This window comes from Cottoperca gobio, chromosome 12 (genome assembly GCF_900634415.1).
Source record: "Cottoperca gobio chromosome 12, fCotGob3.1, whole genome shotgun sequence".
NCBI lineage: Eukaryota > Metazoa > Chordata > Actinopteri > Perciformes > Bovichtidae > Cottoperca > Cottoperca gobio.
Genome location: NC_041366.1, coordinates 16523241 through 16655565, shown reverse-complemented (window position 1 = coordinate 16655565; position 132325 = coordinate 16523241). Strand labels below are relative to the sequence as shown.

Here is a 132325-nt window from a genome sequence, read left to right as displayed (position 1 = left end):
CTCTTACATCCTTTCGCCCTCCAACCGACCAGATTACTGTATACTTTAGTGATGACGAACTGATACTGAACGAGCAGGATTTGAGTCCATCTAGGCACAAAATGCGACACAAAATGCATTAATGTGTTCTTTCGAACCCACAGCAGCCATGCCCAGACGATGCATAAATAAGCAGGTACAAAAAGCACATTTTTTTAATACAACATCACTTCGCTAACACAATGACATCCGATCTGTATGGAAATAAGACAAGCAGTTCAGTTCATAGTTCTGCAGTACAAAATGTTTGAATACCTACAAACTGAAATATTTGACTTTATAGTTATTTTTTAAAGGTCACATTCTCCTCGGTATATGGTGTTAAAATTTGATGTTCTCACATGTGAGATTTGTCGGACCAGATTCAGTTCATTCATGCTCAAAAACAATGCGTCATTCCCTCAGATCAAATACAATCCAACATGAATATTGTACTATAGGGGCGGCTCTTTTCCTTTGTAAACGGGCGATTTACCACAATGTCATGATCTGTGGTGCACTTATTGTATTTATATGTAATATGTCATTTCCTTTCATTATCTTAGAAAGCAATAGATGGATACAGGTACTGGTAACATGTAAACATCAGATGTAGTGTCAGGCAGAAATAGCATTTTCAGTAACTGAGGTTGTGAGGATGCTTGTGGTGGAACGTAGATAAGCATGTTGTACTAAGGGACAATAATGAGGTACTTGTACATTTCCATTTTATGATACATAAAACTTTGGCACCACTACATTTGGGGATATATATATATATATATATATATATATTGTTATACAACTGATTAAGATTTCTATGATCATCTTAAACGATACATTGTTGTAAATTATTGTCTTATCAGCAGCAAGCAGTGTTTGGTTGCGTTGCTATGTTTTACCTCCATCACTGTGTAGGACAAGTCTGTTGCTTGCACAGTTGTTAATATCATGATAAAAAATTGAGTTATTAGGTAAATTATTCCATAATATGACCCAAGTAATGAATTGTTTGCTTACTGCTATTGATATAGCTGAAATGATTAGTGGATTGAAATATTAATGGTCAACAATGAACTCATAACAAAGTGAATATCAAAGGTGAATTTTTACATTAGCCTATAAACGTTATAAAGATTGGATACTGTTGTATCACACTGCATTAGTTTACCTAAGAAACTTACAACTGTAATAGTCGGTCAACTTAATAGTAGCATTAGCTGGCTTACCTGCAAACCCTGCCGTACACTAGCTTCTCCTCTGCTGTTTAGCATATAGCATTTTATTAGCAAGCTCACCTGTCAACAGTTCAATCATGAGACTCCTGGAAGAAGATCAGTGCATGTGTTCTCCACAGACGCTCCTCATATCCAGGTGTTTGTATTTAACGTTAGCTGCATGTGTTGTCCCTGCAGCACTTAGCTAACTGTTTCATCCAGGTGAATGGTGTCTTGAAGTTTAAGTTGGAAGACGTCCTGCTGCTGCTGCTGTCTGCATTTGTTTTGAGATGCCCGGGATCACTGCTTCACGAAGGTAAAGCTGGAACATCATTAGTTCATGTGTTGGCTGTGTTCAGTCGTGTTTGAAGACTATTTCATGAGGCTTCAAACCTCCTGCTGACTATTTCCTTGCTCTGCTGATGAGCTTCTGGTTGCTAGTTCCAGCTTCTATAGAGTATTTACACCATCGTGTAATTACTTGTTGTGGCAGACGTCGTTTCTTCTTCGTGCATAAATGATGATTTTATGTTGTTGGTTGGTAATATTAAAAAGTCCTATCCGTTAAGTATTGTAGGAGATATGCATTGAATGGGTTTTGTGGCACATTTCACTCCAGGTTGTTCCTGATGAACTGCAGAGTTTAATATTGCATAATGACTTCAGGGAAATGAGGTTTGTCTTGCACAAGAAAAAAGAAAATGTAATGGGTATACAGCACTTTAGCAAAGCATTATCATCCCAACTCGAAGCATTAGGTTTATAAGACACCTTCTTTACCGCCTCTAAATTGCTGAGCTCGTCTTATTGCCAGCGTTCATCTTATTAGTGTATTGACAGTCCATTTGTATTTTACCGATGGAGATTCTCTACTCCAAAGCATTTTGTGATGGCAATATTTGTAGGTTCTGTCTTTGACTGCTCCTCTAGACAAGGCAGGTTCAGGTTTATAATCTGAATTCACTAAATGATATCCTGCATTGGTTGGATGTACTTTGTCATTGACTGCGTATTTCCCTCGTGGTCTGAGATCTTACACAGTAGCAGCGTGGTGTTATATTGCTGGGAATAATATGCTCTGATATGAACTCAACTGACATAACCAATCCATCCAATGTGAGCTGGCTGATTTAAATACATTTGACTTTTTTAGATTTATATAAGAGGCTAAATTCCAGACAGCTGTACAGTGTAATCTGCCACCACAACAAGAGCAACATAATTGTCTGCTGGGAGTTGAGATGAGATGGATTCAGGAGTTGACCTTGATGATCACTAGCTAAGAACAACATTAAGTAGCTCCTGTGTTTACCAAGACTTGCAAAACATGTAATCGCTGATTTTCATTTTGATATTCAGTTTACTATGATGTAAGACACGGAAATAAACTGCTAATTATCTTATTTAAGATCTTGAAAATTGACTTAAACGATTCATTGACTATCAACTAATTGATCCACTAATGGTTTCAGCTCTAATGGGGTCCTACTTGAACTCCCTGCAGTTTTGATGATTTCACATGAAAGATTTCTTCATTTCTTTTTCACTTTTCATCAAATCTGATCAAACTACATCCTGACTGTCCTGATGAAGCATATACGATGAATGTTTGGACTGTTGAACTCTTAATAAAAGATATAACATCCACTTATTTAGTCATGAATATTCAGTGTTACATTTTCAGGAGATTTAAACTGGATTCTGACCTTTCAGAGTACGACTGATTCAGACAAATGTCAACAAAATCTGCTGCGTACGACGTTTTGACCTTAAGTGGATCAGTAGGAGGATGTCAGGTTTCCCTTTGCCGCTTCAATTGTTCGTATTGTAGGCTGGCATTTCTGGGAAAGTATTAATCCCGGCTCGGTCAAACAGATTAACGTTGGAGAGCTGAAGAGTGGGTCTGGTTAAAGGATATAATGTGTTGTCCTTTATGTAGTTATAAAATAATCTGCTGATCGAGACCCCTTAAGAGGACCCCTGCTGCATGTGTGTGTCCGTCAAAGGGACGAGATTCAGATGAGAGCCCGAAGATATGGAGCTCGTCTTCGGATGAAATGTATAGTGACAAAGGAATTTTTGTCAAAGAAAAACCTGCAGAAGAAGACGTCTTAATCACATGTGTGCCTGCAAATGAAGATGAATAATCATTGAGGCCACAGAATGAACTTTTTCAATACATTTTAATAACATCCTCCATTTACTGCCTGATCTAATATCCTTCTCCCTGCAGTCAATCAGCCGTTTATACAGCTATTATCTCTAGATTGTTAAACTCAATTGGATTGAGACTAACCTGTGGGGCTCTGTGCCTTTTTGTAATTTTAGTGCCTTAATGTGTGCGTACGGATTCTTTACATTGTGAGATGTTGGGGGGGGATTTTAATCTTGATGTTTATGATGCTGCAGGAATGCAAAGGACTAGATAAACAAAATCAGTGCTCGTTATTCTATTCTACATTGAGATTTACATACCGTTTTGTCTATAATTTACAAACAACTCTATGGATTTGCATATTTTTTGGACTCCATGAAGGTTTATGAAGTTGATGTTTGTTGCAGACTGTAATTAATGAACTCAAACACCCGCTTCTTGACTCCGCAGACTATTATTTCCTCGGTTTGACGCTGTATTGACGGCAGATTTGCGCCAAGAGAGGAGAATAAAAATGCAGGAATGGGGAAAAATCCTCGAGGTGTAATTTATGGGAAAAGATGTGATAAGAAACACCATGTGCTGACAGTTCATCAATACTGTAGGTGTGTGAGTGAGTGGTGCAGGGCTAGTAGATAAACAGCCACAGTGGCTAATACATAATATTCACATTTAATTCTACCTCATGTGTCACTCATGCAGCTTATCTGTTTGTCCCCCTCTTTCCCGCTCACATTTTCCTTTCAAAACGCTTTTGCTAATACAGGAGATACAAAGGCCTTTGCTCAGGGAGAAACAGAAAGTGTGTGTGTGTGTGTGTGTGTGTGTGTGTGTGTGTGTGTGTGTGTGTGTGTGTGTGTGTGTGTGTGTGTGTGTGTGTGACACAGAGAAACAAGATAACAAGAAGCCTCTAACCTCTACCGCGAGGTCAGCAGAAAAGTCCAGTTGTCATATCTGAGGTTAAATGCTATGTGAAGGCAAGGTGCTGGGGAAAGGTTAAAGTGACTCAGAGCACATCTGTGTACCACACGCAAGTAGCAAAACAGAAAAAAGAAAGAAACAAACAAGGATATCCTGCAAGACGGAGGAAATGTCTCTTGTCTTTAGCGTGATCCCTGTGGGAGCAGAGACCAGGGCTGTGTTCGAAACCGCACACTAACGTACTGCATGTACGGCGTTCTATCTACTAAATGAACGTTGGTACGGAAAAACCACATACGATGCACTACTGTCCAAACTCAATGTTTACATCATATTTAGTATGAATGGTTGGAACAGATCCGGAGACCTCACAGAGCTTATCTTTATTGACTTAATGTTGCTACAGACTTCACTATTGAGCTCAGATCACAGAGGCGGCGCTCCTGCTGCGCCTGCTTTGAAAGAGACGTGTAATGAGACTCCAGACTCCAAATCAAGTCCAGTATGCGTTCAGAGAGGATTGTGGGATTCTGTATGTAAGTATGTAACGAGGTCAATACCTATGCATAATATTTATTGATGTCAGTTTATCGACATATTGCTATTTATAGAGCTATAAAGCGTGTTTCTGAGAAGGCAGGTTCAGTATTTGAAAGGGGAAAATAATTTGTATTCCTGCCTTGGTCAAATATTTAAAGGGTCATAAACCTGACATGAAAGAGACCGGCTGGTGTGTGTGTGTGTGTGTGCATTGTGTGTGTATGTGTGTGTGTGTGTGTGTGTGTGTGTGTGTGTGTGTGTGTGTGTGTGTGTGTGTGTGTGTGTGTGTGATCTAGACAAATAGGGTGGGCAGATGCAGACAGTAAAGAAAGGCTGCTCCTGCATTCTAATCAGTCCCTTGTTTTTGCTCCCAGGAAGCTCTCGCCCAACAAGCCAGAACATATGCATCTCATCAGTGCGTGCACAGATACCGAGTAAACACACACACACACACACACACACACACACACACACACACACACACACACACACACACACACACACACACACACACACAGACAAAGCAAAATGAGTCTGACTCGGATGCGAAAGAAGGCGGGTGACCGTGGGACAAACTAGAAAAGGAGGTGACCCCTCTAAACGCAGTCCACAATCAATCTGTGGACTGCTGTCGAAATAGAAAGCTGCATAAATGTGACTCATTTCGGATCAGACCTTGTGGATTACCACGGTTGTCTCTCCTGGTGGGCGTGACCTTTACGTGGGCACCTGAGAACCGTCGCTCACTTTTCTTGATGTTACAAAATGTCTCGAGGTGATTGTTTAAAAGGAAATGCGACATAGAGGGAAGGAAGTTAAGCTGACATTGATTTGAATGGCCTGATGAAATTCGATCACGGGGACAAACAGGACAAAACGGAAGGGGTTGCCTTTTTTTTTTTTTCAAGTGTGGCTGTGCGTGCAGTAATTAACTGCATACGGTTTCAGACAAGGATAAAAGAAGAGCATTTGCACAGTTTGTACCATTTTAATTTAACCTCTGGGCCAGTGTGTAAATGCCAAACAATATTTAAATTTCTAGTGGAAGATACCAAAGATGCTAAACATGAGGCTGAACTTTGAGGCATGTGAGAATATTTTCTTTTTATGGAGCCTTAAAAAAATTCTCTCAGTGTAAACAGGATTGCAACAGCTGTTACTGCTGTATGTGGGTTATACTCACTGTGTGTTATTTCTAGGCTTTTTTTGCAGCATGATTTCTTTTATAGAAATACATATCTAAGAGCGCAGCACAGAGATGCCACCAAACCCATTAAAGTGGCTCATTAAGCCCTTGATAAATAGTTAACTCTTGCCATATAAATCAAAGGTTATGACCATTTTGTTCTACAGATTCATTAAAAATATATCTGAATGGTAAAGTAATTAAATATCAAATCCATTATTTCTTAACTCCAAAATGGAAATGCTTCAGCACACACGTGTATAGCCTCTATTGTAGCTGCCCTTGGTATAATTTAACTTGCATGATTGTTGACCCTAGTGGTGCAGGTTAAATAAAATGCTTTGATATACAATCCTGAATAATTGAATCCACAGTATATTATTATTATTAGGATGACATCATTCTAAAAGGACAAGCAAATGTAGCTGTAGGTCACAAGTCATCTCAGGGTCACCCCAAGGTTAAAGCGTATGTTCAAGCGCATGATTGCTACATAGATGGTATCATCATGCAGGCAACGATAGTAATAGACTACACATATAATACCTTCACATTTGTCAACCTCGAGGTTGGATCAGTGAGGATAAAGCCTAATCCTGTGATCTTATTTTAGTCTCATTTCAAAGGCGATAACCCCGACTAATCCTTACTGTATACATCCGGGTCTGCAAGAGAGGGCAACTAGGCAACAAGGTATGAAGGGGAGGAACAGATAAAGGGAATGCTTGGATCAGAGACCTTTTGTTTTACCGATGTTGACAGGTGCAAACTGGGAGTTAGACGTGCTAATGTATTCATAACAACCTGGTTTGACAGCTGTCTGGAAAGAAGCCATGGCCTGAGTGTTAGCCTGATGGTGCAATAAACAACAAGACTGGACCGTAGCTGAAATATAAGACTCTTGCTGTTTGGAGTTTGTATCTTCATGATTCTTTGCACTTATTGGTGGTCGCTTTGGACATGCAATGTAATGTGACGTTGAAGTTGTAGCTTCTGTCGCGCTTCTTTCTCTGACCTAGCATAAATATTAAAGCTGCTACGAGTTGATTTTAGCGGTCCCTCGGGACAAAAGAGTCAAGTGTTTCCGGGCACCAGATTCCCTCTGGAAAACGTTTCGTTTCACTGCAGCAGGGTCTGACAGTCTGCTCCGCTCACTCCTGGGTCTTCCATGTATCCCTTGCTATCAGCGGAGCCCAGCATCGCGGCCTGGGCCCCCCAGCAGCGTGGCGTCGGTGTTGGCTCCCAGCGGGGACGACGGAGCAGCGATGCGAAGCTCTGCTCCTGGCTGGAGTCGGGGCTGAAGGAGTTATGTTGAGCCTGCATGATTTCTGTCTGATTTCGCCTGGAATAAGACTAACCTTAAGAATATATAGACACACTGACAGTCTAGTTTACCTATGTAGGTCATATAGAAACATCAGTCTTACATTGTGTTTCACTGTTTCCCAGTTAAAAGTTCCTCGTAGTAACTAAATAGAATGAAACAGCAGTGAGGAAGCGCTGCTCAGTGCTGCTCAGTGTTATGGATGTCACTCACCCTGGTTGGCTCGTCTCTCTTCCCCTCAGGTGGACTTGGGCAGCTTGCACTGTTCTCGGTCCTGGATGTTTAATTCAGAGCGCCCTGCCAACCCCTCTACCTCTTTAAATTTAGAATAAGATGGTCTGATGGGATGTGGTTGAAAGCTTTGGAAAGAGGTGTGTGTACCTTTCCAAAATCTGTGTTCCCATTCATATTCTATATTGCTATTTTAAAAGAATTTATAGGGGGTAATAATGTTGGCTGTAGTTCCATTACCAGTGTTTAAGCATGCTAATCAGGCCATTAATTCATCCCATTAAGCCTGGCTTTCTCTATAATTAAACAGAAGTTGAACAGTTTTATCAGCTGAGCGGAAGATGAATGGATGTGCTTTGTTCCTGCAGCACACTGTAGCTCGCAGAATGGTAACACAGATTTAGAAAAGGTCCACACATCCTTTTCAAAAGCTTTCAACCACATCCCATTCCACCCTCTTTTAATAAACTTAAGTACTGTACAATGTACACGTCTGCATCAAGTGTGATACTTAAGCTTTAAACTTCAGTCAGTGATGGAAACTAAGGAAACTCAAATTGCTGAATAAGGTTGAAAGCTAGTGAGTCCACTTACTTTATATACTTTGCTTATCTCAGCTATATATATATATATATATATATATATTATATATATATATATATATATATATATATATATATATATATATATATATATATATATACACACATATATATATATACACACACATATATATATATATATACAGTACTAAGACTATAGACAGACCACATATCCAATAATTTTGATATGAATATAATTTTTGTATTCCTCAAGGGATACATCGTCAATATATTCTTTATATTATTTAATATTGCATTACTGTGACGGTGGTCCGGTGACGATGGCTTTTTGTAAACTTTGCTTGTCATCTTAAGTCACAAACTGAAAAATTAATTTCTCCCTGAATACGATTAATCACATTTAATGAGGCATGAATGCCTAATGGAGGGCAGCGTGTCTCTGATAACTGAGCTCCAGATCAACTGAAGCGTGCGTCACCCCGGTGTAACCCCCCCCCCCCCACCCACCCCACCGTGAGCCCGGCTTTCAAAAGGTAACCGCAAACCACCCGTGCAATTTGGGCAGCGCTCAATTTTAAAATTGGGCAGGGAGGAAACGCACAACCTCGCAGTTTAAAAGTTCTCCAAGTTCATTCGTGAGATTTCATTAAAAGTGTGGAAAACGGCTGGAAAATATTTAAATATAACATTTTAGAGAAATTGTTTCTTGTCTTGTTTTGTCCAACCAATCAAAATAGTTGCAGATCATTTTTTGATTAATTGATAATATTAATAAAGTCGCTGCAGCTCTATGCAGATCTAAATCCTGTATCTTTCACATGAGAACGGTTCTGTTAGTTATAAAAAGCAACACATTGGCATTGAGTAACTTGTCCCATCCATGAGGACATGTTCATGCAGAGAAATCCATCTTTTGTATGATGACTTTATGACTGATAACTGGATTTGAAGGTAATGAATGGAAATCCCTGGTGGCCACATGGACCGATTTTTCACCTCGCCTGTAACTGCTGACAGACACTATTCCTAAATACTCGATGACCCTCTCCATCACTGCTTCGTCTCTGAAATCATTTCTCCACTTTCTCCCTCAATCAAATTGTAAATGAGTAAAAAGCGTCCGTCTCCATCACCCCCGCACACTGTCCCACAATAGAATGACACATACTCATTTTTTTTTTTTTTTTAAATGACAATATGTCTTTTATTTTCTATATTTTAAAGGTTTATTATTTACAAACAAAAATAAACAAAAAAAAATCAAAAAGATTTTTTGACAAACACTGTTTGTCTGCATATTGTTGTAAGAAAGTTTACATTTATCTTTCTTTCTTCTGTATCAAGTAACCGACTGATAGTTCTTTTTCTCTAAGCCTTGGATTACATAAATGAGCTGAACAATGACCATGTGAGTGGCGTTTAAGAGGACCGAGCAGCTCGCCGTAGCTTCTGCCCCTCTCTCCACTGCGCATATCATCAGTAAACATATGAAACCTGTGGTCATCAAACCCAAATAAACATTTGGTTTGTCCTCTCTGGGCATCATTATTCTCACTTCTTTTTGCATCTCTTCTTCTTTCTTTTTTTTTACTCAAACCAATAAAACAACAAACAAAAAGAAATATACAAATATATGTGCTGGTTTGTTGAGAGTCTCTATACTGCTAATACGTAAGCTCATTAGTTTGTGTTGTACATCACCATTAATGCCCATTCCAGTATGTTAATTGTGATTGGTATAGTGAAAAAAGCACATAGTTGGGAAGCTCTCCCTCCAAAGGCAAGTATCAAAAACAGCACAAAGCAACAGTGCTGCCATCCATCTTGACTGTGTACTAGTTCCAATACACTATGGCATATTCACGATTAAGCGCTCTTCGTTTTATAGAACATCTCCCCCTCATTTAGAACCTCATACAGGATCAGGGCAGCACAAATTCTCGGGGATATTGCTCCCTCGCTAGCTCATTCAACATCTAACCTAGCTGAAAGAATCTGTACCTTTTTTCTTTTCTTTTTATTACTAATAAATCAGAAAGTGCAATTTAAAACAAAAAACAATGACTTAGAATGTTTCGCTTTGGCCAGTTTCCTTCCACACATCAATATTCAACCCAAACATCAGTGGCTAGCTACAAAGAAAAGTATAAAGGTGCTCCGAATTTGTACAATGTCTCATTGAGCGTGATATTACTGCTAAAGATTGATCTTTTTTTCTTTTTAACTGTACATGACCTCATTAAATATTCTATATAGCTTGACCGAGAATGTTAGAAAAAACCTGCCTCTAGAAGTTCACATTGCAAGTAAAGATACCAATCGGCCATCGTTGCTTACTCCTTTCCTGTCTAAAACACTGAGACATAGAACACATAGAGTATAGTAAGAATGAATGCGCAGTTGTGCAGAAGTGCCTGCCACACCCCCCACCCCCCCTCCACCCCTCGTACGCACCGAGCTCACACTCATAACAAAAGGATGGAACATGGCTATAGTTTAGGCACAAATACTTAAGAATGTCCATGTGAAAAGTCAATGCTTCTGTTCACACACAGAGAACGTCTAGGCAGACAGACAATGAACAAAACATAATCTAACATTACATTTAACGTCAACATTTTTGAGATAGTATCTTTTTTTTTTTTAAGTATTTGTGACAGTGCATGCTTTCATGACATTGGTGGGTAGACTGTATTGGTACACTATCGACACAATCTGTAGCGAAGACTTGTAATCTTTTTAAAACGGTATCTCAGAGGGCTTAGCCACTTTGAACTGATGGGATGTTTGGCGCCGTGAAAACTACGACTCTAAATTCTGCACGACAGCAGCATACTGTTGTCACGCGTGACCCGCTGTACGAAGGCCTCGTGCACGACAATGTACTGTACGTGCAGGGAAATGGCCTGTAAGCCGTCATGGCTGGCTTATTTTAGTTGAGTCGTCAAATACTTTTTTTTTATTATTCTAGGATTAAAATACTCCAAATAGCTTTTTATCCTTTTTGATAAGAGTCACAATATTCTGGCTTGACCTTGCTTTCCTGCCTCAACATCAGCCCAGGTCAGTTTAGAGTACTAAGCCCACATAATGGATTTACATGAGACAGAAACCTTAATGCAAACCAGCGTTTCTTTTTCTGACTTGCAGCACTAATACACCTCTTGGTGAAAATGTCCGCCCTCCACACTCGAGTGACTGGATACCTGACGTCTAAAACCTTAAACGTATGAGTTGGAAAAAGTCGTGCCGGTCTCTTCAACTACGATAATTGTGATGTGACAGCGTACAGTACGGTTTTACTCAAGAAGCAGAAAAAAAAAAAAAAAGACGTGATGAATAAATAATTCAAATAAAATAAAATGTAGGCCCCATTTCCATCCTCGAACAATACATTTTGACCGTAATACAAACCAAAGAATCATTCTTAAAATGATCCTCCGCAGTTTTTAGGGAGTGAGGCAATTAGAAAAGACACATTTACTTTCAATAGGATGACTTTGAAAACGAGTTGTGTATTGTAGGTAAATATCGTATATGTTCACTTGATGTGAAATCAAAAACTATACTAGGGCTAGGAATAGTATACATAGAGAGAGAGGGAATCCTAAATGTCCTCCAATCAGGCATTTCTCAGCATCAAGTAGTGCTAGCTATTGCATTAAGGTTCGTTTATCTCTTATGAAACATAATGTATTTTGTCACTAAACCTTTTTCGCGTATAGATGATATCCAGGTTCCTGATAGAAGTAAGACATTGTTATGATAGAGAATGCACCACACAGTATCTGTAAATACTAGATCTACAAAACTATTTACAGCACACATATAGGTAATCTTTATGTCACAGTCTATTGCATAATGGTGATAATCTTTAGTTTATAAATATTATAAATATACACAGAATTTTTAAGCAACATTACGTAACATCTCAGCCATCTGAAATTAGAAATTAGAAAACAATAGCATCCATCCATATCTTTCTCCATTCTCCTTGAAAATAAACAAAGAAAGCAGCATTTCTATTATCTATTCCCTTTGGACCCATAACACTGTCATGGTTTGTACGTGAGCCGCTGTGGGGATATAGTGGCTCAGCATACGGTATTTTTGTTGCAGAGAGCAACATAACACTTAGTTACAGTGTCTGTGTTGGTTTCTGAAATGAGGGTTCAGGAAACTGGTACGAGATTCATTTCATGAGTGTGTGCTTTTTGAGATTATTTGTCAGAGTTGCTTGCATGTATTATTCCACAGTGGTGCCTAAAGCTGCTTAATAGGAGAAGATAATGTTTCTCTTCCTCAATGGTGAAAAAAAGAAAAAGAAAAAAAAAAGAAGAAAAAAAAGAAGAAGAAAAAAGAAAAAAAAGAAATCGTCATTGTCAGAATCCACAATGCAGAAAGCAAAAATAAAATAAATAAATAAACTTCATACATTGTATATAATTCTTTATATTTCTCAGAAAGGAAGACTCATGTTTATACTACAGCTTTTAAATTGCCATTGCCAAATATTCTAGTTGGATTTTACACACGCGGTCACATGCACGCACACACACACACTCACGCACCCATACATACAGCAGTATATATATACATATGTATATATATATATGGCGTAAAAGAAAAGAGATGTATCTGTATAATATACATTCTTAAGTTTAGGGAGACAATGTGTCTAAAATATAATACAAGGGCTTGTATGTACAGGATTTCTATGAGGTTATTTTAGAAGACAATTGGAGAGAAACAAAAATGCTGAAGTCCCTCATCTTTATCTCTATTGTTGTATCTCCATTTTTAAAAATGAATTGAAACATATTGAAGTTTAAAAAATGAAAAGAGAAAAATGGGATCATAAATTTGATGCAAAACGCATTTTGTCTTGCTCAGTCTCCGTACTGCTCAGGACAGAATCTCTCCTAGATCCGGGGGATTCCCTGTGCTGGGTCGAGGATGATGATGATGCTGCTGCCGCCGCCGCCGCCGCAGCTGCCGCCGCCGCGGCCGAACGCACCGGGGGCAAGGCTCCTGACGACATCTGCCGGAATAAATTGACACGCTGGGGCACTGTGGTGCGGATGCCACTCTGCAGATTCATTCCCTGGATCGCTGCCGCCGTTGGTGGCGCGATGGAGGCCAGAGAGTCTCCTGAGGCTGGGTGCACTCTGGGCACTAGAGACGTGTCATGTGGCAGTGATGGTTGGGAGGCCGATAAATGTCTGACATCTCGACTCAAGCTGCCTGACTGCAGAGCCTGTGTGCTCTTGTGCATGTCTACCCGCTGAGGCGAAGGGACCTGCTGCTGCTGAGGTGACGGCTGCTGCGTTGCAGAGGCTGCGGCTGCAGTTGACGCAGCAGGCTGCTGGACAAGCTGCTGCTGTGTGGATAGAGATGGTTGAGGCATGGGCTGCTGGAGAAGTGACAGCTGGGAGCCTGTGCGCGAACCGTACTGGAAGCTCCGGCTAGCCAGAGGGGTCTGCACGGGCGGACTGCACATAGCAGCCGTGAAGGAGCAGGGCGACATGATCGCTCCTTGCTGCTGGAGTGGGGTCTGTGGGTTGATTGAGGAGGAATTCAGGCTGCCATGGGAAATACTGGAAGCAGGGTAAACCCCCAGCGCGGCAGCAGCGGCAGCGGCTGGCAGCATGCGGGCAGCAGAGGCATTGGCAATAGCTGAAGCACTGAAGGTCAGGGGAACAGAGGACTGCTGAAACTGATTGGTGCCGAAGGCAGTGACGAAGGGAGGCTGGGCTGGTGAGTTAAGGATGGAGTTTCCTGACATTGGTGTTGAGTTCATCCCGCTGACTGACTGCTTGCGGTCCACCATCATCACCATCTCCCTGTCTTGACGGATTATCTGCTTCAATATCTCGTTCTCCTGCGTGTTGAAAACGCCGGCGTTCAGATCCTTCTGGAACTTCTGCAGCAGCAAGGAATTCTTCTTCCCTGTTGGGGTGCAGTCAGGAGAGGTGAGCACATACAGCAATGGCAAACTTTGGTTGCCCTTAACCACAGGAAAAGGGCAAGATACAGGACAGTAATAATAAAAGATGCAGCTTGTACGTTTTTGTCGCCACAGCTTCAATAGAGAAGCTTAATTCTTTTCCATTACTGTAATAATTCACACTGATTTCAAGTCTTTCATTTACAAGCTGCATCTTTTCACGTTCACTAATGTTTGTCATATTGAATATAAAGTGTGAAGGACATTGAATGGTAATGACGATGGAAGGACACACAAGGGGACAAAGATCACTAAAGTATGACATGATAGCGTAGACGGTGAAGGTGTGGATGTGGACGATGAGACACAGAAGAATACTGATGAGTTGAACCCACACATCACGTTACTGGACAGTTTTTGTCGAAGTTAAGAGAAAAAAAAGTCTAAACTCTTAAAATATTGAAAGCTACATTCTAGTTAAATCACAATAACAACTCTACTCAAACACATCACAAGGACAATTACAAGAACCTTTAAAAAAAAAAAGAAAAAAAGTATAAACAGTGACAATAAAAACAAGCAAACAAAGCCACACATATTTATTCCTAACACACTAGCACAGTGGGTACAGACTGAATATTAATATACATTAAATACCTTTATGGAAAACTAATCTTTACTCATCTTACCACAGTATGCTGTTACCTTTATCATTAAAATGTGCACGGAATTGTAATAAATACAAAGTCGGAAACACACTGTTTTGTTATACTTTAGGGTGAGTTTGTCTGCTAAATTAAATGATATTATTTTTTTCCTCTTAATACAGTAAACAAATTGGATTTAAAAGTGGCTTATCTCTGCACTATAAAGGTCATTTCAGCCCACAGGCCTGTAAATCTTCGTCGCGAGTCAAGACCGGGATAACACAAGTTTGACAGATGGCTTCTTTAAACCAATCGACCACTTTTCTTTTGGTTTTGGGAACAAAACTGTGGTAAAATGTTAAGTGGTACTAAAAGCATGAAAGATGTCTTGAAAACGGGTCTTTTGTAGAAAAACAAAAATTGCCACGTTTGACAATAATAACAAAGAATGTTATATATTTAACATATTTACTTTTGAATGACTGTGTCCAAATTTATTTAGAGGATGTGTTTCCTGTAATCACTGTTGACCTTGTGTATCGACAGGCCGTGAAGCATTACTTGTCGGTAAAGAAGACGGAGTTGACTTTGAGTGGGCTGAAGGCTTTAGCCGCAGTCAATCATTAAGCCCTGTCCTTGAGGGCAGAAGATTTCTGCACCGAGTTTACAGTCGAGCAGCATTTTCTGGATGCTTTTCTCCTCTCGAGGCTGCCAACAAGCCATGCATTCAGCTATAAAAGGATTGATGTTAGGATTCGCAGACATTTTGACTGCGACAGACACTACAGGGTTGGGTTGAGAGCTAAAGCTCGCACCACGTACTGACTATGAGACTTACAATGCCGATTTCAAGGCATTAAAGATGACGGAGCTAAACTCTGTCGATTGGAAGGACAACACATTCGTATCATTCCTCCAAATAGAACCTGTGAGGATCCGAATGTTTGCTGGTCGCTAGACACCGAGGTAATCTTAGGATTTCAGGGCAACAGGCATCAGAGCTGCCCTTTTGGCCTGCTCTTATTCCTCTCCTCCTCTAATCTCTCTTTGACATTTTATCCTCTTTTTCTTCTCTTTCAGGCGACGCTGTGCAAAAGATAAATAGACACTTGTAAAAGTACAGACTTTTAAAGCTATATATACACTTACATTAAAGTTATTTTAAGATCTTCTGCTAGAAAGCAGCTGTTTTCAGTTTCAGTTTGGCTATAGCAACAGAGAGAAAGATAATCTGAATGTCTGTGAAAGTCTAATATGCAAGGGTAGATTAGGTATACGTCCTGTAGGAATTTAAAGCCAAGTTAAACTTTTATGCATTTAATTCTCAGAAGCTGAAGAACTATAAACCAAACGCCAGGCTGGAAACCTTTTAGTGGAACTTAAACTACATCACAGTAAATCTCAGAGTATGAAATATACGCACACACACTTACAGTAACACGCGAGTTTGATTTGTGCACATCGGCCTGCTCTGACCATTAAATAGTTTTCTCTACAGACAGAACTCATAATAAACTTTAGACTCTGACTTGCACATGTTCTGCTCTAAATATCCTGGACTGCTTTTTTTTTTAATGAATGCCGGTAGTCATTTCTGAACATGTTTGCAAAATGCAGTTTACCTGATCTATAAACTGACGTTGAAACATTATCAGAAAATGCAACTATTATCCCTTAAAAACAAAATGAAAACAAAAATATAAACAAAATGTAAACACCACTAATGATTAATTAAATGTTTCTTCTTTTTTTTTTTACATACAAAACATGTTAAATTGAGAAAAAATGGATCAGCTATGGGTCAAATCACCTTTTTAAAATAATACAATTGCAGTATTGTGTCAGTAATCTGACTTTCCTCGCACAATAGTAACAGTGAGGTTAGTTCAATATACAAATTTAACCAATTAATTTCAAAGATTAAGACATAATTAACCCATATCTGACACATAAAACATAATTGTTGTAAAGCCAACTAACACACCAAACACACAAATAAAAATAACAAGCAAAACACAAACATCATAATGTTCACAAACATCATATAAATAATGAAGGCTGTATTTGTTAAATAAAAAAACACAAATTTAGAGATGCATTCAAGGCCTTACAGAGACACATTTTTCATTCTGACTCGCAATGAAATTTGATAAATAATTTCACCAATAATTTGTTTCTTTTCTTTTGTGAGTCACTGCAGGAAATGTTTTCTTCTTGTTGGAGTTATTGTAAAAAACTTCTTAGAACTTCTTAGTTAGAGGATAACTGGTGTAAATGTGTGTGAAAAATGATTCTTAATGGATTAAATAAACGTTTGCCCTCCACATGTAGTCAACATGACACAACTGGAGCTGCGTCTAAATACAGTTTGAGACTTTCCCTTTGATTAGCGTCAGAAAAGTCAAATTTTATCCCCAAATTATTTAAACAAAAGACAAAATTCATATTTCAAGCCAGACAATCAGAAACAAAATAGTTTTGTCTATTGGTGAAAACATGAATAAAGAAATGAAATGGGATATCTGCATGTAAAAAAAAATAAACTGTGTGTGGCATTGCATTAGTAAAGCTTTTACTAATCTGCAGACATGACTTTGTGGATACACTTTGAACAAAGAGTTCAAAGATTAAATAAAACATGTGTTCATAATCCAGCGAATTATTCTGTGAAAATCTCTCAAAAATAAACATGGCATGTGACACTGAATGAGATTTCTTTTGTTTCTTTGATTGTCTTAGTTGTTGACATTTTGAATGTGTACATCAAAACATCTGCAGGACTTGGTGTGGGTGACTTGAGTTATGTGTCACTGATGCAGGAATTATACAGTTAATGTAACTTCCAGCAAGAGGTCAAACTCTTGGAGGATGAATTTGAGACCGAATCCATTTAGCAAGCCTCTACAGGTCAATTTGTCCCTGTTCGCATATTGGAATTGGAATAAAGTGTTTACCTGATGCCTACTCGTCGGCCAGGACACTCTTGAAAACGAGATGTGCTCGTCTCAAGACGGACTCCTGGTCAAATAATTTTTAGATAGATAGAAGATAATGTCAAATGTGCAACACGTTATTGGTTTCAAGCATGGATACTTTTCTTCTTTCCTTTTTTAGAGCAAGACAAGCATGTAACCAAATGCAGTTCATATATATATATATATAGAAACGATACAACCAGCACGGATCATGACAAAGTATCTTCCCTCGTATGAGACAAAACCCCCTTCATGGTTAGTCTGAAAGGATGGATCGAATAACTCAGCTGGTAGCTCTCGTGAAAAAGGGCAAATGTAGATTTGGACTGTTGAGGCCAAACGGCGTACGTTATGTCGTGAAGACACTTCACTTCAGGGCAGATGAAGACTTTAGTTTTATTTTAATGCTAGTCCAAAAAATAAATGCAACCTTGTCTCCTCTGAATAACGTTCATATGCATTATTCGAGGACAGCCCCCAGAGGTTTGTGCCTCGTATCAAACTAGAGATCAGCGTTGTCGTTCGTAAAGAATTTAAACATGGCCACATTCTTTCCCTAAAGAAGTTTTATTTTCCGTAACCATACAGCAATGCATCCGTTTGTAGTAGTTTAATATGAACCAGGTGTTTTCAAAGTTTGAGACTGTGGGCCTCCCCTCCCCCTCTGAACTGTCTCCAACCAAATCACACACATTTAGGATTTTCTATATGATGTTCTTTTGATACTTCACGTAATGTTTTGTGTACCCCCACTAGGGAGGCCCGCCTCACACTTTTAAAAAACTCTGATTTAACATTTTGCAAACAAGGTTAGTATGAATTTTGGTGTGAAAGTTGCACAGATATGTTTTGATATAACCCCGTCATCCAGGCACCCCACCCCCCCCCCCCCCCCCCCCCATATAGTGAACGTAATCCTGAGGAGAAAAGGTTGCCTCAACAGTGATTTTGGATTCTGAGCGGTCTTGTTCCAAATCTATTGTTCGTTGCTTGTTGCTGAGTTGCCTGACACTACAGTATTTCAATGTTGAGTCAACACTCGGGTTGCAAAGCAATTCAATATTGACGTGCCTGTGTCAGGCAAAATAATACACAAATACAAAGCCATGGCAAAGAAAAACAACAATAACAGATATAAAAAAGTAGATACATATTGCAAGCTTAACCACTGATATGAGACAACATTGGTACACTGTCATTATGCAAATTCAACTTACGTTTTGTATTCGAGTGATATTGCTTAAAAGTGTTCTGTTTGTTCCATCATTTATGATGATGAGCTGCTCAGGTTGTCCGTGTTCGCAGCCATAAAAACTAATCATATGAACCACGAATCATTTCAAAAGCGGTTTATTAAAAAAATCCATTTCTTCCTAGCATAAGAAATAATAAGAAGTTGTAAAATGTCTATTTCTGTGTCACAAAGGAGGAAGGAGTGCTCTATAAAACATGAATGTATCCATAACCAGTAATTAACCTAGTCACTAGCCTTAATAACTAATTTAATCGTAGAGCATCCTTCTGCAATTTAACAAATACGTTTTGCGTTTGCTAGTCGTCACAGGTGTAAATACACTAACTTGTACGATGTTGTCAGAATATTCACAGCACACCAACATTAGGAGCCTTCGCTGCAGCGCAGGCACGAGCATAACGAGCCTCGTTGAGAGCGTACGAAGAAAACAATAATATAATGTAAGAATTAAACGTGTGCTATTCATACATTACTGAGCGTTTTAAATCTGTACTTACAAATTGTGATTTAATTTTCTTATAAAAACGGGTTAAGATATGTACAGTGCTAAGATATCAACACATGATGAAATAATCCTCATTGTACACTTAAAGTACATTCGCTAGATCCTTCTTATTGCTTGAATGTAACACTGAAAGGTCCATGAAATGTGCTGAATTATTATTATCAAGTTATTCATGTATAAAAAGGAGAAAGTTATCATTTCAAAAAGATACATATTATATTTCTAATGCAGCAAAACATAAGCAAAAACAGAGACACACGTTCTACTTCCGTCAGTTAAAATATTATCCCTTTGGATAACGCTTACATATTATTGTCTACATTTAATATTTATCAAGTTCCAATCAAAGTATTAGAGCAGACTGAACACATTTGAATGAGTGGGGGAATGTGCGACAGAATTATTGCCCTGTTTGTATTACATACATGTGCCCTTTTTTAAACTGTAACAAATATATGTGTCTGAGCCATTAGCACTTATTCAACTATAGTCTGTCATGGCCAGGTTCTTCTAAGAATCAGAGAGTGGAAATAAGGAATGATTGTTAACGAGGAGCTGAATGAAACTCTGCGGAGAGTGAGAGCCAGAAACAGCTGATGTCACCTGGACGTGCCCTTTGTTTCTTTTTACAGGGTCTGGTTGATTTGGAGAACTCTGATATGGGGTGGGGTGCTGCTCATACCCAGGAGTGCAGATGAGTGGAAAGAGGGCCAGACACACATGCATGTGAGGTTAGCTTCCATCCACTCGCTGACATCCAGCCCCGGGGGGGTCAACACCAAACCAACGAGGGGGGGTGAACTGACTCCCTCCCGGACAGCGACATGCACTGCCTTCCAGTTAATCCAACCACAAAACACTGCTTTGGTTCTTTGGAAGGATTAATGCTGGTTACAAAATGTTCTTTAATGTTATTTAAGACAAAGAAAGAGACGGAAGTAAAAAAACAGAAAGAAAAACCAAGATAGCATACAGGTCATGCAGCACAAGATGGCAGACACAATGCTTTTATGAAGGAAGAAGGCAAACGAATACTGATAAAGACAAGACAACAAGGCACGATGACAGGCAGGAGATTCCCAATCAGACAGGACAGGAGTTAGATGTAGGCAGGTCTTACCAATGCGGTCCAATCGGTCGATGGCGACAGTTTCGAAAGCGCGTCGCATCATGGGGTACTCTTCTAGCACCTCGTTGAAATGATCAACAGAGAGGGAGAAGAGTCGACAGTAGGTGTCTGCACGCACGCTCGCAGTTCGTCTGCCCTTGGTGAGCAGACAGATCTCTGTATGGCAGGAACACGGGGAGACAAAGGAGGACAGAGAGTGAGAGTATAAAACATTTGACACATAAAGAAGCAGGAACTGAAGTGCAGAGGGACATTAAGGAAATCATCCAAGTCGTTGCCGTACAGATTACCTTACAGATGAACCTCGAGTACAAAAGGTGCAGGAGCCGAAGCTAATGAGAATGTAAATAAAACGAGAAGCCCATCGGCGGTGCTGTCACTTGCATTATGCTGAGATGATTCATCATTCTAAAGAGGACTAATGGTCCCATGATATGATACAGTAGTCAGCTTTACAAAATAGTAACGTGGCATTCCTGTTCTCCTGTTCGGCCCCTGTGGTCTCTCGCATCAGATAATAACACAGTGTGCTATTTGTTTCCCATGTGTGTATATGTAGCTACATTTACCTCTTAAATTAAATGTAATAAACACTTAATTACTGAGATTATAAGTGACAGATTCTCCTAAAAGACAATATATGCCTGTAATATACACGTATGAATGGGGAAATAATCGATAATATGATTAAAAGCCTTATAATAAATCTTCATCAGTGGTGGAAGAAGTACTCAGATACCCTACAGCAATGTAGTAATGGCATTACAAGTTAAACTCCATTTAAAATCCCACAGAAAAATGTACTTAAAATCTCAAAAGTAAAAGTACTTATATTCACAGAACAATGCCCCCCTGTGATTATTATATCAGTATATATGATGCATCAATGTGTAAGTAACATTTTACTTATTGCAGCAGGTCGAGGTGGAACAAGTTTTAACTACTGTATGTAAAGTGACTCAGTGTAGCCCCGTGGTTGGGAACCCTCCAAAGGGTCGTTAGATGATTAATGGGGCAGGAGAAAGGGGGAAAACAAATTTGTATTCATAAGAAATATATAATCTTTCAGTTTTTGTGAAATTTATTCAAGTACTAAAATGATTTGAAGAGCAATTAGATGATTGCATGAACTCCTGTTGAGAGAAAAAGGTCACGCTGTTGATTCCGCCTAAAGTAATGGGATCTAAAATGTTAATGACCAAAATGACTCAAATCCAGTTTCGATGATTTTATGCAACATATGTTTAGGAAATCTAAGTATTGCTGCCTCCGTAGACGTGTACATATCTGAATTTCATAGCTTGAGTTGTTTCGCCTGCAGTAAATACATGAATATGTGTGCTGCTGTAGATGATATGTGATGCTAACACCTGACATTCACAGCGCCTGATCTCCGCAGTGTTTTCATGAATCAGAGACACCAGGCAGAAAGTTCAATATCTCTCTATCCGCCCCCCGTTCCTTCATCCTACACTATTTCTTGTCTTTATCCGGTTGCAAAACAATACCCGTCTTCTGAATATCAACTTCCCTTGGCTTCTGTTCAACCACCAACACGGCTCAACCTCCACCCACATTTGCACTTCTGTCCAATCTCCAGCACAACCTCCATCTTCATTAAATCGTTAAATGTTAAGTTGTCTTGATGACTTGGCCACACCGCGAGCTGTCATGAAAATAGAGCGCGGAGTGTGAGAGCAACACCCTCAAGCTGTGGGTGTGAATAGGTGTTAGTATTGCAATGATGGAAAAGCTCCATTTAAGTGGTACCTCTGTTAACAAAGGAAGATACACAGAGAAGAAGAGACAGAGAGGAAGGCAAACCTGTGTCTTGTTATGTGTAGTTCCACAAAGGGTGGAGAAGCGGAGGCAGGCACAAAGACAGATAGGCTACATGTTAGCATGTTGCTACGTGGTTACATCCAGAGGTAACTCTGTTACTCATCTAATTAGTGAGCTTTACATGTGTTGGTAGGCAGATTCTTTAACCTTTGGGCAGAGCCCGACAAGCTGTTTCCCCCTGCTTCCAGTCTTCATGCTAAGCTAAGCTAAGCTAACCATCTAGCTAGCTCTAGCTTCATATTTGATTCATAGACATGAGAGCGGTGTCTTCTCATCAGACTCTCAACAAGATATGTTACTTCTTTAACTAGTATCATTTAGAGAACTTTTACCCAGACATAAACAAGGTTTTATTTTACTACCAGCAGGAGACACTAATAAAGCAACAGCCTTGAATGCAACCCAGACATTACACTACCAGGATTTGAAGCACAGCACACTCCTAGCATCCACTTCTCTCCTTGTCCTGTGTTGGAAGAGGACTCAGGAGGAACTGTACTTATCAATTGTGTCAGAATAAACTGAACTCCAGTTGTGAGTGATTGTTTGAGAACATGAAAGCTGACAATGAGCTGACAGAACGCAGGAACAGTCTGTATTTTTAGACTGCGCGTATTACGTTCACTGTTTTAACACTATACATTAATCGTTCCGGCTTTCTCTCAAAATGCAAATATGCATGTGTGGGTATTTGTGGGTTGTAGCTATTATGTATGATTTAGGTGGAACTTAATTTAAGAAGTCAAGAAGTTAATCCTTCTCAATTACTTTTGATGACTACTTTTACTTTCACTGGCGCTAATCCATGTTAAAAGCAGTGCTGGACAGTACTACTGTACTTAAGTACAATTTTGAGGTACTTTACTTGATTATATATATATTTATATTCCCTGCTACTTTAAACTTCTACTCCTCTACACTTCAGAGGGAGATATTGTACTTTTTACTGCATTACAATTATCTGAAAGCTTTATTTACTTTGAAGATTGAGATTAATAATACAAAATATAATCAACAAATAATTGATCATGTATTATTATAGGTTTAGAGTACACATACACAGTAAACATTTAAAAAATAAACTCATCATTTACCAGCTGCATCATTAAAGTGATGAACACATTAATCCAATAATATAATATGTAATAATATAATAATGTTGTTCTGAAATGAGTACTTTTACTTTTTGTACTTTAAGTATATTTTCATGCTGATACTTTTACTGTAGTAACATTTTGAATGCAGTAATTTTACTTGTAACATAGTATTTATACACAGTGGTATTACTACTTTCATAAGTGAAAGATTTGAGTACTTTGCCCACCAATGGTTAAAATCTCTAATAAATTAACAGCATTTAAACCCAACTTTTGGAATAGACAGATATTGCACTGTCACCTGAAAGACCTTTGTGTGTGTGTGTGTGTGTGTGTGTGTGTGTGTGTGTGTGTGTGTGTGTGTGTGTGTGTGTGTGTGTGTGTGTGTTCACGTCACATGATGCAGTTTGACATGTGTCCGTTGCCATAGCCACAAAGTGTCACAGTTGACCCCAGGAGAATGTGCCATCACGTTGTGTGTCACATACTCCCATGGCAACCAGCTCCCCTTCTCCTTACATGGTTGTGACCGAGGAGAGAGGGAGTCCCAGATGACTAAGGTGTTCAAGCCCAATAGGGATATCCATGCACTGTCCTAGCATAATACTCCATTAGTGCCTTAGCCTCAGACTGACTTCACTACCGAGCTGTGTCGTGCCAATATGTAATCCCATTCACGGTGGCCCAGGAGTGAATACTATGATACCTTTATAGCATGGAGGCATGGCATCGACCGAGCTTGGAGGTGCTTTGTGACCTACTGTCCTCCTAGATGTTCAGCTCATCACTATGCTAATAGTTCCCTGTGCCTCGGCTCGGTTTTGTTGTTCGCTCTGCCTCCCTCTGTGTCCGTCTCAGTCCCCCCTGAACGATTTCTCATTCTTGCCACGGCTTGGCCTGGTTGTAAGGGGAGTGTGAATCATCGGGAAAAAGGGGGAAGAGTGAGGTGCCTGGTACAGCCAGCTGCTCCCAACTCAGGGCTCATCTACTAATGCCATGCAAACGGGTAAGAATACCAGCTGGGCAAAATGCAACAGCAGGTGGCCCGGCACGGACAGAACACAGCAATATGAACAGTGCAACCTTTATTATTTGGACAGATACAACACTTTTAATTAAAATATGAAATGGGAACATCTACTGTATGTTCTCAGTGTTCTCTGTATGTTTCCCCTGAGTTATTAAACTGCTTTTAGATGCTTACGCTTCACTGTAAACTCTCCGTTAGCTTCCTGCACTTACAGTATGAACTCCTCTGTATTCTTCTAAACCAATCTGGACTGAGCTGGTATTTGTGAATCTCTGCACAGAATAAGCACAGCAGACAGCAAAAATAACAACATAAGAGTTAATATGTTTGTGGTTTAGAATAACCTTCAAAATGTTTTAGACAAAGCTTGAAAAAGATAATCCAAAAATCCCTGAAAAGCTCTGACTGTCTAGCTTCTAAAATGTGAGGATTTGTAGCTCTTCTTTGGGTTGTCTGGTAAACTAAAATACATTCAGGAGGGGTTGGGCTGTTGCTCAGACAAATATATTTAGCTTAGACGTTCTTTACTAGGTGGTTTCTCAATTAACAGAGTGTAATTCAATGCATTTTAGTTGCAGTTATATTCCAGTCCTTACACCTGCACTGCCGCAGAAACAAGATTGACACATCATCATTTCTTAAGTTGATATGGGGAACTTGTTAGCCAACAGCTGCTCATTTACACATGCAGAACATACGGAGCAACATTATCATTCAGTTGAAGCCACCTGATGAATGTAAGTCCAACATGTATTCTCTTTCAGCTCTGTTTTTGGTCTCCTCCCACTCCTGAAGGAAATATCTGGCTCTTTAGCTGCTGAATGCTCCACTTCGTTCAGCAGCTAGTCTCTAACTGTGTCTGACTGTGGTTCGGTGCTGAGCAGGTAATGCACGGTTGTTGTTTTCGGTGAAAGAAAGAGCAGTGACAGTGAACCGAAACAACAAAGTTGCTGCCAGACAGCTAAACAATCAGCTGAAACGCACTATGAAGTTGAGGAAGGCTTCAGATTTTCAGATTCAGGTGATAACTACGAGCGACCACTTTTCAAAATTGTCACATGATACACATTTAATATTAAAATATTGAGTATAGCAGTTTAAAGTTAATTACATGTTTGACTCACCACTGGGCAACACAATGCTAAAAGATTTGATCTTTTTGTAAGTGCTCGATTGAAACAATAGGCTATGAAACTGCTGTAGTTTCTTTTCTTTTTGTTTGATAAATGCACACACTCATTGCCATAAAGATTCATTTGTCAGAGCCTTATTGGCCGAAGGTTTCTTTCCTAACATTTCAGCTTAATTTCTTAAACAAGATCTACTTGTTCTGTGCCACAATGATTCTTTAGCAGAATATCTCTCCAGCTGCAGCCCCAGAGGATTAATAGTTTGAACAGTACTGCTCCTGCCACATATCTTCCCATATGACATGTCCACTCCATGCAGAATTTAAAAAGAACCCTCTCCTGCGGCAATCCCATCTTTAAAACAAGTAGCTTTGCACACTTAGTGGCATGACAGCAATCCTGTGGTTTGAACAAGCAGGAAAAAAGACGACTGGTTTTTTGTTTGATTCACTGCCTTCCTTAGCTCGCCTGTGAGATATGAACTGCACGCAGCGAGACACACCAAAGTGAAGGTATTCTTAGACTCCTCAGCCTCCTTTCATAGTGGGAATGACCTCACGAGATGAAATATGCAAGAACCTCTAAAATAGGAAATTTTGCTTTGCTTTCACATTGACAAAATTCGCAGGCAGACATTGTCGTGTCTGAGTAAACAACGTGCAACGAGATTGCATTTGAAATTAAAACATTAATGATATCTTTAATGTTCTCTGAGAGGGAATGGGACTCATGCCGAGAGAACGAGAGAATAGAATGAGGGAATAGCTGCTGAGTTTACACAGAGGAAACAACTAGCTGCTCTTGTTAGTGCCAAGTATGTGCAGCGGGAACGTATGGAGGAAGAGAAGAGTTCATGCATGTGTGTTTGTGTGTGCATGTGTGTGTGTGTTTAAGGATGGGAGAGGATCCTCTGTGTGTCCTAAGGGATGCCTGATCCACGTCTTGGCCTACTCCAACAACCAGATGAGTGGTTACGTAACTGCAGAAGCTGACTAACGTCCAGCACTGGTTAATGAGAATCTACATCTACAATAACTTAACTTCAGACAGCATCAAACGCAAGTCCTCAGGCACACACTCGTGCCTTGATATATAACCGTATACTGTAGGAATGCATGCGTGACTGTGCGTATGGTGTTCTTGCACGGCAGGACCCACATATATAATTCATGTGTTAAAGTTTTAGTTCTAACCTCCAAAGTAGGATCCATCAGTCAGCTTCATCTCCTTGCTGAACTTGGTAATGACACTTGCGACACCGTGTTGAATGAAGTACATCTTCTTTCCGACCGTGCCTTCTCGAATGATGTAGTCGTTGGGTTGAAAGACTTCAAACTTCAACTTGCTCAACATTCCCGTCACGAAGTTGGGGTCCGCGTTGGCAAACAAAGGCATGGTGGCCACGAGCTTACGGCAATTGAAGTTGACAATTTCCTGGTGGAGAGAAAAGAAGAAATAATAATATTGGTCAAACAATTCAATCATTTCCACCTGCAAGTTGAAAAATGAACATCGGTTAGGTGGTCTGAAACAAAACTCCTCCACAAATCCTTCATCTCAGCCGGCGTAAATGAATTGGATGCGTATTGCTGCTTTATCCCTAATACTTCTAAAGCACTTCCAATCGCTCCTGAGAAGAAACTTTTTGGCACACGAGTCAGATCCTGATGAGTTTGCCCTCCGGTGCCGGCTGCAGGCCATCTCTCTGGTCTCATCCTGTCCCCTCAGACCCAGCAGGAGATTAGGAGCTTGTTGTCTGTTTACACACACATCTCTGTTGCTGTGCAGATGGAAAGTCGGGGCACTTGGCATATGCGGTGGTGTGTTGGTTGACCCCCCCCATGAGGGATAACTCTCCTCCAGTGACAACAGGACATTAACAGAGAGATAACCAATCTCTGGGATGCTCGCAAAGACATGTTAGCTCAGCCTCAGATGCCGGTGTCAGCTAATGCCACGGGGCTCTGACCTCAATCATGCACCAGAACTAATGAATTAGATAGTAAGCAATTGTCATGCCTAGCCAGGAGTCCTCTTGGGGAAACAATCTTTGGCTATGCCTATTTAAAGATTTGTCATATGGTGGAAAATAAGAGGCAACGAGACAGAGGAAAGAAAAGGCAGACAGGGGGAGGAGGGGGGGTGAGACAGCAAACAGTTTGCATGTCATGTTATATTGTATCCCGTTAATGAACAACAGAAAATATTTTTCACATGATTATATATATAAATGAATGTTTTTACGTGTTTTGTTTATTGGTTTTGTTATTGGTTTACTTCCAGAAATGTCTAACTTTCTGTGGTAATACAGTTGCGAGCAGGAGCTGCTTGGAAGATTCTCCCTGCGGGTGCATTACTAGACATCTGAAATCTGAGACATAGCTGCTAAATAGCAAAGCATTTAATGCAATGCAATTTCCCCTTTTCCTTTTCTTCGAGTTCATGTCTGCTGGTGCGTCTTTGTTGACCAGTTTTTCCCGATACCAGAGCCTATCAATTAAAGGCTTTTTGGCAGCAAACAATCACTTATTGGATGCGGGAGCGACCTTGAAAGCAACACCAAGGAGAGTTTTATAAGTGGATTCTGCCCACAGCTGCAGCACAGCAACCAACTGTTCAGTGTGATGGATAACCTGGGTCAAACAAGTGGGAATTGATTTCCATTACTAAACGAATACAAACCAGTAAAGTGTTCTTGGAAAGAATTTATGGACACAGTAATGGGCTAAAATATATATTAAAACCCCCACTGATGTTAAGTCTCACGTCTCAACAGATTAATTTTTAAAATAATTTCTACCCTTGTCCATAGCTGCACACCAGGTTGATTAACCGAGGTCTTTGCCGTAAGCATCATTACCTATGACCTACACACCAAACCCAAAGCTGTTTTATCCACTGAAGCTGAGTTGTCATGGGAATCTCAGGTAGTCATAATTGCATGAGCAGCCTCAATCTGGCACACCTGGGTGACTGATGCAGGACTAGTGATAAATGACATGCCAGAATCAGTTAAAGTATACTCGGGCTGATTTCATGGCCCTCTTTCGGCCCAAAGCGAGTCTGAGTGCTGCTAAGTGAAGCTGATTCTGATCCCAAATTGACCTTTAAGTCAGCACCACCAAAATTGTGCTGGACACTCAGCGGCAATCAGCCCGACTCAGCTGGCGCGGTCTCAGTCGGTCTACCAGGAATAGGTCAGGCATGGAGCTGCATTAATTGATTTCTGGCTGCTAAATGGTTAGGGACTGGGATACAGACGAGGGATGCAGAGATTTGAAAAACAAAACTGCTCCTTTCCTTTAAAAAACAATATACGGTCACTTTACTACAGAGGCCAAAGAGGCCGAGCCCAACAGAGAAGGAGCTTCGCTGACAAATTAAGATTCATCTAACCGAGTGAGCTATAATTTATTACTGTTTGTAAAGTGTACGGCGGCTTTTAGACTGATATAATTTAAATGGGGGTTGGCAAAAACAAGCTCATTTACAAAGGTGGCATTGGAGCTCGCATGAAGGTTGGTATTACTCATCTTGCTTTTTTAAAAGGATGAGAAGAGCAGAAGGGGTGAAGGGTGGGGTGTAAGGAGAATAGAAAATGATCAAGGTAAAGCCCTGGCAGTGATACAGTATGGATGCAGCATAATCGTTCCTTTTCTTTGTTTTACACTCTGTTCCTTTCTGACATGTTCTAAGCCGTACTTCATGTAAGCCGCCTCTGTTTACCTCCGCCAAGGAGGTCATGTTTTCAGTTCTGTTTGTTTGTTTTTCTGTTTGTCAGCAGGATCACAGAAAAAAAAAACTACTGGCCCAATTTTCAAAAAACTTGCTGGAGCTGTGTAGCATAGGCCAAGGAAGAACCCATTACTTTTTGGAGCGGATCCAAATCACGAGGCGGATATACACACACATATCTTCACTTATGGAAACGACCTTGCCGTAGGTCTGCACTCTCCTTGTGCCCTTAAAGTTTATGTTTTTGTTTTTTATGTTACTTAAAACATTAGATGAGAGAGCATGCTCGTACCATAGTAATTATAGACATATTACTCAATCAACCCTCAAGGGATTCATTCTCTAATGGATGATGAGACAAAAAACAGGCCACACACCTGTCGTGAGGGGGGGGGGGGGGACGGGGGGGGACATACATTGAACTCCATAAGGTTAGTAGTACAGAAAGATTGTCATATTTCATGAGCCAACAAAGAGAAACAAGAACACTGAATCCAGCGAACACGGAGGAAAAGTAGCAAAATCAGAAGCACAACAAAACACAAACGAATCCTTACTTTCACCTGCATTACTGTGCAACAATATTGCAATTTGATTATCTTGCGGCATGCCTTATTGGAAAAATAATTGACAGTGATACAGAGAAAATTGAGCCACACAGACAAACACTTACAGTGTCATGAAATAATCCATAACTGACACGGTGACATGGAGATGTAAGATAGTTAATGTGCCCTCTGGTGCGACTCAGTTTGTCTTTTGCACGTCTGTTCTTATGCAAATGTGGATTGCTGTGCACGGTGGACTAAGCCTGCGAATATTCTGCGTAGCAAGTCATACCTTTTAAATCCCTGCACCTCCCGTGAGTGTCTGGGATCGTGCAGCAACTCCCCACATTACTACATGGTGACTTAATGGGGCTACATTAGAGATTTTCACAATTCCTACGCTTGCTTTGCTTTTTAGTCCCTCCCGCCTCCTGCTTAATTACCCATGTAATCTGCTGATACGAAGAGGTCAGCCTGGAACTTAAAACTGGTCCACTGACTCTGTCATAAACTTCTATATTCCTCCTCATTACCTCTTTTTGTGACTTGTCAATCCTCAAGCTGTGTGTGGCTGTGTGTTTGTGCTGTTCAGGCTGTTTCTCACAAGTGAAAGAGAGGCTCAGGTAATGTTCTGTGCAGAATGTTTCCACATATTGACAGATGCTCAGTCTGGGTTCACCCAGGATGCTGAGGAGAATCCGTTTTGCTGTTTTTCTCCTTCGACCTTGTAAAACGAGATGACAGGTGCTGGTATTTCAGTTTCAGGTCCTGCGCACTTAAAGGCTCCAAAATGAAGATTCACACTTTATCTTCAGGGAATAAACTCATTCATGTTCCCAAACTAAAAACCACTGTGTGACAGCTTACCTGTCAAGATTTCTTTTTTTTGTTATTTGAAGTGTGTGTATTTTCTACCTGTTCCAGAAATAAAACCTTCAAATGGACACTCTAAGTGAACCAATGCTTCACTTCAGTTTAGGGTCTTAGAGAGAAGTTGTCTCACCTCTTTGAGGGGGTCGTTGAGTTCACTCAGGATGTTGTCCTCATCAAAGATTTTGCCTTGGTAGCGATGTTCATAGTAGTCGTGGATCTTCTGCCGCATGTCCGCTGGTAGCTTGTGGAAGGACATGTATTGCTCCACTTGTTTGTACTGGGAAGGAAAAGAAAGCAGATGGATATCAGCTGCTGCATGAATATTTAAAGCTAATATTCTAGTGCTAATAAGTAATAAAAAACAAACAAGCACACCTTGAATAAAACAACAAAGTGTGGTTGTCACCGAGTGTGTATTTGTGTCTCTGTATTGAGGACAAGCGGTGCTCTCACAGTGCCATGTCCTGGTTCTGTGTGTGAGGAGGCAGGTGACGGAGGAAGGTAGGAACAAGTACAGGCCCGCGGCTGTGTCAGACCAAAGTAGCAGTTCCGATTATCTCACTTCCATGCAGGAAGCCCGGTCCAAATAGGCACCGTGATCTAATGTGAACCAGCAAGGCATACCTGATATCCTGGAGAGATTTAAGAGCCGCATAGACAACAAACCAGAGGCCACAGCATGCATGGCTGATAATTATTTGCATGATTTCTCTTGAATATTTTTGTTGTGATGCGCTTAATTCTGAGCATATGAGTAGAACCAAGTACAGCGCTGGTGTTTAGCATCATGACAAGGTGACGCCAAAGGGATTCTCTCTCTTTCTCGGTAATGCTCTTGTTTTTATTTCCTGTTAGAATTAAGATGTGTGTGAAATACTTGCCTTTTCTTACAAGCCGTTAATGTATCATCATTACAGTTTATTAATTAGAAATGTTTGACTTTACTTCACATTCAAGGCACATACATCAGCAAAATAAATAAAGAAGTTGAGTTTAAATCATTATAATATAATATTAAAATATTTAGCAGTAATTACTGGCTTCTAAAAAACAATAAAAATAAAAGTGGCATACAGTTTTAGTTATATTACTGAATTATTATTAGTTCCTTTGTAGCTTCCTGTTTTAATTCATACTGCAGGGACACATAATATATCATATAAAAATGAATTAAAGCGGTATTAGACTGTAGCAAGCACAATTTATGAGCAGTTGTTATGATTTTCTAGTGAACACAGAAATGCAACTAAAATTGAATTTAGGGTATTTTATACTGTCATTTAAATCACTGGTTAAATAATTTACTGGTTGATTAGTTACTAGTTGTGCTTTACATACAATTTTCACCACAATTATTGTTACTCACAGTACAGTGTGAAGGCCAGAGTAAGAGGGGGACAGAGGGACGGAGATAATAAATGGAAGAAAGGAAGAATTATTTAGTGTCCTCACTATCAGAATGACAGATGGCCTGTGACTCTACTTTCTTTTCTTTTTTTGTTACTGCACACGCATGGCTGGACGCATGGCTTTTTGACATTTGTGCAATACTGCCAAGTACCAAAGATGTGAGAAGCGTCCTGTTTCTGGTAATTAGTCTCGGAGTTTAAAATTCTGTCCACGTTAACCGGAAGGCAAGTATTGACCCAAATGAGAGAGGAAAAGAGAAAATACTTCAGCTCATCTATTTTGATCAGTCTGTTTCTTCACGCAGCTTTTCCACAGACAGGGCCAGGGCCGTGAAAACAATCTTCCCAGCCGGGTCCAAGGCCCCTGAGACCTGAAAATAAACACCATCTATCACACGATCTCTGGTAATCACAGAAGAGCAGTGGGTCAGAGCCAACAGTAGCTGTGAGGTTTGGTAGTCCGGTCCAGTGTCTACGGCCAGTGTGATGCAGAAATGGATTTGTCAGTGAGAGAGAAGACAACTCCTGCCTCCTTCATTCATTCCGAAAAGTGATACTGTGATCGAGCTTACATTAGAAGCCGGATAGTGTCGCTGGGCGTCGAGGCACGACATGACGTCCCGATGCTTCAGGTTTCAACACGTGGCCTCCAGCTTTTTGGTCATGTCAAGTTTTTTTAGAACGACGTCTTGATTCCCAAATTAGTATTTTATTGGTTAATTATCCAGTAATACTTTCTCACGGAGCAATTTAGATAAACGCTGACTACATTCCTCCTCATCCATGCGTCTCACTCTCTAGAGATAGGCAGTTCTCTCATTGGGGCGAAACCATTTAGTACAAAATTAACCCACTTCTGTTCTTGCCAGTGGCACTGTCTGGTATTCCTGTTGAAATCACACAGCCACAGGGGCACTTTGTTATCTGCAAAAGAAATACTTCCCGTGGAAATATTATGTATTCATGCGTTGTAGAATGTTGTAAATCCCAATTAAATATAACGAAAAAAAGATATCTGCTGTTGGTGCAAGTGTTCTCAGAGGAGAAGGACAGCCGAGTGAGAGACGATTGAAATGTTTCCACTGTTTGCGTGTGCTTAAATGGCTCTGCAGGAATGGATTTGACACTTATGTTATGTCATCTAGAGGAGGAAACAACTACATTCTTTTGAAAGTTCAAAATGATGAGAAGATTGATGCCACTCTCAGGTCTTTGTGAAAAATATCAATCTGTTCCTCTTTCCGCAAGACAGTGAATAAGCACATTTCCACCAAAAATGTTGAATTTATCCTTTTGAGCAATCCATACACCTATAGTACAGTAGTTACTACTTACTCGGGTGCACATTCAACATGTTCAATGACAGGCACGTGTTTTAAACCTACTAAACCAGTCCAGTGTTTCAGGTCAGACAGGCGGTTAAGTTAGGTTTACATTGCCCTCTCAATATGAAATAAAGCACAGATTATATAAGTCTTAACGCAGAGCTCTTCAGCTGCTGCGTGACACACAGCTGTCTGCTGGCTTACAGTGATTCAGCACTAAGGCATCACAGCAGTCTTGATAACATGCATGCTTCAACACCGTCATTTCCTTCCACCGCCTCCTCTGTATCCTTCTCTCTGTTTCCTTTATAAATGATGTGCCTTCCTTTCTATCATCATGCACTTCTTTTGTTTCTCATATTTGTGATTTCAGTAAAACACATCGACAACAATGATTACTTGCCGCTTACTTTCTCTTCCCTCGTCATCATCGGTCGTTAGCTAGTCCCACCTCACACTCAACATCGCTCTCTCCATGCTTCCAAGCCCCCCGGCTGTGGCAGCGATAGATGTAATGACTGCAGGCTGACCCCCCCTAGACCTCTCCCTGCTGCTCCTCAGCCTGCTCCACTGATATGCACAGCCATGCAGCAAATCAGGCTGAGACGACTATGGCTACACACTGGGGCTCTGTTAGCATAAACATGGCATTCGCAGCTTCAATGTTGTCACTTTGATGCCCGGAGGGATGTCAAAAGGCCAAAGTGGGATGTAGATTAAGCAGATTTGCTGTGGAGCAGATGTACATTATATACTGAGCATGACACATGTCACTAATTCAAACAGTGAGTTCGAGACGCCGACTTGTTTGCTGCGGGCGAAGTGTGATCTCACATCTGTTTATCTTGCTACGATCAATGATATAATCACGTTTTCAATTATGATGAATTCAAGCTTATGAAGACATCAGCTGGGAATTAAACACCCATTCCACTGATAGTGGTGTTATTCAGTAAAAAAGGGTTTTAATTATTCTTTTTACATTTTCTGATCTGCTATCAGTTCTGTTGTCAATCCAAACCTGAATTAATGAACAGACCGGCGGGTTATTGGTGTCAGGATGGAAGTTTATTTCTCTCTATCTATTAGAGGATGATGAAACTGAATAGTTAGCATTCATGATGCCATTTAGTTTAACTGGATATGTATGGATATGTTGGATAGGTTTCTCCTTATTCACTATTTCTACCTTTTTTAGTTGTGGTGGCTTTGTATTATAATGATACTGCAGCAATTAGTATTGTATTTTGCATAAAGGCATGAAAGCTTGTGTTCCTAATGATGAATTTTAAGTGCCATGTATAACAACGCTGCAACGCTGCACCAAAAAAAGCCCAGACCGAACACAGAGTCGTTTCTCTACATTTTCATTGACCATGAAAGCAGCTGGCAAGGTCAGGCCAGCGTTGTAGAATGTGTTGGTAATGGCTAAATGCTTTTATGTGCAAGGTGTAAATGAATGAAATGGTATTTTAACATGTCCTGTTTCAGTCACAGCCAAGGTGACTCCACTGATGCTCTGATGAGAATCATGCCAACAGCCTCCTGCAGGATAATTGATGAGTACTTTCCTGCCTCAATGTGTGTCTGCGGATATGCCTACATAAATACAGGGCTGCAACTAATTTGCTGTAGAGACAATCAGTCGATTCACCGATGAGGTGATTAACAGAAACAGAAAATCGTTAGTTATATCCCTAATTTGCACATCATTTTTTTGATTAATCATTTATATGAATTTATATTTTATTTATATTTTATTTATATTTTATTTATATTTTATTTATTTAGATTTTATTTAGATTTTATTTAGATTTTATTTAGATTTAATTGATTAAAATCAGAAAATTGTAAAAACAAATCACAAAGATTTTTGCTTTACGATCACACAAGATTAAAAATAACAGCAAATCCCAAAAAGCGAAGGGAATGACATTGTTACTTGAATAAGACTTGAACAATTAATCGCTTATTAAAACATTATTATTTCAGCTCCAAAACCCAACGTGTAAATGTAAATGTTATATGAGTGCAGCTACAACACCAGACTCTGACTGCTCATTGCTCTTTCACTCAAATGACATGAAATATCTACACACATGTTATATGAGTCTGTCTGAGCTTACATAATGTGTGTTAACACATAAATCAAAGGTCAGTGGTGATTAAAGGGATGAGCTATAAGTGGATAAAGACATACATTAGAGGACTGTAATCTCCTGCACTGCATTGGTGAAGGTACATTGAATTCTGCAGCGTAAGCGCAGGAAAAGTTTTGGGGAGTTAAAGTGAGGTTCTTGCGTGCAAGTGAGCACAGAGCGCATCAGTCATGGCCGTGTGTTCTGGGAATTGCCCAGGCCCCTCAGCGGGATCACAGATGGTGGCTCGGCTGAAATGCTGGATAATCACCCTCCACGCAAAAAACTGATGTAATAGGGACTGAACTGAAACGGAAGAATAAAATGTGATCGCTGGCAGCAGACAGACAATCAGGTACTGGTCATGTCACAGACCTCCTCACCCGCTTGGCCTCATGTGATCTGCTTGGTGGAAGAAAATCCTCTTGCCTAGATATTGTGATCTGTGAGAGCTCAACCCCATTGGTCCACGGAGCCACTGATTTATTTAAGTCTAGCTCCAATGAGCAGGACTTATGCAGTCGAAAAGAGCAAAACCCTCAGATTAATATTTTAAGACCCTCCCACTGGTTATTAGCATTACTTACCTTGAAACAACTATTTGTATCTTATCCCATGCACGTTAACCCGATCTTCTTCATAATCTCAGGTATTTAATATTATAATGTGACTATTTGGTGCTTACCTTCTCTTGGTATTGCCTGCGTGACGAGTCCAGTGATTGAATAAGAGCTGTAGCGTGGCCCACAAACATGGCGTAGCATGTGGCCCCTACAATCATACTCAGCATGGTGATCCACAGGTCAGACATGCTGACGGGTGCCCGGGCGCCATACCCGATGCACAGCATGTGGCTCATGGCTTTGAAGAGGGCATACGAGTACTGCTTACCCCAGGAAACGTTCTGCAAGGGCGAAGAAAGAGACAGAGGGGGGGGGGGGGGAGAAAGAGAGAGGAAGGTAGAGACAGAGAGGGGGTTGGGGGGGAGTTACTGCAAGGCAAGGCAGAGAGGGAAGGCTCTCCAGCAGGCAGAATAGAAAGATGGATGTTATGATTCCTTTGATGGATCACTGAACCTCTACCATGCCATACACACTCTTCATGCCTCACTGAGTGGCTGAACTTTCTACCTGTCTACCTCTTTCTGTCTTTCAACACTTTCAACACCCTCGTGCCTGAACCTACCTAGCTTTAATCATTTCCCCATCATGCTTGCAACTTCTCAAAATTATTTACAGAAGTCTGAGGAATTATTTCCCCTAAAGCTCAGGCAACCTTTGCAGCGAGGTCTCTCTCAGGTTTGTAAGAGCGGTTCAGGGGAACAGAAATAAAGAGCCGCAGGCTCCACACACACTCATGCAGCCGACAGTCGTGTAACATATGAGAGGATCTTCCTAAATGAAAATGTAGTGAGTCAGTCATGAACCACTCTCTTGAACTCACGCTGACGCTCTTTTGCTACAAAGGAACTGGGAAGTGATTTGCTCTCAGGGTGATTCCTCTTCACGTTCACGGCATGTGTTGGCCTCGCAAAGTGACATCGTCTCGTGTGCCTAGAAGTCTTTCTCTCGAGTCGGGTGATTGAGGCCTCTATTACCCAATTATGTGTCCAGCTGCGTTTGTGAGAAGACCGTTCATCGCGGACTCGTCATTACTAAGATGTTTGAAAAGAACCTGATCGATCACTGTCGACTGGGAAACATGGAGCGACGCAGCCAGACAGAAGTGTAATTCTGCCGCTCAAGATCAGCTTTTATGACTCCACTTGTCTTTCGTTAGAGTTTGACAATATGCAAGACTGAGGTATTTATAATGAAGCATAGAGACGTTGTACCTGCTAGTTTGTTTTGAGCCTTAGGGTAACTCTTTTAGATTTTTAAAGGGCTTTTTTTGTTACTTCACTTCTGCATGAACCCTGGTTGTTCACCCAATTTAAATCAGGTAGCATCACTATAGAAGGATTTGTATAGGTGCGTTCCAGATTTCACAGATTTTGTTCAGCCTCAGGAGAAGTCACATGTTGGAGTGGAGTAGGACTTAGACTCCTCATTCCTACAGCACATGTCAAACGTGTGTCTTTTCGCTCTTTTGCAACATCTCTAGTGAGCAACACGAACAGGCCCGTCCAGGCTGCATTCGTGAAACCCAGTAAGTTCCTATCTCGGAGACAAATGTGACACCTCTCTCTGTTACAGGCTTTGTAACCACAGCCAAGTTGCTGACTCCTGTAATAGCCTCACCTCCTGTGAACAAGAAACGCTGAGGAAGCGCTCCGTAAAGAAAACCTATCTCGCCCAAAACAGTGAAAGAAATATGAAACCTCTAGAAAATATAGTTAATCTTCATCTTTTTTTTCCCCACCGGCTGACACAGTTCCACAGGCCACACTGTAACATATCACATCTCATCATGTTCGCACGCTGCTGCCTCCTTTTGTCACGGCATTCTCCTCTCCGCTCGACTCCACGCTGTTCATCAACTGGGATTTAGAAAGCGAGCACATTTACAGCTAATCATCTGCCCAAGATGACTCACCAATTCTCATCTCCGTGCTGATTAGTTTATTCTTCCAGAGACTGATTTGAACATTTGTGATGATTACACTTGCCAGCTTTAATAACAAATAGAGTCCAGTTTGTCTTGGCAGCTTCCATTTCTTTTTATTCAAAGGGTTCAGCCAGAAAGATAATGTCTATATATTACCTTTTCTTTCTCACAAAATACTCTGCAAAAGAAATATTTGTAGCAGAAATATGTATTGTTTTATACATGCACTGAATAACCTATTCACACACACACACACACACACACACACACACACACACACACACACACACACACACACACACACACACACACACACACACACACACACACACACACACACACACAGCAAAGCAACCCAACCATGTAACAGGCTCAAATGCCATTTGTGAGGTTATGAGCCTGAGGTGTCCTTTCCTATGTGTACATTTAGCATGTGGTTGAGATGGTGGGCAATGCGGCAGAATGTTTGTGTTGACGTATTCGTGGGAAATGTGGTTTTGCCCGGATGAGAACGGATGAGCCGGGGTGACTCACCGCACCTTTTTGCTGTTTGTTCCTCTATGTGTTTGGTGAATGTCTGCCCTGCATGAGCGTGTCATATAATCCTATTGTAGTACAGTTTGTATAGGGGCTGGGGAATTGACGTCACATCTGGTAGCTCTGTATGTTGTCATTTCTAATGTTTGCTTATATATAAATCATGACGCAGGAGCTCTTTTGGGACATATGTCATTTTTACATTTAATAAAAAGCTTAAAGGAGCAGGTGAGCGGGCGGCTGTGGCTCGGGAGGTAGAGTGGTCATCCACCGGTTGGAAGGTTGGTGGTTCAATCCCCGGCCCCTGCAGTCAGCATGTCAAAGTGTCCTTGGGCAAGATACTGAACCCCAAATGGCTCCTGATGGCCGTGAGTGTGTGTGTGTGTGAGTGTGTGAATGGTTATCACTACTGACGAGCTGACCTTGTATGGTCCTCTGACTCTGTGTGAATGTGTGAATGGGTGAATGACATGTGTTGTAAAGCGCTTTGACTGATCGTAAAGATTGGAAAAGCGCTATATAAAAAGCAGAAAATGTTTTCTAAGTTAGTTTGAAGGATGGATATATGTTGAAATACTTTTTTATTTTGTTTTATATATACACCAAATTTAATGCAGAATTTACAAGAAATCACTTACAATTAAGAATTAGTGGACAATATAACAAACAATGTGTTGGTGTATTTAGTTGTGGCTGTTTATGACTTGTGGTATCCATATGAAATGTTGTAACTGCATTAGAAGCAATTATATAAGTTACAATTCAAACTATATTTCAACATAAAAACTAAGTCAGAGAGTATTGATCAGCGACACATTGCTAAAAGCTGCATGTTCGGGGTAATGCGACAGGTCACATGGTGTGTTGTGTAGAGGGTTCTTAGAAGACTAAAACATGGGAATGCAAACACATGGCAGCGGGAAATTAATGCATCCCTTTGCCAATTGACCTCTGTCGCAGAAGAAATCCCGTCTGAGAGTCAACGTCTCGGGAACGCGGTTGTAACATTTCCGAAACCTTCGCAGTGGGGAGAGAGACCCTTGTTGACGTAGATCGTAGCGGCAACAACGTCTGCGTTATTACTGCTTTGATTCCTTTCAGTTTGTATTTTTTCCTGCAATTAGAGTGAGTGACTCACGGCAGGTTTGTGCATTACGACTGTAGCAGCCAAGTACACACAGTAATGTATTTCTTTGTGTCTGTTTACAGTAATAATCAAATCTGTCCTTTCCAAGCGCCACTAGAAATCTCCCAGATATACGGAATTATTTCACTGGTACTTCTTGCACTAGCATCCTGTTCTTTGAGAAGGGTGAGTCATTGCAGTATTACCAAAACAACACCAGGAAATGCAGCTTCTACTTTTATCCTAGTGTCTACAATCCCCTTGATCTTAATAAATGTGTCTAACATAGCAAGATGTATTCAGTTTCTCCAGAGTTCTAAATATAATGAAGCAAAACAAGTGACATCAGATACTAACTGCATATTCATCTATCAGAACTGCCTTTTGTTTAGAAGTACGCCACGTAAAGTGAATTCACAGACTTTATCAAGTATAATATCAAGTATTATAACATTTCTATAATTAGACTGCGCCAAATGTTTGACTGTGCTTGTCGGGTTCTACAACTTGGATTCATTCGTCACAACACGGTGCCTCCAACAGTCCCGTCAAACAAGATGTGACCGGTTGTGTGAGCGGGAAGGCAATCGATGCTTCACCATCGTCCCAGTGTTGCGTGACCCACAGGCGTTGATTGAGTAACTATGAGACTAACAGGATGTAACGCACGGCTGCAAAGGACAGGATTTGACCCCTCGACAGCTCCAGTGCTCGCAGGGAAAATCACAAAAGTTATCTATACTACCTCAGATACACACTGGTTCATTACATGTTCTAGCTACACTGTAGTGTAACGTGTTAGTAAAAGGTAAATACATTTCAATACGTTTTATTTTGAAATCCACACTTTTTAGAATGTGTGTGCATGTGCAGATTTTCACATTTCATCAGATGTTCATGTTTAATTCCAGGTAAATTTTAATCCATGTTTAAAAAATATGAGCAATCAGCACAAACATCCGCATTAACTGGTTTTAATTACTCAATCATATAACTCTAAAACCCGGCAAGCTGTCCCATGCACGGGTGCAGAGAAGAAAAAAAAATGTGACGCACAATATTCATTTTTCAATTACGTAATCACACGACAAGCTGTTCTCGCTGGGAGTGCACAGAAGGCGCAACAGTCTTTGAACACATAAGTGAGGAAGAGCAGGGGTCTGCTGGCCTGCACCAGCACCAAACTGTAAGTTGGCAAGAAATCCCTCAAAGTGGTGAAGCTCGGTGTGAAGGTCGTGTTCTCTTTGACTCGTACATTTTCATGCTTATCGACTTCTCTGCAGTCCTGATGACGGATCCTTCTTGGACTGAGCCTGCCCAACTTTTCTGCACTTTTAAAAAAATGTATTTTCTCACTTGATTTCCTCAAGAGTTGGATTGTTAGTGGTGTTGAAACTAATGATTATTTTCATTCACTAATTATTCTGCTAATTATTTTCTCAATTAATCGCTTTATATATAAAATGTCAGAAAATAGTTTTTAAAAAATGGCCATTATAATTTCCTTAAGAATTGCTTGTTTTGTCCAAAAACCAAAAGATGTTAGTTTATCATCACATAAGACAGAAAAGCAACATATCTGAGTGGCTCGAACTAGCGAGTATTTGGCATTTTTGCTTAAAATTGTTCAATTACATTAAATGTCTGTCGATAGATCGACTCTTTTCATCTCACGTTGTTGTGGGTTGGGCAGTAGGTCATGCAGGGCTGTTACGCCTCTCCAACATGTTATTCTGTGCTTCGTGATGCGTTCACTTCCCTTATCGTTTACGTTAACGCTCAATATATAACTGCATCTTGTAACCTTGCTGTGAACCCTGTCTTTCTACTTCCTCTGAAGGGTGAATGAATACATTTCTATATCAACAACAACAACAACAACATCAGTGACATGCTGATGAGAGAGGTGACTTCTTCTTTTTCTGTTGTTGTCCAATCATGTGCAACCGAGTATGTAGCGGCCACTTTCACTGATTAGTACACCCTCAATCACAAAGGTTAAACTAAACAAGAAAGCAGCCTGTTTTACGTCTGGTATCGAGAGACCGCCGGATGATAATAGCAGCCACGTATAACAATAGTGATTTTGTCAAAGACTCTCCGAGATGGGCAAATAACACAGCCAACAAAGTCAATTATAAATATAACTATATGTTCTCTGCACCAACACATTAACCAGGAGAGCCACAGATGTTCACATCAGGCCAGGCGCAGTTTTGCATTTTACTCAAATGAAACCAATGTGTCCTCATGTTAAGCGTGGGAAGAGAGAGAGGAGAGATATATAAAATAAAATAAAAAGGAAAAGTTTGATTAATTCATAAACTCTGGACCGAGCCGGAGAGTTGGAAGTGACTCATTCAGACGTTTGGGAAGAAAGAGATGGGAAAGCAGTGGGTGGTCCGGGGATAAAGGAGACTGAAGTGTGGCTCTGCATGGTTAGGCCAAGCCTTTCTGTTTCGTTTGTGTCAGTCCACCTACAGTCTATCTGTCTGCCTCTAAAACTCTCTGAGACACGAATCCTCAGCAGGCTCCTGCTCAGCTGTCTGTCTCTTTAATACGAGACCTGGAACAGGAACAGTGAGCACACAAACACTCCCAACACACACACACACACACACACACACACACACACACATGTTCCTCCATGCTCCTAAAACACATATCTTTACACTGCACACGCAGACAAAAGTAACATCCCATCATCACCTGAGGCAACGCAGCGACAGCGGCGGTATCTCGACTGGTGATTAAGTAAATGCAGCCTCTAAAGAGTAAGAAGCTACTCTCAGGCCATTAGTCAGGAAGATAACGGCCCTACACCCTGTACTGCACCACTCAGCGGTATCTGCAGTCCTCGATGGCCCCACTCTTCTTCTCACAGCTGGAGACACAAAGTACCGAACCAACGACAGAAACAAAACGTGACGCAATCTGAATGTTAAGCAGGGATTGTTGAGCAGATGAAAGACATGACCTTTGAAGGCAACATCCACCTGACTGGCCGGAGAATCGCATATTGAAACAGATAAAATCATATATATATATATATATATATATATATATATATATATATATATATATATATATATATATATATATATATATTATCAAGATTTTGAGCTTATGAACACTAATGCATTGCGATGGTGTGGGAGGAGGATTCCCACATCTGGGCCGGGCTTTTCACTTTGGATTTGCCAGACCGCAGTCAGCACACAGGCTTCTACTTCTATTCCACAAATCGCTCATTCTACCACATCACAGTCAGCGACTGTGTGAGCTGCTGACAGCCTACAGAAACAATCACATATGCAAAGACTTTGCCTGAAGTACGTCTCATTTAGGACTTCAGCTCACGATTGTTTCCGTCAATTCTTTTATGGATTCATTTTTGTTCTACACACAAAAACTGAGGAAAACAATCTGGATAAATTCAAATATATCAAAATTAAACTGCTCTCTGTTTTATTTTTTGTGATTTGTTGCATCTGTGTTGCTTCATTTGTGTTGTTAGTGGGTTTAAAAAGCACCTGTGTGTTATGTTTAATGCTTATTTTAGCTTGTTTTAGTTTAATTTAGTTTCAAAGTATACCATGTATTACATAAACAATGTTAAGTCAGTGACAAACTAAAGCAAACTCATACTGACTGAGAAGACACTGCTTCCCTTTATACATTCATTATTTTCTACAATTCTCATTAAATTTTATTAACGTCATTACAAAGAAGGAGAATCCCTGACGAAGGTCGAGCGACACAAATGTAGCCTTTTTGATGAAATACTTGCTACCTTATTGTTGGATGTGTTCTTGAATAAAAGTCTTTATTCTACACGTATATAATGTATTGTTTTGCATTTTATATTGCCTGGATGAAGTGTGGATTGTATTGCACATTAAGTTTTAGATTAATGACTGAATAAAGTTGGAAATACATATGTTGGGTTGTATTTATTTGTAATATTGTAGATTAGTCTATACATTATACACAGTTGTAATTTTGTATTTAAATGTATGGATCACATTTGTTATTGAGATCAATGTCTCTCCATATTCTCGTGATGTAGCATTGTGTTGTGAAGGCACTGAAGTATTGATACATCATTTATACAACGTCCATAATTGCCTGTAGTCCGAGGTAACTATTCAAAGTGTTTGTTTTGTCCAACACTCGAACACAATCTATTTACAGAGAAAGAACACGGAAAGCTTTCCGTCTGAGAAGCAGGAATGTTTGGCTTTTCAAAATTGTTGCATCGACTAATTAATTAATCGACAAATCCTTTTCGGCAGCCTCAATGTTGTCACGATCTGTATTTTCATATCTGAACAACACAAGGATCAAAAACGGACTAGATTCATGAAATATATGGTAATCCTAATCCAAGAAGTTGTGAAACTGCTGAGATTTGAAAGCATTATTGTGCCTTCAGACTCCTGAACAGACGAACTCTGTGAGGTTCTATATATAGGTGTGCAAGTCTGCAGCTGCAGTCACAAAGTGTCACCAGAAACTTTATATCTGCGAGACATCTTAGTAATGTATGACACACTGCATAGAAATTATTCTGGTATCATGTTGCCCGTCGTCACAGCTGTTTGAACTCACCTATAAGTGTCCAGCAAGTAGCTATCCTACAGTATATTAGCTCTTTGTTTCAGAGGCCCTAATCCCCAGCCAGGGCTATAGATTTCCACAGTGCAAATGATCCTGCCACACAGGGGAGCAGCATATAAGCCTTCTACACGATTCCCATTTCGTATCGATTTGCATACAAGAAGGGGAATGCATACTGAGCAGGGAGAGCGACACGCAGCACAAGTGCAAGGAATCGTTTCAAATTAAGATCAGTGATTTCAAGTAAAACTGAAAGAAGGAGATCACGGGTACAAGCGGCCGAAATGTGTTTTCTCAGACGGGTGGCGTCTCCCTTAGAGATAGGGTGAGAAGCGCAGCCATCAGGAGAGACTCGGAGTAGAGCCGCCGCTCCTTTACGTTGAAAGGAGCCAGTTGAGGTGGTTCGGGCATCTAGTAAGGATGCCACCTGGGCGCCTCCCTAGGGAGGTGTTCCAGGCACGTCCAGCTGGGAGGAGACCCCGGGGAAGATCCAGGACTTGGTGGAGAGATTATATCTCCCCACTGGCCTGGGAACGCCTCGAGATCCCCCAGTTGGAGCTGGTGGATGTGGCCCGGAAAAGGGAAGTAAATAAAGGAGCTGTTTGCCCACTTTTGTGTAAATAAGCATTAGCGAGGATGAATTGTGGGAATGTTATGTGGGAAACTATATCACTGCAAATATACTTTGGAGCAAACAGAGATGGATAATGTCTGTTTGGGATGACTAACACATGCTGGTTGGTATTGGGCTCACTTCGGCAACTCATTGCCTTAAAGTACAAACAAGAGTCGGATACAGGGCCGTGATGATGAGGAGAGCTGACATTTGCACCTCCAGTCAGATGCCTCTGAGCAGTCAGTGTGCATGTGGAGTACAGAAATGTTAGTCAGAGAGAGGGAGATGAGAGGGCAGTAGATTCCCCCAGGGGAGCATTTACAATCAGCATTACCCAGGAGGCCCTTACACACACGCTTCGACACTATCACATTTCTCTGAGACGAGCCACCGCATTCTGTTTGACCCCGACTCAGAGAGAGAGAGAGAGGGAGGTGGGAAAGACACAGCGACAGAAAAGGCACATGCAGAGGGGGAGACGGTCCCCAAAGACAATCAAACTAAATGTTCTGTTTGGTCCACAGAGGATATGAAGAGGCCAGAAATGAGTAAAAGTTTAGAAAAAGTGTGATATGTATAAATACTATGAAAGAAGAAGGCCAAGGAAAGAACGTTGCTCCAAATAGAGGTTTGACACTAACTAGTGAAACTAAAATGCAGCACATGACTGTATTCTGTATTCATGCACTTTTTTTAATGGCCTCTTTAAGCTTTGTTTCTTTGTCAGATGGCAGAATGTACCTATAACAATGTCCCTAATGAAATGTACCTGCAATGCTTATGTATAGACTCCTGCTCCCTAAATGAGACACTACTGCATATAACAACACCAAGACAGAACAATCCTGTATTATATAAAAGAAATATATCTAGTAGAGTCTCTACGCCTTTCAATAAAGACAACAATGGCAACAACAAAAAACATATACACATATGCACATATACAGTATGAGCTATGCAGGTTCATCTTAGAAGGAAATAACTGTCTACTCTTACGTTTTTCTCATCATACTGTACTGTAATACTAGGACTAACTAGTTCTACACTGCAATGCTAGAACAATACTGTTTCTTAATGTCTTCTACTGTACATGGGTCATCACTTTTAGCCTCAATATCAATATATGTAGCCATGAAACCCAAAAAAAAAAAACCTTTATTTACAGCAAATGCTCAAAATAACAAACAAAAGAGAAGAGTGTTTAATACTTACAACCATACCGTTTAGGGACACCCAGCAGTCAGGGGGGAAGTCTTGGAGGAGAGGTACCAGATACTGGAGGCAGCCATCCCAGTGACACAGAAGCAGCATCATCCCTATCAAATTAAATATTCTTACCACTGCACTAGCCAGGTCATAGGTCATATGGAAAATCTGCCAAAGAGAACAAGAGACAGAGAGAGAGCTCAGTTAGACCTCTTTAGTACATCCTTTGTGTGGAACTGTACATTTCATGTAGTTATGTTTAAGTACATCATGGTATAATACTCGAGCAGGCAACCACAGACGGACAGATTTAGATCCACTAGTGTCTGTGAAACATCACATGTATTGGTATTTCAGATATTGAAAAAGATTATTCTTTAAAAAAAAGATTAAAAAGATACTTAAAACGTCCCCAAAAGTACAAAGTCACCTTTGAAGTGGAGGGCATGGTTTGGTCACAAGAGAATTCGGTAGCCACCAGTGTGTGTGTGTGTGTGTGTGTGTGTGTGTGTGTGTGTGTGTGTGCGTGTGTGTGTGTGTGTGTGTGTGTGTGTGTGTGTGTGTGCGCATGTGTGTGTGTGTGTGTGTGTGTGTGTGTGTGTGTGTGTGTGTGTGTGTGTGTGTGTTTTGTACATATTACAGATGTTGAGCTGCATAATTCAACATGGCTACTTTCCAAAACAAACTGACCAGTGGAGGAAACACACACAAAGCAGAGAGCAAGTAACGCAGAGCGAGTGAGGTGAATGAAATGCTGAATGATAAAGGGAAGCGCACACATCTGGAATAATCGGCCGGTACGGTACGTGTGTTTAAGTGGCACGAGCAGGTGCGGTTACTTCATCAGAGCAGGTGATTCAGAATAGAAAGTCATCAGCAGGGTGAGTAAGCATATGTGCAAAGTGAACCGGTTTCATTCACACCGAGTCTGAGCGAAGAGAATGGACTCACGCCCGGTTGACTGTGGCACTAATTTAGAGTTTCTCATTAGCATGAAAAACCCATTACTTCTTTCCAGGTTAGTTATTCCATAATCGCTCGCACATGGAAGCTCAATTTCTCCTTCTAAAGTTAAATATGGAAGAAGAAGAAAAAAAGATTGCCGATTGCTGGGTTTTGCATAATAAACCTGCACCTTTAGCCAATTAGTTGAATGGAAGATATCAAGTAATTACTATCTATTTTTAAGTTGATGGCTTTCCATTCTTTTTAAACTGCCCATTCTACTTCTCATAAGTGTAATGGCAATTTAATTAAGCCTCAGGGTCTGGACCCCAGTCAGGACGGTAAAATAAATCACACCAATTAGAACAATAGAAATAGAAAACCTTTTATTTCAAGTGTGTTTTTCTACACTAGTGATAATAGTTTGAACGTAGTTTCAAGGTTGTAAATAAAAGGAAAATGTAGACTTAAATAAAAAGACAGGTAAAGAAGGTGACATGTGTACAGTGTACAGTATGTACAGTTCTGATCTATTGAACTATTTTAGAAATGAGCAGTACTTTGTTATATTAACCATTTTTATTTTCTAATTTAGCACATTTAATCTATATTTAACTCCAGGTCCAATCTTTATTCCTTTTGTTTTTCTCCTCAGTTCTATTTTTGCTTTTTTGTTTCCTGCCGTATATATACTTCAGAATTTGGAAAGAGAAACTGACCACTTTTGACCAAATTGCAAGAGCTACTTACGTCCTCTTCTCATAGAGTGCAATCACTCCAGAAGAAGAAAGAGAGCGTGCGTATGAACTTCATGCTGTGCTGACATGGATTCGGGCATAATTCTGAAGCAGTTTAAGCATGTTTATGCAAAATCTGCCATTAAAACCAGCCTAAACCCCAGGTGTTTAAAAAAAAAAGCTCTTTGAATCCACATCTCTCCACCCCGGTCTATTGTGACTGTCCGGTAACAATTCTGCACAAAGGACAGTGTCCACATAGAGAACAGATGAGAGAACAAGAGGCTGAGCTGATGCTCAGATCCCTCTATGGTTTAACTCATCCACAGGGAGATACAGTGCACTGCCCTCACAGGCTAAAATTAGCCCCTAGCTTACAGGATGGCTGTCTCAATGCACTCAGTGTCTCCTCTGCTGCCTACATCTTTATTCATAACTCAGTAGAGCTCTCTCTATCCCTCTGTTGGGTGTGTGTGTGTTCACATTCATTATAGTTTGGTGACATTATAGGAAAGTCCAACAGGCAGAGGACAAGACAAAGACAGAGGGGAGAGAAAAATCAAAGGCGACTAATAAAGGTGTACATTCTTGGGGGATTGCGACAAGACTGGCAAACAGGAAGTAGCACTTTGGTCCCTCTTTGAATTACAAATGATTCCCAGAAGGCAGAAATAGAAAAGGGTCGACTGCTTGTCTGCACTTTCCTCTTTCAACTAATGCATAATCGAAAAGCACAACAAAATAGACTGAAGAAAGCAGGGTGCAGACTCTAGGGGAAAGCAAGTGATAAGGTCACGTGTGTGTGTGTGTGTGTGTGTGTGTGTGTGTGTGTGTGTGTGTGTGTGTGTGTGTGTGTGTGTGTGTGTGTGTGTGTGTGTGTGAAGGTCGCAGAAAGGTTTTTACGAATTCCCAGGGACCATTTCACTTTGCTGTGAAGCCTTGGCGACCTCTGGGTCAAGCTGAGTCAAGCTGAGTCACCGAGGGCAGAGAGGAAAGATATAGAAACTCATTAACGCAACGTGGGATTTGTTTGGGTTTGTGTTTCAGGGGCACAGGTTTGAAAAGTCTGCTTGTGGCAGCAGGATGCCACGAGGTATTAGTCTATTAATAGAGGCTGCAGGTGTAGATCACTGGTCAGGTCGCAGGATTATACACAGGATAACCTTCATCGTGATATGTGAGGATGCATTTTAACTATTTGAAACTGTGAAGTGTTGCAGTTGTTACTACTACTACTACAACTACTCTCTACGTACGAGGACACACACTTTGTCTCCATGTAGCACTTTACTTGTAATAAATATAATGAATATGAGCAACTTTTATGTGCATCCAACATCTTTCGTATGCTAATAAATCAGTGAAGGAAGAAACAAGAGGAAGTTAAACTGCTAAGGTTTCAGAGGATCTGTGTTCCTGTAGTGGAGAGCGGGTCATATGCGACTGAGGATGCTTAACAGTCCTCAGTTTTCACAACTTTCAAACATGCACATATTGCATCGTCACTCAGCAACTTTCTGTGCCGGAGTGTTGATGAGCAGCACTGAGGCCACAGGGAGGGAGACGGGACATGATGTTAATGGAGAGGGTTTAAATACACGCCTGCCACTGTTTTTATTTTCTTGATTAATTCATTCCACGGTGACATTTCCAAGTGGCTTGTTTTGTCTGACCAAAGATCAAAAGATTAAAAATGGCAGGCAGTTAATCCTCACAATTTGGAAAGTGGAAGAAGCTAATGTTTGATATAATATGTTTTACTTTTAAACATGACTAAAGCCATTATTAAAATAGTTACTGATTAGTTTTACTTAATGGACTAATTGTTTCAGCTTGTTTTTAGAGGAGAGCTCGTCAGCTGCCATGTACGTAGCTGAGCAAGGGCTTCTTCCAAAAGGTATTTGGGGCTTCTGAATGGTTGCATTACCTGCCTGTCAAACTCCACAGTTCTGTGGTCTGATGTGATGTTGGGCTGTTTTCCTTCATCAATCTATTGATTAGATTGTGTGACCGTCACACTCTGCTTCTGATGATCCGCGTAGTTTCAAAGTCTCACCTGACTTGTATAATCCAACACATGCAGTGTTTCTGCATGATTGTGCCCCTAGGTCATAGGTTGAGGTTAGGGTTGAGGTTGAGGTTGTCCTGTACAATATTAAACCACCTGCTCTCATTACAAATACACAGGAGAGGAAAGCAGTGACGGTAAATTACTATTTCACAACAATTGACCAAGCCAGAATGTTTCTCCAAAGGTTTCTCAGCCACCGTACGTTGTCGTTACGTACGACTGCAGGAGATAGGTAGCACCGACTGGGAGCCAGAAGCACCACCAATACTCTTGGTTGGCATGAGGAAGATATGGGCTTAGAATTAAGTGAATGAAGCTTAAATTTGACAGCGGCATAGGTCAGCATAATCCTCTAATATTGGAGAGACAAACGGCCAAGACTTGCTGTGATAGCGGCACAAGGTCACACGCTGGTCGTGTCCAGCCAGCGCGGCGCTCATTCACATTTGGCACGTCCTCATCCATTCATCAGTCCAGTACCGTAGACTAGACTAGACGAGGATTTGGACCTGGAAAGTGTCATGTGTTCACACACACACACACACACACACAAATATACTTCTATGAACAGGGTTCGTAATACCGTTGGCAGCCGAACTTACTCCATGTGCTACAGTGCGAGTATGAAGAAGACAGAGGGGGATCCAACAAGTGTTTCGCTTTTAAAACTTTTAAAGTGTTTACAGCACAATCTGTCAGGTTGGTGTCCGTACTGTAGGCTGACTGACCTTTTGAATCTGCTGTGCAGAGAAAAGAACATGCAGAAGAATTACTCATCATCAAGCTGTGGGACACGCAATTACAAAGTGTTCTTTATGCATCTTCAAATTGGACACGAGTGACCTCTGTTTGAGGTTAGTGAGGATTAGCGAGGGACTAATTTGAGGGGATTAAATCCACCACTGGCTATTACATTGAAGGATGAAAAAACTGCTTCCAGGAAAATCTGGAATTCTCCCGCTTAACTGTGACTTGTAAATCTCCTTTTTGGATCTCTCTTGGTGTTACTTAATCACAAAATTACAGTTGAACTTGGATTTGAAAAATAATATTATCATGTAATGGGAATTCACTGGGATTTAGCAAGTCTCGTGTTTTCCTCCTTATTCTTCTATAAACCAGAGAAGTTTAGTTTTTTTTAAAGTTTATTTAAAAAGAAAAAGACTCCTGAAGACAGTGCATGCCTTAGCATATAAAGCTGGATATGGAATATTATATATAAAAGACTTCCAGTGCTTTTCTCTCCGCCCAAAGAAACGCATCTTACTGTAAGTAATTCCACTTCACATGCCTGTAATGCCAGTATGCGCAATCATGTTGATATATGTATAGTTCAGAAGTAAATACGCATAAATAGAGTTGGCATTATTTCATTGCTTCAGGCAGAGTACTGTACACTCTGAGAAGCTAATCAGTCTGCAACTCTGTCTACAATGCAGACTAGAAAAAGACTATATATATATATATATATATATATATTTAAAATATGTTCAACTTCTCTCCACGCCGCGTTCAAGAAACGCTGTAAAAAAACGGTTGTTTCGCTAGATAAAAAGCTGCGGATCTGCAGCAGCACTGAGCAGTACTTTAAGGTAATGATGCCCAACGGTAATTCATAGCCAGAGACTTAATTAAAAGGCAGCTGGTGATCAATGTGATCTTTACACAGACAGAAAACAAGTAGTGATCTATTATTGTAACACGGGGAACTTTTAGAAGAGCTGGTCATTATTTATCCTGCCCGGCAGGCACAGTAAAGCATGAATGAGTGCGAGTGAGTACTTGTAAGAAGTCAGTGAAAGGGTTATTACTAATAAAATATACTATTAAAAGTTAAAGTCATAATGCAGAACGGCTCCAGTACTACATACTGCATGTTATTGGATTATAATTGATGTATTAGCCGGTCGATCTGGGGATAATTTAAACTACTTCATAAACTGCTGTTAAATCTATAACAATACTTTTTGAGCTGATCATTCTGTATGAAAAGAATCTGAATCTTCAACGCTTAAAAATAAAAGTGGAGTAAAAGGACAATATTTCCCTTTTAATATTTCCCTAGTAAATACCTCAAAATGAGTGCAGTACTTGAGTAAATGTACTTAGTTACTTGCCGCCATTGCTGCTCTCTAAACTATCAGCGAGAGATAGAGAGGATTAAAAACAAAGTTATTCTCAGTTATGTTGATTAACATGCCGCTCGTTCATCTTGTTGTACATCAAGACAGTAAAACGTTTGCATCGCTCCACTCCACTGCCAATAATGAGCCACAAAAAGGTAGCGCCGTAGTGATATAACCTCACATTACAGATGAAACTAATTGCAAATCACACGTTGAAGTGTTTGCCACAGTTGGTTTTCTTTCCAAGCTCGCAAAACAAATTATGGACTGGGGACTTATTTGAAGTTTTAGTATGCTGCTATTGTTTTCTTTATTGTGTGTGCAGTCATTTGGATGTAAATGATGCCGCACATTTAATCTACAAATGTTTGAATGTAGCCTTGTGAATGTAGGTGTGCTGTTTTAGAGGGTGTGGTAATATTGTTTCTTTATTGGATTAGCCCACTCCAACCATCAATCAATGCGTTCATTTAACCGCTAATCCCTTGGAAATGTGTCAATCACGAGTTAAAATAAAGGCTCTTTCCTATGGGAGTTCATCAACTCTGTTTTCCTTCACTTCTGTTTCCGTCAGCACTATTCTCCACTTCTTCCTCTAAGCACATCGCACTGTACTGCGAGCGTAGCTGCCATGCCCACTGTCTCACCCGCTCTGCGTCTATTTTGGTCGCGTGAGCGTGATAACCTCAACACTACTGTTCTGCCTTAATCTGTGCTCAACCATTCAGAGCGGCAGAGGCAGAGGCAGCATGCTCTGGGGCGAAAGCTCACACAGCCACGGGGGTCACATGTAGGATACTGTGTTGTTATTATAAACATTAATTGAAATGTCATAGAAGAACCTCTTCTATCAGTATCTATGTATCATGATCCGCAGTGTGCTGAGCCTTCCTTTTGTAATAATGTTCCCATGTGGGGATTATTGTATGCAATTAATGTATGCAGTTAATTTATGCACATTCTTTTAGACATTTCTTTTAAGGCTTAAGGCTCGACGCAGGGGAAAAAGGTGGAAGGGGAAGAAGTGAATGTATTTATGGATGAGGAGGAGGTTGAATGTTCTATTGATTTGTACCTGTAACCTGAGCAGCGGTAACAAAATAACAGCGGCTCAGCTCTACGAAAACAGGTACACACACGACTGACATCTCCAAACACGAGCGAGTGAACTGAGTGAACACTGATTACCCATCAGTCCAATCAGAACATTTCTGAGAAAACAAATGTATATGTTCGGACATATTGTTCAAAAAGTCGCCAGTAGGCTCGAGAACAACTGTTTTTCAAAACATGACCCATTTCCCCTCCTATTGTCTGCGTATGGAAGTCTGTCTCAGCAGGACAGTTTGACTGAGGACACTGATTTAATTCCTGGAATGATGTTGTCAGTTAGTGTATGATGGAGGAAAGAAGGAAAGAGACAAAGAGCTGAGAGATAACCGGGAGGTGACGGAGAGGCATGCTACATCCATCCAAGGCGCTGCTGCCTGCTATCAGTAAACAGAAGCAGACTCATTCTCTAAAACATCTAGAAAGATACACGAGAAGAATGCGTTGGACTTCAGTTAGCACTATTTGTCTGCAGACGGCGTACGTATATTTTCATTGATGATAGTTGATGGACGCCTCTTGGCCTGTAGGGAGTATTCAGCACGTCTTGCAGTAGATATTTGATTTGTATTGGAAGATATTGCCAATTACCAATGATATGTTGGCCACTTGGGAGCAGCGGAAACAAGTTGTGAACACATGTCACCTCTTGAGTTTATGTGGTGAACTTGCCAATTTACACATCCAGCAGTTACGCAGAAACATCATCTTTCCTTTAGAGTTGTGTTTCAATATATTCTCTGTCAGCTCGGTTGTTGGTCTCTACCAACTCCTCAGGGGAAATATCTGACTCCTAAACAGATATGCGCTCCGCTGTAGTCACCGGCTTGTTGCTAACTGTTGAAGCACGGTGCCTCGCAGGTAGTGTGCAGTAGATTTCTAGAGGTTTAAAGCAGGTCGCCGGAAGCGACGTAATGAGAGCGGAAGAGAGAGTGGAACCAAAAGAGTAAAGTTGCAGGTCAGACAGTTTAACAATGAGCTGAACTCATCAATGAATTTAGTTTAATTTTGTTCACCACTAGGAGCTCTCCCATTATGCTAAGCTAAGCTAACTGACGTCGCTTGTATATACGTAGAGTGGTATCGATCTACTCATCTAACTCTGCACAAAATATTTCAAATGATTTCAATTGTCTGACGACTTAACAATTTCATTTTGGACTTTGAGGAGTAACAATTTACATTTTTGTGAATCTTGTGGGCATTTGTATTTTTGTATTTGAAAACACAGCAGGAAAGGAAGCAAGAGAGGGAAAAAAGAAATCGGCTCGAAGCAGTTTTTTGCAAATGTCATGGAGGAGTGAAGGAGAGGAAGGGCGACTGCTGTATCTGGAGTTGTGGTTGTGCTAAGAAGGCAGTCAGGGAAGATTAGCGCCCATGTGAGAGCAGGAGGGATTTGACTGGATTGCACGGGGGTGACCTGCTGTGCTCATGCAAACATCAGCAAAATGAACACTTCCTTCCACATTTCACAGCGAGGGCACACTTTGCCCGAAATACCACGACCAATTACCAAATCTAGACCTCTCACCAGTACATGTATAAGGCTATCTGCTTCCATTTTACCTGCAGATCTACATCCTTGAAGTTATTGTCTTCGCTCGCAGGATTTACCATGATGCATATTGTATTATAATCAGCAAAACATTAAGTCCTAAATCCATAATAATGCAATAGTTCTGTAAATACACAGCCATACGGGGGCGCTGTGATATTATAACACATAACCCAAAGTGGAGCACCGGCACATTATCTAGTCTCACATACCTCCGACTGTGTCGCAGCATCATGAGTAACTACACTTGATATGCTATCTAATCTGTGCTGCAGTCACAAATGGACATCCATAATAACACTTCCCTATGATGTAATAATAGCTCATTGCTATAGTGATGCTCGTATACGAGACAATACAAATTGCTGTGTTTGGATACATAACAGCTAGACTTCAATAGATGATCACAGCAGCCGTTATGACAGATGGATGAAGGGTGCTTCTGTTAATCCATCCTCCTCCAACGTTAACTCTTGGGAAGTGAGAGTGGAAGAACCCGAAATGCTTCATTAGTTACAAATTAATTATTTTTGCACAAGGCATCATTACAGGATGTCTGCCATGAGTGGTGTTACTCCCCTCTAAATAACCAATGGATCATTGTGGGCCTCGTGGAGAATCAGTCAGTGGAGTATGGAGAGAGTGTAGTACACAGATCTGAAGAGCTTTCCTCAGCTAACTACCAGGGATCACCAATAATGTCTTACACACACAGAGACACACACACACACTCACAGACGGCAACCACTAACAACGGCCGAGCGAACAAAAATAACCCGAGATTAGCCTAATCTCCACCCTTATCACTTCAGCCCCCTCCCAAGACTGTATCTGTCGTCCGTCTGCTTACTGTACTGTGCACACCATGAGGAAGGACACTTGTGCTCACAGGGGGATATCCCACGGGGACGGACCGACGATCAAAGCCCGCTTTCGCTGATTTCTTCTCTTACTCAGAACTCTAGCGTTAATATAAATCACGAAAAGTATTTATATTGTTGCTGAATGTCAAAACTTCCAAGTTTAAAAACAAACAAAAGCTCAAATATAAGCAGCAGATGTTGGAAGAAGTAGCAGATGTTGATTTAGTTTGGCTGTTGTGGGGCTGCTCGAACACTCACACCCCAGGCTCAATAACAGAAGATGGCAGTGTGTGTGTGTGTGTGTGTGTGTGTGTGTGTGTGTGTGTGTGTGTGTGTGTGTGTGTGTGTGTGTGTGTGTGTGTGTGTGTGTGTGTGTGTCGCTCTGGTTCAGTCATTTGTATAGCATGAAAACATGGTTCCATTTTATTTTTTGGGGGGGGGAAAGAACTCTGATTAAAAGACTTTTATTTGTCTGTATTGCATAAGATTTGGCCTCCTGTCTGGACAAACTACTCCTTCTCGTTTCCTCCGTCTGCCTCTCGGCATCACTGCCTGTCTGTCTCTCTGTCTTTTCTGTGCGGACGTGTCTGTTTATATCTTACATCAAATAACGGGCCAAACTGAGAGACAGACTGACAGTGACAGTAAGAGATGAAGAAACAGAGACAGATATCAAGAGGCACTCTCAGCGGACGAGTATACAACATTTCAAATGTCATAAATCAGCTTACAGTGATGGTGTGATAGAAAGTGACCTGTAAAGCCAGGTACACAGGGAAGCTCCATGAATATGATCTATAAGCAGTTTTTACACACACACACACACACACTTTAATGTCCTTATGTTGTCACAGTGGACAGAACATTTGTTTATAAAGAGAAAGAACACTAACAGCATGTCTCTTAGACTTTTTCATTTTTAATTGACAGCACAGAGTTTAGCACAATAGCAAAAACAACAACATCTGTCAACTTCAAGTACAACAGTTATGCATGTATAATCAATGATCTCATTATTGGTTTAAGCCTGTTTGTCCATTTAACTGCTGCAGACATGTGCGCGTGACAAATTGATTCACATTTAGGTGGAAAGGGTTTAGCTACTCTAATCTAGGCAACAAGAAAAACAGCCTTGTTTTAAGCGTCGTGAATTCTTTAGATTCAGTAGTTGTTGTTATTTTTAGCCTGAGACATAAGAGAAAAAGCATAAAGAGCTTTAATTGATCCTTGAAAACACATTGTTTTAATAGACGTAGTGATTCATTTGTTTATTTCAAGCTCGAAACACAAAGGCTGCTGACGATATAGTCTTTTTATTAACCTATATTTCCCCTCACTGCCTCCCTCTCCCTCCTCCTGTTTGATCACGAAGGCATCTACATGACACACTTTTGTCGTGCGACTGTACGTGTGGCGCATCCAATACGCGATATGATATCAAGAGCAACGCCGCCTGCACATCAACTCCAATCCACACTTATTAATAATTGAACCAATACATTTTAATAAAAGCGTGTATTGGAGCTGCTGTGCAGGCATTTCTCATTTTAATCACCTCGTATTCAAAGTGTGTGTAAAACTACTTCCAGTCTCTGAAGTGTAGCTGTGGCCTTATAATCAGTGTGTTTAAAACTATACTTTCCCCTGTACTTTAAAACCACGGGTCTGACAATTAACTTTGTACTCTAATCCGTATGATCAAGCACTCAACACTCTACTTCAGTTAACAAGACCAACTAGCCACAGAAGGAGCACTAAGTGACTTGGCAATGTGGGAAATGGGTTAAATCTACAGGGGATGAAAGGGGGAAACTTGTTCTTTCCGGCGGTCGAGTGGGGATTTTCCAGCCCGCGGGGCCAAGAGTGAGCTTCCCTCAGTGAGCAGAGCAAGAACGCGATTCAAAGCACATTATGTTCATCATCAGGGAGCCGTGTCTTAAAACAAAGAGGACAACAACACAAGAGGGGGGAGAACACTGTCGAGCCCATTAGGTTGTGCGTGTGTGTGCGTGTGTGTGTGCGTGTGTGTGTGTGTGTGTGTGTGTGTGTGTGTGTGTGTGTGTGTGTGTGTGTGTGTGTGTGTGTGACTTTAGTCGCTTGTTTTTGTGCAGTTGTCACAATCAGAATAAAAATGTGGTTTATAGCCAAGGAGGTTTTCACATACAAGGAATTTGCTTTGGTGTGTAATGGTGCTAACATAAACACAGTAGGAGAAATAAAGAATAAGAGCAAATGTGTGTGTGTGTGTGTGTGTGTGTGTGTGTGTGTGTGTGTGTGTGTGTGTGTGTGTGTGTGTGTGTGTGTGTGTGTGTGTGTGTGTGTGTGCTGCACTAGAAAGAGCTGCTCCCCCAACAAATGTGAGCTGATAAATTTAGTACATTATTATCTGTGGGAGAAAGATAATTCTACATTTTAAATCCCTTAATATATTTAATGACGCACAAACTAAAGCTCAAATGAATCAAGTGACAACTGCGGTAAGAGAAATGACAATATACAGGATTTAAACGGCACATTTATTTGCATATTTTTTTGTGTTATTAATAGCGTGTTCATTGTCCGATGTATTTAACGTCGACGCTGGTGCTATGACACTTTACAGGGAAAGGTTTCCCTTCTCACTCACAACATGTCAAATGTGTGACAGGCAGATTGTCACACATACAGACACGTGACAGAGCTCTTTAACCCCCTGCAGGCTGCAGCTCACACACTCCAGACAACAAAGGTCTGCTTCGCCTCCAACAGCCTGCACAGTCATGCTCTGCAGTACCACATACAGGGTGGGGTGGGGTGGGGGGGTATTCCCAAATCTGTTTATACAATGACCAACAAAAAATGCTACCACACCCTGTTGTGTCCTCCAACAGCAAAGCACATTATCCAAAGCGGAGCTACCATCTGATTTGCACGCACAAGCCTTCCTGTCAGAAAGTCAAACCTGAATGAAAAAGATACAAAACACTTCTACGTCACATTTCATTTAACTCACGCTTTTGTCCAAAGCGACTTACAATAAGTGCAAACAATCACACGGATGCAAGAACCTTGCAAGTACATTAGTTTCAAATCGGTATAATCATTTTAAATGCAGTACAATAGCTTCAAATAAGCCAAACCGAAGTAAGTGCTACATACAGACATAATTGTCTCTAATTAGTTATTGGCCAAGTTGCTGTAGAAACAGGTGGGTTTTCAGTCTGTGAAGATTTCTGCTGACCTGATATAAATGGGGGAAGCACGCTCGTGGTTGACATGAAAATGCTAATTTGTTCGCAAGTTTTTTCCATAAAAAGGGGCAGCTGTTTTAAGACTTGCTCAACCAAATGGGATAAATCATGCACAAGCACCACTGTGGAGCTTGAACACTGATGAAAGAAGAAGAGGGAACAGTCACTGTTCCGTAGCCAATTGCTTCGTAGCACTGGACAGCACATTTGCTTCCTCACTGCTACCCTTTCGCCCAATTATGGATATCGGTCGATGGTATCCGCACAGCGCTTGTATTTAGCTGTATCCTAATTCTTTATCATCATGTTCCTTTTGTTCCGTTGTGTTGCTGTTGTTTGAGATGAAAGCACAGGTTAAATCTGAACTGCACCTTTTATTTAACGAGCCTTTGAATTTACTAAACGTCAGCAGACCAGTGGTGGAAAAGATCATTAATAATAAAGCACTAAGCTCTGAAACAATCCACCTGCAAAATAATAAGTCTTAATAAGCTGGAAGGACATAAAGTGAGATACCGAACAAAAGGAAAAGCAACAAAAAATCACTTCAAACGGTGGAGGAGCACCAAAGCAGAGACAGGTGACTCAGATCGCAGCTGCGTGGAGGATGTAGGTGGCACTGATATGATTGATGTGTCCCTAGATGTATCCAAACGCACACTAGAAATGTCTCGTCAGAATCACATTGTGCGTTGGATATCGAGTTTATTACAAGTGCATCGTTTGTCTCCTCTTGAAAAAGGTGGAGAGATTCCACTGTATATTAATCTGTGATCATTCGCCTTCATGCAATCTGTAAAAGCTCAATCTAGCGGACTTGTATCGCGTTCCTTCAATGCGTGTGCACTCCACTCGTGACGCACAGGCTGCTGCCTCCGTTTGCTAAATGACAAACCAGATTTACAAAAACAAGTTCCAGTGTCCCAACTTTGTCTTGTTGGGGCAAATTAAATATAACCAACCAGCTGTGCAGCCTCGGCTACGTGTGCACGGAATCTGGGCTAACTAACACCTGCGCCGAACTTAACATGTCCTGAGTTGTACAACTTTCCTTGCACAGTTACTGTAAATCTCCAGGAGCAGCAGCAGCAGTGTGTCATTTCTTTTCCAGGAACTCAAAATTGAACTCCAAATATTATCTGATTCAATTGTGTGCGAGTCATTATTTCCATTATTTGTCTTCGCTGCAGTGAGGATGGATAATTACAGTATATTTCAGGAAGGAAACAGATCGCCTGTGCTAACAAGCTGTCATATGCCACCCCTATGCTACTGGGTATAAAGAATCCAGATGCACACAACACATAGACATGACACAGTCCCACAACAGTCCTCAGCCTCGCACGTCACGTCAGATCACATCACATCACATAACAGGAAACAGTTATATACAGTCATCAGCCAGCGGCTCTGCTCCAACAGTTCTTTCACAGTGGAGGGTCCTGCAGCCGGTCGCATCTCTGCTCCCAAATACTGTATGTGTTCTGCAACTAAATGCCATTTAAGAGAAAGATGGTAATGAGGCCAGCCTCCTTTTGGTTATCCTCCTACTGTATAAATGTAATTCTCTGTTCTCTGTGGTGAATGCATCGTAGACTTATAGATTCATGTTGTCTTTGTGTAGCGCCGCAGTCACTGTGATAAATCGCATGTAGGTGCAGTTTGAACGGAGCGGCGGTCGATGGCATGCAAACGAACAAACAAACACTATTGGGTCACGTTTTCAAAACCTTTGTAATTACAGCTTGTAATTGAAGTAAGGACAGAGAGAAGGAGGCTCAATGCAGTAGAACATCAATCAGGGGAACATAGTACTGGAATCAGTGTTGCTTTTGTGGGATACACACACACACACACACACACACAGATAAATGTAACACATACTGCCCTCCTCCCTCTGTTTCTTCTCTCTCTCGATTTCCATCTGTCTTTCTTGCTCTATCTTTCAACCCCTCGCATGATTCAGCACACCTTCTGTGTGTGTGTGTGTGTGTGTGTGTGTGTGTGTGTGTGTGTGTGTGTGTGTGTGTGTGTGTGTGTGTGTGTGTGTGTGTGTGTGTGTGTGCCTGTGCTTATGCACCTGTGTCCCAGCATGGGACTGGAGCGGAGGCCTCGAGGCACTGAGGACTTGGCGTAGCTATTCAGAGACAGGTGAATCAAGTCCACAGGAGTCCATCAACCAAAGACGACTAATCTCCTTCAACACCTCACTGTCTCTTGCTGAGGTAGCAAATTATACTACACAGTGACATAATCATGATCTCCTTTCTATCTTACGATGCCTGTGCCTTCTGTCAGATTATTATATTGTATATAAATATTAAATGTTATTCTTTTACTGTTGAAAATGCAGCCCTCTTATCAACCTGCTCTTGTCTCAGACCTTGATATGAAGTCTGTCTTTCTTTACATGAATGTATGCAAGTGCCGTGTGCGACAGGTAAAGAAGAGCTATTTTTCTAACAACGTATATCAAGAAACACCTTTAAAGTTATGTCTCGACAAACATCCACACCTCCGCTGTCTGTTGACAGTCTAAAGATAGAAGTCTGCTGGGAGACTTTCACACTATAGTGTGGGTTATTTCAGTGGAGACCAAATGTAGTCCGCGTGAAGTAGTACTTCTCCCACGCTGTGAACTACACACCCAGGTTAGTTTATATTTCCCCTCCTTTTAGATCAATTTACAGACTGAGCTGTGAATCAAGCGTGCACCTTTGGACGAGGGATCCCTGCGGACACTATAATTAAACAGACCTTTGCATCATGCTGTGCAGTCGGCTGCAGCAGGTACTACCGATCTCTTGTTAAAAACAAAAAACAATTAGGCAGCTTAAAAGACAGATCTTCAAAGCAGTATCTTTTCCAGGCATTAGCGTAACATGAATAGAACAATCTGATCTTGAGAAGTGACTCAGTCTCTCACGTTGATGTTGCTTTTGTGTGACAGCTCCGTGATTCTGATGCTGACAAAGTGGAGCTGCACATAAAGGCGGCTAGCAAAGCGGACACTCGCTACAGGCAGCTGCAATGTGCGTCACACACATTCACTTTACTTTAAATATATAAAGAATATAGATCTTATTGCACGCCGGAGATCATGAAATAAACCAACATCAGGGATTCAGGGGAGACTCCACTTTACATCAAGACTGCACACTGTGCATACACAACTCTGGTGATGACACGATGGCTTGAGATGATGACGCAGACTTACAAAGAAGAAGAAGTGTACCGCTCAGGAAGTGCACTGTGTGTCTTATCAGCGTAGTGGCTCGGCACGTTTGGGGTAGGAATACGATTCTAAAGTAAGGTGGGAGGTGAAACCGATCACTTTACCTCATGTCTTGCTACCGTAGTATGTTTGTACTAATTATAGGGGTTGGCAGTCATTGTGTAACTCAGCATGTGTGACAGTGTGTAACAACAACAGTATCATAATACAGTTGACTGTGCAACATGACCAGACAACATGTATTGTGATACACATCAATATATGTTCAACTAGAGAGAAAAACAAGCCTCGAAATTGGAGGTAAAATGCATCTACCGCATGCATTCACTCTATTATTAAGTAGCTATTTATTAATTACGGTTAAGTAGGGTTACAGTGTGTAACACAAACACACACTTAAATGTCAATAGGACAAATCTCCCTCAGTATCAAAATTATCATGACAGATAGATAGATAGATAGATAGATAGATAGATAGATAGATAGATAGATAGATAGATAGATAGATAGATAGATAGATAGACAGATAGAGAGATAGAGAGAGAGAGAGATAGATAGATAGATAGATAGATAGATAGATAGATAGATAGATAGATAGATAGATAGATAGATAGATAGATAGATAGATAGATAGATAGATAGAGAGAGAGAGAGAGATAGATAGAGAGATAGATAGATAGATAGATAGATAGATAGATAGATAGATAGATAGATAGATAGATAGATAGATAGAGAGAGAGATAGATAGATAGATAGTTGTACAGTCTGCCACTGAACACGCTCCTCTACCGGGTGAATGTGCTGTGCAGAGGCTGGTGGGCGTTGTCCAGGATGGATGACAGTTTCTCAAGGGTCCTTCTCTCTGCTACTGTCATCAGGGAGTCCAGCTCTGTGCCCACTACAAAGCCAGCCTCTGCTAGTTTATTAATAAAAGATATATAGTAATATAATAATAATAATAAATTGTTATTTGTTATTTGTCGCACTAATAGAGATTATACAAGCTTAGACTAATGTTAGATCTCTAGTTGTGCCGTGTGCTAGATTAGCTTGCAAAAGGTTGTACTAAATTTCCAACGCAGCATCACTGAGAGAAACAATAATTAGGTCCCAACAGATGTCTTATAAAACAATGAGTCATGACTCTTCTGCAGAGAACATACTTTATCAAATATGGTAAATAGTTTCAGTTTGCTATGTCTAAAGTGTGACCACTAACATGTTTTAGTCTGAAGCTGAGATGTTCATCATAATTCTCAATTATGGTCACTATACCTTTAACTGAGAAAAGGCTGCAATATAAGATGAGTCATAACATGAGTTAAGTAATACAGTTCTGTAAAGGGCAGGTTTACTAATAAGTTCAAACTATTGTAGAGTCACGGAGTAATTCTGTGCAGGGCCTCATAAAATGGGTAAGGGGGGGGGGGGGGGGGGGGGGGGGGGGAGCTGGTACGCTGCCACAAGCCCAACCTGAGCCCTTGTGCTCGAGCTGGGATCTGGCGGGAGGCCTGGTGGCTGTGATGAGCCAGATGTGGCACTGGGAGCTGTGGGGTTTCTCTACAGCAGTTTGAAAATGTTTCCCCCTTGGTCTGCTTTCTGCATGTTTTATATTAAACACAATTAACCAACCTCAGCACTGAACGGGGTGGTATCTAAATCTATCCCCGGAAGATCTCTCCGACAGGTATATCCAAAGGTTAAAAGCAGAAGTTGGAACTGCGACTGTAAGGTCATTGGGATAATTAGCTCTGTATCTGAGAGGACATGAATTAATAAGAATAACATGAGGGAGGCAGGGTTAGCAACGAATAGGAGCATGGGGGCAAAAGTGCCCTTGAAAGATCTAAAAATGCCTTTGAAAAGAAAGATGAAATATAGCTACAGGCGCATATTCAGCAGACGTGTCGGGGAGCAACATTAGCATTTTATTTGGAGTCCAATCGTCACTCTCCATTTGCACTCTGTTTTGGTCTCCACCAACTCCAGAGGGAAATATCTGGAGCTGTGGCTGATAAATTCTACATATTTACCTGCTAGTCGCTAACTTTGTTTCTGATGTTTGGTGCTGCGTGGGGAAGTGTGCAGAAGGTTTATCAGATTATTTTTTGGGTAATGATCGTAAAGAGCTGAAAGATGCTAAAACGCTGAGTAGAGATGAGGGGAACTGCAGAATCGAGGGATAATTCTTTGTGGGTCAAATGACCTAAAATGCTTAAGATCATATCAAAAAGGCAACAAGCACAATCACACGGATATGAGAAGAATCACTGAGTTACTTCCAGATGTGTAAACCGTGCACCAGCCTCCATTTGGTTGGTGCACGGTTTAAATTGTGGTGTTTCAGTGCACAGCGTATATTTACTGCTCTGCCTGACCTTCACACTGTTTGCTGCAATTTCCCTAAGCACTGTGCATTGCAATAATCATGTGTGAGCAAACAAATGAATTAATGATTGAACAAAACGCACAGAGGAGCCTGCATACAGATAGAAATAGTAGCATATAGTAGCATGAACACCACAAGTAATTGGAAATAAGCAGTGGCTATAAATGCTGTGATACATTGCATTGGAGAATTGTTGAGCAGATGTATATTGTATTTCCTTATCAAATAAAAATGAAATGAATAAGCTGGGGTCAGAGAACTAAATAAATTCCATTTTAAAATGCAGAATAGGTAGTATTAATACTAATTCCAACTATTGCATTAAATATAGAATTTCTTTCTTCAAATCTTTATTTATATGACTAATTGGCACAGCCAGATGGAGTCATCTACTACTCCTCTCTAATGAGTGACAATGGGAGTAAGATGTAAATGCATCAGTTCCTTTGTGGGCTCTATACTGTTACCACTCAGCTGTTTTACTTAGACCATAATAAACCCAGCAGCCGCTTCCCAGAAGTACTGTCCGTGAGAGGTTCCTGTTTTAAGTACTCTTAACAAAGGAAAGCCAACTATTTACTATTAAATGACTTAAGCAAAAATCTTTACAATCCTTTTAACATGTATAGGTGCTCCTGTGAGGCTGAAAGGAAGCTGGTCGGAGTGTGAGGCCCGGGAGAAGAAGCAGAGGACACCACAGAATAAGACCAAGAATGTTGGCGGAAAAACAAATCTGACTTAGCCCAGTTCTGGGTCCAGCGCTGATGAAATAACAACCCTCTTTACTTCCCAGATGGAGGGAAGAGCTGGTGACAAAGTGAAAAGAGGGGGGCAGGGAGCACACGACAGATGAAGGAATGACGGACACGCAGGCTGCAAGATGATTTATTGTTGAAATGCACTCTCTGAATAACTAACGGGGTCCATCCCAAGGCTGATGTGATGATGTTTCACTGCTTGAAACCCGCTATGACGGCAGGAGACTGTATTTGTCCCTCCATTAAAGTGCTAATCCTGCATCCTACACCTAACATGTTACGACAGCTTGGAATATTTCCACCGAGTGCCTTTTCTTTCCTCTCACGCCTCCTGTGGATGTGTCTGATTCGCTGTTGTTTTATGATTCGGTGTGTCTATTTAATGTGGTTACACCAAAAATAACTGTCCTGTTTCTTTACTGTATTCCTAAGCACACAAAGAGGTTAGACACAACAACATGTGGAGAACGACGTGGTGCTGAAGATGAATGAAAGACAATTGGAGATGTAGAGGAATGACTGAGCATGAGAGAGACAAAGTGCTGTGAGCTCTGCTGTTGTATCCAGGCATTATGACACATCCCTGTATACTGCGCTGCCTCCCTGTATGCTCACTGCAGATTTTCATTAACCTTGCGGCACCGTCTATTTGTGTTTCTAACCTGGTCCATACCATCTCATCCTCCCACTGCATGCAGCTCTGCAAACTATATGGCAATATCATATACAGTACAGCCCGTCTCAATTCATAATCAACTTCCCACATAGTGTGCATGCCAAATATCAAGCAACTAAAAATCCATATGTGTGTGTGTGTGTGTGTGCGTGCGTGTGCGTGTGTGTGTGTACAGTAAATCCACGTTTGGACTGGCGCTTGAATAATGCTCTGCCGAAGCATGACTAATGCTTTTGTTTTTCAAATGTCACATTATGCAGTAAGGGTAATACAACATAGCTTAAAACATACACTGACAGAGAACTATAAGCTACCATAAACACTATAAAAGTCGTCTGCCTCATTGGTACCCGAGCACAAAGATGATCTTTTCCTGCTGCATAAATGTTCACTGATCCATACCATGGGGGCTGGGGATGGGACACGCTGTACAAATGTTACTCGCTCCACAATTTACACCAAGTTCTGTCCAGAAACTGCTCTTGGACTTTAGCCGTTACTGTGCCAGCGAAAGAGCGTGTTTGCCAAATGCATCTTTATACAATAAATAATAAATGTTCCTTTGCAGTGAGTGAACTCCAAAGCTCAGGTCGAGCCCTGACAACAACACAATTTGCTTCAACCAGTGTGTAACAAGTATCATGGATAACAGCAGCGATAACAACAGAGGAGTCAGACACTAAGGGGCGGACAGGGAGCTGTGGGGCAAGGACGTTCGGGACGAGGTGAGCAAGGGCAGTTAGCTCATTAAATGGATTTATAGTCAGCCACTTACATTTTTATTTAAACTACATTTTAAATCAAACTTAATGTCAGCGCTTTTGGTCATGATGTGAACATGTATCCATCTGCTGGAATGCTTCGGTCGTGATATGGAGAAGAACAATCTTTCAGTGTGTAATGAAATCGTTACCAGGGGAAGGAGAAGGCTACAGCTTGGTTAAACATTATATATATATATATCACATATGAATATATCGCTCTCTGTAAATTACATACGAAGCCTTTTCTTCTGAAAGAATGGAGGCATTACTTTTGGTTTCTGATTTTGAATTAATTTCACCCATCAATGAGCTTAAACTGACATTATTACTTGTTATCCACAGATAAGCCTTCTGACCGGTGGTGATTGACAGCACCTATTAGTATTAAACATGCACAATTATATCTGTGCGTTAACCTTTCAAGGTTGTTGCCGTGCTACTGGGAGAAAAAAAACGCCCAGACGAAGACCCACCGTGCAGAACAGAGAACTAAACAACCATAACTCTCTTACTCTGCTGCCCTGCTCTCTGCTTTTATAATCTCCTTCTCTGCTCACCGGTGTACACAGAGAAACACACACATACTCACCTCCTCCCACTGATGTATGTATCTGATGAGTCGGGACAGTCTCAACAGACGCAGAAGACTGAGGATCTTGGTGAAGCGGACGATTCGCAGGGCACGGGCCGTTTTATATACCTCCGAGTCAAAGCCTTTCTCCACTATTAAAAAGATATAATCCACTGGAATGGAGGAGAGGAAGTCCACAACGAACCAGCTCTTCAGGTAATTCATCTTGATGACTTTTGGGTCGAGGATGATCTCTGAGCTTTCCTCGTTGACGATCCCCGTCCTGAAGTTCATGACCAGGTCCACCAGGAAGATGGTGTCCGAGGCCACATTGAAGACCAGCCAGGTGGTGGTAGTCTGCTCTGAGAAGAAGGTTATTCCTACAGGAATGATGATTAGATTCCCCATCATCATGATGAGCATTATCAGGTCCCAGTAGAACCTGCAAAGAGACACACATGAATCAGTGATGCAAGGTAGAAAAACATGTTGCAGACATGCAGGCAGAGTGTGTTCACACAGGTGTAAGTCAACTTTGTCTCAGAGTATAAAGACGTCAAAGTATTGCATCAAAATCCTCCATTAAGGCTGTAAAGCTAAGATTGAGTCAAGAAAGCATTAAAGTAAAGGTTGTAAAGAATATACAGAGTCTCCAGCGGCTCTGCTAGGCGATACAACACAGCAGGGCTTTGAGATGAATGCTAACGTCAGCATGCAAACATGCTTACAATTACAATTGAAAGTACAGCAGAGGCTGATGGAAATGTTTTGCAGGTATTTAAAAATATTTAAATGTTGACGTGATTATAGCAGGATCGCCAAAGTTATTACATTTCACCCTGAGGGGAACATAAACGTCTGTACCAAATTTCATGAAAATCCATCCGATAGTTGTGGAGACATTTCACTCAAAACCACAGATATCAACCTCATGGTGACAATAGAGGAAAGGTCAGGGGGTTACTATAGTCCGCAGGATTGATCCTCTGGGGAACAGGAATATCTGTACACCACTACACAGCAATCCATCCAAAGTTCTACTACCAGCATGTCATGTAACATTTGGACAATGCGACTAAAAGAAACTAACAATAATCAGTAGGGAATTGTTTAAGACTAAGAGAAGTAAGAAGGATTATCTCCAGATTTGACAGCTACCTATATGCTGATGTTGTTACCTAAATATCTTCTTAGTCTTTTGTCAAAGTAAACTATGATTCAAGGGCATCAACAAACGCGCCGCTGGCACTGGCTGTGCGTGTAAAGGGCCCCGTTAGAACGAGACCCTTTCGTCCTCCTTGCTGTGTTAATGTCCCTGCCCTCTGTCTGGTGATGAACAGAGCCAGAAGTGATTCATCAGCACCCTGCTCTTTTCACGAAGTGTCCTGTGCCTCGATAAAGGCCGAGCAACCGTGAATGAAAATAGATGCTTTCAGGAATCCTATCTCGTGCTAAAAACTGTCCACTGACGCCATCGCTGCCTGCCTCTGCTCTGCCTTGCTGCCCGTCTATTGCTGCTGTTGAAGATGGAAATGGACTGGCTGGCTGGTTGGCAGGCTGCCTTGTCTGGCTGGCCACGCAGTAATGGATCTGTTTGAATGAATTAAGACAAGGCCTTGGCTTTATAAATATCCACAGATCATGTGTCCGATAATTGTCTTCACTCCAACTAAACAGCGGTCATCTAGGTGGTTCATAATATCTACCATAGGTATTTTTACACCAGCAGAAATTGAACTGGGGCCTATGAAGTGGACTCTTCATATGGAGACTTGAATACACGCACACACACACACACACACACACACACACACACACACCTTTAAGCCTATTGCCATCCCTTACGCCGACATGCCAGGATACTGTTCACACAGTTCTTTTTATTTATATTTAAATGATTAATGTGGGACCGCAGATGACGCCATCTGCTATGATTCATCTTTTCAATTGCTTCGGAAGAATACAAACTGGAAAAAACTATTCAAATCTGAGGGGAGCAAGAACAAAAATAAAGATGAAACAATGATTATTACGATATCTTTAGGGATCTTTGAAGAAAACACAGTTCATGATCGAGAATTAAGTAATTGATCAAATTGATGCCAAAAGTACTGCTTTGATCAAAACTGCATTATTTTCAAATTAAAACAGTGTTATAACTAACATTGACAAAACAGTATTAAATTAATAAGATTTCATCAATCAGGGTTTAAAAGGAAATATCCTTATACCAGTCAAGAATTCAATATTAGCATCTGTTAGATTGCTATGTTTTAAGTTATGGAAATGAGGGATGTTTTCCGCTCATTGATACAGCATAAACAAAAGCCCACATATGCCCACATCTCGAGGATATTTCTGTTTCCCTCATGACTTGTGTAGGTGGCATTTATACTGTACGTGACCTCTTAGACACCCACTTATCTAATGAATAAAATATCATGTTTCACTTCTTGAATTGGAAACAGCTAAACATGCTGCATTAGAGAGAAGTTGTTTACAAAGTTAAAGAATAAACTAAATCCTTGAAAAACAAAGAGCATTTCAGATGCTTGAATGCTAAGTGAGCTGCCCCCTTTCTTTTCAAAGAGCCAGTCACGAAGTGTGTCAATGCAGTCGGCTCCAACGACAGCTCGAAGACTGCGCCCAGCTCTTGCTACATCATTGAATTAAGAGCTTGCTTCAATGCTCCAACTCTGAGAATGCACCTAGCCCCAGTTAAACCAGTAGCGGAGAGCATGTGCGCCCCTGCTATAACTGCAGATCCTACTCCAGTAAAGCACTCAGTCACCTGCTCCATTGATCCTCCTACTGCACTTTCAAACTCTCCCGGAGCTCTCACGGCACACTCACTTCCAGCTCCAGCCCATATGTGCCCAGACGTTTAGCCCCCAGCTATGCATTCGCATTTAGATGAGCTCTGCACCCAGCACTACCACGACTGCTAGTCATTTCCTATGCCAAGTCCTTCCTCGATTTGTCAACCCGCTCTGGAACTCGCCAACAAATTGCTGTTCTTGATTGATTAAAGTGGGAGCTGCAATCACTGGAGCACTGTTCCAAAACACAGTAGGCTTTGCTGTAACACTGCAGGCACAGCATGTGTGTTTCTTATCCCCAATATATAGTACAGAAGAAAAAACCTTTCAGACAACAAAACCAACTAAGTTGACTTGACTTGTAAAGCCCAGTGGACCTACCTAAAGCAGGAGGTCGGAGCTGTGGAACCCAAAAAGGACAAACCATGAAACAGCGATGATCATGCTGTAGCTACCACCCCTGTTGTAGATCAAAGAACTATCTCCAGTCGAACAATCCTTTCCTCCCTACAACAAGTGCTCCATCATAATCAATGCCAGACCACTCCTGCCAAGCAACAGAGGGAACCCCATACAGTCTTATCTGAACAGCACAATCCCATCCAATCTGCAATGTGACGAGCGTAGCGCGCTACGGCGGGTGACATGCCGGTATTGAGTGATGTATACAGTGAGAAAATTGGGTTTTTGACTTCAGATTAAATGAATGCCGGTCAAAGTCATCTGTGACTGATGATGTTATTAAAACAAAGTACACGAGCACAAATCTTCAACCAAACGTTATTCTCTGCAATACCTTTGTTTGAAGGTAAAACATGTCATTTATAAACGACTTCGACAGGTTGCCAGGATTTATTTTTAAGTTTGATTAACTATGACTTTATAATGACTAAAACACACCCGTCTGTCTCGGACGAATAGAGTCTTTAAAACCGACTCTGAAAGAAAACCGAGTGTCTTTTAGACTACGACAAAGGCCCCATATCCCGAGGTGTGTGGGGCCATCAATGAGGCCTCTCTAAAAATCTATGAATAATAAATATTACTAACCTGCCATTAATCTTTAAGCAGCCGCTGTGTACAAAGAATATGTTGAATATTGAGTTTCAAACACTCGATGAAGCACCGTGTTAATAGTGGTGTCATTCATGGACTGTACTTACAAAGTTCTGCCACAGTATAGAGAAGAAAAAGAGACAGTAAATGTTTTCATTAATTATATACAAACTAAAATAAACAAACTAAAATAATTAAAGAGTTCAATTAAGCCTCACTGTGGAGAACTAGATTACCTTGTTGGGCTACAGTACAAGGGGACCTGTTGGTACAAAGTGTACCCTTGCACCTCTTTCATTTATGCACCGGCATGATAGGTAGCTTGAAGCACTAGGATATAACCTCACATTACAATCCACGGGGCGATCTGTCTTTCATAAAGGGGTGGTGTCTTTAAACTGGCTAGAGGACGAGGACTTCCTATGAAATAAATGCCCTTTGGAAAATGTCATGAGGAAGGAGCCTTAGGGGCCTTCACCAGTCTGAGTTAGTGAAATAAAAAGGCCAATATACTTGAGCAGAGATTACATTGCAAAATCCTCAATGATTGGCCAACATGTCTCATATTTAGAACATGCTACACACATGCGTATGTATGTATGTGTATGGCACTGATCCATTATGAAGCCTTTTTGCTGCACTGAGCCAACTTAATTTTCCATCTCTTAAAAACAAAGAGTCAGTGCTCAGTAGATCATCAATGCAGCCCATACACTTAAGACAACTATGTATTTACCAGCTGTGAAAAATGTATGCATATCAGTGAATTGCTAAGGTTCAACCCTTGGCCATCTTGTATATGGGCTCCATTTCCTTACATAATTGTTTTTAAAAGACTGCTAAACTCATTGACTGGTGTGCTACTAATCCTTGCCCACCGTCATTGTACATCTGTGCGAGCACATGGGCATGTGCATATGCCTGTGTCTTTGTGTGTGTGGGCGAGTGCAGGGCATCCTACTTAGCATTATTCTTTATGTGTGACGGTAAGTGCAGTTTAGAGCTATGGTAATGTCGTTGCATTAAAATCATTGTATACTACTAAAAGTGAGGCAAAGCTTAACAGTCATAAAAGTGCAATTTTAAGTTTTAGTTCTTTATGTTAGAATTCAGCCTGCAGACTCAGCAGAGCATTAAAAAAAAAAAAGCTGAGAGGAACAAAGTGCTGCAGACCTGCTCTGAGTTCAGCACCATGGACAGCTCTGTGTTAAAAGCAGAGGGATCAACATGTCCTTGCACATCACACAGCTTCTATGGAAAAGGGGGGTGATTGTCACCACCAAGCTGTGCCCAGTGTGCAGAGACTGGGCCAGATGAGATGCTTAATTGGTTGCGTGGTGAACTGTAAACACGCAGCTTGTGGAGAACCAGTCCTGGCTCTACCTGATCTCATTTGTTTACCATTTGAATGCACTGTGCCAGAAATGTTAAACAAATTAGAAGCAGTTGGTCTAAACTCACACAGGTTGGGCTCATTTGCAACACTACTCATCATAAATGTGTGAGAATATGAGGTTGTGTCTTTCATCAGGCAGTTTTACCACTCACAGCGTCACTGTTTAGGACAAAAGGGCAATGCTATAAGTGTGCTTGTTCAGGTGGGAGAATGACAAGCCACATAAATAACCATGTCACTGTGTGAATGCCAAGGAAGGAAGTGTGGCATGACCGGCTCCTTTGAAACAAACACATTCCATCACATTACCTCCCTTAAAAACACATCACTCATTCATTAGTGTTGTCTAGTCGTTTGCAAGATCCATTTTTGACTGATTAATTCAAAACACGGCCATTTTCTCCTTAATCGTTTCCCTACACGATTTTTTACCGCATTCTGTGCATTTTTGCACACAGGCCCGTCGCCTTATACCGCCGCCTAAAATGAAATGTTTACAACCGGGATGGTGCAATGGCACTGTCACATTATGTCCAGGTACTGTCACCCCTTACAAGGGAATATATCGCAATGAGGACCCGACACTGTGATGTTCATGTGAAACAATCAGAAAAGGTGCGCCTGTGTGTGTTGACATTCACCATCCTTTTTCCAAGGACATCTCACTGATACACCTTTGTAGCCCTAATGCGTCCCTCTCTATTATAATAAAAATGCCGCAATGAAACACACACACTCGCCGAGCACATTTTGTCAGTGAAGCCTCCAGCCAGCGGAAGCCTGATTGCCTAAATACAGAGGTAGATTAGCGTATGCGCTTCGGGGCAGGCTGTGCGTGTGCCGATGACAGAGCGTCATGTGTGAAAGTGTATAGCTTGCAGACCCCCGGGTTACAGGAGGGGTGGATGAAAAAAAAAGAGGGAGGATGAGCAGGTGTTTTTTCCAGCCCTTACCTAAAATCGCTATATGGATGAATGATCCAGTATCCGGCCGTTTGAACCCTCTCTTGTTCTTTCTCCACGGCTTTCTGACTGCCGAACATACGCAAGGAGAACTTATTCACTCCGGGCTGCATCATGGCCCCAAATTGCCTCTGCATAAAACCATGTTGCCTGTCCTCCGCGTCCAGATCGTCAAAACCGACCATGGCCTCTTCCCGCTCCCCCTTGAAGCCCACTGAGTTGCCGTGGTCCTTCGTGTTCTGGCTTCCCGTGTTATTTTTCTGTATCGAGTCTTGCCTCTGAAAAACATTATTCCCATCCGCCTTCTCCTCCTTGTTGCTGGAGAACGAATTCGATTTCTCTTCCATGGTGCTTTTAGTTTTCCCGTTGTTCTTTTTGGCAAAGCGTTCCGTCTCCTGCTCGGGAGGGCTGCGCGCAAAGCTCGAGAGGACCCGCCGTGAGCTCTCCTGGGTTTTTGTGTTTTTTTTATTATGTCCTTCAAACTGTTCAGCTCCTCTGCCTTCAGTGCGAGTGCTGCAAACTGAGACAGAGTGCCCGAGAACCCTGTGGATCAGGTTTCTTGGGTTACCGCCATCTACCGACGGCCCCGGCTTCTACCGTACAAAGCCTTTTGCTTCTGTCTCACTTCGCACGGCACTGCGGTTTAACTGGCACATGCCCCTGCACCTTATTTACATAATGTGGCTCATGATAGCCCCCTCTGTCACCTCTCCCCTCCTCTGCCACCAGTATCCCATATGGTCACAGGAAGCTGGTATTATAAGAGCAGAGATAATTCAATTAAGTTAATGATGACCTGTTTTTGTTTTTGTTTTTGTTGTTGTTTGTTTTTGGGTTTTTTTTTTTTATTTGTATCAATTGACACAGCATGTATGCCTCCTGTAGCTCGGCTGGCTCCAGGTTTGTTTCCTGCTGAGGAGTGATAATGGAAGACACCATGGTGAAACAGATTGTGATGTTGGTGTGATCATAGTTTGAGACACTGGTCATATGAGAAAACTAGTTGAACATCTTGTGGAAATCACACCTTTTAAGGTGTTGCAGATATGTTCCAACATTTAGAGTGTGAGTGCACTGAATGCACAGCACTGTCTATAGTTGCAAGATAGAAGCACTTGTTTGCATATAAGTAACCTAAGCGGCAGTATGCATTGCAAGTAGATAATATGCTCCAAATGAAATCATTTATCTACAAACTTAAGTCAAAGTTATGTCAGCTTTTTCTGACTAAAGTGATATATATTTAAAGATCCTTTGCTTAATACCACACCGTCAAAATACTCCATTACAAGTAAAAGTCCACAATAAGGTACTTAAAGTACTAAAAGTAAAAGTATTCACTGCAGAAAAGTGGCCCCTATGTCTGTTATACTACCCAACTATCCTACCAGTAGCCCAAACGTCAAAAATATTTCAAATTAATTATCAGCAACCTTCACATTTCAGCGGCAGGAACTATTAAAGTTTCCAATTAAAAAAAAAAGTCCAAACCATTTTCTGTCAATGATCTAATTGATAAATCACCTAATTGTTTCAGCTCTACTTGTACATACTGTTGGGTAGTTTAAGTTATGGCAAAGCATCATGTTTTATAAGCACTCTGTGTTTTTATATAATAAAAAAACATTTGTTTGTAAAGCTGTCAGACAAATGTAATAAATATTTCCCTCTGAATTGTAGTAGAGTACTTCAAATATGTACTTAAACAAAGTTCTTGAGTAAATGTACTTTCTTATTCCACTTATGTTGAAAACAAGCCAGAATGGGAAAAGAGACGCAGACAGAATAAGATTAATCAGCAGGAGATGGAATATTTATTACAAAACAAAGAGGGAGTATGAGGAGCAGCAACATAGTACGTACATAAAATAACTGTAGAAATCAATTAGTTAGTCAATATAAATTAATCAGCAACTATTTTGATAATTGATTGGTTTTCTGAAGTACTCTCTTAAGCTCCAGCTTCTCCCACATGATTTCTTCTCTCATTGTCAATTAAATAGTTTTTTTAAATTATATATTTCTTTATAATTTGATGATTGTAAATGCATGAGTAAACACTTGAGTATGTATTAAGTACAATTTGAGGTACTTGAATTTCTATTTAATACCACTTAAATGTGGCCTACTCCTACTGCACGATATATTGTCCTTTTACTGCACTACATATATTTACCAGCATTAGTTACTTGTTACTTTTCACATTAAGGTTTTTTTATACAAAACATTTGTAAAATACATTGTTACAAATACAACTACCCAACAGTATGTAAATAAACTCCATCTTGACAAACTAAAATAACAAAATACTGCATTAGAAATAATAATCCAATAATAAAATTCAGCACTCACAAGGGGTATTTCTCTGCACGAGTATTTTTAAAGTAATACTTAAAGTACTTTTACTAGAAGATTTCAAATGCAGCATTTTTACAGGTAATGGAGTATTTATCCAATGAGTAAAAGTAACTTAAGTAAAGAGTTTGAATACTTTTTCAACCACTGTATATTTTATTGTGAATTAAAACCTTCGTTAACATTGTAGAAACTCTTCCTAGAACCGTCAAAGCGCACCATTCAGTAGGACTGAGACTCTCTCCACAATGTGGCATTACATCCCCAAACTGAACCCACACGCTCGGGCTCCTCGCGGCCACACAGAACCACAGCTGTGTCCATCACCAGAGAGGACATTAGCTCAGATATGTTGCATGTTTGGTGGTGGATTATGACGTAACGATACAAATGTTATCGTAATTGAAACAGACATCTCTTGATTTCTTTGTGCGTTTCTTCTCTCAGCTGGGTTTGTGTTAGGTTGGATTAGTTGGCATGCTAACTGTTTCCCCTACACAACGCTTGTGTAACTTCAGTTACAAAGTTCATGGGGCAGGGAGGGGGTACTTACAGAGAAGAAAAATGTTGCATAAGATTTATGGCTTAAAGTAATACTGATATTGAACAACGTGCAAATCCCAGATGGCTCATTCACATGTCAGGCAATAAATACAATACAAGATGAATAAATTTACTGTGCATCAGATGGACTCATGTAGGATAAAGCTTTCATTTTAGTTTTGGACACAAATCTCATCCCTGAGTCCACGTGTTGTCGTGCAGCTGAATCTGCAGGATATCTCCTCCAATAAAGCGATGAAAGATTTCCACCCTTAATGTACATTAAACAGTTGCATATGCTTTAAGATGATCGCAGTAGGATTTACTCCTGTCCTATATTTTAGCACAGAATATCCAGATGGTCAGCCACATATCCTGCGAGATAAAATGTGCTCCTGATTCCTTATGATGGTCCCACTGGCCCTGCTGAAATTGCAGTGTGTCTCTAAGATTACAGCCAGTCATATCTGCTTACAGTCAATACCAGTCAGGACATGAAACATTACATACCCCCCCCCCCCCGCTCTGCCAGCCATTGCTTATGCCACAAATAGTATCAGCCAGCTCCAGGATGGCAGCATCGTGTTACAATGCCCCCCTTGGCCACTTTTCATTTTCTGCAAGTCATTCAATGTATAGTGAGTTTCTCCTTCGGCTTTGTTTCTGCTCGCAATATTTTGAGGCAACATTTAGAGCAATGCGCACAACAAAATAGGGGAGAAGTTACCATAATAAGTATACTTGAATACATCAGCTGTAGTGCCGATAGTAAAAGTTGTAAATCACCTATAATGTCACTAAAACATCCAAGAGACAAAGCTCAATAACTGACATAAATTAGAAATACAAATCTTCCACCTCCTGGGCCAGACATGACTACTAATTCACTTGTCCTCTTTGGACTCTTGTCCCATGACTGACTGCTTTAATTAAACCATGATTGGGGCTGGTAAGATGGTAGTGTTGTAATAGGATTGCAAGCTTTGGTTCAGAGTATCATGGACCTCGGGGATGACGCTGAGGCATTGGACAGAGACCAGATGAGGCCAAGGTTGACTTAATCAGCAAACTGACTGGTACAAACAAATGAGAGCGTGACGAAACTCAGTCAACAAGAAGATTATGATTTTTTTTTTTTAATGACGGGGTACAGGTTTGTTAACATCAAAACGATCAACCCAATCAACAGAAAAACACACCGCTCCATTGTTGCTCTTCCTCACCAGCGAGCAATTTCACCCATGTGTGAACTCGGCCAATTACATTATGGAAAACGCAAATTCAAAGTTCGATTGAAACATTTGCAGAACAAACAATGTCCTCAACATGGTGTCAGTTGCAACAGGATAGTGGGACTTAATGCATCAATCAAATAAGCGAACCACTTACAATTCAGCGGGGTTAATGTGACAGTTGGCATTACAATATCGTAATTAGATCCACACAGCTGAGCGCTTGTTTAACCTCTACAGATTATGCAGCCACGAGGATACAGCTGCACTTAACCTTTAAGCTGATTTTCATGAATTAATGGTCATCTACTGCTTATCAACACTACATAAGAAAGAGATGTCGTGTGCCTCAAAGCTAATGAGTTCTTGTTGCATTGTCAGTGGCTGAAGTTGAACAGTATAAAGGGGAATACGAAAAGGTTGTCCGGTGCCTGACCCGCACAAAGGCGTTTACTAGATGTATCATACAACTTCTGACTGTTGTTAAATCTGTGCATGTGCAAAAGTTGAGGCCACGTCATGTGGGAAAAACTGGTCATCATCTCAAGATGGTTGTAGAGTTGGCCATGTAAGGATTAAATAATAATGTGCATTGACATATAACACAATTTGAATTAAATGTGGGTTACCTTAAATGACAGTATTAAGCTCCAAGTCAGTCATCTGGCGGCTTTCAGTCTGAATTATACATTTGATATTGACGAGAGAGACATTTACTGTACAAATCAGAAGCTAGAAATGACCAGAAGTGTCTCTGATCGGACTTGAATGCAGCACAAGTAAAAGTGAATTCTCGCTGGTTGTTATGGATTTATGGCGCGGTGTTCATGATAGTGCTGTGCCCTCTCTATTCCACACTACATTCAAATTCTAAACAGGTTTCGAGTGTGTAGTGTATTCACCAAAATCAGTATAAATATGGTCATTATTCCACAGGGAGAATGACCATAGTGGATTCATTTGATTCAATTCATTGGATAATTAGGAAAAGGTGACGTTTGATTGGCAGGGGGCATTCTGAGGTCACAGGTTAATGGATGTCCACTGGGGATTGTCTTGTACGGTGCCGCTTCCTGTTTTTTCCACATTGATTTCTTGTCCCAAAACAGTATACTAAGAAAAGTAGCACACTGTATACTATTGGTGTCGCGGAGTATTGAACTGAGACACAGCAGACGTTGGTAATGCCGCAGTGGGCAGCCTGCCTAACCTGGATGCAACCCAGCTTCTTCAGACAACAGAGTGGCCCAACACCTGATCCTGATTAGCTTGGGAGGACTAATAATTGATGGCTATTACAAGTAAGTCCTATTAAAGCTGACTGAGTACACAGTGCTTCACCCTGGAGTCTGATCCCCTACCTCCACACTGTTGCATGTTCCAAAAACATGATCATTTATATTAGTAATACTAGAGTTTGATCCTCTGACAGAACTCAAACACAACAACATCTTATTGCGTATTGAATTTCAAACATTATGTATGCAGTTACTTTTATAATGGACTCTCCATCCAAGTCTAATTTGCTCAATTCTAACCATATTTTTAGTGTAGTGGCACCAATTGTGTTGGAGCTTTCAGTTACCATTTAATCCAGAAAATGTCATTTATAATTAGTTTTTTTAAAAGCTGACAAAGTTCAGTGGAACACATGCTGCAGGTCCGTTGAAGTGACACGGTTACAGGTACTTTGGCCCGAAGACACATAAGCCTAGACAGTGGATCAGGTGTTGATGCACCATTGACAGCTTTTCACTGCCTAATTCTAGATTTGTGGCATACACAGCGTCCACTCGCTACGCATAGTAATCCCAAAGGATTGGAAAGTATTTTTAGTAATGGATTTACTGGTGGCTGTTGATCCCTTGATGGGTGAAGTCTTTCAAAACTGTCACGGACCACCCACAGGCTGGCTGAGCATTGTACTCACCAGTACGCAAGTGTGTGTGCGTGTGCGTGTGCGTGTGCGTGTGCGTGTGCACGTGTGTGTGCGTGTGCGCGTGCATGTGCGCGTGCATGTGCATGTGTGTAGGCACCTTAGCCGTCTACAGGCCCAACCACAGTGCTTGAATAATAACAGTAAACCCGATTTTCTTTCATTCTAACTTAAGAAAGTTGCCATGTTTCTCTTTCTTCCCTGTTATCTGAAACTCATTGTAATGAAAACCAAACAAGAATACGATTCCTTTGTGTGCTCAGCAATGTTGGTTTGTTGGACTGTCCTTCCCTCCTGTCAGTTTGCTTCGCTGCGGCGTTTCTTGTCATCATTTCTGCTCCACAATGACCAAATGTTCACAATGCTGTAGGAAACTCAACTCAATTCAGAACGGGGTTTGCAAAGTTCGAGGTCGATACAAATTAAATGTTTGTCACCTCACTGAATCTTTGGAAAAAAGCTTTTCTGTTCTAACTATGATATGACCAACAATTTAGGACTGAAAGTAAAATGGGTGCTTCTGGGAGCTTCTGTCCACGTGCATTTTTACTGCTGTATTAGTGGTTGTCTGTCTGAGGCACCTGTTGCATGCAGTGATTTGACCTCACTATGGAGCAGCTGCAGCACTCTTTGTGGACACCAAGCTGGACAAACTTCAAGCTTCTATCTCATTATGTTTCTCCCTTATATTCAATGTTATGTCATTGTGTCATAAGGTATGATGTCTTGATACAAATGACACTTAAATATGCAAGCAGTGTCTTGTATCGCATCAATATGCAATCACAACTGGCGTCATTTCAATAGTTTGACTTTGTTTTCGTTTCTATAAAAACACATAAATGATCTGCGTTTCCAGCTTCTAAACCTCATCATGTCTTGTAATGTGTTGTATACATGTCTGCCATGCTATGAGCGAGTTGAAACCCCGGAGTAAAACGATGGCTACGTCATGGCTGGCTGAGTATGAGAGGAATCTAAATGTTAATTATGGCTCCAAAAAGTCAAATCGCCTAAACGTTGAAAGCCAGAGATTTTAGAGGCTGCGGGGAAAATCCCATAGTAATCCATGGTGATCTGAAGTACTCTAGCTCCCAGACAACGCAGGCCACAGCCAGCTGCAGACAGACAAGTGTCCGTCTGTGTGTGTGCATGCTTGTATGTGTCTGTCTGTCTGTCTGCATTTGGGGCAGGGAACAAGAGGAGGGAATTATTTTAGATGATTTCGGAACGTTTTAGGGTAAGAGGATACGATGTGCTCCTGTTCTAAGGTTGGGGAAATAAAGTGAAGGGTACTCTACGGACGCAAATACGTAACCAGTGACGTCAACTCCTCATCTAACCTCTAACACATCCCCCTGGCCTCCCTGTTGATTATTCCTCCCAACCCATACCTTTTTGGTTGTGACACTGTAGCCCTCCCCTTGTATCCTCCGTTACCTTTCACCTCTTCATCTGTCCTTCCACTAAACCCCAACCCTAAGGCTTCCTGTTGTTTTGGTGTGCGGCCTCAGCAGCAAAGCAAGGTCAAATCTCCCAAAGGAAAGGTTTTTCTGCAGCTCTAGTCATTACCACATACGGTGCCCTCACCTTGGAAGATTGATAGTTCAGGCTTGATTATAGATTTCACATTCAAAAATGGTAAATAGAGGAATCATTAAAGTATGCATGCACTATGGCAAATTTACTAAATATATAATCAATGCAGTAAAGCAGTAGCCCCACTGAGAAGCAGATGTTGTGTAAGGGTGAAGGTGTCCAGCTCAGAGGGGGGGTCAAGGAGGAGCCAAGGTCACTTCACAGTGACAAAGTCTCTTAATCTCTGAATTTCCTAGCCTTGAATTCAGCCCCTCGGCCAGTTTTTAATCCCAAACTGCCCTCAACAAGCTACACCAATCTAATGATTACATTTGGGGTCTGCAAATCCTCACAAAGAAGACGGGATTTGCGAGCGGGAAAAGTGTTGTCTCAGACGCTCAACTCGGTACAAGAAAGATGAAGACATTTTGAGCGGGATAAATGAATCTTTTCATGGGATTTGTTTGTGATGATAACAAGAGATATAACATCGACCTTATCCTTTAGCATGAAACAAAATAAATAACTCAACTTTTACTTTCATAGTTTTAGCCACCGCTTTCATCAGTAATAACGACGTTGTACTCGCCAAGCTCCTCGCTGGTAGATGCAACCCCAGGTGGACACGCACACTAATAATATTAGTGGCAACGGCTGAGCCGGTTTCCAGAGCCTTCTGATTGGCAGGGCCCTTCAATTGATCATTAGGGTTATTAGTCACACCTGTGCTTATCCTGCTATGACATGCCACAATTTCCACTTTGAGAAAGGCCTAATTCACCACGTGCAACAGTGCCAACGACTGACAGAAACAGAGAGGAGAAATGCTCGCGGATAATTAAAAATCACTTCAGAATTATGAGGTTGCAGCTTTGAGAATGAGCTTTTGTTTAGACAGTCTCATGTGGGCGATTGTTTTCAGTTTAATTGCTTTACTATATTGGACCGGGCTCACTCATGTGTTGTATTAACAAGGGATCAATATAAAACAGCTCAGCGTATTTTAATTTTGTACAAATACAGACCTAATCCTGTCTATCAAAGTTAATAATAATAATAATAATAATAATAACAATAATAATAATAATAATAATAATAATAATAATAATAATAATAATAATAATGATGTACCTGGCACACGCTGCTGCTGTATTTAAATATGACTTCATTTTAATTAATTTCTCTCACATCCAACGTGATGAAAAGAGAAATGCTGCGAGCGTTCAGTTGCTTAATACAGCAAATAAGTTGTCCGCTGTTCATGTGAATAGTATTTTGATAGCGGTAAAGCAATGATCCAATAAACATCCTTTAGCAGAAGTACAAATTATTCCATTTATTTTGCTTTTTTCAACATGATACAAAATCTGTTACTGACGCAATGCATTGGTTTTAATTGCCGTAGAAGTCTAAAGCGATGCAATATTTATTGTGCTCTCTGTTTGCCAGGATCAGAAAGGGAGATAAGAACCTCCTGGTCACAGCCATACTGTCAGGATCCCTACATTTTTAATTGGCCATTAGGAATCAAGTTTTTCAAAGTGCGTGGTGTCCATTTTAAACAGCCACTCCATAATAAACATGTCATTTCTTTATCTGATTTGCTTATAGCTTGATTGTGACGATAAGAAGTTTTCTTTAATGTGGCCCAGCGGAGGTTAAAGAGGTGAAATTGTGACCACAGTGTTGTCGTCTTAATCCACAGGATCAGCAAGAAACTAAACCGGTTGTCTTAATGAAGAGAACTATTGGCCAGTATATGCAATATATTCTAAAGTGACTGTCATTTATATTGCGTCTCTATTTTCAGTTATTAGAACCAAATGAGGTTCAAGACAAAGCTTTAACTCCAGGTGTAAATCCTTTGAGCTCATCCTTATGAATAATTAAAAAGCCCACAATGGCGAGGTGTCCCAGTTCGATCTCAAGCTAATGAATCTATCCCTAATGACTCACTTAGCTCATCGGGCTTGACATCAGTAGATCCAACATTTACCCAACAACACTTGACAGCATGACTCTGCAAGCTTCCAGTGTTAGCTGGAGGTGTCAAAGCTCCTCTTCTGTCTCATCTCCAGCTACTCAAATTTCCCCAGGGGAAGAAAAGTTTTTAGTCTGTATTATTATACTGCCTTTAAAGAATAGTGGGACTTTAACAAGCTGAAGGTGAGATTGACTGACCTAATCTTGCTTTTAACAGCATTTCAATCCCTGTTCTATTTGGATGGATGTCGTCTGTAACGTGTCATTGCTAGTTTAAATTGATTTTCTAGCGTCTAAAGCTGGCCCGCTTTTTAGTTGCTTCTGGGTCTGATGTTGTGCAACAGTTTTTAACTATCTACAGTACGTTTAAAAATGTACTTCGAAACTAAATGTAATTTCCTTCAGTTTCAAATATAAAGTGTTAGATGGCCGATATATTTTCAGACGCTTTGAGCTAAATGCTAATGCTAGTATTACCTTCTGATTCATCACCAGGCCTTGGCACGTACATTAGTTTACATTGTCAGATAAGATAACATAATACATTCTAAGGATGTTGGGGTTCACTACTATGACACCTTGCAAGATTTTGTGCAAGGAGCCAGGTCTCTGAAAGGCAGTGGAGATTCATTGAGACTGTTGGGCTCCTTAACCTGGTGGGCCATGCTGTAGAAGCACATAACTCTTTGGTTCAGAATAGGAGTGCAGCCTGTTCATCTTCAGTGGATTTCTTTGAGCCATGACATGATGACAAGGCAAACATATTGATGTTTAGCAGGTATGTTGTTTACAACGTTCATCATCATAGTTTAGCTTGTTAGCATGCTAACATTAGCTAATTAGCAACATAAGGTCCAGCTGAGGTAGATATTATTAGTTTTGCAGGTATTTGGCTGTAAACCAAAGTTTTGCAGAAATGTTGAAGCATCCAATAGTTGTTGAGATATTTCAGTTTGGACCAAAGTGGTGGACGGACCCATAAGATTGACATAACCGTGCAGCTAGCATGGCTAAAAAGGCTCACCATCTTAGTCTGTTGTCATTGTTGAGACAATAACCATACGCTCTGATCGCTATTAATATCATTAACTGGTTAGAAGCAGATTAATGAGGCAAAGAGGTGCAGCTGGAGAAGCAGCAGGATACAGATGAGCTGAGATAGGTGCAGGTCTGTTTACAGTTTAGCCTATAGCCTAGCTTAGAACAAATATATGAAGTTGATTTGGAGATGAGTGTGTGTGGCTGCAAAATGTGCTGCTAAAAGACTTTCATTCCAATAGATTAATACCTTGTTGTGTGTTTCAATCACCACCCATACATTGAGAAACATGTTAGTTGAGTGTCATTATGTTCCCACTCATGTCCCATTCCTACAACATATATTAGTTAAAGCTTTAAATGTAATGCCTCATTATGAAAATGTCCTCTGTGCTCATATTAAGTCTAAGATAAATAGCCTTGTTACTTCTGGAAAGCTACATAACTTCCTGCGTTGGGCCTCCTGAGGTCTTGTGACGGTCCCCAAAGTGCTACCAAAGTGCTAATATTAAACACATGTCTTTATATTGTCGGTATTTATCTCGTCCTGTGGTTCAGGAGAGTCCTAGCTGCTTCTAGAGATGTTGTTGCCACCCTCTAACGGGCACAGTATAAATATTGGTTCCTGGCAAAAACAAAACATTGTTCATAAAACTGTGGGCAGTAATTCTCAGCTCTCAAGCTCATACAAGCTGAGTATACAGTACCTGGACAGCACAACATGGCAAAGAGCCAGAATAAACAAGTGGCTGGTGAAGATAGTAGAATAACAAGGCAGGGAAAAACTCTCCGGAGTTGGCAGACAAAACCAGAGCTAAATTGTCAGTAAATGTTTAGTTTATCTCCAGTAGATAGTGAGGAGGAGGATTCCAATGTAATGCTCATTCTGTGCTGGGAGGGGGCTCTTTCTACTGCCATATTTAAATAATTCAGGACCTTATTAAATCGTTCTCTTACTATTACTTTCGCTTCTTTTGTCCATGAACTTTGCATATTTTTTGCATGTGAAGAAAATAGTCTTTAGTATCTTTCCTCTATATTCTGCCAGACATATTACAAACTATTGGCCTTTAATATAATTAAGTCTTAACATCATAAAACTTTGTATGAGGCTCCTTTAATCATTTATATAGTACAGTTCCTGTCAAAGGTTCATGAGCTCCTGCAAGTAATAAAAAAAAGAAATTCAGCCAGGTTTCTGTTTGACTGTAATTCCTGTAACTCAGGTAAACCTTTAGGTTCACTAAGACCAGATAGTCTGCTCATATCACTGCTGTTTTAAAAAAAAGCATACACTTTTACATCTTAGCATTGTGTGTGTGCGTGTGTTTTTTCAATGTGTGCATGCAAAAAAATAATTGCCATTTTGATAATTAATCTGCCCTTTACATAATGTATCTGTTGCTCTCTTTATGGATGTTCAAATTCAAGTCTACATGGTTTGGGCCAAAACTTTATTAATTATGATAATAATAACTGCCCAACAATTTAAATAGACGTTGAATTATTATTAATATGAGAGAACTGAAACATTTTTTTTTTTGCTTTTTTGATGGGCTGGAACAGTTTGAAATGTGAATAATCCTATCGATAATGATATACATATATTAACAATATAAAATTATGCAGAGCAGATAGTATCTAGGATAGTGGATGTTCCTTTTTTCTATTATCTATTGCTTTCTCTTCCAAGCTCGCAATAAATCTGCTTTGGCGGGACAGACATTCGATGACTCAGAGTCAGTCCACCTACTTAGATCACACAGCCATGCATCACATGTGAAAAAACCTTTGGCTCTGCAGCTGTAACCCCATTGACAGAAAGCTATCAAGTATTGCAGAAAGGCTCCAGCTGAGTGGATACAAACTGTCGCTGTATTTCAGAGTCGGCTGTTGCGGGAAGCTGGCAGCGTCCCGCCATTGACTGATGGTATAACCATGAGAAGGCTTTCAAGAAAATTAGGTTTCAGAGTCGGGAACATACAGGCACTGATGGATTGCTGTCAACTTCCCACCTTTATGGACATCAGGGAAGAGGATTCCTTCCTCTTCCTTGTCCTTGTTACTCAATACACGAGATGGTTCAATGGAAGGTCGGTCTGAAGTCTCACTAATCAACGGCGGCACGTGTCTCTTGCCGTGTACGCCCGTGCCCACGTGATATGTGCATTTACAGTCATACATTTGGAATCCCGAGGCAATATGCCGTGTTCCAAAAGAGATGATGAAAATCCGCCATAAACCCAACATAATGTTCTGCAGGGCAGGAGCAAAAAGTAAACAGCAGCTGTCTGGGACATGTGACTGAACGCACGCCACGAAGGGAACGATCTATATCATGATTGATAAGCCCAAAAATTGTCTTAATTGAACACAGTTTGTCAGCAAGGCATCCGTACATACTTTCTGCATGAATAAACGTCACACACAACACACACACACACACACACTTACACACAAGCACTCCCGTTCATTTGCTGTCTCTGCCTCTTTCTCTTTTTTTCTGCTATTTTCTACAGCTTTCCTTCCTTATGTGGCTGACAGAAATCCCTTATGTAACAAAAAGCCTGCGTGGGTATATTATCTGAGTTCAGCATCATACTAATAACACAGCCAGTGTAACATGTGGTGGACAGCTTGTACAGCTACCAGTCCAAATACAGCCAGTTCCCACCTCCCTTCCCTTTGCCAGCATCCTTACCCCGGGAGGTCAGCTGTGTATCATTCCATTAGGTTTCATCTCATTATGCAATTCTTGCTATAAATATGCTTCATGGTGATTCCGGTGGGGTTTTTTTCGGCGAGAGATAGAAGATAATTCATACTAATCTAATTTTGAACACAGTTTTCTACATGTTAAAAAGGGGAGATTCAGTTGCGTTATGTATGATGCTATGACGTACTCCTTATATAAGGATTTAAAGATGAATGCATTTATCTAAACAAGATATAACCTTATTTAAATTAGACTGTATCATGTGACTCATGGCAAAACCATCTGATAATAATCATTATACTAAGGTTATAAAGTAAGGTCATACACTGTAAGAGCACACACACCATCACTTCACTGTGAGAGGTCAGCTTAAGGATAATGTGTACACAATATAGGCTGCAGCAGCTGATCAGATCACAGCTTTCTGTATGATGTATGACTTTTTGGCCACTTGGGGGCCACATTGTCACATTATTGTCATTTTATACATTGTGTTATTATAAAAGAATGTTTTTATTATAGCCACTCTAAAATCCAATAATAAGTTAAATACTGGCTTGAAAATCTAAATGATCATACAATTCAAATCCTAAAATTCATTCATTCAAAAGATGTTTCTGAGAATAAGCGAAAATATTAACTATTAAATCGAGTCTACGGTAAATGAGTCAGTTTGAATGTCCACATGTTTGGAGGAATATGTTCCATGTGTGCAAATGTTGTCCATTTGTCCATATTTAATTAACAATGTACTGCACCTTATTACCCAGGCATAATAGCTACAGCACAGTAAATCCAATTGTTAATGATGAATGAGGGAGCATTTGCTGCTGTTAATGGGCACAAGTGTTTCCTAGTTAGCACTTCCTGTCTCCACGGACACGGCTCGACATGTGTGCGAGTGTGTGCGAGTGTGTGCGAGTGTGTGCGAGTGTGTGCGTGCGAGTGTGTGCATCTGTGTATCCAGTATCTGCTCTTATTCTCCACTATACTTATACAATGTGACATGTCATCAATAATGCAAGTATAAAACCACACATTTACATGACGTCTTTGTCAGTCTTGTTTAGATTTCATAGTGTGTAAACTGGGAGACGTTTGTGTGCAGAATTAACTGCACGAGCTACAATCGTTTCTTCTGGGAAGGTGGACAAAAGCTCTCGAGTTTCACTGTGGCATTTTTTTCTGTCTGCCAACGGGGATGTGTTTACAAGTGCAACCACGGCACCTGACACTTTGTGTGTAACATTAGAACATTACCCACAATACTCACACAACACTGCAGGATAGGATTTGATTACAGACACCTCAAGTGCAAAGAAAGGACGATCCATCTGAGCCGAGACGAAATCTCTGCGATTGTTATTGTTATGTTGTATTTTAGCATTTATATTTACTCTAATCTAGTGTTCAACACACTGCGCTACAAATCTGCATATTTAGTCAGAATGGACAGTTTTTATGACCACATAACTATTGCAGTGACTTCCACTGTAAACACAAATTAAAATCCTCAATCATGCAACGTGAGAATTCTTAACTGTACATGACACGAGCGTCACAGGCAGTAGTGAGAGTTGGTTAAATTTGCAGATTTTAGATTATAAACGAGGCAGACTTTGCTGTATGATTAATATTGCAGTTAACCAAGAAGCTGAAGATAAATCACAGGCGCTGCTTAAAATATAATCTTCAAGGCTTTGATGTTTCCACAACTGTATACAGGGACTTCCATGTAGGTCAGGTTATAAAATTGTATTTTCATGGCTATATAACGTACAGTAAAAGATCAAATCTGGAGTATAAAATGATTTAGTTGGATATTCCCACAAACAAAACCCTAATCCAATACATCAGACAGAGTTCTTTGCAGGTTAGTTCAGGGGGCTGAAATACATCAGTCTGCATTTGCTTTATTTTCTCCTAAACCAGAGTGAACACTGGAGCAGCATTTGAGAGGTGAAGAAATGTTCAGTCTCTTAAAATGTTTTACTTTTTCAATAACATTCGTTGTACCTACAGCACCTCGCTCCACCCACGTTCTCATACATGTTGTCAAGCACATACCTGCACACACACACACACACACACACACACACACACACACACACACACACACACACACACACACACACACACACAGAGACATAGTAGTGCTGTAATGTTTGGTTGGGGGTATTAACAGCACACTCAAGTGAATATTCAACCCAAGGTCAAGCCCTCTGGACAATCCCTGCTCTTTCCTGCACTTCAGGCTAATGCCCCAATGCAGCAGCCACTTGTACATTCTGCACCAATACTCACTGAAGACACATTCATCCGCCTGAGATGCTCTGTGTGCATGAGGCATGCATATTTCAGCTTTTCATTTAACCATTAGCCAAATCTATTTAACAAACAATGCATAGTCAGGCCAGCAGACTGTGAGTAGTGAGAATATTCAAATGCACAGACCATCACGGCCACGAACATCAAAGTATAATCTGGTCACATTTAAATTCCCTTTCAACGCTAGTTGAATTGGTATTAATTGCAACTATAATTACGTGTTTTAATGCATGCCTGTTTTGTAGGGCTGTATTTCACCTGCATGTATTCATGCAGTAGACTGTAGGTTTGTCACACATACTGTACAGGTACTGTATGTTTGCACATACACATGATACACTGCAGCAGTCGACTGCCTCCTCATCATCAAAGCCTTTTTAAATATTCTCTCCATGAAAGGTGTTCATTGCTTTATCTGTGTCATGTTCTGTTCTGTTGTAAATCTCATTTGCTATTTTCTTTAGACTTGTGATTTAGACGTTGAGTGTATGATCGTATGCATGTTAGTGTGTAACATACTATGTGTGGGTCTGTGCTGTTAATGATTTATCCCAGGTGTCAGGTTCATACTGTATGGTACAGCCCTACTTTGTTTGGTATTTTAAGCTCACAGGAAGCTTAACTAGGTCCCTCACCAACACTTCACGCCCTTCCCTTTCTCCTGTGTCATCATCTCTGTCCCTCATTTGTTTCTGCTGACAAACTGTTTTTTTTTATTTCCAAACCACCGAACACTAAGTACAAAAAGTATTCATTCATATAACACCCTATTTCCTGTGTTGGAAATATTTGTACGTCACTAATCTTTCAAAAAATAGCTCAGCATAAACCAGCTTGTACATTTATATATCACTTTTTTTGTTTTTTTATTTTTACTAATAATCATGGTCAAGCCCATCAGACAACAACATGGCCAGATGGCGTACACCAGATGTTCATGATTACTGAGAATACAAAATGATTCCCGATTTGAACATCATTAGCAAATAAAAAATGAGAGAGAAAGGGGGGGAGGTGGGTGAGAGAAATTCCTGTTCCTGGCTCTGAATCAACAAAGCAAATAGGAATGCCCTTCGTGTTTTGATACCACAGAGGGGGGGGGGGGGGGGGGACAGGGACAGGGACAGGGAGGGGCTAGCTGCTATTGATGTAATCACCACTGCTTTATAAAAAAGATGGGCTGGCTCACAAGGTCCCTTGCCCAGATGTTGTTGCGTAATAGCTCATTGAAAATTAAAGCCCTGTTGTTTAGTATTGGCTTCCAACCTCTGGGAGCAGCCGGCCAGCTTTGGATGTATGAAGCTGAGCTGATGCCCATTGCCAGCCACAGGAGGCCATTGATGATGAACCGTCTGTAAGCCGAAGGATGGAAGGACACTGTGCAACGTTTGTAAGCCCCGAGATATTAGACAACTATAGCTCCAGCTTCATAAACATTTAGCAGATGATGTACCATAACGTGGATTTAAAGGAAAGAGGATACACTGAGCCTTAGAGGGATTTCATGTCTGTTGCATGCAGGATTTCATTGACACTTATTAGTAAATGGTGAGACTATGTTGCTGATTGGCTGACCTCACTTCAGGGGTGAGGGAATCAGATTACTGTTAAATCAAAGTGAGAGGAGCAGGTTGTATTTTTCCTCTGGTTTAGACAGGAAGCTTGACAAATGGATGGATAGTTAGTGAGGTGAAATAAAAATGTGATAGGAAATGATATTAAGAACGCTGCCGTTGAAGTTAATCAGTTCAATGCATTACCTATAAACCTCATTTAGGAGCATATGACACTGTGACTTTCATCTGCCAAAAGAGATCAATATTACTATAAAATGATGAGAGAAGCAGGAGATGTATGCTGCATCCACAATATTAATCTGAATAAAAATTACATTTCATATATAAAGTTAAGATATAATAATATTTGATAGACTAAGTTAATTTTAAAGCCATTTAAATTGACATCCAGTGTTTCATGCAACTGCCAAAGTGGTAGTGCGGAGGAGCATGGTTACTCTTTAGATGAGATTAATCTGATGACCCACATGGAGAAATTAGATTGTAGCAGAAGTAATGTTATTGAGCGGAATAAAAGACAAATATAAATACACAACGTACTGTAAATGTCGCAATGTAAGATGATGATGCGTTCAATTTCATTTGAGGACAGAGCCGGAGCGTCCCGTGTTACATGGCTATAAAATAGTTGCGGTGCTATAGGTGACACATACACACATGTGATACTATAATAAATGATTTCCCCGCCAGATTAAAGGCTTAATCCAGTGTGCATTACACAAATCTAATGAATGGCCTCACCTGACATTAGCAACGCTGTCATCTAAGTGTAGCTTTCTACCAACTAATGTTTCACTGCAGCAGCACTTCATGTATGCATTCACTTTTCAGTGATTGATATACATTACCAAGTAAAGTGATTTCTTCAGATCGATTATGTAAATGTTTTCTCGTACAACATGTCCCACCCCCTCCAGGACACTTTGTCCGCACTGTGCAGCTCCTTCAGCGACAGGCTGCTTCACCCGCAGTGTCTCAGGGAGAGATACCGTAGGTCCTTTCTCCCTGCAGCGGTCAGACTGTACAATCACCACACCAAGAACAGACAATTCCAACACTGTGTGCAATTATCAATGCCACTTTACTCTCTTGCTCTTTGCTGTAACAATGTAAATTTCCCCGTCGTGGGACAAATAAAGGATTTCTGATTCTGATTGTTGCTGTAGTCAGCTGTGGTCAGTTGGTAAATATTGCATCGGTCAATGTTTACCAAGTTAAAGGTCTAAGCATGCTAGCATTTGCAGATTAGCACTAAACACAAAGTGCAGTGGAGGCTTTGTGAACCTTTTGGAAATGTTGACAGATGAAGAGACCTAAGGGCATCATCCACTAGGGAACATGAATGCCATGAAGCAATGATTGTTGAGATGTTTTAATAAAACTCAAAAATGTCAGGGGGTCACCACAGTCATTTTGTGGCAAACCATGTAGTAGACATTGAGATATTTCACTGAATAAGTAAAACACTTTGACCTGTTGGTGGTGCAAGAGGAAAAGGTCAGATGATCACTAAAATCAACCCTGATGAGACCTCAAATGTCTGCACAAAGTTTTAATGGCAATCCAATAATTGCCTCGATATCAGCCAGGACCAAAGTGATGGACCGACAGACTTTGGACCAAAACTTTAAAAATAGCAAACGATTTCAAACCCTATCCCGATGAATTAAACAGGTGCACCTGATACAAGTGTTTTAGAGTCCTCTTTGATTCATTCCAGAAAGGTCCAGTTGTGTGAGGAGAGTGTGTTGCTCATTCAGACACTGTTGCATTATTAATCAGAGCAGTCTCACCAGGTTCCCACCTAGCGCCACTTAAATCCTCCTTAAATCTCATGACACACCTCAGCTTCTCACTCCACAGGCCGACCGAGGAGAAATGCAACTAAAGAGCAAGTTGTTGTCATGACAACAAAATCGCCTCAGTCATACTAAAATAATAAAACGGTAACAGTATTAGTAAAGCCTAATTATGCAGTTTTATTCTAAAAAGAGTCTACAAACAATCCCCATACAGACTCATGTAAAATAACATACCATTTGATAAACCCATTACACCAGAAAAACAACTACAGCCGCCTCGTCAACACGATGAAGCGGATGAGAAAACGTTATTTGGCCCAGTGAATGGAAAGTTGACATTAATAAACTCCCAAATGTAACTGTTGATGCGCCGTTCTGGGAGATTCCTGCAGCAAAGAACTTCAAGCTGAAAACCTCAACGCAAAGCACTTAGCAGCTAGCTCGGAGCTAGCTAGCACCGCCGCTGATGCTAAAGTGAGCAACCCGTCTCGTCATCTCTCGATCAGGCGTTCAGACGCAGAATGAGTCGGTCTACCTGAGACACATTAACAACTCCATCGCGAAATGTATTGCAATGGACTGCAGGTGGTAGAGGACAGGGGGTTAATGGAGGCTTTACACATGGCGTCAAATTACACAACCTTTAAAGATATTGTTAATTGTGCAATGAAAGATGTTATGCCCGATTTGAAATTGCATATTAAATATTTTGAAATGCTTTTCGCAGCAAATATTGATAATTGCGATTAATTTAGATTAATTAATCACAAAGCTTGTAATCAATTAGATTAATTTTTTTAATCGCTTGACAGCCCTAGAACTAATATGAAGCAGCCGATGATTATTAGCTTAGCCTAGCGTAGCATCTGTAAGACTGGAAGCATGGGGAAACAGTTAGTCTGCCTCTGTCAAAAGATAACAAAGTCCGCCTACCAGCACCTCATCATATAAGATGGTGAACATGGTAAACATTTTACCTGCGAAATATCAGCATGTTCAAACTGTCATTGTGAGCATGTTAGCAAACTGATCATGCATCTCAAACCACAATAGGCTACAAAGTAGGCCTAGCTACAGCCTTCCAGATTTGCTAGCCTGGCTGTATTTTAGTTACTTTAGTTATTTAGTTACTGTGTGTTCAGAATATAAGAAGTGATTAGATGCAGATGTGGCCAACTGTTGCATATAAGCCTACGTGCCCTTGGGAGTTCAAAATGTTTCAAGTTTAGCTAACATTTTGCACCTCAGTGTTATTTAAAAGATTTTCAAGCAGGATTCAAAAGGATTGGAATACTGACACCGTGCCATATTCCTTTCCATAATGTTGTCAAACACTTATTATAACAATCTGAGCCTGTCAGTGGCTAAAACAAGACTTTCAGGGGATGTACTGTATATTGATTTTACGCAATTTCCTGAATGACAACATTGCAGCGTGTTTCACGGCTGCAGCTCTGTTTAGTCACTTAATCATAGTAAATAGTGTCAAGGTTGAAAAATACTGAAGAGACCCTTTAACAGACAGATATGAGAGTGGCATCGATCTACAGTAACTAATAAGTATATTTCCCCAAAAAACTCAAAGTATTCTGTAAAGGTTTTTCTCAAAAACTGCGGGGGCTGTTACTGTAAATGCTTCAAACAAACAGTAAATCAGACTTTGAAGCCTTTCACCGTGTCTTTAACGCCTTCCTGTCATCTATCTGGCACTCATCACAACAACCTGAATGTCAGTTGGCAGGCAGGCAATCACGTCCGTATCACATCACCCACCGAAACCCAACCAGAGTCTTAAGTGTCTCCGAGGTACACGGGGTCACACACTGCCTGTCCAGTCTTGTAATAAGAGAAGGGAGGCTGCTAGCCAGGATACTCAAACAAGCCCCTGAGCAGCCTGGGAACACATCCCATCAACGCGTTACCTCAGCAATGCACTGACCCACGCCCAAGTGCCTCTTGCTTTCACGGCAACCCTCATCCGTTCACTGGTCTGGATTAAATGAGCTCCTCTGATTTTGGATGGGAGCGGGAGGAGGAGGAGGAGGAGGTTGGGGCTGGTGGAGGGGGGGGGGGGAATCAGGTGACCCTTCACATTCCTGTGTTTCCTCAGTGAGATTATGTAGGTCACACCCTCCTTTGACGAATTAAAAATTGAGAATAGAGAGAACTGCTCCATTCTGCAGAGGCATGGAAAATAATTTTGCAAAAATTAAACTATATTGTTAAGACATTTTAGTTCCGTCCTGGTCCACAGCAGACACTAAACACACCAGATGAGAACATGTGTCTAAACCGAGGAGCTCAGAGTCTCGAGAAGAAGAAGAAGGCAAAGAAATAACCAGTCTCTCTCTGCGTCTCTCTCCATAATCACCCTCGAGCTAGAGCTTAAGAACAATAGAGTGTATGGGGGGGGAGGAAAGAAATATATAATTTGGATGACTTTGCTCTTCCTTTTGTGATAGTGTAATTTTATTGTGGACATCTACAAGATAATAGCATGTTCTGTGAAGCGAGATCAATTCTGTTTTTTAAGCCTGGGGCTATTTTTCATGGAAAACACAATATTTTAGATGTTTATTAAATAGAAGCGGGGAAAGTGAACATGATGAGTCCACTGTGTTAATGCATGAATCTGTTCATAATACAATTATTGCAAAAACATTAAAACATTAGGTTAGTGTTTAAACTGTTGAGTCATTTCATAATGTACAGAGTAGAGTATAACAATATTACACGTGGGCTGGATTCAATTTGTGCATCGTATTTCTGGTACAATATTTGTTTTATGAAACTGAAGTAGCTGACACGTTGAGCAAATACTGAGTTGATTATTAAACTACAGTAACTGGAAATAAAAAATATTACAGAGAGCGGGAAGATAAGATTGATACCACTCTCATATCGGTCAGTTAAATATGAAGCTACAGCCAGCAGCCCGTTAGCTTAGCATAAAGACTGAAAGCAGGGACAGCTAGCCTCGATATGTCCAAAGGTTTAAAAAAATATCAGGCTCCCTGATTATCACATTACATCTCATGTGTTTGATTTGACAGAACTATGGGGACAAATTGGCAATTTGAAGTTTTACTTTACTTCCTCACTTTTCCCCGTGAGTTTAGCGTCACTCAATTGAGCCAATCAAATCGATTGTTTAGTGAGCGTAGACAGTTTGCTAAAAAATAACGACGGCATAAGAAAGACGTGAGAGAGACAACAGCATGAAGAGAAAGACCCTGCTAGCTTCTGGCTACAGAAGGTGTCTGACTTTTTATTTGTTTTATTCAGAAGATTCTGTATTGTTTTCTTTTACTTGAAATAAAGCCTTAAGTTCATTTCGCTATAACTCATTTTATTCATGCTAAAAAAAATAGCTATTCCATTCAAAGTCAATGTTTATGCATGTTAAAATTATCCTCCTTTGAGAATTGACAGTACATATTGTGGAAAGGATCTGTAAATGCACATTATTGATTGTGTTTGATTTATTTATGGGTCGGCTGTAGGGTGCGATTTAAACACTACGAGGTCATGACCTTTGCTTCGAAGAAATGTTAGTAACTGGACCCCTTTGAACTTTAATTTAATGCCCCCTGATGTCGGCTCAAGAATGTGATATCTGCATTGGAAATGAAGGAAGACTCATGAATTGCGTCATCATTAATTAAAATGAATTTTAACATTTGCTAGTGTAACTAAGGCAGAGCTCATACTGACTTTCCCTGAATACATGCTGTCACAGTACTTCTGCTGAATGGCTTCCATGTAGTGTGCTAAATTATTATGTCAACCCCCCCCCCCCCTCCTCCCCTCTATCCACATGTACTGCCTTAATTCATGCAGCACATCTTAGAACAAACATGCCATCCCTTTGAAGCAGGAACATCGTGCAGTCTTCACAAAGCCATATTTCTGAGTTTTTTTTTATTAATGTATGAAAAAAAGAACGGGATAAATTAGGAGATACCAATGTGCTGCTTTGTGAATTGCACTTGGGTGGAAAACAAACCTACTGTAGGTGGCCTAGTTAGAGTGGTGACACGCAATCAGTTCTTGCTTTTTATTTTATTTCTAAAGTTTACGATGCCAACTCAGGCCAGCTGCACATATTTGGTCATAACAAGGACAGCTCAGTCCAAAGAGATGCATGTGCCAACGCACTCAGGTCATAAAAGGTGTAATTGGAGTAATTTGACCACATACTGTTTGTCATCCAGTATGTTGTCAGATCAAATGAGCTGATTGGGAAACAGGATAACAGATATTAGCTGACAGTGATGTGCATCATCAGCTATACTGATCTGTGTGTGTGTGTGTGTGTGTGTGTGTGTGTGTGTGTGTGTGTGTGTGTGTGTGTGTGTGTGTGTGTGTGTGTGTGTGTGTGTGTGTGTGTGTGTGCTGATGATCTCTGCTTGTTTTCAATGCTCACTTGAACTTGCTTTGTGCAGCGGTACATCTAAGTGCAACAACCAGACTGCCCTCCTGTGGGAATAGGAAGTATTACATATTCATAACCAGGTCTGTTGCCACTTTGATAATGGAAACTAAAGCTTGTCTTACAGTATGTCAACAGTATTGATCTGCCACTCCTAATTATTATATAGCAAAGGTTTTGCAGCGGCAGGAATATTATATCAGTCTATATAAAATATTAATTTGAAGGCCTTGGCTTATATGATTAAGGGAGTGATAGTCGTGTATAAGAAGATTCCCGAACTGTGCTTTTACACATAAAAAAATGATGAGATAACACTGCCTGACAGAGAATGTGCTAATTTAGATGCCTAGAGGATTTAATTTGTTCGTTTTAAAAGTGTATTCCTGCAACTCAAACCATATTTGGTATTTGTACTCTCTTCCTAACTCTCCTTTTACGCGGACTTGACAAAGAAGTAAAAGTGAAAGCAGGGATATTAAAGTTCCTTTCAGGGCCAGGTAATAACCTTTTGGCAAAGAGGTCTAAATCAGATACAAATTGTATTTTTCAAGCGAGTAACTATTGTAATTATTTTCTTTGTGGTTGTATTTGTGTGGTTTGATATACATTACAACTTAGTGTATGGTACTGTATGTCCTTTCCAGTTTCCTTAAATGACTCCTGTGTGAACATGTATTTTCAATAGGTTTTAATGTAAAATACCTAAATTCACACATGCAATAACCGGAAGACTTCCAGTTTAATTCAGCACAAAGTATTTAAATTAAATGACCTGGCCTTTCTAAATTCTGTGTACTTGTTAAGTTGATAGATGGATGTTATATTTATACTTGGTGAGGGCTCTTGTGAAGAAGCCCCCCTCTCTCAGCTGCAGGGCTGCTGACTGCAGGTTGAATTCTGCCTTACTGGCCACATGGCACGCAGGGAAACAGATGGGTAATAAGGTCACCACAGACATACCTCTCAGTAGCACAGACAAATTGCAGACGCACCAGCTGTGCTGAGTCAGGACAACATTAGACTCAGGGGAATTGAATTAAGATCTCTTTTTGTATTAGAGAAGTTGTTGCTCTGTGTGTTGTGGAGGCTTTCGGTTAATGGAAATGTAATAACAAAAAGGCCCTGAAAACCTCTTTTTCTAAATCAGCTTATTTAATATGAATGCTGGCTTTCTACATAAACACTATTTTCTGCCAAAGTTGCAATAGTTTTTCATCTCAGAGGTGATGTTATAAAAAGATTACTAGTTCCACCAGCAGGTGAAAACTTATTCAGTGATTCTATTACTTTTGTACAGACAATCATGGTTTCCATAGAACTTATTCTGCTGACTCTGGTGATTCAATTACTTCACCGTTTGTACCAACATGAGGTTGAGAGATTATTGACATTATTTGTTTCTATTAAAATAGAAGTACAGTGTGTTTATTGCTAATTAGCAAATGTTAGCTTAAGATGTTAAAACAACTAACCGCTAAATAACAATCAAATATTTTGAGGTGGAAAAGAAATGGTGGGGCAACAACCTTTTGGACAGATTCAAAACCAGAAGTTACACACTTCACATAATGTGTTATTTCACACTTATTTCACACAATTTACACTGAGCACAGTTCTCCTGTTCACGTCCACGTTTGTGTACGCTGTCAGTTTGGGTTAGCTCTGTTAGCTCTGTCGGGCTAGCCCAATTCCGCGCGTTGTCCTGCGTACATGTTTTGTAATCCTCCCAGAAAGATGCTTGAGATGCTGAATGTGTGTTCTTGACCGGGTACAATTTGGACACACAATAAGTAAAACAGCGTTGCCTCTGACAAGCTAGCAGTCAGAAGAAAGCTAGCAGTTAGCCATTTTCACGGAAAAACACTCCACGTCAAATCTGCTTATTTTTGTTTGTAACAATATACTGCTGACTTGTAGTCAGAAAAGCAGACTTTTAAATGTGTGCTGTATCCTCTAACAACTACTAACAAAAGACAACAGTAGTTGGCCCATAGCCAATCAAATTGCAGCAGGGCAACAGACAATCTTTCTAGCACCACTGTGGTATCGAATGTGTGCCGACCCAATACGTTCATTCATGATTCTGTTGATTGCCAACGGCTTTGAGCATGCGCATTGTGTTCCCACACTGACTTGACATTGCGCAAGACTATGAACCAACATATAGCCCGAGCCAGGTGCATTTAAAAACATTATTTTAAAATATTATATTCAGCCACTGCCCATAAATTGTAGAATAATAAAGAACAGCAGCAATTGAGGATTTTCTTGTCATGCATTAATACAGTAATATCATTTTTAAATTACAACTAAAACCCAACTTCTTTCTACTGCCAGCAGAAAGCTTTATTTACACTCAAAATGCAATTGTCCATGTATGTGAAATCTACGGTGGCCTGAAGCAAATACACAATACAAGCAAAGGAAATATCAACTTGATGACACAAAAGCTGCAAGAAGCAAACAACAAAACAAACTGTTTCCGGTGACACTTAAAAAGTGATGCACAAGGCTGGGACACGCATCGCTTGTCGTTGCCATTTGTGGATTATGAATTTATTGAAGGCGGTTTATCTGTCAGTGGTGTTGAAAAAAAGCTGGAAAATATCTGAATCATACCTCACAATGACGGATAGCACTTCAGTAACCTCGTAAGCCACAAAGCATGACCACAGAAAGCATGGCAACAGAAAGCACAGAAAGCATGGCCACAGAAAGCACAGAAAGCATGGCCACAGAAAGCACAGAGAGCATGGCAACAGAAAGCACAGAAAGCATGGCCACAGAAAGCACAGAAAGCATGGCCACAGAAAGCACAGAAAGCATGGCCACAGAAAGCACAGAAAGCATGGCCACAGAAAGCACAGAAAGCATGGCCACAGAAAGCACAGAAAGCATGGCCACAGAAAGCACACAAAGCATGGCCACAGAAAGCACACAAAGCATGACCACAGAAAGCATGGCACAGAAAGCACAGAGAGCATGGCCACAGAAAGCATGGCACAGAAAGCACAGAGAGCATGGCCACAGAGAGCACAGAGATCATGGCCACAGAAAGCATGGCACAGAAAGCACAGAGAGCATGGCCACAGAAAGCACAGAGAGCATGGCCACAGAGAGCACAGAGATCATGGCCACAGAAAGCACAGAGATGATGGCCACAGAGAGCACAGAGAGCATGGCCACAGAAAGCACAGAGATCATGGCCACAGAAAGCATAGAGATCATGGCCACAGAAAGCACAGAGATCATGGCCACAGAAAGCACAGAGAGCATGGCCACAGAAAGCACAGAGAGCATGGCCACAGAAAGCACAGAGAGCATGGCCACAGAAAGCACAGAGAGCATGGCCACAGAGAGCACAGAGATCATGGCCACAGAGAGCACAGAGATCATGACCACAGAAAGCACAGAGATCATGGCCACAGAGAGCACAGAGATCATGGCCACAGAAAGCACAGAGATGATGGCCACAGAGAGCACAGAGATCATGGCCACAGAAAGCACAGAGAGCATGGCCACAGAAAGCACAGAGAGCATGGCCACAGAAAGCATGGCACAGAAAGCACAGAGAGCATGGCCACAGAGAGCACAGAGATCATGGCCACAGAAAGAATGGCACAGAAAGCACAGAGAGCATGGCCACAGAAAGCACAGAGAGCATGGCCACAGAGAGCACAGAGATCATGGCCACAGAAAGCACAGAGATGATGGCCACAGAGAGCACAGAGATCATGGCCACAGAAAGCACAGAGATCATGGCCACAGAAAGCACAGAGATCATGGCCACAGAAAGCACAGAGAGCATGGCCACAGAAAGCACAGAGAGCATGGCCACAGAAAGCACAGAGAGCATGGCCACAGAGAGCACAGAGATCATGGCCACAGAGAGCACAGAGATCATGGCCACAGAAAGCACAGAGATCATGGCCACAGAGAGCACAGAGATCATGGCCACAGAAAGCACAGAGATCATGGCCACAGAGAGCACAGAGATCATGGCCACAGAGAGCACAGAGATCATGGCCACAGAAAGCACAGAGATCATGGCCACAGAGAGCACAGAGATCATGGCCACAGAAAGCACAGAGATCATGGCCACAGAGAGCACAGAGAGCATGGCCACAGAAAGCACAGAGAGCATGGCCACAGAAAGCACAGAGAGCATGGCCACAGAGAGCACAGAGATCATGGCCACAGAAAGCACAGAGATCATGGCCACAGAGAGCACAGAGATCATGGCCACAGAAAGCACAGAGATCATGGCCACAGAAAGCACAGAGAGCATGGCCACAGAAAGCACAGAGAGCATGGCCACAGAAAGCACAGAGAGCATGGCCACAGAAAGCACAGAGAGCATGGCCACAGAGAGCACAGAGATCATGGCCACAGAAAGCATGGCACAGAGAGCACAGAGAGCATGGCCACAGAGAGCACAGAGAGAATGAGCACAGAGAGCATGGCCACAGAGAGCATGGCCTCAGCCGTGTGAATCACGTTTTTGTGTCACCTTGAAACTGTTTCCGTTGTTTCGAGCTTCAGGTTGGTGAAGATGTTTCTTCATTTGCTTGTGTTGTTTCTATTGGCAGAAATCTCATCCACAGCTAGAGACGAGCAAGCTTTTGTGTTCACTTACCTAATAGACTTCTCACCTAATTCATAATCTGAACGTATGTACTTCTCATGATGTATAACATTTTCTTTATTTGCATTTGGATGTAGAAACACAAAACACCAAAATCCTTATTTAAACACTTTTATTTTACAATAATACTGCCTGTGTGGGACAGGTCATTAAATTATTACATATTTTCAAACAAACAGGCACATTAACTTCTTTATTGTGGCTTATTCACCTACATTTAAAAAAACTCTTATTCTGTATCCCTGTAGTTTTTGATTCAGAGTAAGCACTGTAATAATTACAACACCTTGCACAGTTAGAGAACCAAAACTACACATATCTTTAAATTAACCAACATATAAACGGTACACTACCTTACAGGTTTGGCGAATAAAAATCTGTGTTCAGTGCATAATGTGCATGGCATGGGAGAAGATACATTCATCACCCGGCTGACCGCAGTTTGGCCGCTTCAGTCATCTGCGTCGGAGCTGTCCACTGGGTCGGTGTTGTGGGTCAGCATGTAGTTGTCCATGTCGATGGAGGGACAGTTGTGGATGGAGTAACGCAGACGCTCGGCAAGGATGGCCTGGCTCGTGTACGGCGGCAGGCGAAACAGGAAGAAGCAGGTCTGTGCAGTGGGGAGGCCGTTGACGGGCTGAAGGAAACGATAAGGGAACAAAAGTTTATTATTTTTACTAGTAATACGTTTCACCTTGTGAACGGGTTTGTGATTTTGTGAGATGACCTCACCCGGTCAACCTTGATGATTTGGAACTTCTGCGTGATATCCGCGGGGTTGGAAGGCAACCTGGACCGGCCAGAGACGAAACGTAGGAAAAGCACTCGCTCCTCATTGGTGAACTCCTCCAAGCTCTGCCAAAACCAGCCAACGAGCTGGTGGCTCTCCGTGATGTCACGGTAACGGACCAGCTTCTTCAGCATCTCAACAGAGACCTCTGGCAGGCCACAGACCAGCTGCTCCAGCTGCTGTGCTGTGAGCAGGGAGAGGAGGGGCACAGGGATGATGGTGGACATGCCCTCTCTGACTGCTGCCACCTGGACACCAAATAAAAAAAAAACAACGTAAGCTTTGATACTTCTGAAGAGGACATAAAGGGAACAACGGCACAACAAACAGTCTGTCTGGTGAGCACTAATGGAAACTGGTGGGCAGACTGGGTGTTTAAAATGGATGAGTTTCACATACAGTGGAGAGAAATCACCACCAAAGTTTTTATGGTATAACAATATCATCCATGTGGGTCAGGTCTGTTTGGTAAATTTGGTAAATTAATTTTAATCCAGCCACTTTGGTGTATCCTAAAGAAATATGATGTTACAGTTAATTATACTCGAATACTTTTACATGCTTTAATGTTCAAAAACCATTATTATTCTCATAACTGTTTGTCTGAATATACCTGTATTCACCCTCTGTCTTACATGATTTAGCGCCTGTCTCTTTAAGCCCCTCCAAAAAATGATTGCATTTTTCGAGAAAGTTTTGGTGCACCTTTGCAAGTGTTCTCAAGCCGTTGGTGGAGATACTCAAATGCGGGCCGATATATTCTTATGAGGCCAAATCTGAATGGCTTGTTAAACCCCATGTCTACAGCTTACAGTTTGATGAGGCACTCCAGATACCCAAATGTACGTGCACATGAAAAAGCGAGTTTCTCATGATATGTCCCCGTTAACAGTTCAAACCCATCAAACCTGTGAATCCATTTCATGCAGCCTGTAGTGTAGAGCTCGCTCCACATATTCAGTCCGGTTGGCGAAGGTCAGCGAGATGTTTTGACCTCCGGGAACTATAGGTACCAGCCTTCCATCTGCACTGTGGGCCATTAAGGAGTCTAGTGGGATCATCTTCAGAGGGAGTGAACAAAGGTTAGCAGAGAAAAAGGAAGTTGTGATACAGAATATAAAAGAAAGGTATTAAAACAAGTTGTATAACATCTCACCACATGGAAATTATCCTCAGTGATTCCACTGTTTTCCAGGTGAAGGATGCCTTGGAGGGTGCGGTGGGTGAGCAGATCCACCTCCTCCAGGTCAGCCCCCCCCAATGGCATCGAGCAGAGCTGCTTCCACACCCATGGAGCCAGATGCAAGTCCAGAGGTTTCTTGGTGCGGATGGCCACAGCCATGAGGATGCCCAGGAAGCGAAACTGGACCATGTGATCCTCTGAGAGTGCCGCTGGGTTCAACAGGAACCTGTTGCGGTACACAGCCCAACGGAAGAGGTAAAGATTGTGAAATGTGATGTTTCGTTATGCTTGAACTGTTTCTGTTGGGGACTATTAAAAACATAAACTGCACCTGTCAGTGTTACTGCCCACATCTGCAAAGCTGTTGGGAGTATGAATCAGGAGTTCCACCACACCAGACTGTAACTCCTGGTGAAAACATATTATTGTCAATTTACAAAAAGCAGAGAATATTCCAGGCTGCCTTTTTAGTTATCTCTGTTGAGACCTGCGTGGTTTCCATCCTAACCTGGCACATCTCAGTGATGGTGTCATCAAACACTCCTCCGGCATCGTCGGCTCCCTCTCCGACAAGCTTGACCTTCCAGGCTCGTGACGGAAGCCGCAGCTCCAGAGGATTCAGGCTCACCACTTGCTTTGCGATCTGCACAAAGATGGGCTTGCTCGAACGCCCTCTGTGGGAGCGTAAAGGAGAGGACATCGATCAAAGTGTTAACGAACAAATACCATCAGATATAAAAAACAAACTGCAAAATGGCAACATACAACCAAAACAACTAAGGTGCCGGACACAAGTCCTGAAATGCGAATTAGCCCAGCGTTTGGCCCGTTTTACGAGACATTCAGATTCTGCCAGCGGTCTGAATATTATGGTCGTCCTTACCGTGTGGAAATCCGTTTCACAGTTATCTGTGGGCCGTATGTTTTGCCCTGGGTCATAGTTCTGCCGATGGAGCGCACTAGAGGCAGAGTGTTGACCTTGGGCGACAGAAGACCTCTGAGATCCCCCCGAATGATGGCTGACGTCCCTGAACTATAGCGTGACGTGGACACCTGGATACAGTGCAGGACAGGGAATAAAGAAGGAGGAAGTGAATGAGGCATTACAATAAAACACAAATGACAGTGAAGCACAGCTAAGACTAACAAAGAGCAGGTGCATGATTCTAAGCAGGAATTCCCCCCCAAAGAAATGTATCCTAATATTTATTTTAACAGATTAAAAAGGGCAAAAAATGGAATCAACATTTACCGGATTCTTGGTGTCGAGGTTGAGCAGCCTCCAGGACTTGTACATGAGGTCAGAGAAGTGGTAGAGTACCCTGAGGCGCATGCTGAGGACATCAGGGCTGCAGTCTTTCAGAGTGTTGTACTGGGGAGGAACTGACTGGGGAAGGCCTAGCTGGAAACTTCCAGAGCCACCTGGAGATGAAGGCGACACATTGAATCCCAATCCCTTTCATGGATCATAGGTACAAAGAGTATTTGTGCGTGTACTGCAGGACTGAGTGTGTACCTGAGTTTTTCATCGAGGTAGAGGGGGTGGTCCATGCTGAGCTGTGACAGCGGCCAGCTGAGATCTGTCTTATGTTTTTCCCCTGGAGGCTTGTTATGAGCGTGGGCTCCTTCACTGTGTTGGAATGTCCAAGGCCAAGCTGGAACACACACATGAGACAACAATAGTGTTTCTGATGTGCAATGAAAGCAAACCTCAAGATTGTCAACGTTTATAGTTTTATATTAGAAGACGTTGGATACCTGTCCCTCACTGTTGCAGCCCCAGGCATAGACGTCTCCAGTGGAGGACAGGGCGAGCACATGTTCACAGCCCATAGCAATGTCTTCTATGAACAGCCCCTCCAGAGACGGCACCACCTGGGGGCAGGATTTATTCTTCAGCATGGAGTCCGGCAGGCCGATCAGACGCTCTGCAGGATGAACAAAAGGAGGCCTGAGCGTCAATACATCATTTATTAGTTGATTTATATGTTGTATTAATAATCTGAATCAAGTAAAAGGTACAATATTTCCTTCTGAGATGTAGTGGAATAGAAGTATAAAGTAGCATAACATGGAAATACTCCATTACAAGCATCTCAAAATTGTACTTTAGTACAGATCCAAAAGACCCAGGTAATAAATCCTTTTTGAATTACTTAAATACCCAATGTGTCGTATTTGAAAAGTTCGGGTTTAGGACAACTACAAACATTTTTACACTTTTATGATGTATGTACAAACGAGATTAGATGAAATCTTCATATGTTTTTTAAAGGGTCAAGTTAAGCATTTCCAATTGCATTATTTACACTAAGTAAGAAACACTGCAAGTGAATAAAGACCGTTCAACAACAATATTTCTCCCACCACTTGTAAAAAACGTACCTTGTCCAAATGTGTAAACATGTCCATCACAGGCCAACGCCACAGAGAACTGAGTTCCACAACTGACCTTCTTAATTCCCTTGTTGCAAAGCTGCTCCACTTTCTGAAAATAGGAACAGCCAAAAATAATATTTCATCTATACTCTATAAAAGCGTTCAATGTAAACTGAAATAAGTGAATAAATACTTAAAGCCATGGATAAAAAAGTCCCTTCATTTGAGCCTTTGTCACCGTTAACGCACCTGAGGGTAGTATTTAGCTGTAGAGGAGCCTGTTCCCAGTTTGCCATAATCGCCATCTCCAAATGCCCACACAAGCATGCCATCCAGGGACAGCACCAGTGTGTGGTTGAGACCACAGGACACCTGAGAAAGATAACCACGTTAGCTTTGTTGCGTAATATAAAAAAACTGTGGAGACCGCATCACCGTCAGAGTTTAATTAAAGCAAACACAGCCTGTTTCTTACCTGTCCCACATGATATCCCTCCAGAGCAGCAACCCTTTCAGGCAGCATCTTGTTGGATGTTGACCTTTGACCCAGACGACCAGACTCACCACTGCCGAAGGTGAACAGTTTCCCGTCTGCTGTTACTACAGCTGAGTGCCGGAAACCACAAGCAAGCTGGGAAGAGACAGAAAAGCAATATGGAAGTTTCAGAAAATATAGAGATTCATTCATTTGTCTAACATTTCAATTGTATTTATATATATTTTTAAACTTTATTGAACATCTTCAAATAACAAAGAGGCATTGTCATTGTTAAACACATCTAACAATAATCACAAACAGCAGACTGAGAAGGAGAACGGGGGAAAATAAAAGTTACAACTAAATACAATAAATAGTAATAATAATAATAATAATAATAATAATAATAATAATAATAATAATAATAATTATAATAATAATAATAATAATAATAGTAATGAATACAATAAAATAAATAAAACATAACTTAAACTTAACTTCAGGGGGCTTATTCAACATTTAACAAAAAATAACAAAATAAACTCCTCTTTTTAAGTTATTTTAGAATTGAAAGAAGATTTTCAAGTCAAATGGAGCAACTTAAAAAGAAATCTACATTTGTGTATATAAAATTGACCCATAATCAAAATATCATAACACAAATATTCTTTGTTTTGCATAAAAACACCAAACTCAACAATATGACATTGAAAAACAGGTATTACGTGTAGAAAACGTTCCTGCGATTCAATATCTTTTTTGACAAACTGTACAAACACTTCAGACGTAGCTCTGTTGGAACTTTTTTGGACTTCAAAATCGGGTTTATTTTTACCTGTACGACCTCTTCTCCTTGTAAGGCCTCTATCTGTTTGGGTCTCCTCTGCCTTTCACTGTTGCCGTGGCCCAGTTTTCCGAAATCTCCATCTCCCCAACTGAACACCTCCCCAGTCTCAGTCAGGGCCATGGAGTGTCCATCGGATCCACAGGACGTCACCAGCTGAGTCACCACATATCCTGCTCGCAGATCAAAGACTCAGTAAAGCTCAACTTATAAAACTAAGAATAAGGAGAAACATCATTAATTAGCCCTAAGTAGAAGCCACCACATTAAATTGCAGAACTGCAATGAAAATGTGTTTTTTCCTCTTTCTGTTGTGGATACAAACATCGCTTGAGGTAAGAATGCAAATTCGTGAAAAACATCCAAAAGCAGAACGGCTCTGACACGAGTTCTTCGGCCCTGGATAAAAAGTGTACCTTGAAAAGCAGAGATGATAGTGGGGACATATAGATCATCAGAATTCCCCTGGCCCAGTCTGCCATATTGTCCTTCTCCTACGGCCAGTACGGTCCCATTGGACTGGACCAGGAAGGAACAGTTCTGTCCACACACAACCTGAAAGACAATGAGAACAGAGAAAAATGAGTGAAGAGTAGAGACCAAGGAGAAAGTGTCCTGAGTGAAAAAGTTGTTACCTGCTGTGTCTGTAACAGAGAGGGTGCAAGAGTCGGCATCATGAGGTTGGTTCCCATTCCTGCCAGCTGCCCATAACGTCCGTTCCCCCACAAGTACACCTCACTCTTCCCCCCTAGTTGCCAGTCCTAAGAAACACAGCAGGGGAAATTGAATTTACAACTATATACTGTGTATATATGTATCTATAAATCTATTCTAACACTCTCCAGCTAAAAGAAAACACTATCTCATTGTGCGGACAGACGGTGAACTAAAGAGAAATGTAAGTTAAAGAAAGCATCCTTATTGTGTGTTCGGTGTACCGTTTTAAAAACGGCTGAGTGGTTACCTCTGGTCTGATGGTGGCCCATGACATCAGCTGTTCATCCATCCTGAAGCTCCACTTACTATTGTCCTAAAGAGAGAGAAGTCTGTCAACAGATGCCTACATTGGGGAAACTTGTGTCTATTGCAGTCAATTCAGATTCATAAAACATGTCCAACAATTTCCTAATAAAACTAGAAACGTTCCCTCAGTAGAGTACAGATCTCTAAACATTTTCTAAATTGGTACAAAAAGTATTAGGCTGATGGGTCTAGTAGTATGCAAGATTTACAGCGGACAGACGGATACACACACGCACAAAGACGATTGTCACCACTCACTAGTGCTTTGGTGATTTCAACGACATCCACCTCCTGAAACTCTGAAAGATTGAAGGATTCTGGGAAGGCAGTACCGCTGGCAATAGCCTCAGCGCTGCGGACAGTAGTGGCGTAAGTGGCGAGCCAGCTCCACTCTGAAGGGCAGCAGTGGGCATCAGGACTTGTGTGGTGTGGAGGGCGTGGGTAACGGCACAGGTGTTTCTCTAAGGACAATCCAACAGTCAAGGAGGCCAGGCTCTGCAGGAAGGCACTGTGGACTAGCTGGTCACCGGCTGCCACATGGGTCTGCGTTAAGAGACAAAATTCAAAAATCACGTCTCAGCTGAGGCCCACAAACCAACAGAACAAGAAACTATATAAAGCTTCAGTAATGACCCGCTCATAGCTGTACTGCGCCTGCAACAGCAAGGGCAGCCTCTCCAGGAAGACGGCCAAACAGGGTGCCCGATTTAGACCCAGGATGTTCTGGCTTCTGAGGACCATGCGACAGGAGGCGAGCACATGGTTTTGACCGATCCAGTCAGGGGTGCAGCAGATCAACAAAACATCCTGGAGAAGAAACAATGACAAAACCGAACCGTGAAGCGACAAAAGGCAAGACAATCTGCAAAAAGGTGGGTACTTTTTACTTAATGTATGAATGGCAAATGGACTGCATTCATGTAGCACAGAAGGTGCCACATGCTCACCAGGAGCGGTAAACATTCACACACCGTTTGACTCCAATGTGGATGAAGAAAAGCACTGTGATATTCTGGAAAATATGCTTATTTGCTTTCGTGTCAAAGGTTAGATAAGGAGATTAATAGAATGCCAAATAATAAGTTAAAGCCAGGAGACAGTTAGTTTAGTTTAGCATAGAAACTGCACATGAGTCTTGGAAAATGAAGTTATAAAAGATCCAAATTACCTTTGACCTCCCAAAGCAGGCAGCGACACCCAAGTTTGGTATCCAGGTGGTACTGACGACCGAACCCAGACCCGTAACTGTCTGCAAGACTGAACCATCCTGCAAGACGCACAGAGAAGCAGGAGGATTAAAACTCTAGAAATCAGGACAGATTTATTCTTAGAATATTGCACAATAATAGTTTAATTGTCTGCTAATGTTGAGGGTTAAGTAAGTGATCTTGATGAATGTTGTTAGCTGACCTGTAAAGACCAGATGTTGAGCAGTCCCCCGATCCCTCCAGAGACCAGAGCCAGTCCGCTGGAGCAAAATGAAAGAGACTTCACTGCCGTAATGTGGCCATGAAGTACAAACACACACTTTGCACTGTCCTGCTGTAGAGAAGGAACAGAACTGGATGATTACATGAGCTAAAATAACCATAATAAAATCTTTAGGCCAGTAAAAAACTTCAATTTGGTTTATTGACGTTTTGACACCTACTAATTATATATTTAAAACATGTAATTATCCTGTCTTTTAAAGGATAATTGAATTGTGAACAAATGTAAAGGATAGAAATGACTCAAATATATTTTTAATATTACTGATTTCATCGCAGAACCAGGGTTCCAACAGCAGATGCAAACTGACCTTGACGTCAGTGCTTTTATCCTGGCCCAGGGAGCTGTTCAGTATGTTGGGCAAGGACACAAAAGTACCCCCCTGTGGCAGTGTCCAGACATGCACAGTGCCATTCTGACAACCGCTAAAGAAACATGGAGAGAATTCAAATGAGAATATACAACAAGACATATAAATACCAATCAAAGTTCTTGTATTCACGTATCACGTTACAGCAATCATCCTACAACTACATGCTTCTATTTTCTTTGTAGTGCAGCATTTAGAGTTAGTTATGTAAACTCACGCAGCCACCATGAGCCTGGGATCAGGTGCTCTGCCAGCGACTGGGCACCATTGAGCGATGTTAACGGTGCTGGTGTGAGCGAGGGAGTGGAGGGTCACCCAGGTGCCGCCAGAGCGTCCCAGTATCTTTACGACCTCTGACCTCCCCAAGCAGAGCAGCAAGTGTCCTGTGGGGTCCCATTTAAGAGAACTTACACCGTCCTGTAGAGTGAAGGGGGTTGCATGATAGCGTCTTAATAAGAGAAAATAGAGACACACATTGTCTTTTTGTGTTGTGCTCTGGAGTGCATTTTGCAAACAAACCTGGAAGACTGGAAGAATTAAAGGCTGCTCATTCTCATAGATCTCAGTTGTGGCCAAAAGGATCTTTCCGTTGGGGTAGCCCACTGCGAAAGGCTTGTCCTCGCTGTGCCACGCGACACACTGGGGAGCTAGGAGAGATCGGAAAGATCAATCTCTTTAATGAATAGTTTGACATTTTGAAAAAAAACAGTTTTTACTTGCCGAGAGTTAGATGAAAAGATCAACACCACTCTCAAGTCTGTATGCTTAATATCAGTCTACAGGAAGCAGGTAGTTAGCTTAGCATACTGAAAGTAGAGAGTAAACCTTAGCCTGGCTCGGTCTAAACCTAAAAAAACAAGTCCAGCCAAGAAATAGTTGCAAGTAAATCCCTGTTTCTGTTTGTGCCAACATATCACATGTAGTGAGCTTTAGACGTGCTGCTAGGTGCCTTTTTTACCTTTGCTTCCAGACTGTATGCTAAGCTAAGCTAATCATCTGCTGCCTGTAGCTTTATATTTAACCTATGGACGTTTTTCATTTTGTTAGAGTAAGAAGCTAATGGTTTTAAACTGTAACAGTATGTGTGTGTTGTAGCAGTCCCCTCACCCTCTTTCCTGTGGCAATGGGTAAGTTCGGTGCTCTTTACGTTCAGGTCTATCTGCTGCATTGTGACCTGCAGCCAGCAGAGGGAGCCATCCAGCCGGCCCACCAAGAGGCTCTCAGCAGGTCTGTTCTTACAGGCCGCCGGCTGGTCAAGAACCCACAAACTGAAGGTCTGAGCCCAGCAGAGGGCTGTGATCCGAGACAGCTGAGCCTCCACGTGACAGTGAGATCCTGTAATGTAACACAAAAAATATTATTAGACATCCTATAACTTTTGGTAAGTCGTTAAGCTGCAACATTTCAAGTTACAACCGAAAGCAACCAGAAACGGTCCAGCTGGGTCCTGCCTCGATAGTAGTGATGAAATTAGAGTTATGATATGTTAGTAAAGAGACAGAAAGCCAGACGTACCCCTTATGTTCATGATGTTGATGTGTTTGTTCTCTGGGGCGGCCAGAAAGCTTCCCCCTGTACTCCAGTATACAGGAGACATGTGATGACACCTACTGGCCCTGTCACTGCTTGATCTGTCCGTCTTACTGAAGAAAGAGTCAGAAGAAGGAACAGTTTACAACTATAAGTTCTCTGACGAGATAGAAACCTCTTCTGAAATGTCTAGGTTTGTCGCTGCATCTTTTTATAAAATAAATGTAAAGTTATGACAGTTAGTCACTAACATCGCCTTTTAGCCATTATAGCCAATAACATATAAAGATCTAAGCTTACATTGTGACACAGTTGATACAAGCTACAGCACAGAAGGCATGATAGCCAAACAATCAAAACTAATACCAAGTTCAAGCCCTCAACACATGATATCAGTCCATTCGAGTTAAAAAGTGAATATGAATGGATATTCTTTTAGAATTAGCATTAAACTGTAAAACCCTCATGGACAAAATACAACTGAAAGGAGCAAATAAAACCTGGTGATGCAGGAGAAGGTGGTCTGTAACTCCACAGTGTTCTGGCTGAGGCTCCACAGCTGCACCACCTTGTCCTGGGAGCAGGTAGCCAGCAAACTCTGGTCACTGTTCCAGGAGCAGCTGGTCACCTGAACAGAACAGAAACCTCTCATGATGGGTTGTGAAATACCAAACCTGTCCCCGCTGCATGTATTACTGAAATGTGCTGGTGGCCGAGTTCTCCCCAGGTTCAAGGAGTCTTGTCTGTTTCTCACAGATTGCTTTCTATTCATTATTCATTCAATCTCATCTCCGACCACTTACTGCTCTGCACAGTAATGGTCATTTCTTAGTATTCTCCAGCTTAAGTGCACATTGTTGGCTCACTGTTACTGGATGGCTCTGGCTTTAAGAAATCTACAAAACATCTCATCCTGTTTGACCAATAAGGTTACAACAAAAACAATACACGTCATGTTATAGTGCAGATTACATAGCGAATCCCTCACGTTGTTGTAATGACCTTCCAGCCTCTTCAGAGGACTTTTGCGCAAGTCTCCAGCCAGGTCACTGTATGTTTGTGGCCGATTGGGACCGTCCCTTCCTGTGGCAGCCAAAGCCTGCACCAGCTGCTGCGCTGCCCACTGGCGATGTTTACTGGTCAGCCTGGCAGAGAGGACGCATGCTGCCAGCGCATTAGCCAGCTCCAGAGGACCCACTCTGGCACTTAGGTGGGGTAAAGGGGAAGGAGGCAAGGACGAAGAAGACACCCCTTGGTTTCCTGTATCTAGGCCACACGTGCAGAGGAGAGCTACTATGAATTACAAAAATCACAAGTTTTCAAACACTGTAATAAATAATTAAGACAACTATCTAAGTGAACTTCTTTCTCTCACCATTAGCCTCGTGCGCTGCCTTATCTGGGCTGGAGCAGTGAACACCCTTATCAGTGAGCAGGGACACTAGATTTTGAGTGACCAGGAACGTAGGGGGCATCTGCTCATTGTAGTCCTTCTGTTGCTGGGAGGCAGCGGTTAGACTGGAGTTAAGAAAATCTCTCTGCTGCGGGTCGCTGATGGCCCCAATGTTCACCCCTGTAGCTGCTGCCATCAGGTCCTACAGGCAGTAATATCAAAAAGATATTTTAGTTTTAGAAGTTACATTTGTTCACAATTCAATAATACCAGATAATCACATCTTTAAATGGATTATAATTTCCTCATGTATAAAGAGTAGGGCTTAACAATAAATCAAATGTATACATTGTAAAGTCTTTTACTGACCTAAAGTAACTCTCATAGCAGTTTGTAATTAACATATATGGCCTGATTCACATATAACTAAACGGAGAAAATCTACAACTGAAGATATCTAAGCAGATGTTCAACCAGAAATATTTTGTATTAATAAAATAAATATTACATTTATATATATATATATATATTTTTTTTTTTTTGTTTACTTTATCTACAAACAATTTTGCGATCTCCCTGCAGTACCTCCGCGGACCCCCTGGGGTCACTTTGTCATATATAATTGATTATTGTTATTGTGATATTTCCCAGACCTAGTAATCGGCATATACAGTATTTATAATTAGTGGATTAATTGAAGAAAACTGACCTGAGTGCATATCTCCACCAGCTGCCTGTAAGCAGTAGGGCTGTGGGACACCACACCGCCGATGGCTGAGGTAAGAAAGCTGAGGCAGGTGGAGTTGTTGCGCTCTGTCGGCAGCCCCTTCATACCTGACTCTCTGTCCACACAGGTGTGAGCCCTGCCCCCTGCTGCGAGAGTCATTAACCGAACCAGGATACGGATATCTGCCAGACCCAAGGACTCGAGTCCGTTAGAGTGGCTGCACACTGACGCACTGGAGAGGCAGAGAAAAGAAGACTCTTGAAACCACATTGCATTGGTGCAAAAAAAGTAATCATAAGGGCTATATGTTCTGGTCAAACGTACCTGGAGGCAGTTTGAGACAGTGCTCTCATCACCATGCTGTACGCTAGCAGAATCTGGGCTGTGGAGGTGACTCTTCTTAAAGCTTTTAGTCTATCATGAGAGTCCCTGAGTGATACTGCCTGCTGTCCAAGGCTCAGAGAGGTCTTCTGCTCAACAAGAGCATTCCCTAGTGAGGAAACACACAGAACAAAAAGGCATTATGTTATAGTAAATCACTGCACAAACCCCTGATACATATAGATAAACTCACAGCTTCATATGCCATCTTCAAAACAGTCAAAACACTGGATCACATGGGACAACTGGGACTGCTTTATGTGTGCTTGTGATGCCCAGCTATGATAAACGAGAGGTGAGTCACTCTGCTGCAGTGAGTTTGGCTGTGGTTGGATTCTCCTGCTGCCAACAAACGCAGAGGGAACGTGGGTGTGTGTTACGAGTGGGCTAAATCTTTCATCAGAGAGAAAGTTACAGCAACATGAACAAGAACGCAGTTAGCTATGGAGTCATGTTTACGTGTATGGCCAACAATTTGATATTTAGAGTTGTGCGGATAACAGAATTATAATTGTGGTGGTTGGTTTGTCCGAGTGTCCTAGTCCTGCAGAAAGAAATCATGCAGAGGCAATGTTGACTGATGCAAATAGTGTATTCTTTTTACATTAAGAACTTTATGTGTGTTTATGCATAGACCAGACCAGCACATTCGGGTACCTGTTTTTGGGGGATAGAAAACCGAAGATCCTATAAATGTAATGCAATTTGTCGTTTTTGCATAACAGTTTTGATACATATGTCTAATATTTATTTTGAGACTTTGCTATCATGCCCCTTCAGTGTTTCCCTGTCCAAGAGAGCATCAATGACCCAACACAGGGGCTGGATATTGCCTATCCAGACATCTATACATAGTTATTTGAATCACCAGGTATCACAGGTCAAGTGTTGTCTGTAAATAACCAACCTGTTAATAGCCGACGAATAGAGACGACGATCATACTGTAGTACTGCAGCGGCCTCCCACTTAAGCTCGCTATCCATCAGTAGTAACTGTCACCATTGACATTGCATATTCACGTATCTAATGTGATTATTTCCCCCAACAGGCGCTTGATGACGCGATGCCAGTCTGGTCTATTGTCTTTGAAAGTGCCCCGGCTCGGCCCTTTAAACAGGATACTGTTTGTCTGTTCCCTCATCAACAGGTTTCCATAGAATCGTTCTGCACCCGTCATAAATATCATGCATCATATGCACAACCTTACTTTTCAATGAGGTTATCTTCAGTGTGTTCTAACTACAAACATTTGTCGAGACACTTTTGAACTTAAAGTCACTAAAAATGCATTTAGCAAATGAGAGGATTTTTGGTCTTTCTATACCCAAACATAATACCTTTGGTAGCTACTGCTCTCCTGGGGTCAGCTGAGCTGTAAACGAGGGCTCCGAGGGGATCCGGCTCAGTGAAGGCAATGGGGTCTGGCACCAGCTTCTTCTCCGTCAGCCCCAGTGGTCGCAGCAAAAGCCCAAAGTCCTCCAGTCCGGTCAACTTGTCTGTGTCACACTCGTCTTGGTGGCTCATTTCCCAATCATCTGAGCAAACAGAATCCATCCATATTATAAGAATCATCTTAAACTGCTGTACTACTTTCATTTCAGAGTGACCTTCCCTACCATCAGAAGTGCTGTCCAACTGGCCAATCAAATCAGATGTCAGACCTTTAATCCTGACGCACAAGGAAGACAACAGTGATAAATAACACTACAATACATTACCATTATTAACCGCTATGCGTAGTGCGTTTTCCATCATTTCCTGTATTATCTGCTATACCTTTCATATTTAGAACTTGGGTCGCTCAAGTTTGCAGCCAGATACTTTTCCCTGCAGGAGCTGCAGAGGAGGTAGAAGGGGAAGTTGGAGCCACACTCCCCTTTGAACCAGACATCCACGTAGGCCCCGGTGCTGTCGTAGCCCTTGCGTGCAGCACTCTGACCGCAACCTGGGTGACGGCGCTTTATGTGGTTGTTGAATTGCAGGGTAAGAGTGTTGCACAGCTCACACTTCACCATCTGACTGTGTTCTTCTCCGGCCTATGATAAAGGGCAATAAGATGGATCATGATATCTCTAGTGATGAGGGCAAGGTGAGAACAAATCAGGCTTACATGTATGTTTCAAACAAACCATGAACCACGCAATATTTCCGATTATTATAATTTTTTTAATGTCATCGTTTCCACTCAGGTTTTTATTACAAATAAACACACCTACAGTGAGTTCAAATCATGACTTGCATAACCAAAGTAATCACAAACAGTTTTTTCTGTTATGTTTATGTCTCGCAGCCTTGGTGATGTGTGCGTGTGCGTGTGTCACCTCTACTATCTGGAGCGTGTCTCTCTCCAAGCTGAAGAAAGAGAGGGTGAGCAGGTCCTCGTAGGTTTCTTCATGGTTCGGGTCGTCCATGTAGCCCAGCTCTGACTCCTCAGTGGAGTACGGATGAAACTCCACCTGCTCTGGCCAATCGCTGACCGATGTGTGCTGCTGGTACAGCTGCGGGAGGGGGTTGGGTGATGGCAAGTCTGAAAAGATGGTGTTTGCTTCAAATGAAAATGAACAGTTGGTAAAGGCTTTTTATTTCGAGTCACAGCACAGGTTGATCACAATATTTCAATAAGGTAATGGAAGGTAATGTCTGCTCTAAATGCCACACATGAGCTTCGATGTGTATTTCTTGTTCAATGCTGTGACTCTGACCTGCCCGTCGAAAAGAGGTCCTCTGGCTCGGGCCTGAGCGTCGCCGGCGTGCTGGAGGAGGTCTGTTCCTGGTCAGGTGGACGTCTAAGAAGTTCTCCCTCTCTATCCAGTCGAGCCCTGGCAACAGACTAGAAACAAAAAACATACAGTCCGTCTACTGGTTGTATTCATCACAATAATAACTGAACCAAATTAAAAATGTGTTTTTCAAACCGCTGACCTTTCATTGAGTTGACTGGTGGCCCGCTCGGGACATTGCACCGTCTCCGGCCCATCTGGCGACGGCGTCTCAGGAGCACCCTCCGGTCTGGATGTCTCTCCTGCCTGCTGCTCCTCCGTCAGGGGGTGCTCTAGCATCCAGCTGGCCAACACCTCGATGGTTTGAGAGTCCAAGTCACCTGCTACATCTGGGAGGGACCACAGGGAAGTTCAAAGTGTCAAGAGTTTAAAAGGAAAAAGATGCATCACGGCGTGGTACATGTTCTAATCCGTGTTGGACATCACCACCAGGTGATCATGCGTCTGGTCACTGTCTGAGGTCAGACTGGCACATCTGCTCTGATGATGATACAGAGTGCGTGACAAGGGTAAAGAAACTGAAGTAGTAAGTGAGAGAAGCTTTGAATAATGTGGGAGTTTGTGTTTATAAACAGGGGACGGTGACGATATCACAAGGTGTGAATGTACCTGTCAATAACATATACACTGATACATGCCGTGTGTAGGCAAAGAATCACAACGTGTTCACCTTTACCATGTGGTCAAATCGTCTTAGAAGCCGATATATTCTACGTGCAACGTTTTTAGAGTTTCGCATTTGTTCCTTTTTCCCCCCCCCCATGAGAAGTGAGTCACATGTGAAAACTGTCCAACACGTTACAGAGCTCCAGGAGGTACAGTCTCTGAGCTACACATTGATTTGATTTGTGACTTTAATTGACTTCCACCATAAGTAACAGCATCATGTTAATCCTTCAACTAATAATGGAAGAGTCTCCTATCTGCAGAATTATACTTTTCCGTGTTCCACATGTTACAAGAAGGCTGCAGCACACATTGAAGGACAGACGTTTAAAATAGAAAGCACAGGAGGCGAAAAAGAATGAAGTGATATGAGACACTCCACAAAGCAGTACCTGCTGCCTCCATGGCCCAGTAGATATGTCTCATAGAGAATCCCATTTCTAGCAACCGACTGGTGACAAACATTTGTGTCCGTTCTGGTGATTGAGGAGAAAAGGAAAGGTACACAAAAAAACAGAAAACAAAAACAAGCCCACAGCTCCATTTTTAAATGTTCATACGTGTGGACCAGTGAAATCTGTCAGAATAAATTATTTTTGACATTTTATGATTAGTTTACAGACTACAAAAAGCACAAACATAACAGAACTCATGAAAGAAATGGGGCCATTCAAGCATGCGAGGGCACAAACTGTGTCATGCGTGCTGAAATATATCATCTGTCCAATAGCAAAGACAAACACGTGATGTTATAAGACAAACAGCTGAACATGTGAGACCACTGAGTAATCGTACATCTACTCCTTATACTATAACGTTCAAATCATACTAGTAGCATGTTTGAATATGAAGCCAGCATGGGGAAAAAGTGTGTTTAAAAATGAATTGACCGGCAGGACTGCAATGATTAGCAGAGCTACTCTCTTTAACACAGTGCACCATTTGTCATTCATTTAAAATAAGGGGGGATATTTCAATTAGACGTTTTGTTGTCTTAGCTTTTCCCCCATTGAAGCTCTCTGCGTTTGTTCTTACCCAGGCTGCTTCTGGCCTGCGTGCTGCAGGGACCTGGTTCCATGAAGCTGGTCTGCTGCTCTGTGAAGGCATCACAGGAAGCGGAGCTGGCCAGGCTGAAGCACGGGTGCAGCACGGGGGGAGCGCTAACCAGGCCGGTAAGCGTGGGGAACCGAGTTAACACCATGTGCCTGGAGGGAGTGAAGAGACAGCCCCATGTGCAGTGATAACAAAGTGCAAGTGGCGCTATACTGCCATACTGTTCAATCCTGAGCAAACATTTGAAATATTCAATGATTTGAATCTCAACGTTACGCTCACTTGTTGTCGTGGTGTCATGTCACATTCGGAGAAGGTGGTACGATATGTGATGTGTACTGTGAGAGTCTTTGGCAAAGAGCTCTGTACTATTCTTCGCTTTGACGTTCTTTCCCGCTGGACTATACACCGATGAGGCCGTTTGTTTATTTGCCCCTTGAAAGCAGGATTGACACTTGACACTATGGTCAGCTGGCTGGGTCAGGAGAACAAGGCAGGCAGAGCTGCAGCTGACGTTAAAGATAGTTACAGGCAGAATCCTCACTCTCCTTTTTCTTTTTTATATACATCCTAACTCTCCCATTTCAGAAAAGCTGCTGCTGCCAAAAGATACAGGTCTGTAGCAATCAGTAACAACGTGAGAATTACTCATAACTCAAGTGTGTTGTGTTTGTGTGTTCTGAGACAGCGCTGCTCTGGACTAAGCATTTAGTGTGAATTACTCAAACAGTTCAATCAAATGAAAATCATTCATGATTTTATATATATATATATATATATATATACACTCACTGGAGGAGGCTGATGGGGAAGAAAGGGTTGAAATTATCAAGGCCATCTGTCTGCAGGTTTGCTGGCAGAGAAGATGCCAAGTCAGTGTTCGAGGATGAGGCGGAGGCTCGGTTTGATTGGCCGAAGATGGCAGTGCCTTCAGAGCCCGCACTGTACAAGGACACCGAGCTGGAGGACTTGGAAATGGGCTGCGAGGACGAGTGGTGGCCAGATTCTGCAAGGACAAGGAGGAGAGGAAGGTCAGATCACATAACATACTTATTATTATTATACTATATATATATATATATATATATATAATTATTTTTTTAACCTTGAATACATAAAAAAAGCAGTTTTGAAGTATATCAGTCCTACCTCAGGTCCCAAGTCTGCATGAGCAAAGTGCACGTCAAGGTGCCAGTATTATCAATGTGTCAACATTTTCATTTTAAAGCTGTGTTAATAATGCTTTATACACATCAACTAGAGCTGCAATGATTGACAGTTCACTGTTCCAGCTTCTCCGATGTAAGAATCTGGTGCTTTTGCTTCACATTATTGTAAACTGAATATATTTTTGAGTTATCTACTGTGCCTCGGACAAAATTAGACAGTTGAAGTTGTCACCTTAGGCTCTGGCAAATTTAGATGGCAATTCTTTTTTATCACATTCTTATCAAGATGAACAATTGGAGCCCTAATTCTAACCACTAACCAATTCCTTTCATTGCAAAGGCCGCACGATTAAATATGCACGGTGAAGCAAGGCCTCCGTGTCATAACCAACTGAAATAACTGCCAGAGTATCTTCAATCTAATCCATACATCTAGATACCTTTGTGTTCTTTGTCCTCGTGCAGTCTGCTAAGAGCTCCTTTGTAGATCATGACCTGAGCCCTTTCCAGGTCGACAAGAGACACGCTCTGTTTGATGGGGCAGGGCCGGACCGCCCACTTCACCATGCTCTGCACCACATACTGCAGCACCGATCTCAGCTCAGCACTCTCATCCCACTGTTTGCTGCTGGCCTTGGCCTGGTCGGGGTTTGGGCTCGAAAGGGGACTCTTGGAGGAGTTGGGAGGGTCATGTTTAGGCACTAGGAGCAAATCGGAAAGCTTCTCACAACTAAAAATGACAGTCAGGGATTTCAAAGCTCCAATGAGAAGGTATGAGACTCTAATGGCTCTCAGTTCATGTGCAAAGATATCCACTTTGGAGCTTTGGGATGTTTGGGGAGGTTGGGCCAACTCCTGATGGTCAACGGTCTTTGTGGCATCTTTGGTTGAGGACGATGATGGGAAGGGATCCGTCTCGACACTGCACTGCATCTCACTGTCTTTCGTGTTCTCCTCAGAGTATTTCCTTTTGGGGTTGGAGGCCGGATGAGTCCCCACCCATCCCTGCTCCTCCAGCAGCCCCATCAAATAAATCAGGTCGAGCAACACCTTCGGTTTGAGGCCTCCGAGCGGGGCGACATCGCAGCAGGATATGTTGCAGGGTTCCAGTGAGGTGATCGGCGTGTCGCTGGGTGACCAAGAATTCATGGAGCTTAGTTATTGGGAAGGATGGGAAGAACCCACAGATACAGCATGGAGTGACACCGGGACGGATTCAACAGGGGTTAATGGATTTAAAGAATGAGGAGGAAGAAGGCAGAAGAAAGTAAGATCAGGGGGGTAAATGATGAAAATAAAGATGTTAGACAGATCACAGAGGAAGACACATGAACACCAACAGAACAATCATACAGTAAGAAACATGCTGAAAGGACCAAGACAGGAAAAATATAAGAATTGTTTAATGGAAGTTGATGAGAATCATCATTTAGGAAACATATGAAAGACATATGATGAATAAGTGAGCATATGAATACATATATGTTTAATACCTGACAGACAGGTCTGCCTCCTCCCACTGAAGCTTGGCCGAGGAGCTTCCTTCTTTCAGGACTCCAAGCAGAATGGCTCTGCGCCCACTGGGCTTGTGCAGGCACAGACCTCCAGCCCGCAGTCCGCTGTCCACTCCTCCGATCAGGGCCAGCACCGGCCACACCTCGGTGCAAAGAGCGGCCAGCTTTGCCTCCGACAGGGACCGACAATGTGCCGACAACTCCCCCGCGTCGTCTCCAGCAACGTCTCGGTCTCTTTCACTCTCCTCCTTATCAAAGAGTGGGGGACTGAGGCCTGTAAGAGAATGTGAGAAGAATAGAGTAATATGTAAAAAGATACGCTTCATAGGGATAATACATTTCATAAACTTCAACCGTTGCCTTTTAGTATTGAATTTCAAATGCTGGGTACTCCGTGCCACAGATGTACCAAATCAAACACAGCCGGTTTTCATCCATCTTTCCTTAACACTCGTTCCTTGTTCCACCGTAGCTGGATCGTGATTGACAGGCATTGCTAACTTCATTTTAGTTTCACAGAATTGAAAGATAATGTTAAAGCTAATTTGGTCAAAGAGAAAATTAAACTGAGTACCTCAAGAGAGGGAACTGTACTGTGATGGAGAGGCCTGTCAAAGTCTTAAGGGGGGTAGTATTACACAAATCCAACCGACAAGGAAGTTCTTTCAAGCCTGGTGAAGGCGGATGTAGGGTGATTACCGCCCGTCAGTATCTTAATAATACATTTGCGTATTAGTTTGGTAGGTTTATACTGTGAGCCCTGAATAAGCAGAGCATGAGATATGTAGGTAAACAATGAGGGTGGCTGCACGACTGAGTAACCCAAAGCACCAAAGTGCTAAAGTGCAAACTGCACGGACAGCAACTCTTGATTTAGCGTTAGTAGTATCAGAATACTGATGCGGATTAGTGAGCAGGTCAGGTATCTGCTCTCTCACGGGTACAATTATGTCAAACAAAGCTCTTGGAAGTTAAGACCATGACGAATCAGGCCAGGAACAATCCTCTCTCCCTCGCTTCCTGTCATCAGTCCACTGTGGCTGTCTAATGGAAGGCATTAAATGCCCCCCCAAATAAAACGTATATAAAAAAGAAAACTTCTAATGCAGGTTCAAGACAGTAAAATAATCAAAATTCAAAAGCTAATGAGAGACATCATTGATCCTATTGGTAACTTGTTTTAATAAATGGTCTCCTGTGCAAAGTGTTACAGGCTAAACGTGCGTCTGACCTGGAGTGAAGCTTCCCAACTCGTCGTCTTTCAGCAGGGGACCAATGAGCTCCAGGTGAGTGTGGATGTACTGGTTGATGTGCGAGGCCCACTGGTCACACTGATGGAGCCTACGGAGGAGCTGCACCGTTGACTCCAGCAACACCGTGGACCGAGGGCTGCAGAGAGGCTCCCCGGGAAGTAGATTACTGGGCATGCCTCGCATCTGGAGGTCACGCAGGGTCACCTGAGAGAAATACACAAAGGCTTTTACACATTACAAAGCAAAAGATAAACCTATTGTTAATTGTCATTTCACTGTATGTGTAGCCGTCTTGTCTTTGACTTAAGTTCTAGTTCTAAAATTAGTTTTTCATTGACTGTGGCCAAAGATATTGAAGAGATAAAGATATTAGTATATCAAGTACCTTCTCTCCAGGATTACTGCTGTAGAACAACACACAGGGGTACAGTTCAGAGGCAACCACACCTTCAAATGCCAACTTTGGGTCCTAGCAGAAAAACACACACACGCAGAGATTACAGATTAAAAACAACAGCCCAAGACTAAAAGCACCTTAAATATTGATTGTGAATATTGAGTCACACCTTGTCATTCTTAGCAAATGAGATGGTGTGAGCTTCCATGTCCAGGAAGCAGGTGATGGTGTCACCCTGGGTGAAGGAAGGAAGCGTGCGCACCAGTTCCCCTCCATGGTACAGGTTGCCACTATAGGCCCGATACAGCCACATGTCAGTCGTAGTGTGGTGGTTGTGATCTCTGACTGGCCAGCGGGAAACGCCAATACACGTGCCCTCGTTGCCTCTGTTCTCTTTGGTGATGTAGAACTGATGAGAGGAGATTGGTATACATCAGGTTATTAAACATGTTCTCTCAGGACATTCTCTGTGTTCAAATCTGCGGAATAACAAAGAAAGAAAGTTTTTCTCATGTAGACACTGGTTCTTACCTTCCAAATGAAATAGCCAGATGTGATGGCAGTGGTTGCCAGGCCGTAACCTTTCCCTCCTGAACCATGAGAGAGGATGTTCCCACTCTCCAAAGAACAGCAGATTAGCTTGTGTGGGTCAAAGGAAAAATCTCCAATGGGAATACATTCGTCATAGCTGCCAGGATTCTGCGAAACATGAGTTGGAAAAAGAGCCGTTTACTTATTAACTAAATATGCAAATGACTTATAGTTGGAATGTGCAACAGCAGTGGATAAATGTGAAGAGAAATATAAACACTAAGTGATACAACAAAATGACACGACGCCACTTTGCAGACAACTGTAAAATACATTAAGTGCTTCACTCGACACATAATTCATTAAAAAATATAAAAGAAAATGGAAGAAAAATGGAAATGGTCACAGATTTATAAAAATAATTATGAATAATAATAATAATAATAATAATATGATATTAATAATAACAATAATAATGATGATAATAATAATGATAATGATAATAATAATAATAATAATAATAATAATGATAATAATAATAATAATGATAATAATAATAATGATAATGATAATAATAATAATGATAATGATAATAATAATAATAATAATAATGATAATAATAATGATAATAATAATAATAATAATAATAATAATGATAATAATAATAATGATGATAATAATAATAATGATAATGATAATGATAATGATAATAATGATAATGATAATAATAATTATAATAATTATAATAATAATAATGATGATAATAATAATAATAATAATAATAATAATGATAATGATAATAATAATAATGATAAAAATAATAATAATAATAATAATAATAATGATAATAATAATAATAATAATAATAATAATAATAATAATAATAATAATAATAATAATAATGATGATAATAATAATAATAATAATATAACCAACTGACTGACATTTTTACTAAGGGATTAGAAACAGAAATAATAATTATCATATTATACAGTTTGGTTATGTTTTATAGTCATGCTCTTTGTAATTTGACACTAATTAAATTTGTTGTTATTTTTCTTCTTCCTAAGCATAACATTTTCTCAGTCTTGAATACTACATTCATTCACAACTATCAAAAAATACACCTTTTTCTAGTATTGTTATGAGGATGGTGATCGGCTGGTTATTTAGAAACATTTTTGATCGGATTGTAAATAAGCTACGATGTGTTTTATGTAGTGAACACAAAGCTTATGCGAGCAAGTCGTTTGAATAAAGTTTGCAATAAGTTCTGCCGATCAAGTAAAGAGAAACTAAGTTCAACTTAAGTTGAAAGGTTTTGCAAGATGTTAATAAACTCTTATGTGTATGTAGATCATTAGGCAGGATGTGCCGTTTAACTGCAAGGTCAATTTGTTTTACATGATTCCACTTGTATAGCAGAATTATATAGTAAGAGGTACAGTAACAAGTGCATGCACCTTTAACGTGCACAGTGCTATTATTGAAAGACTCTGGAAGCCCTTTTCCACAATTATGATATACTGCTGTGTTACCCCCTTGTCCTTTTCAGCCGTCTCCTCGCGGTTCTTCTCAGCTAATGGTTCCTTCCACATATAAACAGACATCAGCTGAAAGAGTTGTTTAACGATCTACAAGAAAACAGAGAGAAGGAACAACATTTGAGGAATAAACGCCTGAATTATCACATTTACAATGTGTTGAATATTGCATGAGTGAGCTACTTCACTTGCATGTTGCATTCACATGTTTGCATCATACCTGTTGCATTTGAACAGGATCAGAACAAGCAGGTAACAGTCTTTCTAAAACATGGAAGGCCAAAAGCTTAGTGCGAAGGTTCTGGAAGCTCGGAGATCCTGAAAAGATGAGGGTGGAGGTAAACGCAGAATAAAACCAAAAGGTCAACTTTTCTTGTCTTATTATTATTATTATTATTATTATTATTTAAAATGGTCTTACCTGAGCACTTGTGTGAAATAATGATCATGAGTGGCTCAATCCATTTGACGAAAGTAGAAAGTCTTTTCATTACTCTTAATGACAGCACGCGTCGCAGAAACACCAGGAAGTCTGCCAGCTGAGATTCAACCACTTTGCTGCTTTCCACTCCTGAAACAACACAAACAGAAAAGGTTTAACAAAAGGCAACTGTACTTTAAAAGAATATATTTCATTATGCTCTTGTGTTTATATATCTGAGTGATATTTAATATAGCTAAACACCATTTAGATTTGCGCTCTTGCTGACAGAGTCCAGCTCCGATCTCTCGGCCGTTCCTCTCTCGGCCGTCTGCTGCTGGTGGAAAGTGCACAGCATATTTTGGAGCTGCTCACACATCACTTCCATTAGAGCCTGGGATACATCCATAGGCAGTGAATCCTCACAGGAGCTGAGAGGCACAGGACAATTAGTTAAGCAAAAAAAAATAAAAGCTTATTTTAATTTGTTTTAATTAAATCAAATAGTTCTCACCTCGCAGCCACAGTCAGAATCTGAAGCAGGCGGGCGCAGGCCAGTCTGACGGCCCCGTGCAGCACCATGGATCCAGATTTAGAGGCTGCAAACCAGCCTTGGTTCATCAGTGCACAGCTGTTGTTGGTCAGCATGGAAAGGATTTCCAGGATGCCACATTTGATGACCAGCACAAGGTCCACTGGTTGGTAGCAGAAATTCAGTGCAAACATTGTGGCGAGGAGAAGGTGCTGGCAGGAACCTGGGTATGATTGTAAACAAAATTTCAACTGCATTGAAAATATGATAATGAAGTGCTGCGACAGGGAGTAGTACGAGTGTTTTAATGTGTTTAAACTGCATGTGAACCAACCTGGGTGGTCTCTTTCCAACAGCACCCTCTGTTTGAGGACGCGCACCACCTGCTGGTAGAAGGTGTGGGCTGCAGATTGGAGCTCTCTTTGCGTATCCAGAGAAGCTGAACGTGTCCCAGACTGGATTCAGAAAAAGAGAGCGTTATGTATACAACAAAATGTAAATGTAGAACAAACATTGTCAAATGAATACACTATTTAGTGACTTTCCTCGCTCCATCTGGCTTGAATTAAATATTCATTAATTCTTTCCAGCTTTCATAAACACCTAGACAAACATTGTGAGCGTGATTACTAGATGTACCATGTAATGCTGCATCTCATAATTAGCTCCGGAGTGAGCGCCGATGATTTGTGTTCCCAGAGCGAAGCATCCAGAGAGGAACTGAAGCTGCACAGACGGCAACAATGCAGGAAACTGAGGGGAGACGGGGAACCCGCCGCTCTTCTCCTCCATCTTAGACAGGAAGGACGCCATCTGACACAAGGCCTCCAGACGCAACTGATCACAACAAAGGGTAAGAGTAAATCCCTTTAGTATTCACAAATACTTGAGTCTATGTGATTTTACCTTTACATTAATGATAAAAGCAAAAACATGATGAAGTGAATGAACTGAACAAACAGCTGCAGGTGTTAAGGGTTCTTAATTAACTGTGCGCTTGTAAAATATGTGACGGAGATGAAACCTGGTTACCTCCGCCCTCTGTTGCTGCTGCAGTATAGCGAAAGTAATGGCCTTCGGATCGGCCTGACTACAAGTCTGTCCACCCGGCAATGTTGGTGAGGAGGATGACAGGCTTCCACAGACGAAGTGGAACACCTGGTTAAGAATGGGCAAAGTGTTGCTGCCGTAGTGGGTCGAGGTGGTCGGGCTGATACACTGGCGCAGGCGATCCCAAGCATCTTTCATGACGCCCAGAGTACACAGAGGTAAGCCTGGAACAGAAAGAGCAGAAGAATAAAAGGTTAGTATTGTACTCTCTCTCTCTCTCTCTCTCTCTCTCAACACCTCATACAGAGTTTATCATTCAGAGTATCAATCAAATGAACATCTACACAAGTCGTGCTCAGAGCAAGACATTTAGAAACTCCCTTTAAAACGTTTATTCATATGCAGTCTTTCTGTTATTACAGTATGTTCTCCTGGAAATAATGCAGACTTGACGTGCAACAGTCTTTGCTGACCCAAAGAGGCAACTCTAACATCATTATACGATACGGAAATTCCAACATTTAGAGTATGCAAATTAGGATTAAACATTATTAAAAGTATGTGTTTATTCTTGCCGAGTTACAGCAAGCCCAGCAGCTGTTGCTCCCTGTTTCCAGTCCTTATGAGAAGCTAAGCTAACAGGTTGCAGCGGACACATATCAGACTGGTATTGTTCAAATTTAAGTTATTTTATTAATCATATGCACAACATTTGTCTACAGGTATAGAGAGCAGATGTTGGCAATAAAAATCTCCTTCAAACAACGCTAATAATATATGTATAAAAAAGAAAAAGAAGATCACACAAGAAATGAGAATCGAAACATAAAATAGTTCAAATAAGCAAATAAACTAATAAAATATATTCATCTTTTCATCTTATTTTCTGCGAAATGATTCCTTTACTACATGACTGTAGGGTACAACTTATCTTTTAAATAAATGCATTGGAGTAAACATATTCCACCTACCCATCTTATTCTTGGAAGATCCCAAAGAGTTTTTGGATTGCTCAGACTATGTAAGACAAAGACAATACATTAGCACTGATAAAGGGGTGTGGAGCCAAATGTGGGTAGAGCACAAGACCCACCTGTTTTCGGCCATCAGCAGCCATCATTAGGAGTTCTGCTGTTGATTTCCTAAAACGATGGGGACAGTTAGTGCAGAAGCAACTCACAGAAACACACAACAAAACACACGCTGCCTAACAGAAACTCTACCTCGCTGCAGGGTTCGTAGGCTCCCTGTCGTTAGGTTCCACACAAGCAGGCCTGACCCCGAGCAGGAGGAAGAGACAGCGGGACACTACCAGATGGCAGGCGTCAGGGAAACCCAAGCTTTCCTCAGATTCCCTCTGCTTCTCCCACTGCTGCTTGGGATCCAGATCCCTCTCTGGGCTGACTGGGCTCTCCATGCTGCTGGGGAGGGTGGAAGTGCCAAAGGATTCGTACACGGTCACGTTCTGCTGTACTTGCATGGCTTCCCGGGTGGCCATGAATGATTCTAGTACTTCTGCAGGGACAGGAAGGATAATGATTAGGCTACATTATCTGTCCAATTAGATTCCAGTGGTGGCTCCCGCGATTCAAACATTTCCAATAACTCCCGCGCGTCGTAAAGTCCAAAAATCAACATTTATTGAAAAATGATCGACGCAATCATTTCCAAAATGTAGAACAATGTTTTTATCTAACTAAATATTCTGCTTGTTGGCGTCAAAAATGAAAATTAAATTAATTGCAGCTCCATTTCTAACATTACTGGAGAAATAGAGATACGCCTTTCTAACCTGACAGGTACATACGACTGTTTCCAAATGTGTCCTCCTCTGCAACCTCTTCCTGGTTGTGGTTTGCTGTGGGGGGAGGGGGAACCTGCACCTCACGGCTGCAGTGACCTCCTGACTGCTGCTCATGATCCTTCCCCACTTGCTCCACTGAGACGCCTGGCTCTTGCCGGTCTGCATCAGGACTTTGGGGAGATTGAGTCTGCAATACAAGAAATGTGTTTGAAAATGTGTATATGATTATATAATATTTGGTTGTGACATTAAGTGGAGTCATTTTTAGTAAGGGTACCTGTTTGACAGCAGTCTGCACCTGTGTCATCCTTGGAGAGTTTTTATAGGCCAACAGAGTGCTTCTGATTTTATAAACCGTTTCATAGACGTTCAACAGCATCTCACAGGACTCATATCTGTCTCAAGGTAAGTGGATAAAGATAGTTAGCATTGTTCTGCATTGCTGTATGGATTTTGCACAATTACTCCAGGCAATATTAAATTGTGTTACTGACCTGTCCTGCCAACAGGCCTCTTTCTGCAGTCCAGTGTGCTTCAGCAGAGCGGCCAGACTGCAGCGACAGACAGTCTGCAGCAAACAATCGGCGGAAGAACCTCCACTCTCCCATTCTGCTCTCACAGCAAAAACAACGCGGCTCAATTACAACAAAGTCACAAAAAAAGGATGTATTGTGCAGCAATTACATCAATACAGATATATAATACTCATGAGTTCTCTTCTAGACAAGATAGTTTGTCCATTTCCACCTGGACATTTACTTACGACACACTTTCAGACACAAAGGGGATGTACTCATACACGATCAAGTACCTTTGCTGTGAGCATACTGCTCCATATTCTGCCACATGCCACCTGCAGGTCCTCTGGAGGATCCCAGCGCCAGTTCCAGTAAAGTCCTGGTTTCCTCGTTCAGACTGAGCTCGGCCAGCCTGGCATCGCTACTGCCCAACAGAACCACCTCAGTCAGCCATGCCATGCTGGAATCTACAGGACGAAGCATCACATTGGACGTAGGATGAGTGCATCAGTGAAAACTAAGTTTATTTCCTCATTTTGCATAATAGAATTGGGCATTCAGTTAAAGATGCCCTTCATGCAACCAGGTAACTTCATTGTTTGTCATCCCCTTCACTCTGCCCCCATGTTTCTTGTCTCTCTCTACTGTCAACTGCCTAATGAAACAACACCACAAATCAGAAACATTACTCTTTGCTCATAAGTAGTCTCCTTGCCAAAGAATGTGGTTTTATCATTAGTGGTTCCAACAGTATGAGGACACGTTGGTGCAACATTAATCTCGGGACGAACGTTTCGTGCAGACGGTCTTTATGTGCCAAAACATTGGCTCATATGAAAGCATGGAGAGAATGTAAGTTTGTTTTCCTACCCAGCTGTTCAAAGTCCATCTCAAGCCCGTTCCTGAGCAGGACATTTGATAGCCAGAACTCTGACATTTTCTCCTGAAGAGAGGGCGGCGGGCCTTGCAGCATACCACCGAGGCAACGGCCGACTGCCAACGCCACAGACCGCTCCAGATCCAACAGCCAAACCCACTTGCTCTCCTCGTCCTGCTGCTGCTGCTGCTGCTGCTGTCCAAGGCATGTGCTTTCTTCAATTTTATCTGTAAAGGGAAGATCCCCTGTCATTAAAAGTGTCTATATTTTAAACCGTAAGAAGAATCCTAACGGTAGAAATGTGGTATCCTTTAAAAAAATAAAATAAACTATACCCGTGACAACTGCTTTAATAACAACAATAATCAGGGATAAATCTAGGGGTCGAGCAGGTGCATCAAACTTCCACTGACCCAAACATGTTTTCTGAGCCTCCATGCCCAGCTCTTGTTCCTCCAGGAGGCTCGTCTCTGGTATGAACCTGTTGAAATCATTGAGTTGTTCCAACAGGGCCAGTAAATGGCTCAGGAGGGGTTGGACTGTGCCGAGGGGCAGCAGCAGCAAGGAGTACATTACTTGGCACAGGAGGCTGCCAGCCACTGAGTTGTACAACACCACTGGGACAAGGGTTGAGATGAGAGAGGGCGATTAGAGGGACTGATAAAAATAAGTGAGAAATAATGTTAGACAGCAGACATGTAGAAGCAAACTGCTCTAAACATCGAAGGACCTGAACAGAGTAGAAGAGATGAGAGACGTGTTGCTGCTGTGTTTATTGATGTGCATGCAGCAAATATATTTACTGATCTTATTATTATTATTATTATTATTATTATTCCATATAATAATTATTTCCCGTCTAATGTTGTGCTTTCGATGTATTCTATTTCATCCTATTTTTTATCTTATTTTATCAAGTGTGTTTTTATTTCCCCCCCTAATGTAAAGGTGCTTTACCATTAAAGTTTATGATTAAATAAGTAAAGACACATAATTATACCCGACGCTGTGTTTGGTATAAAGCACCCTAACCCTATACATGCAGTATATGCTTAGATATTTGCTGTATAAATGTTTTAAACTGGTTATTAAAGAAGAATAAAACAAGACATAGATAGAAACAAAACATATGTGGGACAGTAGAGTAGCTAGTTTATTTTTACCGTGCAGCTTCTTGATTATTTGTTTATCCAGGGAACTCTCCTTCAACAGTTTGGTGGATCTCCTGAGTGTCTCAGCGGCACAGGGCAGCAGCAGGTAGAGATGCTCACGAAGCAGCGTTACACTGCTGTCATCCTACAGAACAGCGGAATCATCGCAAGCGTAAATAAAAAACTATATGACTGCGGAGCTCTGGGTAAAATATTCAGTTCAAACACATGTGAATATAAGTATAATATATACCTCAGGGCTTGAATGGATGTAGCAATGGCCCAGCAGGTGTTTGTGAAGTCCGGACAGCAGCTGGTGGAAGTGACAGGGAGGGTCAGTCTGTCCCTGGCCATCACTCCATAGCTGCTTGTCACTGTTTTTCTCCAATTCCCCAAACGCCCGCTCCTGCACGAACACACAAACACATAAAGCTTGTGGAGGATTAGGAACATCAATTTGAATTCAACAGTAACAATGTGAAGGAAACAATGCACTACACACACACACACACACACACACACACACACACACGAGACACAAAGTCACACACACACAGAGTCCATACCGTGTAGAAGCCTATACTGAGGAGCAGGGTTCTGAGCAGCACCTCTGCTAAGTGCAGAGGGTCGTAGGAATCAATAGAGCTGGATG

At 41.4% G+C, this 132325-nt stretch overlaps 2 protein-coding genes across 8 annotated transcripts in view; both read right to left on the bottom strand.

Moving 5' to 3' along the window:
- Positions 1-10731: 10731 nt before the first annotated feature.
- Positions 10732-74138, bottom strand: hcn1 (hyperpolarization activated cyclic nucleotide-gated potassium channel 1). The gene is made up of 8 exons (XM_029444617.1): positions 73647-74138; positions 67441-67864; positions 46399-46560; positions 36426-36644; positions 30999-31145; positions 26906-27146; positions 20605-20769; positions 10732-14104 (listed from the first exon to the last, which is right to left on the bottom strand). The coding sequence occupies exons 1-8, from the start codon at positions 74000-74002 to the stop codon at positions 13011-13013; spliced, it is 2808 nt and encodes a 935-aa protein (XP_029300477.1). The 5' UTR covers positions 74003-74138; the 3' UTR covers positions 10732-13010.
- Positions 74139-101918: 27780 nt separating this feature from the next.
- LOC115016553 (probable E3 ubiquitin-protein ligase HERC1) overlaps positions 101919-132325 on the bottom strand; it is a 41225-nt gene continuing 10818 nt past the window's right edge. Inside the window, exons 15-80 of one of the 7 annotated variants that reach the window (XM_029444363.1) lie at positions 132240-132325; positions 131927-132079; positions 131686-131818; positions 130936-131139; positions 130516-130749; positions 129939-130112; positions 129622-129736; positions 129405-129522; positions 129131-129314; positions 128547-128838; positions 128417-128465; positions 128295-128340; positions 127306-127547; positions 126913-127110; positions 126608-126728; positions 126256-126496; positions 126006-126172; positions 125742-125891; positions 125541-125638; positions 125315-125410; positions 123777-123944; positions 123415-123654; positions 123234-123317; positions 122827-123052; positions 121575-121869; positions 120522-121234; positions 119705-119918; positions 118895-119064; positions 118252-118335; positions 117336-117522; positions 117116-117243; positions 116735-116958; positions 116190-116449; positions 116030-116082; positions 115751-115948; positions 114356-114521; positions 114014-114263; positions 113287-113506; positions 112900-113177; positions 112412-112539; positions 111897-112024; positions 111489-111716; positions 110901-111028; positions 110599-110798; positions 110322-110436; positions 109931-110062; positions 109689-109787; positions 109154-109327; positions 108779-109063; positions 108462-108527; positions 108133-108258; positions 107914-108052; positions 107489-107670; positions 106651-106806; positions 106425-106547; positions 106182-106284; positions 105555-105724; positions 105313-105451; positions 105049-105218; positions 104680-104849; positions 104305-104470; positions 104128-104204; positions 103770-104022; positions 103522-103674; positions 102556-102861; positions 101919-102460 (exon numbers count right to left, since the gene is read on the bottom strand). The exon at positions 132240-132325 is cut by the window's right edge and continues 139 nt beyond it. In XM_029444363.1, coding sequence (XP_029300223.1) covers positions 102275-102460; positions 102556-102861; positions 103522-103674; positions 103770-104022; positions 104128-104204; positions 104305-104470; positions 104680-104849; positions 105049-105218; positions 105313-105451; positions 105555-105724; positions 106182-106284; positions 106425-106547; positions 106651-106806; positions 107489-107670; positions 107914-108052; positions 108133-108258; positions 108462-108527; positions 108779-109063; positions 109154-109327; positions 109689-109787; positions 109931-110062; positions 110322-110436; positions 110599-110798; positions 110901-111028; positions 111489-111716; positions 111897-112024; positions 112412-112539; positions 112900-113177; positions 113287-113506; positions 114014-114263; positions 114356-114521; positions 115751-115948; positions 116030-116082; positions 116190-116449; positions 116735-116958; positions 117116-117243; positions 117336-117522; positions 118252-118335; positions 118895-119064; positions 119705-119918; positions 120522-121234; positions 121575-121869; positions 122827-123052; positions 123234-123317; positions 123415-123654; positions 123777-123944; positions 125315-125410; positions 125541-125638; positions 125742-125891; positions 126006-126172; positions 126256-126496; positions 126608-126728; positions 126913-127110; positions 127306-127547; positions 128295-128340; positions 128417-128465; positions 128547-128838; positions 129131-129314; positions 129405-129522; positions 129622-129736; positions 129939-130112; positions 130516-130749; positions 130936-131139; positions 131686-131818; positions 131927-132079; positions 132240-132325 — 11561 coding nt within the window. In that variant the 3' untranslated portion in view covers positions 101919-102274. Of the gene's footprint in view, positions 102461-102555; positions 102862-103521; positions 103675-103769; positions 104023-104127; positions 104205-104304; positions 104471-104679; positions 104850-105048; positions 105219-105312; positions 105452-105554; positions 105725-106181; positions 106285-106424; positions 106548-106650; positions 106807-107488; positions 107671-107913; positions 108053-108132; positions 108259-108461; positions 108528-108778; positions 109064-109153; positions 109328-109688; positions 109788-109930; positions 110063-110321; positions 110437-110598; positions 110799-110900; positions 111029-111488; positions 111717-111896; positions 112025-112411; positions 112540-112899; positions 113178-113286; positions 113507-114013; positions 114264-114355; positions 114522-115750; positions 115949-116029; positions 116083-116189; positions 116450-116734; positions 116959-117115; positions 117244-117335; positions 117523-118251; positions 118336-118894; positions 119065-119704; positions 119919-120521; positions 121235-121574; positions 121870-122826; positions 123053-123233; positions 123318-123414; positions 123655-123776; positions 123945-125314; positions 125411-125540; positions 125639-125741; positions 125892-126005; positions 126173-126255; positions 126497-126607; positions 126729-126912; positions 127111-127305; positions 127548-128294; positions 128341-128416; positions 128466-128546; positions 128839-129115; positions 129315-129404; positions 129523-129621; positions 129737-129938; positions 130113-130515; positions 130750-130935; positions 131140-131685; positions 131819-131926; positions 132080-132239 lie in introns of all 7 variants that reach the window. The other 6 variants (XM_029444360.1, XM_029444361.1, XM_029444362.1 and 3 more) reach the window with 6 other exon arrangements.

Coding starts and splice junctions, on each gene's coding strand:
- hcn1 (XM_029444617.1), bottom strand. CDS start 74,002: ATGGAAGAGAAATCGAATTCGTTCTCCAGCAACAAGGAGGAGAAGGCG. Junction 67,865..73,646: donor CATCCATATAGCGATTTTAG/GTAAGGGCTGGA, acceptor GTCTCTTTGCAG/GTTCTACTGGGACCTGATAA. Junction 14,105..20,604: donor CGACCGATTGGACCGCATTG/GTAAGACCTGCC, acceptor GCACCCCAACAG/GGAAGAAGAATTCCTTGCTG.